At 42.8% G+C, this 109,378-nt stretch overlaps 8 protein-coding genes across 16 annotated transcripts; 5 read left to right on the forward strand and 3 right to left on the reverse strand.

Moving 5' to 3' along the window:
• Positions 1–224: 224 nt before the first annotated feature.
• Positions 225–17,033, reverse strand: slc25a34 (solute carrier family 25 member 34). 5 transcript variants are annotated; one of them, XM_014131901.2, is made up of 7 exons: positions 16,816–17,000; positions 13,852–13,990; positions 11,973–13,104; positions 6,671–6,736; positions 1,962–2,114; positions 1,158–1,292; positions 225–936 (listed from the first exon to the last, which is right to left on the reverse strand). In XM_014131901.2, the coding sequence occupies exons 3-7, from the start codon at positions 12,495–12,497 to the stop codon at positions 754–756; spliced, it is 1,062 nt and encodes a 353-aa protein (XP_013987376.1). In that variant the 5' UTR covers positions 12,498–13,104; positions 13,852–13,990; positions 16,816–17,000; the 3' UTR covers positions 225–753. The 5 variants fall into 5 exon arrangements, with proteins under 5 accessions (XP_013987376.1, XP_013987375.1, XP_013987378.1 ...); XM_014131900.2 differs by having other exon boundaries at positions 13,803–13,990; XM_014131903.2 differs by lacking the exon at positions 13,852–13,990 and having other exon boundaries at positions 11,973–12,965; positions 13,095–13,104; positions 16,816–16,964.
• A 2,502-nt stretch (positions 17,034–19,535) lies between these two features.
• Positions 19,536–35,479, reverse strand: fbxo42 (F-box protein 42). 3 transcript variants are annotated; one of them, XM_014131897.2, is made up of 10 exons: positions 35,215–35,479; positions 31,794–32,079; positions 31,386–31,502; positions 31,054–31,188; positions 27,793–27,946; positions 27,412–27,522; positions 27,005–27,101; positions 26,760–26,816; positions 26,495–26,611; positions 19,536–21,293 (listed from the first exon to the last, which is right to left on the reverse strand). In XM_014131897.2, the coding sequence occupies exons 2-10, from the start codon at positions 32,068–32,070 to the stop codon at positions 20,241–20,243; spliced, it is 2,118 nt and encodes a 705-aa protein (XP_013987372.1). In that variant the 5' UTR covers positions 32,071–32,079; positions 35,215–35,479; the 3' UTR covers positions 19,536–20,240. The 3 variants fall into 3 exon arrangements, with proteins under 3 accessions (XP_013987372.1, XP_013987371.1, XP_013987370.1); XM_014131896.2 differs by lacking the exon at positions 35,215–35,479 and adding an exon at positions 32,822–32,985; XM_014131895.2 differs by lacking the exon at positions 35,215–35,479 and adding an exon at positions 32,760–32,977.
• Positions 34,346–39,985, forward strand: LOC106565131 (SUZ domain-containing protein 1). The gene is made up of 4 exons (XM_014131899.2): positions 34,346–34,512; positions 35,226–35,275; positions 35,379–35,648; positions 35,741–39,985. The coding sequence occupies exons 1-4, from the start codon at positions 34,462–34,464 to the stop codon at positions 35,850–35,852; spliced, it is 483 nt and encodes a 160-aa protein (XP_013987374.1). The 5' UTR covers positions 34,346–34,461; the 3' UTR covers positions 35,853–39,985.
• A 14,266-nt stretch (positions 39,986–54,251) lies between these two features.
• LOC106565129 (zinc finger and SCAN domain-containing protein 22) lies at positions 54,252–56,958 on the forward strand. 2 transcript variants are annotated; one of them, XM_014131893.2, is made up of 3 exons: positions 54,252–54,562; positions 54,821–56,237; positions 56,470–56,958. In XM_014131893.2, the coding sequence occupies exons 1-3, from the start codon at positions 54,370–54,372 to the stop codon at positions 56,795–56,797; spliced, it is 1,938 nt and encodes a 645-aa protein (XP_013987368.1). In that variant the 5' UTR covers positions 54,252–54,369; the 3' UTR covers positions 56,798–56,958. The 2 variants fall into 2 exon arrangements, with proteins under 2 accessions (XP_013987368.1, XP_013987369.1); XM_014131894.2 differs by having other exon boundaries at positions 54,262–54,562; positions 54,824–56,237.
• A 3,803-nt stretch (positions 56,959–60,761) lies between these two features.
• On the forward strand, positions 60,762–74,944 carry LOC106565128 (synaptophysin-like protein 1). Its single transcript, XM_014131892.2, has 6 exons — positions 60,762–60,976; positions 61,166–61,240; positions 71,389–71,507; positions 71,894–72,092; positions 72,324–72,497; positions 72,694–74,944. The coding sequence occupies exons 1-6, from the start codon at positions 60,962–60,964 to the stop codon at positions 72,814–72,816; spliced, it is 705 nt and encodes a 234-aa protein (XP_013987367.1). The 5' UTR covers positions 60,762–60,961; the 3' UTR covers positions 72,817–74,944.
• Positions 74,945–78,041: 3,097 nt separating this feature from the next.
• On the forward strand, positions 78,042–89,651 carry LOC106565127 (ataxin-7-like protein 2). Its single transcript, XM_014131891.2, is given in 12 exon segments — positions 78,042–78,205; positions 79,457–79,525; positions 81,860–82,123; positions 82,126–82,192; positions 82,429–82,709; positions 82,985–83,067; positions 85,110–85,212; positions 85,215–85,326; positions 85,419–85,596; positions 86,615–86,736; positions 86,915–87,785; positions 89,261–89,651. Coding segments are annotated over 12 exon segments (2,298 nt in total). The 5' UTR covers positions 78,042–78,075; the 3' UTR covers positions 89,279–89,651.
• Positions 89,652–89,748: 97 nt separating this feature from the next.
• On the forward strand, positions 89,749–97,549 carry cyb561d1 (cytochrome b561 family, member D1). The gene is made up of 3 exons (XM_014131890.2): positions 89,749–91,462; positions 93,391–93,428; positions 94,857–97,549. Exons 1-3 carry the CDS (start codon positions 91,306–91,308, stop codon positions 95,355–95,357), a joined length of 696 nt encoding a protein of 231 aa, XP_013987365.1. The 5' UTR covers positions 89,749–91,305; the 3' UTR covers positions 95,358–97,549.
• A 156-nt stretch (positions 97,550–97,705) lies between these two features.
• Positions 97,706–108,401, reverse strand: zbtb40 (zinc finger and BTB domain containing 40). 2 transcript variants are annotated; one of them, XM_014131887.2, is made up of 13 exons: positions 108,262–108,401; positions 107,397–107,559; positions 106,712–107,226; positions 106,468–106,583; positions 105,452–105,653; positions 104,842–105,240; positions 104,431–104,637; positions 104,083–104,247; positions 103,640–103,854; positions 102,635–102,794; positions 102,385–102,435; positions 98,722–98,942; positions 97,706–97,998 (listed from the first exon to the last, which is right to left on the reverse strand). In XM_014131887.2, exons 2-13 carry the CDS (start codon positions 107,543–107,545, stop codon positions 97,813–97,815), a joined length of 2,586 nt encoding a protein of 861 aa, XP_013987362.2. In that variant the 5' UTR covers positions 107,546–107,559; positions 108,262–108,401; the 3' UTR covers positions 97,706–97,812. The 2 variants fall into 2 exon arrangements, with proteins under 2 accessions (XP_013987362.2, XP_013987363.2); XM_014131888.2 differs by having other exon boundaries at positions 108,235–108,379.
• Between the last annotated feature and the right edge of the window lie 977 nt (positions 108,402–109,378).

Consider the following 109,378-nt stretch of genomic DNA (forward strand, 5'->3'; position numbering starts at 1 on the left):
TATTTTGTATATGTCCATTACATGAAATCCACATAAAAATCTATTTAAATTACAGGTTGTAATGCAACAAAATAGGAAAAACACCAAGGAGGGTGAATACTTTTGCAAGGCACTATATGCCATTCAGAGGGTGATTGGACAAGTTAAAATATTTAAATGCCTTTGAATGGGGATTGGTAGTAGGTGCTAGGCGCACCGGTTTGAGAGTGTGTCAAGAACTCCAACGCTGCTGGGTTTTTCATGCTCAACAGTTTCCAATGTGTATCAAGAATGGTCCACCACCCAAAGGGCATCCAGCCAACTTGACACAACCGTGGGAAGCATTGGAGTCGACATGGACCAGCATCCCTGTGGAACATTTTCGACACCATGTGGAGTCCATGCCCAGACGAATTGAGGCTGTTTTGAGGGCAAAAGGGGGTGCAGCTCAATAATGTTTTGTACACTCAGTATATGTCAAGCCATTATGTATCCTTCCTGTTAACCAGTGAGGGAGTGCAAGTCTATTCTGTGGAATTGAGAGCGTCTCCTCCTCCTCGTCTTTCCTTCTCTCAACCAACTTTCCACACTGGCGTCACAAAGAGCGTCTACTGCTCGTCTCTACCAACGGACCAGTCATTCATTCAACTCTGTCCACCATATGAGGCCTTCTGTCTTAGCTCCGGCTCTGATGAAGACAGCAGGCCAAAACATGTTTTATTTTTAAAATCAACTTCCATTGTCCTCCAAGATTGGCTGAATATCCTCTTCTCTTCAGCTCTGGTTCTGGACGCCCTGAAAGGCCCGTTGTCTCATCAGGTCCCAGAAGAGCATGCTAAGAACGGTGTGAGGGCACAGGCGGAAGAACACAGGGCCCATACCTTTATACAGCCCCAGAAGACCCTCTGTCCGGCACACCTTCACCAGACAGTCTGAGAAGCCCAGGTACAGACGACCCTAACAGACAGGCAAGAGAGGCAGAGAATAAAACTGTGAGTTCAACGGCTAAAGAGAGTTACAGTACAGATCTTTATAAATCTGTGAGTTCAACAGCTAAGAGCCAGAGGTATACACTATATGGAGAAGGCAAGGTTCTGCTTAGAAACCAAGACCAGGGTGAAATAGGCAATTCCAATGATGGTGGACAAAGGAAAAGGAGATATTAAAAATAGGCTCACCCTATGACGCTCATCCACTGGCTGGTTGTAGAGGCGTGTGCTGATGACATCAAATGGCGTCATGGTGATCGTCACGGCGACTCCACTGATACAGGCAGCTGTCAAGGCAACCAGCCAACTGTTTGGACTGTACCACTACAAGGACACAGAAAGAGAAATCAACCAACTGTAGAGGTGAAAGATTATTCATATCTTGAACAAATCAAACTTTATTTGTCACATGCGCTAAATACAAGTGTAGACCTTACCGTGAAATGCTTACTTACAAGCCCTTAACCAACAATGCAGTTCAAGAAAAGTATTTACCAAATAAACTAAAGTAAAAAGTAACACAATAAAATAACAATAACGAGGCTATATACAGGGGGTACCGGTACCGAGTCAATGTGCGGGGGTACAGGTTAGTCGAGGTAATTTGTACATGTAGGTAGGGATAAAGTGACTATGCATAGATAATAAACAGTGAGGACCAGCAGTGTAAAAACAAATGGAGGGTGGGGGGGTCAATGTAAATCGTCCGGGTGATCATTAGATTAACTGTTCAGCAGTCTTATGGCTTTGGGGTAGAAGCTGTTAAGGAGCCTTTTGGTCCTAGACTTGGCACTCCGGTACCGCTTGATGGTTACTTGTATGAAATGTACCTTCGAATGAACAATAAACACACTCAAAATCTTTCAATAGTTCTATATACACCATCCTTATCTGCTGATACTGTACTGTACAGGTCATTCTGCATGTGTGACACCTGGCTTAACGCAATACACACGACAGCCTGCGAGTGTGATAGATGGTTTCTATAGTTACCTGTAGGCGTGCCACCCATTCCTTGGCTGAGCTGAAGGTGGCCAGTTGGGCGGCTGATCCCACCATCACTCGAGGCACAGCCCCGTTCACACCCCTCCACAGCCCCACCACGCCCTCCCGCCGGTAGATATTGGCGAAGGCACTCGACACACCCTGATGGAGGGAAATTCAGACGAAAACAAAACATTTTACGAGGGAGAAAGGTTGGAAGTGTCGAGCCAGTCCACCTGGATACAGGTAGCTTTCCCCTTCACTCCATGCAGTTTGGGTTTAGGGTCAACCACTCTACAGAAACAGCATGTTGCCATATCCTATAGATGATCAAGGCAAAGCTGGACAAAGGTGGTGTTGTAGGTGCAGTTTTCCAGAACCTCAGAAAAGCCTTTGACACTTAACCACAATGTCCTCCTTTCCAAGCTATCCAACTTCAACATTTCGTCAATTGCTTTCAAATGGATTGTGTCTTATCTGGCAGACCAGATGCAATGTGTTTGGATTAATGGTGAACTATCCTCACCAAGGGATTGCACTCTGGGAGTGCCACAGGGGTCAATCCTGGGCCCTTTGTTACTCAGCCTCTATATTAATGACCTTCCATCTGTATGCCAGGGTGTAGATATTCAAATGTATGTGGATGATACAGTTTTTTATACGCATTTCTATGCTGATAAAGTGGCAAGCAGTATCATTGTAAAAAGTAGCTGAATGGCTGGTAGCTGTGGGAAAAACGGTAGCCATGTATTTCTCCACAAAACTAAACAAACAGGCTTACTCAGACATACTTATTCAAGGACAAAAAATGTAAACAGTCACCTAGTTTAAATATCTGAGCATTATACTTTGAACTGGAAAAAACATTAAGATGTCCAGCAAAATCAGATAGTCTTTCAAATTTTCGATACATCAGGAACCAAAATGTATTTACATGCAATGATCTTCTCCCACCTGTCCTATTGTATCATCAGCTGGTCTCAAGCCAATGAAACATAAATGAAACCCCTTCGATCTCTATATAAACAAGCACTGAAGATCCTGGACAGGAAATCACGTCATTATCATCACTGCAATTGTCACGTTCTGACCTGAGTATGAGGTCATTTTTCCATAGTAGATTGGTCAGGGCGTGACAGGGGGGTATTTTTGTCTATGTATTTGGGGTTTTCTGTTTTCTATGTGGGTTGTCTAGATTGTCGTTCTATGTTGTATTTTCTATGTTGGTGCCGGGTATGGTTTCCAATCAGAGGCAGGTGTTTTTCGTTGTCTCTGATTGGAAGCCATACTTAGGCAGCCTGTTTTTCATGGGGTTTTGTGGGTGGTTGTTTTCCGTTTCGTTGTTTGTACCTGACGGGACTGTTGTTTGGTCATTTTGTTATTTTTGCAAAGTGTTTTCATTAAAAGTAAATATGAGCACTTCACAAGCCGCATTTTGGGCTCCTTTAGACGACCCTTATTACAGCAATATTCTCCCCAAGTACAATCTGTTCCAAGATTATCAACAATGTTGCACCCCCACCTCTGAAAGATTTTGGCATATTAAGCTCTGAACAAAACAGCAGAATCACCCGGACATCCACAAGAGGAGTCTGTGTCATTCCTAAAAGAAAACACCTTTGGGCAGTCAGCGTTCTCCACCTCAGGCATCAGGAAACGGAATTCCATCCCCTCTACTTTAAGAAACACTAGTGACTTTAAATCCTTCTCTGTGCAGGTCAAATCATGGATCAAGGCGCTTCAATCCTGCACACATTGACTAATTCTTAATGCATTCAAGTCTGCTGAATTTGTTGTATAATTTGTTGTATTTTATGTTTCCTGTATTTCTTTTAATCTGTTATCCTACTATACTACTGTATGACTGATGTGCATTTAGCTGTGTTTATGTATTCAGTTATGTTTAGTTAGGGACTGCAGACGGAAATGATCTGTGCTTAGCTAACTCTGGTGCGAACATCATATTTCACTGTCTGAAATCTTTAATTGCACATGGTCCCTTTAAAATAAACTACTACTACTACCATATATAGCGCTTCTCGCTGTTGAATGTGAAAATGTTTTCTTATCGAAATCCCTCCCTGAAGTATGGACATTTTTCTACTATTAAGTTATCAACTCTGCGCTGACATCACTTGTGAATACTTTGCCCACAAATGGCAGTGTGTCAGGGTATTGGACAGTTTCAGCCTATGGAACACAAAGGAATATTGTGACAGCTTTACAATAGCAAACCTACATACAGTTTAAGTCAGAAGTTTACATACACTTAGGTTGGAGTCATTAAAACTCGTTTTCAACCACTCCACAAATTTCTTGTTAACAAACTATAGTTTTGGCAAGTCAGTTAGGATGTCTACTTTGTGCATGACACAAGTGATTTTTCCAACAATTGTTTACAGACAGATTACTTCACTGTATCACAATTCCAGTGGGTCAGAAGTTTATATACACTAAGTTGACTGTGCCTTTAAACAGCTTGGAAAATTCCAGAAAATGATGTCATGGCTTTAGGAGCTTATGATAGGCTAATTGACATAATTTGAGTCAATTGGAGGTGTACCTGTGGATGTATTTCAAGGCCTACCTTCAAACTCAGTGCCTCTTTGCTTGACATCATGGGAAAATCAAAAGAAATCAGCCAAGATCTGGTTCATCCTTGGGAGCAATTTACAAATGCCTAAAGGTACTACGTTCATCTGTACAAACAATTGTACGCAAGTATAAACACCATGGGACCACGCAGCCGTCATACCACTCAGGAAGGAGACACGTTCTGTCTCCTAGAGATGAACGTACTTTGGTCCAAAAAGTGCAAATCAATCCCAGAACAACAGCAAAAGACCTTGTGAAGATGCTGGAGGAAACAGGTATAAAAGTATCTATATCCACAGTAAAACAAGTCCTATATCATAACCTGAAAGGCCACTCAACAAGGAAGAAGCCACTGCTCCAAAACCGCCAAAAAAAGCCAGACTACGGTTTGTAACTGCACATGGGGACAAAGATCGTACGTTTTGGAGAAATGTCCTCTGGTCTGATGAAACAAAAAATAGAACTGTTTGACCATAATGACCATCGTTATGTTTGGAGGAAAAAGGGGGACGCTCACAAGCCGAAGAACACCATCCCAACCATGAAGCACGGGTTGGCAGCATCATGTTGTGGGGGTGCTTTGCTGCAGGAGGGGCTGGTGCACTTCACAAAATAGAGGGATCATGAGGAAGGAAAATGATGTGGATATATTGAAGCAACATCTCAAGACATCAGTCAGGAAGTTAAAGCTTGGTTGCAAATGGGTCTTCCAAATGGACAATGACCCCAAGCATACTTCCAAAGTTGTGGCAAAATGGTTCAAGGACAACAAAATTAAGGTATTGGAGTGGCCATCACAAAGCCCTGACCTCAATCCTATAGAAAATTTGTGGGCAGAACTGAAAAAGTGTGTGCGAGCAAGGAGGCCTACAAACCTGACACAGTTACACCAGCTCTGTCAGGAGGAATGGGACAAAATTCACCCAACTTATTGTGGGAAGCTTGTGGAAGGCTACTCGAAACATTTGACCCAAGTTAAACAATTTAAAGGCAATGCTACCAAATACTAATTGAGTGTATGTAACCTTCTGACCCACTGGGAATGTGATGAAAGAAATAAAAGCTGAAATAAATCATTCTCTCTACTATTATTCTGACATTTCACATTCTTAAAATAAAGTGGTGATCCTAACTGACCTAAGACAGGGAATTTTTACTCGGATAAAATGTCAGGAATTGTGAAAAACTGAGTTTAAATGTATTTGGCTTAGGTGTATGTAAACTTCCCACTTCAACTGTACCTTAAATCTATACATTGGCTGTGATCTTTATTGTAAGGGTGTGAACAGTTTGCCTGACGACCAAAACTGAATTCTTCCGCTGGTCTTTATTCACTACGTACTGTACTTCAGTCTGAGACTGCCATCGTTGAAGTCGTTTCTGGCGACATCAAAATGAGGGGTGTTGCACAAAACAAAGTCATCAGTGCTGGGATCATCTCTAACCAATCAGAGTATCAAAGACAATGAAGAATTTTTAAGAAGACGCTTTATCCACAAGGGTTCTGTCTCTGGCCCAACCCATCGGTTTCTGGGACAAATCAGAACAGTTAGAATGCATTTGCGTTCTAGAAATCATCGGGGAGGTGCTCAGATCCAGACTCATAGCGGCGAAGAAACTAACGTCCATGGGCGTGGCGTAGCGTTTGGCCGGAAGCAAGGAGTTTGGGTAGCCAGGCAAATGAACAGTGCCATGACAAAAGTGAACAGTGCCTTGACAAATTGGAAAAAATGTATCTCTTAGATCAAAAGGGCCACTACTTCCCTTAACAGGGTTTTAAAAATAAATCCCTGTGCTTGTCTTTATCTTGGTGATTACAGTATCAGTCACAAAGGTCGTGCGTTATTGTTTTGTTGACACCACTCCACGCCTCTGTTTGCATGTTACTGATTGGCTGGTGGTTGTGAAACGTGTCACTAGGGTTCACACGGATATAGTTAGTTATGCTGGGGGTGGGCTGAGGAAGTAGGGGAGAGAGAGAGAGGAATGTGAGCCAAAATGATAGAGGAGTGGGATTGGAAACAAAGTGACATATTGATACAACATGAAGGACTGGTGTAGAGCCTAAACAACTAGAGAACACTGGGTCCAACTGTTTCACGCACAGCGCACACACTCCTCACCTGATGGTTGTGCTGGTGACCCACTGCGATGGCCTCGACTGTCTGGGCCTGCAGATGTGTCTTCACCTGTGGAGGAAACGTAAGACACTTGCTTCAATGTATTTTATACCAGAGGTGGCTGATGGGAGGAGCTATAGGAGGACGGGCTCATTGGAAGAGAACTGGAATGGAATACATGGAACGGTATCAAACACATAAAACATATGGAAACCGCATGTTTGACTCCGTCCCATTCATTCCATTCCAGCCATAACAGTGAGCCCGTCCTCCAATAGCTCCTCCCACCAGCCTCCGCTGTTGTATACCCATTTTACATACACAGCCTCCCCATGATAACAGAGGCACAACCCCACCACTAAATAGAGACACACTGTTCAGTGGGTACACCTGGTATGAGTTATGTAACATGTGCGTGTTTTTCGAGCACTCTGCACACACATCCCTTCAGGATGCCCATGACCTCCATTTCACATCTCTCCTTCTCTCTCTCTCTCTCTCTGAACGACCATTATTCAGCTTACTGAGATGACACTGCACACTGACTGGGTCTAGAAACCTGAGTTGGGCTCTCACAGTACACATGCACAGACACCCGAGTCGGACCCCTCCCTGCTTCTTCTCACACACCGGGTGCAACCAAAAATAGCCTCCCATCTCTTTCTCTTTTAATCTCTCTCGCTCTCTCTTTACTTCATATACTGCCAAAAAGCATAGGAGGGAGTGCTGGGGAGTATTTTGGGAAGTGGTTGGAAGTAGGTACGTGCCGGGTATATTTAGTGACCCAGATTCTCACAAACATATCACCATGCAGATTATATAGTGTTTCCACGATGCTGCAGGGGTCAGATGGCTACATTGAGGTAGATTGAGCAACAGATGCAGCCTTGACAACAACAGCAGCCGGAGTAGATGAGAGCCACCTTGGGTTACACAAGTTAAACAACTGCCTCGACTCATGGGGAAATACACAGCCACTGTAGAAGCCACTGCCCTTCGCACAGTAGAAACACAACAGATTTGTATTTAGAGTATCAACACAAACACGTCAAGTTCTCATAACAGGGAAAATGGCTGGGGCAATATTACTACCTGCACACACAATAAATGAATGATGCAAACAAACACTGTCACACTTAGGGACAGATCTACATTTACTGGGGGGAGGGGTGGTCCAACATTGTCAAACTCATTTTTTTTTTCTTTGGGGAGGGTTGTGTGTTTTTTTTATTGGGCACGGGGGGGGAAGTGCATTTTTCAATGGTTTACATTTGCTCCTCTGTTCATATTGTCCCTAATGGCTTGACTTGCTTTTGATATTACCGTAATACATTTAAGAAACGTTTGTGAAGGTTTGGTATGGCGTGGCTATTATTAAGCATTAGCTACTGCAGGCCTATGATATGAAGGCAGTGCGCCTCGGTGCTCCAACTGACTCAGACAGTTGAACTTGAGGTGAGGAAGAATGTTTCAGGCCTGCCAGAGTTACTCCTATAATCTAACAATATAACACTTATCTTCATACAAAATATTCAGATTGAAAATGTACCAATTACCCTCCTTCTGTACATCTATATCTGTATAGCAGACGCAGTAGCCACTTGACATAAAGAAATGCATGTCGGTGTCAGCATGCCACCGGCATATCGCTCTCTCTCTCTGGGGTTAGGACTAAACTTCTCGTCCTTTATTTATATATATATATATATATATATATATATATATATATATATATATATATATACACAGTACCAGTGAAAGGTTTGGACACACCTACTCATTCCAGGCTTCCTCTTTATTTTTACTATTTTCTACATTGTAGAATAATAGTGAAGACATCAAAACTATGAAATAACACATATGGAATCATGTAGCAACCATAAAAGTGTTAAACAAATCAAAATATATTTCATATTTGAGATTCTTCAAAGTAGCCACCCTTTGCCTTGATGACAGCTTTGCACACTCTTGGCATTCTCTCAACCAGCTTCATGAGGTAGTCACCTGGAATGCATTTCAATTAACAGGTGTGCCTTGTTAAAAGTCAATTTGTGGAATTTCTTTCCTTCTTAATGCGTTTGAGACAATCAGTTGTGTTGTGACAAGGTTCTTCCTTTACAAGTTGTGGCGTACTGCAGCGCAGCCTGCGGGGTGACGCAGAATTCTATGGCATTATTATTTAAGTGTCAGCCTTTGTTGCCAGAATGACGCAATTTACCACAATCTGCCACCATCTACCACAAATGGTCGTGGCATAAGCTCATATATTTTAAAGGACGAACCACAATAGGGGTGGTATACAGAAGATAGCCCTATTTGGTAAAAGACCAAGTCCATATTATGGCAAGAACAGACAAGAAAAAATAAACAGAGACACGACAGTCCATCATTACTTTAAGACATGAAGGTCAGTCAATCTGAAAAATGTCAAGAACTTTGAAAGTTGTTTCAAGTGCAGTTGCAAAAACCATCAATCACTATGATGAGACTAACTCTCATGAGGACTGCCACAGGAAAGGAAGACCAAGAGTTGCCTCTGTTGCAGAGGATAAGTTCATTAGAGTTACCAGCCTCAGAAATTGCAGTCCAAATAAATGCTTCAGAGAGTTCAAGTAACAGACACATCTCAACATCAACTGTTCAGAGGAGACTGTGTGAATCAGGTCTTCATGGTCGAATTGCTGCAAAGAAACCACTACTAAAGGACACCAATAATAAGAAGAAACTTGCTTGGACCAAGAAACACGAATAATGGACATTAGACCACTGGAAATCTGTCCTTTGGTCTGATGAGTCCAAATTTGAGTATTTCGGTTCCAATCGCTGTGTCTTTGTGAGCCGCAGAGTAGGTGAACGGATGATCTCCGCATGTGTGGTTCCCACCTTGAAGCATGGAGGAGGAGGTATAATGGTGTGGGGGTGCTTTGCTGTTGACACTGTCAGTGATTTATTTAGAATTCAAGGCGCACTTAACCAGCATGGCTACCACAGCATTCTGCAGCGATACGCTATCCCATCTGTTTTGGGCTTAGTGGGACTATCATTTGTTTTTCAAGAGGACAATTACCCAACACATCTCCAGGCTGTGTAAGGGTTATTTGACCAAGAAGTAGAGTGATGGAGTGCTGCATCAGATGACCTGGCCGCCACAATCACCTGACCTCAACCCAATTGAGATGGTTTGGGATGAGTTGGACCGCAGAGTGAAGGTAAAGCAGCCAACAAGTGCTCAGCATATGGGGGAACTCTTTCAAGACTGTTGGAAAAGCATTCCAGGCTGGTTGAGAGAATGCCAAGAGTGTGCAAAGCTGTCATCAAGGCAAAGGGTGGCTACTTTGAAGAATCTAAAATCTAAAATATATTTTTATTTGTTTAACACTTTTTGATTACTACATGATTCCATTTGTGCTATTTCATAGTTTTGATGTCTTCACTATTATACTACAATGAAGTAAATAGTAAAAAAAATACTAAAATAAAAAAACTTGAATGAGTACAGTGGACACCTAAGCCTATAGGCCTATGCATACAATACCCTGATACATTTAGTACTCACATTTCTGAGAGCTGAACCATGAGGTGGACAATTGTTATTTTAGGAAAGTAGCCTTAAAACCAATAATAAAAAATAAAAAAATGGTACCTTTATTTAACTAGGCAAGTCAGTTAAGAACAAATTCTTATTTACAATGACGGCCTAGGAACAGTGGGTCAACTGCCTTGTTCAGGGGCAGAACGACAAATTTTTACCTTGTCAGTTTGGGGATTCAATCTAGCAACCTTTCGGTTACTGGCCCAACACTCTAACCACTAGGCTACCTGCCGCCCCAAAATAGGCTATAAAGTTTTGCACGTGCTACACATCGAAACACAAGGAATATTATTTTTGTCATTTGTTATAGCTGTTTTTAAGGACACGTAAATGTGGCTCATTTGGCCAACATCCCTCACTTATTGATGGTGCTGGCTGCACCAGGTTGGATCTGAATGCATATGGATGTCCGTAGAATTTCTCAAATGTCCAGTAAATTGAAATCTTCCCTGTCACGCTGTCCGGTGCCACATTTTCCTAAAGGAAACTATGAAATGGCATATTGTTTTTATGAAGATTTTATAATATTCACATGAAAATATGTCACCAATTGGATGGAAACCTAGCTATAGTATAGACACCCTAAAGACTCTAGCAATTGCGCTAGTCCAGTGTCACTTTGATTACGTCTGCGCATCATGGTTCACCAGCAGCCCCAAACATCTAAAGAATAAGCTACCAGCCAAACAAGCTTGTAAGAATTGTACTTATACTCCCCCCCCTCATACTCATCTGGAGGTTGAGCATTTTTTGGTCTCTATCTATGGAATTGTATATGTATTTCCTTAAAAAAAGAAAAAGAAATGGTTACCACATTGGAAATAAGCCCCTGACTTCTTTGTGCAATCCTGGTCCCTTAAAAATCTTTGTGTAAATATGCATTTTTTTTAACTGACAAATAATATCAATTAATCCAAACTGTGCAGCAGCCAATTGATGAATGGAAAGAGACGTCTGTTACAAAATACCAAAAAGTTGAATGACATTCAGAGATTGTCAAGCCAAGCCTTCGATACTGGGTATGCCTACAAGGTAGGGAGGGATGTGTTTTCTGTTGGTCAAGATTGTCTACTTATTGTGGTGTTGAAAACGCAAACCATGATATTGAAGTGCCTGAAGTCGGTATGCTTTGTTTATTGGTTGTGTGGTGCATTTGCACAGAAACTGGAAAATTTGTTGCAATCATTTTATAGAATTATAAATATGACATCAAAATGTTGAAAATCTGATATCCCCATAGCTGATCATTGTCTGCAGCCGGCTCTGATTGTAGTGTAACGAAACAGGTAGGGAGAGTGAGCTCGTCTGTGGTGGTCGGCGAAACCGTCAACCTTCTGGCCCGTAGCCCTGCGTGGCATCGGCTGTCCCACAAAAGCACGCTGAAGTGGCAAAGTCGATATCCATGTTTATAAACATAGGGTTGCAATTATTATTATTTTTGGTCGTAAACATTATTTTGAGTTAATTCTATAAGAGGGGAAAATATTTATATCTGTCCTTTATCATTACACATCACAAGGTATCCATGCACGGAGTGCTCAAAGAGCATCTGCTGTGAAAATTGGGGCACATATTCCAGGGTGAACACTGTTAATATTGTAAGGTCTGTATATGGCAATATGACACCCTAAGTACCCTCCATATCTCCTTACCTCATCCAAAGCTATGCACTATGAGAGCGACAACAATACAACAAAGATGTATGCTACTCACCAGATAGGCAGGAGAGGCGATGAAGGCCCCCAGAGCCCCGGCCACGGCCCCTGACATCAGACTCCCTCCAGGGGCTGCAGTGACCCCCACGGTGTCACAGTAGGAGTAGAAGCCCAGCCTCACGCCGTTCATCACACCCTGGTACATCAGCCCAGCAGAGAGCCCCTTCTGCAGCCCGCGGAGCCCGTCTGTCCTCCCCACCACCCACAGGGCCTGCAGCACCCCGCGGTAGTGCTGCCGGTAGGACCCCCGCGCCCGCAGCTCTCCCTGCAGCTGCAGCCGTGTCTTTACCACCTCCAGGGGGTTAGTGAACACACAGGCCCCGCAGCACGACAACGCTCCTAAGGCAAAGTCCAGCGGTGGCCACAGGGCCGGAGGCAGTTGAGGCGAGGGGACTGAGGTGGCCCGGGGAAAAGGGGGGACTGGGGATGTCATGGCAGCTGAATGGAGCTGAATGGAGTTGGAGCTGGGAGAGCTGAACGGAGAGTTTGTGGTGGGAAAGTTCATGAGCTGGGTACCGGTCATTTCTGAAGGGTGCAATGTCCAATGGTGCCCTTGGTGATGAGTCTACCCAGGCTATGGAAGGGCTCCCAGGTGGGTGAGATGGTATGGAGTGTGACGGAGTGTGGGTATGGTGCATGTGATCACGAAAGCGTGGTAGGAAACAGTGAGGTCAGAACTGTGTGGCAGGTAGACTTGCGGTTAAGAGCGTTGGGCCTGTCGACTAGTTGACAAATCTGTCAATGTGCCCCTGGGCAAGGCGCTTAACCCTAAGAGCGTCCGCTAAATGACTGAAATGTAAAGCTGTACAGCGGACTGTACAGAGTGGTACGATAAGAATTCAGCGATTACTGCCTGCTATGCCTGATATGTCACGTGACCTGTGCTCCTGTCACACTGCTGACGTTGGTGCTCAGTGTTTCTGGGATGTTGTCCTGAGCTGTCTTATGCCAGTCCCTTCATAAGTAGCTACATGTTGAGGTCCTCAATGTCCTTGAAAGCAAATCATGAGTTGGGTTATTAAAGAGTTGTATTTTTTTCACTCAGCTAACGTGTCGAAATGTGAAATGATCATTGAGGAAGTCCAGCCAAGAGATCTAGCCCAACCCGAGAGCCAAGTACCTGCAGGATTCTGTAAAAGAATAAGGACATCTTAGATTCTAGATTTCTGTTGCAATTCCTATGAAGAAAAGAACATGTCATGAGGAGGGACGACATGTCCTGCTTTGGTTGCTTCTTTGGTTCCATTTCTTTAGAGAATATGTAACAGGAGAGTAAGGAGGACAGCTGACACTACATTTCTTCCCAACAGAACTCACTTACATAAGGGCAATTCCACAGTAACAGAATTGCGCTGACTCAGGTTTTTTCACTTAAAAATGCATGCCAAACAAAAACCATTGAACAAACCATCCAACTATACGCACAATGACTAATTTTAACAATTTGCTCAGAAAACTTTACAAAACACATTTACTGGAAGAACTTTGGTAAAATCGCCGTACAGTAGAGCTCAGTAGGGTACAGTAAAGTATAGTTCAGTACAGTTGAGTACAGTACAATACATTAGAGTACTCAATTCTAGTGTTCTCTACTGTGTACTGCACTGAACTCTACTGTACAGTACAATAGAGGACTGTACTGAACTACACTCAAATGTGTTTAAACTTTACTATACTGTACTGTGCTGTACTGTGCTGTGCTGTGCTGTGCTGTACTGTGCTCTCCAAAATTGTGAAACATAGACATCTATGATTGGTTCAGATTTGGTCTGGTCCAAATCTGAATCAATCATGGACGTCTATGTTTAAGCCAAATCAAGGACCGTACCAAAAATCTACGTTTGTAGATGTTGAAATCACGGCCACGGCGGACTGACCAAATTTCAACAACTTTTCAACATCCATGGACGTCCTGTGTCGGTCGGTGCTCAGTGGGTAAGGATGTTGGTTACAGTAAAAGGAAAAAGAGGGGGCTCATGGGTAGTCGTCAGTAAGATCCTGGAGAGTTGATATTAACTGGAGAGAGAGGAGAAGGAGAGAGAGGCAGTGAAAGAAAGAGGGAGAGAGATAGGGAGGGTTTGTCCAGACTATTTTCACACAAGCATTGACCACCAGACGACAGGAAGAGAAAGAAAACAGTTATGACAGTAGCAGGTGACCCAACTGTGGTTTGTGACTACTATGATTTCCCATTGTTAACACTCTGGGTCATCAATTGCAGTAATTCTGTGTCATCAATTGCAGTAATTCTATGGCAGATTATTTGGTAACAGAATTTTGAGATTTAATCAATTAATAATTGAACTTCCATTATCCTCCCTCCTTATGAGGGAGAGAAATGTGAAAATATTTTAAAGATATGTGGTTTTTTGGTAACGGAATTTGAAGGCACAGGGCAATGTTTCCAAAACTCACATAAGACAAATAATTTATCAAAATATAAGTGTTGATATTAGTTGGCAGGGATCTTTATTTCAACATTATTGTGTTTTGATGTATTTCTAATACGTTTAAAGACTTTCTGGTAGATGTTTTTTAAGACTACTTTTCCATCTGTTTGACCTTAAATCAAACCCTTTACTTATTCCTAATATTTAGGATAGAAAATGCATTAGGAAAGTATTCAGACCCCTTCCCTTTTTCCACATTTTGTTACGTTACAGCCTTATTCTAAAATGGATTAAATAAAAATGTTCCTCATCAAACAACACACAATACCCAAGCAAAAACAGTTTTTAGATATATTTTTTTCAAATGTGTTAAAAATAAAAACAGAAATACCTTATTTACATACTGTAAGTATTCAGACCCTTTGTTATGAGACTCGAAATTGAGCTCAGGTGCATCCTGTTTCCATTGATCATCCTTGAGATGTTTCTACAACTTGATTGGAGTCCACCTGTGGTAAATTCAATTGATTGGAAATGATTTGGAAAGGCACACACCTGTCTATATAAGGTCCCACAGTTGATTCACAGATCCAAGGAAGGGTACCAAAACATTTATGCAGCATTGAAGGTCCTCAAGAACACAGTGGCCTCCATCATACCTAAATGGAATACGTTTGGAATCACCAAGACTCTTCCTAGAGCTGGCCGCCCGGCTAAACTGAGAAATCGGGTGAGAAGGGCCTTGGTCAGGGAGGTGACCAAGAACACGATGGTCACTCTGACAGAGCTCCAGAGTTCCTCTATGGAGATGTGAGAACCTTCCAGAAGAACAACCACTGCAGCACTCCACCAATCAGGCCTTTATGGTAGAGCCTTGTCTTAGTGTAGTAAGTTGGTGATTTGAAGATATACCTCTAGTGGTGTGTCAAAGTGGGTGGGGTTATATCCTGCCTGGTTGGCCCTGTCCGGTGGTATCGTCAGACGGGGCCACAGTGTCTCCCGACCCCTCCTGTCTCAGCCTCCAGTATTTATGCTGCAGTAGTTTATGTGTCGGGCAGCTAGGGTCCGTCTGTTATGTCTGGAGTATTTCTCCTGTCTTATCCAGTGTGAATTTAAGTATGCTCCCTCTAATTCTAATTGTAACTCTCTCTCTCTCTCTCTCTCTCTCTCTCTCTCTCTCTCTCTCTCTCTCTCTCTCTCTCTCTCTCTTCTCTCTCTCTCAGGACCTGAGCCCTCTCTCTCAGGACCTGAGCCCTCTCTCTCAGGACCTGAGCCCTCTCTCTCAGGACCTGAGCCCTAGGACCATGCCTGATGAGGGCTTTATAAATACATTTGATTGAGTAGCCAGACGGAAGCCACTCCTCAGTAAAAGGCACATGACAGCCTGCTTGGAGTTTGCCAAAAGGCACCCAAAGGACTCTGACCATGAGAAACATTGGTTTGATTAAACCAAGATTGAACTCTTTGGCCTGAATGCCAAGTGTCACGTCTGGAGGAAACCTGGCACCATCCCTTCGGTGAAGCATGGTGGTGGCAGCATCATGCTGTGGGGACGTTGTCAGCAACAGGGACTGGGAGATTAGTCAGGATTGAGGGAAAGATGCCAAGACAACACAGGAGTGGCTTCGGGACAAGTTTCTGAATGTCCTTGAGTGGCCCAGCCAGAGCCCGGACTTGAACCCGATCGAACATCTCTGGAGAGACCTGAAAATAGCTGTGCAGCGACGCTCCCCATCCAAGCTGACAGAGCTTGAGAGGATCTGCAGAGAAGAATGGGAGAAACTCACCAAATACAGGTGTGCCAAGCTTGTAGCGTCATACTCAAGAAGACTCAAGGCTGTAATCACAGCCAAAAGTGCTTCAACAGAGTAGAGTAAAGGGTCTGAATACTTATGTAAATGTGATATTTCAGTTGTAGATTTTTTTTATGCATTTGCAAAAATTTATAGAAACCTGTTTTTGCTTTGTCATTATGGGGTATTGTGAGGGGGGAAAAAACAACGTAACAAAATGTGGAAAAAGTCAAGGGGTCTGAATACTTTCCGAATGCACTTTATATACGCCTTAATAAATAAAATAAAATAAAATATATATATATATACTATTAGCTTTCAACTGACACCCAATTTGACATGCTTTTATGAAAGTCACACGTTGGTGCTCATGAGTCCTTTTACATGGAAATAGCCATAACACTCATAAGACAACCACCCATGCAGTTTGATCACATTACAACTTATACATAGACAAACACACATCAACTATTAATAAGAGCACACAGATACACATACTTACTCTACAATGACAGACATAAGCAGGGATCACAAGCTACAAATGAAGAACTTTGCACCGCTGTCATCAGACTGAAGTCTGAATCCCAGAGTGACTCAGCATAATCTGCACATTCCCACAATGGTCTGAATGTCTGATAACAAATTAAACTAAACTTACTCTTGTTGTGTGTTGTGGTCTTTTCCTCTCTGCTTCCCTTCCCTGCACAGCCAGACAGCATTAGTAAACATTTATCCCCAGCAGTCCCATCCATTGTGGAAGTCCCCTCCTACTGCCTTAGGCCAGAGCCAATCAAGACTGGGGCCTGTCCGCCACCTCAACACATCCCCTACTCTGTTCCAACGGAAAGCTCTGCCCCCTGCCTTGGTCCTATGGATTGTCTCTGGGTAAAAGGTTATAGTTTTGAGAACAGAGGTGGAGTGTATAAGGGTGTAACATAGGGGGAAAGCACTGCTTTCAAATAGGACTAATCATGTGCTAAGGAAAAAGAGGTTAGTCTGGGATCCACAACAAAGAAAGTGACAAACTTTCTGTCTGTCCTTATTTAAAAAAGGCTGGTATTTATCATCATATTCACAGTGGTTGGTTATTATGGTAGGTAAAAAACTGATAAGACAATTACTTCTTCATGAACAAATCACAACACTGGCCTTGAAAATTGGGGACAGCTTCAGTGGGTTTGGACAATCTTTTACATTTGTTTTTCTTCAGTGGATGGTTAAGTAGTGATTGTAATGGAGTAAGTTAATTCCTGTACTCAAACAGTCTTTTTTAGAACATAGCGTTTTGTTTCAAAATTACTGCCTTCGCCAAGAGCTCATACCAATGTCAGTTTTTCTTGTTTCCAATCCCCCATTCATTTGATTCTTGCTATGACCACGGGCCACTGGAGGCCCACATTGTCCAATTTGAGAAAGTTGCCACTACCGCACTGACTCACTACTAAATCTCTTGAATTTCTTTTCACTATTTTTGCCTTCTCCAAATTTGAGGTACATAATGAAATGTTCAGTTGCTTCTCTTATTCATGATTTAACCTTGGAGTCCTTTATACCATTAGCACATCTGAAATAGGATTTTATCAAAAGTGTGTTAAGATCTGTGTGACAGAATGTAATCTTTATCTCTATAATACAAATTATTTGTAAATCAGAAAAAGATAATCCTGCCACGGCTTCCCTTCATCAGAGGACAACTTTAATTTTCCATTTTTTTCCGTAAAAAAATTTCCGTTAAAAAAATGTAACATTGTTTTGAAAGTTTAAGCTCATTTACTGCATTTCTCTAGAATAAAAAAACGTTTAAATGCCATTTGGATTACAGAAAAAAAGGGCTATTATCACCTTGGCAGCTGTAGGTTCATTCACCTCAGTCGATCTACAAACAAAAACGAAAATCTGAAAAATGATTCCCACTGACACTTAGCATCAGCGATGAAATGAAAACGTTTTACATTTTTAGAGCTGTATTGGTAGCATTTTTATGCATTTTAATGTAGGCCTATAGATAAGACAGGCCATGTAGAGATGTTCATATTGAGTTTTATGTTCCTAACTTGTTTGATATGATTAGTACATATTTTGTCAGGGGACCTCAAATGGGCCACTGCCCCAAGTTTGGGAACCACTGTCCTAAACTCTCTGTCTCCTCTGGATCATCGCAGCCTGCCTCAGCCTCGCTACTGTCAAAGTTAGAGCGTATTTTTGCACCTGCTGAGGTAGGCTCCGATTAACCTTAGCTTCTTACTTCATCCTTCTAACTGGCTAATACTAGTGTTAGGGTTGAACTGGCTATTTGTATGCATAACCTTTATAATATACTGGGGAAGCTATGCTAAGTACATAAACTACGAGTAAATCAACTGTTGAAGACAAGAAGAACTACAACCGGCAACAGGAAGTGCGTCACGACGCTGGGATCAGCCTACACGCCGACGACAGGAGGAGCAAGTTTAAACCACGCTCCTCCTCCCTCGGACAGGTCGGCATTGAGCGGGAAATATCTCTCAGTATAAAAGAGAACAATAGCATGTGACGTTCTTCTCTTTCCTGTTTGCCCTGCGAGGTGTCACAGAGAGACCGTATACGGACGACATATTTACCATACACGTGTTTGCATTAATTAAAGTACAGATAAATTAGAAGTTAATATGTACTGACTATTTTGTTCTGTTACCAGAAAAGAACTGTCGCAACATTAACACTAGCCAGAGTCCTTCAAAGTGACTGCAATAGAAGTCTCTGCCAGCAGATAGCAACTTGACGGATAGTGCCTAAAGAAAGTATTCACGCCCTTTGACTTTTTCCACATTCTGTTGTTACTCCGGTCGCCATATTGAGCTGCGGCTACAGTAGCTCCTTCTCAAGATTCCACTCGCAGAGGCAGATCAAGAATATACGCGTTCTGAGCTTTGATCAACGCTGGGAGCAATATTTGTGTGCAAAATATATTTTCCACATTTTGGTGTTACTATACATATTTTTTTAATCTATGTAGTTATGGCCATACTTGGCATACCCTATGGGAACGTACTGTAGTCAAGGGTTTAGGATCTCAACTTTAGGTTCCCCCAAACATTTGACCCACAATATTTTCAGTATATGCTAGTTGAACGCCATCTGTGTCCTTATCTAGCAGCTCACAATCACATGCTTAGCGTGTCAATAACCTACCATCAGAACATTCCACCCGTTGTCTTGGGCCCGCATATCAGGAAATTTACTCCGGAGTCTCGACGTTCGTCAGTTGTGTGATGTTTACTACTGCATCAAGGTCATGCCAAGCAGGTCTTTTACTGGATGTGTTTATTTATAACCGTTATTTTGTAAGATGCAGCATAGCCTGGGATGGCACCTAATGAAACATGACAGTTCTGACAATTAGGCCTTTATTGTTTTACTATGCTTATAGTACACTGCAACACCCCCCCCAAACAAAAACATCAATCAACATACAATAGCATTTACACCCACACGCACTCACACCCAACATAAACATACACACTTTCACACGCAGTTACTCTTCAATGTAAACAATGCAGGCTGAAAGAGTGATTAAAAAAGCAAAGTAGTCAACCGTCCACTGTTCCTCCCTCTTCAGCACAGAGCTCGGTCAACCATTTTCTTTTCTCTCCCTCACAGTGCACAGCTGGGAGACCGAAGAGGAACAGAAACTGGTCTACATCTTTTGGGATCAATGAAAAACTGCGGTCCTCTCGGGCCATTTGACCAACCATCTCACACACACACACTGCAGGTGTTGGGAGGTCAGGATACCCATTCATCCAATGCTCACTGTCATAGCAACAACACCCTCAATGTCCTTAAATGTACTGTCTGAAATGTTATATTCTTTGAAGTTATGCGATAGGAAGAGGGGGTAGAGAGAGAAGTAGAGGGAGACAAGTTAGTGTGAGAGAAGAAAGAAACGCCAAGAATTAGTGTGACATGTTATTTTCCCATGATCCTCTGCGGTAGAGGAATAAGACCTTGTTTCACTTCCCTTGTATGGGTCAGGATGGAAAATTGATCGTCCGTTACTTAGCAACACTTTCTGGCATCATTCACGACCTGTCCGTCGTTACATTACCTCTTAGCGCGTACAAAGTACAAGGCGTTGGTTTTAGGGTAGTACTTCACGTTCTGCTTCTTGTCCATCAAGCCCCCGAAAATGATGAGCTCACCCCTCCCTTGGACCACTGTGTGGAGGCTCGTCTCGGGGGGGCCCGTGACTGCGGCGGGGGTTCCGTTACCGTAAACCCTCCAGGAGACAAGACCGTCCCCTTTGGCTCGGGACACATCCAGTACATACATCTGCATGGGCTTGCAGTTGAGCGACTGGTACAGGGGCTTGCCCACATTCAGGCTCTGGGGCGGGTGGTGGCCAAGCCGCCGTGCGATTGGCGGGATGGTGTGTCCGTCAGCAGCAACCTGTGGTGGGCTGGAGGATGAGGGGGAGGTTCCCGCTGAAGCCCCTCCTCCTCCGCTTCCACTTACTCCTGTAGCAGCCCCTTGGGACAATGGATTTGAGGACGATGGCATGGATGAAGAGGACAGGTTTTTGACAGCCTCCAGGCCCCGTCTCAGGGCAGCGGGGGACACTGCCCCCGGTGGAGTGAGTGGGGAGCCAGGGGCAGGGGGAGGTGTGTGCACTCCATTAGTGCTGAGTACCTCAGCAGAAAGGGGGTGGGTGGCAGAAAGGGTAGACTCCCAGCCGTAGTCCGACGAGACAGGGGGGTGAGAGGGCGGGGAGGCAGCCTGGGCAGGGCTGGTCCTGGGAGAGGGGGACGAGCCGTTGAGTAGTGGATGGAGGGATGGAAGAGGCGGGCTGTCAGGCCCCTGGAAGAGGGATGGCTGCTGAGCGGAGGAGCCGGGGCTACCCTCTCTGGCACCCCCTCTGGCCGAGGGACGGGGTCTCAGCGTGCCCCAGCGGCCGTTCACACAGGGGGCTTCCTCAACGGCCCCCAGTACGACCCCGGCGGCTCCGCTCCTCACAGGGGAATAGGAGCGCAGGGAAGGGGGCTCCGTGCCCAAGGGAGCGGGTGAGGCACTGATGGGTGAGGGCCGAGAGTTCAGGCTGGGGCTGAGGGGCGCACGGCCAGACGGAGCCTGGGAGAACACCACCACACACTGCCCAACCTGGAGAGAGAAAGAAAACAATGAAAGGAGGTTGAGTTGAAAGAAGAAATCCCATACACAACAACATCCCAACAGTGTTCACTGCTGTGAGACCAAGGCAGGATCCGACATTTACCATGGCCAGTATGTGTCAGGCCAGTGGATCTCGTCAGTCATTGGCTGGACCGGGTCAGTAATTTCTCAGCGCATTTTGGTGTTCCAGTTCGACATTTACCTGCTACATCGCAGTCTTCCATTGAAGACCACATGTGAAAAAGTTAATCTATTTGTATGAGGAATATGGTAGCCCGTTCATTCAACCACACTCCGAGAGCCACAACTTCTTGAGCAGTCCAGAGTGAAAGGAAGCACTCATCAATCCACTCGCTGAGCTTATTTATTTTAGGGAAAGTGATTTACAAAAGTAAACCTTCAATAGTGAACAAACCAGCAACAGCCTGGTTAGTGGCTACTGTTGACAGTCTGCAAGAAGAATGCTACAAAAAAAGACAAGTATCATTTTTCTTGGCTAGCCTAGAGAAATGTCTCTTTTGAAAAGCAGTTGTCTAATGGGTAACCTCCCATTTTCAGACGCAAAAATCTTCTTAATACTTTAGAAAAGAAATGCGCTATGCCGAAGTCCCACCGCCATTTCCTTGTTGTTAAAATTAGAATAGTTTGCTTAATTTCAGTTTATGTGACAAAACAAGCAAGTACAGGAAAGCAGTGGTCACCAACCAGTTGATCGTGACCGACTGGTCGATCTCCTAGGCATTCCTAGTCGATCGCCAAATATTTCTGTAAAAAACAACAACGATAAAGCCTTGGGTTCCTCATTTTTTTATTTGGCAGTAGGTGCACCTGATTTAACTGCCATGCGCGCCAGGTAGTCGACGTGTTCCCATTTTGAACCATTTCATATGTCTAAAGGTACAACCTCTGCCTTCCAGACGGGCCCGGGGGAAGCAAATCAAGTACACTATAGGCCTACCACTGGCCAATCGGATGGCTCAGATTACAGTGCTGTAGTAACATAGCAGGCGTAAAAGAAAGTTGATACTGTGAGATTTCAAAACTTTTAAAACCATGACTAGAGAGTGTCAACGAATACAGCAAAGAGCTGCTGTTTTTATGAGTGAGTTCATGTTTAAGTTTTTACTCAGCACTGTCAACACTTTCTATTCAACACTTTTATAAGCCATAAAATGCACGTTCTCCCTACTTCCACCCGTGCTACAACCAGCACTGCAGCTGCAATGAATTAGTAGGAAAGTGTATTGATAGTAGAGGTCGGCCGATTATGATTTTTCAACGCCAATACCGATTTTGGGAGGACAAAAAAAAGCCACTACCGATTAAATCGGCCGATTTTTTAATTTTATTGTAATAATGACAATTGCAACAATACTGAATGAACACTTATTTTAACTTAATATAATACATCATTAAAATCAATTTAGCCTCAAATAAATAATGAAACATGTTCACTTTGGTTTAAATAATGCAAAAACTAAGTGTTGGAGAAGAAAGTAAAAGTGCAATATGTGCCATGTAAGAAAGCTAACGTTTAAGTTTCTTGCTCAGAACATGGGAACATATGAAAGCTGGTGGTTCCTTTTAACATGAGTCTTCAATATTCCCAGGTAAGAAGTTTTAGGTTGTAGTTATTATAGGAATTATAGGACTATTTCTCTCTATACGATTTGTATTTCATATACCTTTGACTATTGGATGTTCTTATAGGCACTTTAGTATTGCCAGTGTAACAGTATAGCTTCCATCCCTCTCCTCGCTCCTACCTGGGCTCGAACCAGGAACACATCGACAACAGCCACCCTCGAAGCAGCGTTACCCATGCAGAGCAAGGGGAACAACTACTCCAAGTCTCAGAGCGAGTGACGTTTGAAATGCGCGGACCCCGCTAACTAGCTAACCATTTCACATCGGTTACACCAGCCTAATCTTGGGAGTTGATAGGCTTGAAGTCATAAACAGCGCAATGCTTGAAGCACAGCGAAGAGCTGCTGGCAAAACCGCTCAGTCAGACTGCTCTATCAAATCATACACTTAATTATAATAAACACACAGAAACACGAGCCTTAGGTCATTAATATGGTAGAATCCGGAAACTATCATCTCGAAAACAAAAAGGTTTTCCTTTCAGTGAAATACGGAACCGTTCCGTATTTTATCTAACGGGTGGCATCCCTAAGTCTAAATATTCCTGTTACATTGCAACCGTCAATGTTATGTCATAATTACGTAAAATTCTGGCAAATTAGTTTGCAACAAGCCAGGCGGCCCAAACTGTTGCATATACCCTGACTCTGCGTGCAATGAACGGAAGAGAAGTGACACAATTTCACCTGGTTAATATTGCCTGCTAACCTGGATTGCTTTTAGCTAAATATGCAGGTTTAAAAATATATACTTCTGTGTATTGATTTTAAGAAAGGCATTGATGTTTATGGTTAGGTACCGTCGTGCAACGATTGTGCTTTTTTCGCAAATGCGCTTTTGTTAAATCATCCCCCGTTTGGCGAAGTCGGCTGTCTTTGTTAGGAAGAAATAGTCTTCACAGTTGGCAACGAGCCAGGCGGCCCAAACTGCTGCATATACCCTGACTCTGTTGCAAGAAAAGTGACATTTTCTATAGTTAAAAGAAATTCATGTTAGCAGGCAATATTAACTAAATATGCAGGTTTAAAAATATATACTTGTGTATTGATTTTAAGAAAGGCATTGATGTTTATGGTTAGGTACACGTTGGAGCAACGTGTACCTAAGCGATTATATGCAACGCACGACAGGCTAGATAAACTAGTAATATCAACCATGTGTAGTTAACTAGTGATTATGATTGATTGATTGTTTTTTATAAGTTAAGTTTAATGCTAGCTAGCAACTAACCTTGGCTTCTTACTGCATTCGCGTAACAGGCAGGCTCCTCGTGGAGTGAAATGTAAAGCAAGTGGTTAGAGCGTTGGACTAGTTAACCGTAAGGTTGCAAGATTGAATCCCCGAGCTGACAAGGTAAAAATCTGTCGTTCTGCCCCTGAACAAGGCAGTTAACCCACCGTTCCTAGGCCGTCATTGAAAATAAGAATGTGTTCTTAACTGACTTACCGAGTTAAATAAAGGTGTAAAAAATAAAAATAAAATACAAAATTCGGCGAAATTGCCGCCCAAAAATACCGATTTCCGATTGTTATGAAAACTTGAAATCGGCCCCAATTAATCGGTCATTCCGATTAATCGGTCGACCTCTAATTGATAGGCTTGCATTGTTATTATTAGCGGCTTGGATCTTTTTTTAAATATCGAAGGAATTTTCACTTTCTCTGGTCATAGGAGTAACATGAATTTGTGCATGAGGCAGAAATAATGCAGTGCGAGTTTCACCATCAGCTGGAAGACGGTGTCCCTTTTTGGTCAGTGTCAGTGGAGGAAAGGGAGAGCTGGGGGACGTTGAGAGGCGGACCCAGTCTGCTGCCCTCTCCCTCTGCTGAGACTGACCATCAGATGCAGGCTTCATCAGCCTGGTAATAAAAAAACGAAGCAAATGATTTAAGTGTATGCTCACTCAGGTATACCTCACAAGTAATACAACAACTGATCTATTACCGGTGTGATCATATAGCCTAGCTCAAATGTTGAAATATATATATTTTTTTAAATGGTCTGAGAAGAACAACAATGTATTGGAAGGGCAATATGGGGTGATAATGTTTTAGGCTTATAGCCTATGCACAAATCTCATTACTATAGTACTGTCTTTAATAGGTGACTGTTGCATAAGCTTATGTTTTTTAAGTCATGTCCCAAAACATTTTTACGGTTGATCTCGGCTTACATTTTGACTCAGATTCAAAAAAAGTTTGGTGACCACTGGTGTAGAAAATCATTGTACCAGCTAAACACGCTGTAAAATATATTTTCCATAACCAAAAATATTTTTTCAGCTGTTAGAAAGAAGCTGGTGTACAAAACCAAAAGTAAAAGACGCTAAATGAAACTTAAGAACAGTGAGCATAGATATACAGATCTACCACTTAGACTTGCTTTCAATGACAGACCTATAACCACACATTTCTATGTAAATTTGGTTGGTAGCCCATAAAGTTACATATTGCAGCTTTAACGGAAAATACCACTCAAAACATATTTTGGTATTGGTTTCATTTAGCAATGTAGGACATTATTCTCTTTGAAGTTGCGTTAAAGGAAAATACCACTCAAACTGTCTTTGTGTTTGTTTCATTGGTCCATTTGTTGATATAATCCCAAAATGTTAAGCGTGTCAGCAATCAAGTTTTCAAGAACTGTATTTTGAAAGTTTTATATCTTGAAAACTTGATTGCTAACATGCAAAACATTTTGGGATTATATCAACAAATGGACCAATGAAACAAACACGAAGACAGTTTGAGTGGTATTTTCCTTTAACGCAACTTCAAAGAGAATAATGTCCTACATTGCTAAATTATGTTACACAGCTTTTTAATATATACCATAATGTAGCATTTTATTAGCTGAAAATATAGAAAGAAAACATGTCAACCTAGGCCCTGCATGACCATAATGTATTTATAAACTACAGCATGTCTGGGACAGTAGAAATTCTACTCGGGCCAGTACATTTCTGACCAACATTTTTTTTTAAAGAACATCAACAAACAAAACAGACATAACAAACACAGACAACGCCATACAATGTTATACATGCAGCTCCAGCCCATTAAAAACTAAAATCCCAAATAAAAACACAGGTAATGTTGAGATTCGGTCAAGCCTCCCACCCATCTCCCACCAACAGCCCATAGCCAACTTCTCAGATAGCAGAGGCAGTCAAAAGGAAACACCAAAGGGTGAAGGAAAGAGAAGTCACCCCACCAGCTGGTCCCTTATGGCTGAGGATATCCCTGCCCATGCCTGCACTGTGGATGGCCTCGCTCTATTACATTTTACTGTTGTGGATTCCAAATGAACAATATTCTGGAAAACAATAATCCAGTAAAATTCAAGAGCCAGCCCTGATTCCACCATAACTGCAAAGAAATTAAGCGTTTGCGTTAAGTGTCAAAGATGAGTCGTCATTCAACAGGCGCAGGCAAGGATCTGGGATAAGGTTTACCCTCATCAATCTTGACAGCGCCAAGCTTATATCACTCCATAAATGTGTGTATAAAACAGGTAGGGAACGTATTGAGAGCCACACATACCCTGCAGGCGGGGTGGCACCACAGCTCTGGGGCTCCATGGTCATCGTTCTCCACCCTCAACTGCTGCCACGTCCAGGGTGGGGCATCCATGTGCAGGAGCCAGGCATCCTTCAGCAGCTAGCAGGGACATGAGAGAGGGGGGGGACGCGCAGTCACAACCAGCAAAACATCCGCAGACACAGTTCAACTAGCATAACACCGGCAGACAGAGTTGTCTGTCCGCGGAAAACAATGCAGACTCCCATTCGAGAACACAGGCACTCACCGCATTAGGGCCTCCACAGCCTCCCAGAATAAGCAGAGTCTCGTTACCAACCACAATCTGTGAGAGAAGGGAATATACATTTAAAACACAGAGAACCACTGACACAAGCCACAAAAAAATGTGTGGTATTCTCTGTAAAAAAAAAAATTTTTAAATACAGAGACAGACATTTACAAAAGAATCCGAAATACTGCATGATGGAGGTACAGAAGGGAGAAGGTGGGCAGTGAAAGTGTCATCCTGACCTGAGACTGGCCTCCTCGTGGGTGGGGGGACGGGCCAGAGATGGTGGGCTTGGACCAGGACCACTGCTCCAGATCCAGAACCCACACCTCGTTACTCCTGATCAGGGACCAGTGGAGAACAGGGGGACACGGTGAGACAAAACACACACAGTGATAGATTCACACACACACGCAACTTTCAACACCGCAAAACAACTAAACCAGACAGTTTTTGAAATTATTTCCTTTTACTTTCAAGACATCCACACTACAAACTTTCTGCATTGTTTCCTAACACAACAACGGTTTTCATCCCAAGTGTTTGAACTGATGTGTCAGGTTGTGCAATTGTAGCATCCAGTTTGGCACAGTATGGTAAACATTTGCAGAAAACTCGAGGTAAAAAGCTCCTCAAAGTAGTGACATACATTTGGCGTGCCCCTAGTGACCCTCCAAACACCACCATGGTGCTCCCTATGACAGAGGAAGAGTGACCGGCCATGGGCGGGGGTCCGTGAGTCGTCACGATGCAGTTCCACCTGAGAGGGCATAGAAGAGTACGGGGTTAGTTAGGTAGGAGGGGGAAAGTGGTAAAACACCAAGCACTGATGGCTAGGTAAGGCTACAGATATAGATATGGGGATAATGGTCCTTAAGAGCTTCTACACAGACAGACTTCTCATGAGCAATAACACACTGACTGTCCGCCTGTATTGAGAGAGTGAATTGTAGACAACGTGATAAAGCCACTCATTGGCTTCAAAGGGGCTAATTCATCTACTGGGTCTACGTTCGCCTCTTCCTCTCACCAGTTTTTGGAAGGGGAGTATGTGTGGATCTCGTCAAAGAATCTCTCTGGCTGATGCAGTGGGTAGGGGCTGGGGCGAGTCCATCCACCAAACAGCACCAGCAGGTCTTTGTACATCACCAGGGTAGCCCCCGCTTTAGGAGACGGATAGGAGCCTGTGTGGGCAAAAGGAGAAAAGAAAGAGCCTTCATACATGTTTCTATGTCATACATACATGGGTTAGAAGTCGAGTTAAAAATGAGAAGAAAGAAATAATTAAAAAATAAATTTTTAAAAACATCACACAAAAAAAGACATTTTAGATTCGTTTGTCCGATCATGTGTAAAGCACAGATGTAAATGTTTTATTTTTTTTACCTCCTTCACTTCCCTTGTAATAAATAGATTCGGCACCCCAGGGGCTTAGGAGTGCTTACCCGAGGTCAAATCAAACCACATTTTATTTGACACATGCTTTGTAAACAACAGGTGGAGACTAACAGTGAAATGCTTACTTACAGGTCCTTACCCCAACAATTAAGAGAGGAAAATACTGACAAATAATAACACGAGGAATAAATACACAATGAGTCAAGACTACTTGGCTATATACACAGGTTGTCCGTACCGAGTCAATGTGCAGGGGAACGAGGTAATTGAGGTAGATATGTGTATATATAGTGTATTTGGAAAGTATTCAGACCCCTTGACTTTTTCCACATTTTGTTACGTTACAGCTTTATTCTAAAATGGATTAAATCAATCTACACACAATACCCCATAATGACAAAGCAAAAACATGTAACTTTTTTTTTCTTCTCAAATATCACATAAGTATTCAGACCCTTTACTTAGTACTTTGTAGAAGCACCTTCGGCAGCGATCACAGCCTCGAGTCTTCTTGGGTATGATGCTTCAAGCTTGGCACACGTGTATTTGGGGGAACTTCTCCCATTCTTCTCTGCAGATCCTCTCAAGCTCTGTCAGGTTGGATGGGGAGCGTTGCTGCACAGCTATTTTCAGGTCTCTCCAGAGATGTTCGATCAGGTTCAAGTCCGGGCTCTGGCTGGGCCACTCAAGGACATTCCAAGACTTGTCCCGAAAGCCACTCCTGCGTTGTCTTGACTGTGTGCTGAGGTTTGTTGTCCTGTTGGAAGGTGAACCTTCATCCCTGTCTGAGGTCCTGAGCAGGTTTTCATCAAGGATCTCTGTACTTTTCTCCATTCATCTTTCCCTCAACCCTGACTAGTCTCCCAGTCCCTGTTGCTGAAAAACATCACCACAGCATGATGCTGCCACCACCATGCTTCACCATAGGGATGGCGCCAGGATTCCTCCAGACGTGACGCTTGGCATTCAGGCCAAAGAGTTCAATCTTGGTTTCATCAAACCAGAGAATCTTGTTTCTCATGGTCAGAGTCCTTTAGGTGCCTTTTTGCAAACTCCAAGCGGGCTGTCATGTGCCTTTTACTGAGGAGTGGCTTCTGTCTGGCTACTCTACCATAAAGGCCTGATTGGTGGAGTGCTGCAGAGATGGTTGTCCTTCTGGAAGGTTCTCCCATCTCCACAGAGGAACTCTGGAGCTCTGTAAGAGTGGCCATCGGGTTCTTGGTCACCTCCCGGACCAAGGCCCTTCTCCCCGGATTGCTCAGATTTGCTGGGCGGCCAGCTCTAGGAAGAGTCTTGGTGGTTCCAAACTTCTTCCATTTAAGAATGATGGAGGCCACTGTGTTCTTGGGGACCTTCACTGCCGCAGAAATGTTTTGCTACCCTTCCCCAGATCTGTGCCTCAAAACAATCCTGTCTTGGAGCTCTAAGGACAATTCCTTCAACCTCATGGGCTTGCTTTTTGCTCTGACATGCACTGTCAACTGTGGGACCTTATATGGACAGGTATGTGCCTTTCCAAATCATGTCCAAACAGTTGAATTTACCACAGGTGGACTCCAATCAAGTTCTAGTCTCATAGCAAAGGGTCATTATACTTACGTAAATAAAGGTGTTTGTTTTTTTAAATAAATGTGCAAAAATCCTGTTTTCGCTTTTGTGTTTAGATTGATGAGTGAAAATGTTATTTAATCTATTTTAGAATAAGGCTGAAACGTAATAAAATGTGAAAAGGGGAAGGGGTCTGAATATTTCGGAAGGCATCGTATAGATAAAACAGTAGCAGCAGCGTCTGTGATGTGTCAAAAGAGTTGCGAAAAGGGTCAAAGCAGAAATTCCAGGTAGCTAGTATTTTGTTAACTATTTAGTAGTCTTATGGCTTGGGGGTAGAAGCTCTTCATGGTCCTGTTGGTTCCAAACGTGGTGCATAGGTACCGCTTTCAGTGGAGTAGAAGAGAGAACAGCCTATGACTTGGGTGGCTGGACCATTTTTAGGGCCTTCCTCTAACACCGCCTGGTATAGAGGTCCTGGACAGCAGGGAGCTTGGCCCCAGTGATGTCCTGCGCTGTACGCACTACCCTCTGTAGAGCATTGCGGTCAGATACCAAGCCGTTGCTGTGATGCAGCCAGTCAAGATGCTCTCAATGGTGCAGCTGAAGACCTTTTTGAGAATCGGAGGGCCCATGCCAAATCTTTTCAGCCTCCTGAGAGGGGAGAGTTGTTGTCGTGCCTTCTTCACAGCTGTGTTGGTGTGAAGAAGGCTCAAACTTAATGGTGTTGGAGTCACGCGAGGCCCTGTAGTCGTGGGTCGACAGGGAGTACAGGAGGGGACTAAGCACACACCCCTGATGGGCCAATGTTGAGAGTCAGCATGGCAGATATGTTGTTGCCATCCCTCACCATCTGAGGGCGGCTCGTCAGGAAGTCCAGGATCCAGTTACAGAGGGAGGTGTTCAGTCCCTGGGTCCTGAGCTTAGTGATGAGCTTGGAGGGCACTATGGTGTTGAACGCTGAGCTGTAATCAATGAACAGCATTTTCACATAGGTGTTCCTCTTGTCCAGGTGGGAGAGGGCAGTATGGAGTGTAATAGAGATGGCGTCATCTGTGGATCTGTTGGGGAGGTATGTGAATTTGAGTGTGTCCAGGGTGTCTGGGATGACGGTGTTGATTTGAGCCATGAACAGCCTTTCAAAGCATTTCATGGCTACAGATGTGAGTTCTACGGGGCAGTAGTCATTTAGACAGGTTACTTTGGCATTCTTGAGCACAGGGACTATGGTGGTCTGCTTGAAACATGTAGGTATTACAGACTGGGTCAGGGAGAGGCATAAAGCACCTTAATACCAACAGATACAGCAACAGACAGTGAGCCGAAGAGGACGTTGAGTGTGTACCTGAGGCTAAAGGGCGGATCCACTCCTTGCTGTTGAGGTCAAGTCTCCACAGGTCATTGAAGGCAGCATTGCAGCTACTCTGAGTGCAGCCCCCAAACACATACATGGACTGGTTGGAGTCATAGTAGCATGCACCTGCAACACACACATACATGGTTTGAGTAAGAATTAGTTACACCTTCAACACCATGTCCCTGATACTGTACATTTCAATTGTGAAGGGTGTTACTTTTTGAAAAAGCACATCCTGGAGTTGATTATCCAGCTTATACCATGGCCATTCAACTAAATTCCACAAAGTGGTGGTATATAAATATATATTGTATACTGACTGTGTGAGAAGCGTTGAGTGATGGGTGTTCCAGGATATGGGTATGTACGACTCTCCCATTGGATGTAGCCATCCTGGACGGCCCGCAGAAAACCATGGTAACACTGATATGCAACACCTGGGGGGGAGGGGGGAGATTGGAGATGAGGTGAGTGACTATTCTGGTTTTCTGTGAACTCATAACCACAATAAAAGCAACATAATAGGTAGCACGTCTGTATCTTGTAGTTTTGGGTTGACTCGGTGTCCCAACTGAAAATGTGTCAAAGGTTACTGAAAATGGGATAAAGGTTACTTGCCCTGTTGAAGGGAAATAACCACTAAGGTGTCTCAAAATGTAGCATCATGGCATGCTATTGCCTACTTTGGTTTAGTGTGTTGGTGGTTGTGGTGTCGTCAGAAGAGATACCTTTGATGAGGCGGTACCACTGTTTACACACCAGTGCAGCGGTCTTGTGCTCCTGGTAAGGTGAAAGGAAGGACAGGATGTATTCTAGGACTTCCTCCGGCAGCTCCACCATTGTCCTCTCGCCCTCAACTAAGCCCTCTAGGTCCCTCTCTCTTCTGTTGGTCCCCATCTTCTCTTCTTCCACCTGTGCCAATCCAACAGGCCCTGCTCCTGCGCCATCTTCCTCTGTATCCATGGCAACAAAGTATCCATCCTCACTGTCTGAAGTGCGGGACATTCTTTCTTCCTGTAGACAAAGATGGGAGATGTCACTAAAAAGGTGGGCCCAAAGACTCAAACAAGAATAGTAACTTCCATCAATTCCAACGCGTCACGTGTTTTCAGGGTAGTATTCATCAATGACAACAAGGTGGAAATACACATGGCTAATTTAGCTAGCCACTATACAAAGCAAAAAAGAGTAAGTTAACTATCTAACTAACTATATAATGTTTTGAGCAGCGAACGTAACGGTAACTGGTCTAGATAGATAACGGTAGCTAACAAACGTTCTTGGATAATTGATAGCTAATTTCTAGCTAGGATTTTAGCTGGACGTAGAAAATTAAACACATTTCATTGCCAGATAGTGCTATGCTAAATTCATGTAACTAGCTTGCCTGATAACTAGTTCACCAAAGTGGTTGGGTAGGTGGCACAATACAGTTAGCTAGCATTATGTTAGCGTTCACCGATGTGCGCATCCATCCTGGCCCGCCCTTGCTAATTAGAATTCCAGTCCATGGTACGGCATCACATCTGTTAAAACTATGTGGCAAATCATGGACATTTTGCTACCAATCCGTGGAAAACTATGATAGTTACACATTTCCTGAATCTCGAGATAGTTGGCTAGCTAGTGGGTTACGTTACTAGCTAGCTATATAGCTAATGTTTGCAGTCAGAAACTAGTGTTTTCTGCCCAACCTCTGTCATGTTTTCAGGGGCAATATTTCCCTTCCAACCATAACCCCAACAGCTACATTCACCGTAATTCTGCACGAATTCTTTTGCTGGTTTTCTATCTTTTGACGTCTCTCTTCTCATTCCCTTTATCAGCTTCTGCAGTAAATCGCCATACTCCAAGCATTCGCCATCTTCCTCGGTGGCAGCATCCTCCGCAACGCGGGAGCGCGCACGTAAATCGTGAACGGAGGAAGTATAAACAAAAGCGGTGGTGAAGTGGATTGTTATAAAATAGGTATAGGCCTATTATACTAAAATACCATGACAACCAAACAAAACATATGAAATCAAATGCCTTTATTGTATTGATACCGATGTATTCATCTACACCAAGCTATTATACAGAAACGGGGGAGCAGCCGGCATCCCATCGACAGGGCTGCAGTGGAGAGGGTCGAGATCTTCAAGTTCCTCTGTGTCCACATCACTAAGGACTTAACATGGTCCCAATACACCAGCACAGTTGTGAAAAGGGCTGAACTGCGCCTTTTCTCCCTCGGGAGGCTGAAGAGATTTGCCATGGCCCCTCAGATCCTCAAGAACTTCTACAGATGCACCATTGAGAGTGGTTTCTGAGGAAGGCCCGGAAAATTGCCAAAGAACATGCCACCCCAGACATGGACTGTTCTCTCCACTACCGTCTGGCAAGTGGTATCAGAACATCAGGTGTCAGAACAACAGGCTCTGAGACTGTTTCTATCTCAAAGCAGTAAGACTGCTGAACAGCTATTTCCATGGCTGCCCACCCTCACCAACGGACTATCTACACTAACTCTATGCACACTCACAGGTCTCTATCCACATACTCACACACACTTACATTGACACTCTCCTACACATACACACATATTGACCCCCCCACACACACACAAACTATCACACATGCACACACAAATTCACCATATACACTGCTGCTACTATTTATTACTATCCTGCTGCCTAGTCACTTTTATCCTGCTGCCCAGTCACTTTTACCCCTTCCTATATTTACATAGCTATCTCAACTACCACCATATCCCTGGCACATTGCTATGGTACTTAAGTACTGACCTTGTATATAGTGTAAAATCTTGTTTTATTTATTGTGTTTTTTTTCTGACCTCGTATTGATTACGTGCTCGTTTGAAGATTATATTATGGATTTTTCTATTTCTTTACCTTTAATATGGAACACTGCATTGTTGAGGAAGAATAGCTTGTAAGTAAGCATTTCGCTGTACTGTTTACACCTGTTCCATCCGGTTCACGTGAAAAATCAACTTTTATTTGATTTGATGTAGCTGAACACAGAAGAGAACGGGCACGGGCTATATCTATTTCTGCACCTGGATGAAGTTTAGACCAAGTTGGCATACCTAAATTAAAGGTCACTTACAATAACAAAGTTGGGACAAACTTATAGCTACAATAACCTGTACAACATATAGGTCCTCCAATACTCAAATCATTCAACATTGTAGACTACACTTCTAGGTCAGGAATCAATGCGCGTTCCCGATGAACATGTGCAATGTCGATACAGTAGAGGTCGCTGTTGATTCTGTCTTTCTTTTTGACTGCTTGTTTTTCGATTTGGCATCGGCGCAGACATGCAGCTAGCTACATACAGCGTGTGTTTGTATCGTGAACACTGAGCTCGTGTGTGGGTCTTGGACGCTGTAATATGGAAGATGAAGAGGTTTGCGAAAGCTGGGAGGAAGCTGCAGACAGCGGGGTGAGGAAGAAATGCGATGGAACTTTTGTTTTTAGGACATGAACTGTGTTCAATAGTCAATGTGTGTGGTTGGCCTGTCAAACATTCAATTCCTTATGAGGGAACTGAAGTGAACAGCCTGTCGCCATGTCGGAGCCTTCGCTAGCTAAGGTTAGATACAGGCCCAAGTTGAGCCATTCCAGGGTGTCGTAAGTTGTAAAGGCCTGGCCAGAACTACAGATAACGATATGGTTTATTTTTGTAACAGGCGGAAGTGTATAAAGAGAGTCAACAACAATTTGGTAACGTTGATAACTAGCGGCAAGTTATTGTTATGTAACTAACGTTAGTTGGCTAGCCAGGTTGTGGAAAGTGTCGCTAGTTAGCTAGCAGTTGTCAATCAGCTAGCAGCTAACGTTAGCTAGGTAACGAACTAGTTAACGAAGAATTTCGACTGAAACTGGATTTGCTATATTTAAGCCAGTTAGGTAGTTAACTATACCATGTTGCAACTGTTGTGAAAATGCTTAACACGCAACTCACATTTCAGCACTTTAATTTAATGTAGATAACTAGCTAACGTTAGTAGTTCGGCTAGCTAGCGTGCTAAATCGAATCGTGCTAATTCGAAGAGTGCTAAATCGAATTCTGATTATCTATAGATGTAACGTATTCCTTCGTTGAATAATTGAACTAAGAATTAAAATATCTTTGTTTATTTACCTGTTTCCAAGGAAATTGAGAGAAGACTCGAAGCAAAGTTGAAAATAAGCCAGAAAACAAAGTGAGCGAAATAAAATCTAACTGAAAATATCCAAGTAAAGATATAGCTAGCTATACAGCACAACGTATTTCTTGTTTAATACAAACTCTGCCCCCTCCCTCAGGAAAGCCACCATCGGTGCAGGTAGCTCCCCTATACGAACTGCCATGGTTATCCAGGATGAATCTCAACCTGCAGCCCCCCCACCTCAAATCCGAATTCTGAAGCGCCCCTCAAGTAACGGTTCCCTAGGGTCAGCTAGTTCATCTAACCGCCCCACCCAGCAGCCGAAGTCACTGGCCCAGCGGGAGGCAGAGTATGCTGAGGCCCGCAGGAGGATTTTGGGTAGTGCTAGTTCTGAAGAAACACCTCAGGACAAACCCAGCCAAGACAGGTTAGACACCTACACTCAATGTTATGGGTTATGAAAACAATCTTATTGTGCTGTCTCTCATCCACTTACATTTCATTGTCTTTCCCCATTAGACCAGTGCGAGTGAGTGCCCAGCCACAGCCAGAACCGGTTCGTCCAAACAATCACCTGATCCGCCAACCCACTGGCCCAGATGGCACCACAGGCTTCCGTCACTGCAGATAGAGTGCAGAAGGGAGAGGGGGATCCATTGTCTCCATGGGGGCATGGTGTGCAGGGGATAAAGGGGGAGGTAGCATAGTGCATGAAGAGCAGAGTGGTGGGATGAAATTTAAAAATTTAGATTATGACAAACAGAATATATTGGCCCACAGAATGAGATGAAGTATCCCTCCCACCCCTTTCTGCTGACTGTTGGCACGCTCATTGCCTTTCACCCTCTGCCCTGTCTCCAGCCTGCGCAGAGGGTTGCAGGGAGATGGCAGAGAGGAGCTGAGTGTCAAGTCAGATCTCCTCTCTGTCCCACACTGTGACAAGGGCATTCCCTCAGGATTCCACACACTGTGATATCTCCCATGATGCACCCTGAGCTGCCCCATGCCCCTCTCCACTGTCCCTCTCCTGCTAAGGACCGCGGTGCTCCTAGGTCCCGGGCAAACCTGCCCTCCAGGGAAATGACAGACTGGTTCTGTGGGACTTAAAGGTGGCCAGGGGGAAGTGAAGAAGGAACCTTGCTCCGGATGTGAGTGTAGGGCCATGGATAGAGCAGGGGAGTGACAAGGTGCCACTTCGTGTTAGCATGTTCAAGCAATAATTCCGAAATCAACATGTAAGCCCCGTCTTCTATAGTTAGACTGCCCATCTGCCTGTGCTGTATCTGTTAATATTTGTCTGTTTTGTTTTAAGTTATTTCAACAACAAAAACATTTTACTGTAATTATTATTTTTTTTTAAACATCTGGGCAGTAACTGAATGGTGAATTTGGGAAGGTTGTTAGCTTAATGGTGTCTTCTGTTTTTGCATCTTTTTTTTTGTTGTCTGTTTTCAAAGTGGGAATGATATAGAAGGGGGGAAAAATGACAGAATGTTAGTGAAGCTGAATGTTTTATAGCATCTTACACAGGTAGTCATTGAAAGTAGTAGCCATTCGTGAAATGATACTGTAAGTATATGTTGAGAAAATAGTTTATGGATGGCCAAAAAGTAATCCTGTAAAAATGTCCACACTGCGTGGCCTTGTTGCTTCATTTGCGAAGAGAGGGGCCACAGATGACAAGGAGCATTTTTTAATTTTTTTAATTTTACCTTTATTTAACTAGGCAAGTCAGTTAAGAACAAATTCTTATTTTCAATGGCGGCCTAGGAGCAGTGTGTTAACTGCCTTGTTCAGGGGCAGAACGACAGATTTGTACCTTGTCAGCTCGGGGATTCGAACTTGCAACCTTTCGGTTACTAGTCCAACGCTCTAACCACTAGGCTAGCATGAAGAAGGCCATCTTTTTCTTTTGATTCAGGGTTGTTTGAAGAGGAAGCCATTGGCTGGAGGAGTGTTTTAAGCAGCACCTCTGTTCTGTCCTGTCTTTCATTCTGTCTCTCTCCAGGGTTGCCTTACTTGGAGAGAGGAGCACCTGTTCTTGTACGGTAAAGACATGCTGGATCAAAGAGAATGACAGAATAACAAACTGAGTTAGATGGAGATTGACATAAAGTTTAAATGTTTGCTTGGTTAGAAGGCAATGTTATTGTTAAAGAGTGCCAAAGTTGAAAGGAAGCCCTTTTTTCCCCAGCAGAGGAACATGTCATAGCTCTGTCTATCCAATCTATCTAGTTTTGTTAATGAAATGACAAGAAACTACATCTTGGCTGTTTTAAACCATACTAAATGTGTTGACTCAAACGCCTTAAATTATATTTGGTTTCATATTGGACCCCACAGTTACTGAGGCACCTCAGGTTAATGCTCTTGGATGCTGAGATTTTTTTTTTTTTTTTAATATTCCTGTAATCCCCCTTTCTCTAATTTCTGTTAATTGGCCCGCCTTAGAACCTCAGGAAAGGTGGTTTTGTTGGCCCCTCAGGCAGGTTTTAATGCTGGAGTGGCCAAGCAAAGTCTTTGGTCTGCTCAAATGTAATCCCAGTGGTGCAGTGACTGGCTGGAATTGTTGCACATCCTAATATGTAAAGAAAATCACACACAGTAACCTTATTTGGGTGTGATTCGGTTCTTATTTGGACTATACCTAGAGTATGTTACGTCTGGGCCATTGAAGAGTACTCATAACCTCATCCTTTATCCTTTCTAGGGATCACTGAGCAGAGAGGGCTGGACAGGTGAAAGCAATACGGTGGATAAACCCAGGTGGATTGTAGAAACCCCTGGGTGCGGTTTCCACACCTGTCTAGTCTACATGGATCAGAGATCATCTTGGGGAAGGGAGGGAGGAGGAGACTAGAGTCTAACCCTGGATTATAATGATCCTCCTGAACAGGGTTAGGCTCAATTCAGTTTAATTCAGGAAGCGAATTGAAATGTAATGCTTGAATAGAAAATAGTTTTTTTATTTCTGAGGATTTATTCAGTTTGTGAAGTGAATTTGAATTCAAAACCGAATTGACCCCCAACGATGCGCTTGATGAGCCTGCGCAATTCCAGTAACTCAGCCATCGGATATGGGGCGACAATGAAGAGATGACGCTCTACTCTTTATGTCATGCGAACACAACAAACAAAGCAGCCTGTAACGATTTTTTTAAATTCCCTTTAATAAAATAATATTGAAAAGTAAAGTTAAACGCAATTGCAAATATTTTTGTTTGGTGTAGAGTTTTATTTTTCTATTTTGTGAAATGGGATATGTGCATTAGTCAAATATGAGTGGTTTTACAGATACCAAGCATAGCTGAAACCATAACCTTAAATGGCCCTCAATGACTACAGGAAGAATTTCAAATACATTAATATGACAGAATTCTTTGAGCAATCATGTGAATATGACATTCTGCACAACCAACATAAATTGCATTTCAGAAATGCTTAATGCGACCATTGTCAATTTTGGTCAATGCCCAATGAGCTCTTCGTGTGCTTTTGAAGTTATACCTAACGTACAATTATTTAAATTTTTTTACTTTCAATTAGGCTAATGCTTGAAATTATTATTCTAACCTAAACAATAGCAGTAAGAACTCCATAAATGACTAACTTTCTCTCATAGATTTTATTGAGCTGTTGTATTTAAAATTAGTTTGGTGGCAGACATTTCAGATTTTCCCTTGATGTTGTGGAGATATTTAATAGTCTGTCCTGTTAAAAACAAAAAAAATCTATGTCTTAAACCCCGCAGTAAGCACCATTGACATGCATCTTGTGTTCTTACTAACCTGATCTAGAAATGTGTCAAGTGTCGTCCTAATGTATATCTCCTTGGAACTGTCATATCATTGAACACTTGTGTCCTTTGTTTGTCTAGCCCAACACACTACAACAGTGGTATTCAAACTTTTTCGGGGACCCCATTTTTTTCACAGATTTTTCTCATGACCCCACACCAAATCAAATGGCACAATGTTAAAATCAGTACATTTCTATTTTTAAATCAACAAATAGCTTTCAAGTCATACCATTTTCAAAATAAAAATAAACCAAAAAATACATCAACTTGAAAGTGTTTTTCAATTATCTTTCTTAAAACCGTTTGTATATTGTCCAATACAAGGATCTGTACTCTTATTAATACATTTTACGACCCAACTAGGGGTCACGACCGGGACTTTGGATACCACTGCTCTACAATATGTGTCCAGGATGTGTTCTGTCTATTTTGTATGAATAAACTGCAGTAATTAGAGAACATATTCTAAAAGCCATTGGCCTGTTTAGACATGGACAAGTGTTACTTTTTTGCCAAAATAAAAATATTTGAGATGTAAATGTCAATAACATTTAAGTTATAGGTCATATCCATTTGTGTGCTATGGGCAGAAAGGTTAGCATTTTACTATGGAAAAATGTCCTACAAGTGAGCGCAATGGGGTAAAGTACTTATGTAAAAATACTTTAAAGTACAACTTAAGTAGTTTTTTGGGGTATCTGTACTTTACTATTTATATTTTTGATAACTTTTACTCCACTACATTTCTTAAGAAAATAATGTATTTTTTACTCCGTACATTTTCCCTGACACTCAAAAGTACATGTTACATTTTGAAAGTGTCCAATTCACACCCTTATCAAGAGAACATCCCTAGTCATCCCTACTGCCTCTGATCTGGCGGACTCACTAATCTCAAATGCTTAGTTTGTGAATGATTATTGAGTGTGCCCTTGGCTATCCATAAATAAAAAGAAGAAAATCGTGCCGTCTGGTTTGCTTAAGGGATTTAAAATGATACTTTTAATTTTGATACTTGAGGATATTTAAAACCAAATATTTTTTGACTTACTCAAATAGTATTTCACTGGGTGACTTTTATCTTTTGAGTCATTTTCTATTAAGGTATCTTTACTTTTACTCAAGTATGACAATTGGGTACTTTTTCCACCACTGAGTGAGAGTTAGATTTTGCCCCAAGCAGTAGTTCTTACAAGTGAAGCATTTTCCACCAAAAAGTGGTTGTTCTCTGTGATTTCCCTGGTGCTGCTTTAGAAGACTTGCTGTCCTGAAGCATTTCACACATGGGGCACTTACAGTGCATTCAGAAAGTATTCAGTCACCTTCACTTTTTCCACATTTTGTTATGTTTCAGCCTTATTCTAAAATTGATTAAATCGTTTTTTCCCCTCGTCAATCAGGACACTGTGTGGGGCTCTTACCTGATCACTCAATGGAACTTTCAGCTAAATCAGGTGTAAGAACATTGACTATCCAGTAGCAGCTAACTTTGTTGAAGCTAACCATCCCATCTCCCACAAATACACGGGCATTGAGCATGTTGCTCTACCAAGGAGATGAGGTAACATCGAGATCCTACTACTACAAAGGGAGGCTTACTGGATATCCTATCTAAAAACATTGACCCCTAGTGGTCTGAATATTGACTTTGATCTCAGGCCCTTATGAACAAATTTTCCTTTATGAACAAGTCTTATAAATTATGTTAATCATTATGACACACCCCTCACTACTGTCATTGGTTACACTAATTGCACTGTGTGTCTACATAACCTGGTTCAAGTATTCATGACATTACCCTGAGGAAGGCTCAGTGATGCCGAAACGTTGGTAAATACCCATTCAATTGCTGGGAGATTATACATGGAGTGTGCGACTTCCTTTATTTTGATAGTGGCTGTAACCCTGACATTAGTCCTCCACTGTCCATCCCATTGTCACTTTCACCGTTCTGAGCTGCAGAACAGTCGGAATTTACTGTTTAGTTCTGATACTTTGTAACTCTCTCCATCAGGCTCTGTTTTGATGTTTTAGCTGTTTTAGTGAGTAGAGAGTCCCTCTCTCTGTTCTTCACAGTTTGGGGAAAATGTGAGGGCTGAGGTAGGGCTGTGGGGGTCATGAAATTTTGTCAGCCGGTTATTGTCATGCAAAAGTACCACGGTAATTGACCGTTAATTAACATAAACATGTTTAGCATCTCCAGGCCTCAACGGCATACAAGCTGCTGATGCGCTCCTTTGGAACATCTATATCTAATTCATCAATTTAATATACACCGTCATTATTAAATCCATTATTTATATTAGGCAGGTCTAAAGCAACATTATGATATGAAGAAAATGTATTTCAGAAGAACAGAATATGAGTTTGCCTACTGTATGTTATCTGGCTATGCGCCATGCCATAGGCTGTAGGCTTGTTCATTTAGCAGACAAGATATGCTTCCAAGTCCCAAGCCGTTATTTTATAATATGATTCTATAGTAAGAGGAATATAATTGAACTTAGCTGAATAAAATAGAAAGGATATTTTTCCCATTCCGGAGCGAGAGCACATAAATTAAGGTTAACAAAAATATAAAAAACAATTTCAATGATTTTACTGAGTTACAGTTCATATAAGGAAATCACTCATTTGAAAGAAATTAGTCCATAATCTATGGATTTCACATGACTGGGCAGGGTTGCAGCCATGGGTGGGCCTGGGAGGGCATAGGCCCACCCACTGGGGAGGCAGGCACAGCCCACAAAAGGGCTTTATTACTGATAGAAATACTCCTCAGTTTCATCAGCTGTCCGGGTGGCTGGTCTCAGACGGTCCCGCAGATCAAGAAGCCGGATGTGGTCCTGGGCTGGCGTTGTGAGGCCGGTTGGACGTACTGCTAAATTCTCTAAAATGGCGTTGGAGACGGATATGGTAGAGAAATGAACATTCAATTCTCTAGCAACAGCTCTGGTGGACATTCCTGCAGTCAGCATGCCAATTGCACGCTCCCTCAAAACTTCTATGACATTGTGTAGTGTGACAAAACTGCACATTTTAGAGTGGCCTTTCATTGTCCCCAGTACAAGGTGAACTTGTGTAATGATCCTTCTGCTTAATCAGTTTCTTGATATGCCACACCTGTCACGTGGATGGATTATCTTGGCAAATGAGAAATGCTCACTAACAGGGATATAAAAAAATGTGTGCACAAAATTAATTCTAAAATAAAATAATATATGAAGTCTTTATGTTGAGCATAAAAGTGATCATTTGAAATAGGTTCTATGCTAGATTTAGAGTTATTTGCCAACTTCAGTTGTGAATGACACAAACCTTAGAATGTATTATAAATCAAAATAAATATAGGCTGCATGATGCGACTGTAGGCTATTGATGATTTGAGAAAGTCGCAAATAAAGTGTACAACCTAATTTATTTATCTATTTTCTTTCACTCTTTATTCTTTTTTTTACATTTATGGCTAATTCCTAAAGAGGATGCTCCTCTCATGGTCATGCCATAGTGGGTGCTTGAGGGGTGGCAGCATTGAAACAGGTTTATGAGACAGTCCCGATGGTGTGATAGTATCTGCTCCCGAGTGGCGCAGTGGTCTAAGGCACTGCATCTCTGGTGTCACTACAGACCCTGGTTTGATTCCAGGCTGTATCACAACCAGCTGTGATTGGGAGTCCCATAGGGTGGTGCACAATTGGGGTGGTGCACAATGGTGCACAATCTTCCGGGTTTGGCTGGGGTAGGCCGTCATTGTAAATAAGAATTTGTTCTTAACTGACTTGCCTAGTTAAATAAAAACATTTAAAGAAACTATAGCGTCAGGGACAACACCCCCTGGGATGAGGGAGGGATATTGGAAGACAATTGTAGGTTTACTTAGAGTTAGTTGCAGTGCATATAGTGTGGTACAGCTACATGGGTAGATGTCAGACATTGATTCTGGTAGGATTGGTAAGTATGGATAAATTCAGGGTGTCTAGCAGCTTGATCATCATGGTACCTTTTGGTAGTAAGTTTACAGGCATATATTATGGTAAGTATTATTGAAACGAGGTATCTCATTATGGTAAGTGTTGAAAAAAGTATAGCTAGGTATAACTGCTTAGCAGATTATAAAAAAAAGACTATCAGTCTTTACCTGGCTAAAAGAGAAGGAATATAATATCTATTGTTTACAGGAAACTCTACAATTACAGATGAGGTTGTATGGAAAAAGTACTGGGAGGGAGAAATGGGCAAAGAAACTCAAAAGGGGTGATAATATTAATTAATAACAATTTCGACCCAAATGTGCAAACTTTCCAAATAGATCCGAAAAGAATGAGGATAATTTTTAAATATGATGTTGGACGATAAACCGATTTGACAAATTAATCTTTATGGTCCAAATAATGATGATCCACCTGGGACAAACCCAGCCACTCCATTGAATAGCAGGCTAATGTTAGTGGTTTCTTTGTAATGCTTACAGTTAGCCACTGATTCCTTCCAAACGACTCATTGTTGAATTTGAGATTTTTAACTTGTTGTGTAATCTTTATGTACAATGGCCAATGAGCACCGATACGTTTTCAGCTATAATTTCTCTTCATATGACAAGGATTACAAAGGATTTCCCAGTAGATTGCCGACTTGATGGCAACTGATGATGACTGCTAGCTAAGACTTTGAAAGTAAGATGTTGACATCCAATCAAAGCTACTGTAGATATAACGTGATTTGATGTCATTTTATCTGTGGCCAATGACCTTGAGCCTTCTTGGATGGGCACTTCTAATATAACTCTATGGCAGAACCCAAGGGGCTAACATTTTCGAGCTCTAACCTTGGGGATGACATACTGTCCCAAGAGTGACAGAAAACTGAGTCAATCATGACAGAAAACTGAGCCAATCATGACAGAAAACTGAGCCAATCAGGCGCAACGCTCTGTATTTTCTGCTGGCTAGCCCCACCACCACAGAAAACACTTAGCTAGGCTGAAACACCTGCATTTTGGAGCTGCCTTACTCAAGGAATAGCAAAAAAGAGACCATGTTTGTAGGCGGCTCTATTAACTCAACTACATTTAATAATTTATTTTCATTGTTTGCAAACTGATATATGACACTTATTAATGCCAAAATAACAAGCAAAATAGGCAAGCCCCCTCCCCCCAAAAATACAAATGTATATCTTTTTTGAATTTGACCTTGTGGTGGTCTGCTCCACCTGCCCTGAAAGACGGGTCGCCACTGCTTGTGTGGTGTCTCACCCTCAATGGAACTTTCAGCTCCCTGGTCTTAATAATGCTTTGTCCTGTCTTTGCCCGTGTCCTCTTTGATTTAAGTGACTTTAAACCTGACAGTCGTCCTCCACTCACTGTCCACACAATCGTCACTTTCACGGTTTCCAATCTGAACTGCAGAACAGCCTGGATGAATTGCAGAGAGGGGCTTAAATTAATTGTTTTGTTCTGTTACTCCATAGCCCTCTCCATCAGGATCTGTTTTGATCTCTTCAGTTGTGTGTGTTGGTAGAAATCCCTCTCTCGGTTTTCCACAGTTTGGTTTTGGGGAAGATGTAAGTTCTGATCACAGTCACTTTTCACATAGGGAGGAGTTAAAAACTATAGGCTGGGCAGCACCTCCTACTGGAGAATTGATCTACTGTATCGACAGCTACACTTTCCTCTCCAATTCAGGGTTTTATCCAAGCCCAGCCCGGCTGAGATATGATTTTGTGACTGACTAGTACCAATGTGCTATTGTGAGAATGATTGTTGAGAGGTCTCCACTTAAACAAAATAGATTCATTGTTGCTATTAAAGTCATTCCAAAGGGTAGATTTATCAGAGCAAATAAAATGTGACCAAACAGTCACTCATATAGCATCAATTATGCTATTTAGGCCTACAGTGCATTCGGAAATTATTCAGACCCCTTGACTTTTTCCACATTTTGTTACGTCACTGTCTTATTCTATACATTTATTAATTGCTGTTATTTCTTCATCAATCTACACAGACACACAATACCCCATAATGACAAAGAAAAAACATTTTTTTATTTTATTTATTTATAACATTTTAAAAACTGAAATATCGCATTTACATAAGTATTCAGACCCTTTAATCAGTACTTTGTTGAAGCACCTCTGGCAGCCTCGAGTCTTCTTGGGTATGACGCTACAAGTTTGGCACACCTGTACTTGGGGAGTTTCTCCCATACTGCTCTGCAGATCCTCTCAAGCTCTGTCAGGTTGGATGGGGGGGCGTCGCTGCACAGCTATTTTCAGATCTCTCCAGAGATGTCCGATCGGGTTCAAGTTCGGGCTCTGGCTGGGCCACTCAAGGACTTTCAGAGACTTGTCCCGAAGCCACTCCTGCGTTGTCTTGGCTGTACGCTTAGGGTCGTTGTCCTGTTGGAAAGGTAAACCTTCGCCCCAATCTAGAAAAAAGAAACGCACACCTATAAAGGCGAGGTGCTGGCTAGCGGAGTAGAAAACAAGGGAAAGCCGCACACTCTAAGAGCTCAGATGCAAAAATGTAATAACCAACGTTTCGACAGCAAAGCTGTCTTCATCAGGCTATCATCACAAACACTGCGAGATGAGTCATTTATATAGTGTCAAGAAACACACAGGTGTTTGTAATCATGGCCAAATGTGGCCTAATATCATTGGTTAACTCAAATATTTAAAAAAATGGCATACAAAGAACATACAAAAAGACAAACAAATGGATAGCATACGATCATAGCATTTGTAGTCTAAAATGTATCTAACAAACAATTACAATGGCAAAATCACAATAATCACAAGAATGGCTTCAGATCAAAGTCTATGTTGAGACCGAAGGGAGCAAGGGTCTTTAAATTAAAGATCCAGGCAGCCTCTCGTTTTAACAATAAATTATCAAGGTCACCCCCTCTCCTCGGGAGGGTGACATGTTCGATGCCAATATAACGCAGAGACGAAATCGAATGGTTTGCTTCCAAAAAGTGGGCCACAACTGGGTAAGTCAAGTTTTTGCACCTAATGGTGCTACGATGCTCTGAGATACGTACTTTTAATTCACGCTTTGTTTTACCCACATAATTTTTACCACAAGGACAAGTTATAAGATAAATAACTGCCTTAGTGGAACACGTAATAACACCTTTAATTGGGATAGATTTCCCTGTTTGTGGGTGTTTGAAGGATCTACATTTATAAGTGCCATTGCATTGAGCACAGCCATTACACTTGTAGTTTCCATCCAGTATGGGCGCAAATAGACGTTGTTCAGGAATATCTTGGGGTGGTAAATCAGAGTGTACCAATTGGTCTCTGAGATTTCTGCCCCGCGAGAATACGACCAGGGGAAGGTCGGAAAACACATTACCGAGACTATCATCATATTTCAGAATGTGCCAATGTTTGTGAACGATTCCTTTAATTTGTTCAGAGCACTTTGAATAGCGGGTAGTGAGAACACAAGAATGCGTCTTTTTGCGAGACTGACCTTGAAAAAGGTCATGTTTTGTTTTGAATTTTCTCAATGGCAATATTAATCTGATCCTTGTTGTACCCCCTCTCCTTGAACTTATCCTGCGTCTCAGCCATATTTCTGTCGAAATCTGATTGTTTTATACAAATTCTTTTGATTCGACAGAATTGGCTGTAGGGCAAACTATTTTTCAAGGGAAGTGGGTGACAGCCATCAGCCCTCAACAAACTGTTACGATCAGTAGGTTTCCTGTAAAGATCAGTGTATAGAACATTATCTTCACACAAGATCAGAAGATCAAGAAAACTGATTTGACGTGTATCAGATTGCATAGTAACCTTCGCCCCAATCTGAGGTCTTGAGCGCTCTGGAGTAGGTTTTCATCAAGGATCTCTACTTTGCTCTGTTCATCTTTGCCTCAATTCTGACATGTCTCCCAGTCCCTGCCGCTGAAAAACATCCCCACAGCATGATGCTGCCATCACCATGCTTCACCGTAGGGATGGTGCCAGGTTTCCTCCAGACATGACCCTTGGCATTCAGGCCAAAGAGTTCCATCTTGATTTCATCAGACCAGAGAATCTTGTTTCTCATGGTCTGAGTCCTTTATGTGCATTCTGGCAAACTCCAAGCGGGCTGTCATGTGCCTTTTATTAGTCACATGGGCCAAATACAACAGATCGGGAGTACCTTACAGTGAAATGCTTACCTACAAACCAACAGTGCAGTTTAAAAAATACAAATAAGAATAAGAAATAAAAGGAACAAGTAACTAAAGAGCAGCAGTAAAATATCAATAGCGAGACTATATACAGGGGTTAACGGTACAGAGTCAATGTGCGGGGGCACCGGTTAGTCGAGGTAATTGAGGTAATATGTACTTGTAGGTAGAGTTATTAAAGTGACTATGCATAGATAATAACAAAGAGTAGCAGCAGCGTAAAAAGAGGGGTGGGCAATGCAAATAGTCTGGGTAGCAATTTGATTAGATGTTCAGGAGTCTAACGGCTTGGAGGTAGAAGCTGTTTAGAAGCCTTCTGGACCTAGACTTGGTGCTCCGGTACCGCTTGCCATGCGGTACCCTTCCCCAGATCTGTGCCTCAACACAATCCTGTCTTTGAGCTCTACGCACAATTTCTTCAACCTCATGGCTTGGTTTTTGCTCTGACATGCACTGTCAACTGTGGGACCTTATATAGGCAGGTGTGTGCCTTTCCAAATCATGTCCAATCAATTGAATTTACCGCAGGTGGACTCCAATCAAGTTGTACATCTCAAGGCTCCCGAGTGGCGCATCCATCTCAGTACTAGAGGCGTCACTACAGACCCTGGTTCGATCCTAGGCTGTATCACAACCGGCCATGATCGGGAGTACCATAGGGCGGTGCATAATTGGCCCAGCATCGTATTATGTTGGATTCATGTGTCCATTTCAACCAAAAATCAAAGTTAAAGTATAGGACTAAATCAAACTTTATTTAAAGTGCATTTACTGTATTACAAAAGTAATATTGAATTGTGTTTGGTTGACAATGCAACAAAATATCAACATTAAAAGGAAATGTATCTACTGCTTGGCTAGTTCCATCTGAGCCACTGACATAATCACATTCTTTAACTTTTATTTTTGGGTGAGCTGGATATGTGAATCTAACATTTCATTTGTTAACAAGTTTATAGGCTATTTATTGTATTTCAAAAGTAATACTGAATTGTGCTTGGTTGTCAACGCAACCAAATATAAACACTTAAAGGAAATGTATCTTCTGCTTGGATAGTTCCATCTGTGCTACTGATATTAATTCAATTTTGTCTACAAATTAACAATATCCAGCTCACCCAAAAATAAAAGTTAAAGGATGTGACTAAGTCAGTGACTCAGATGGAACTATCAAAGCAGTAGATACATTTCATTTTAATGTTTATATTTTGTTGCATTGTCAACCAAACACAATTCAATATTACTTTTGTAATACAGTAAATAGTCTAAAGTTAAATGCGTTACACATGGAATTTCTCCCCTTTGTGGAAGCTAAGATACTGGGTTGTTTCTCCCCTATGTGGAAACTAGGTGAATTGCAACAGCACGAGGCTGCATTCAAATCAAATATCCCCTTCCCCTTTATATTTAGATACTGGGTTGATCTTGTGGCCTGATACTAAGACATGCTCAATAACAATCATATCCATTAGGGAGAGAGCTATACCCAATGAAGTTTCTCTCACACACTCTCTCTCGCAAACACACACACACACACACACACACACACTTCGAGAGATTGCAACAAACCTGTTTTATGTAATTTTATCACAGGTTTGAAATACAAGTCCAGTCGCCTTTGTTGACGTTTACTCTCCTCTGATCAGGAAATGTCTTCCTCGTACTCCGTTATCGTATTTTCCACTGCCCCAAATACTGTATACTGTATCTCAACGCCACTATTAATTTCTCAGTAATAAACGCATTCAACACCTGTAGTTTTGACATTTTCTGTTGAGTAAATGTCGAGCAGTTCAGTTCATATGCTAGCTAACCCGCACAGATGAAAGGGGAATACAAATCTTAGGCTAAGCTGGTAATTATATAACGATGTTGTAGCTAGCTAACTCTCTCATTGGCAGCAGAGACACTTCCTTACTTTCACCACAGAGGAAAAGGCAAAGCCTCTAAGCAGACTAGACCAGGGCTTTTCAAACTTTTCTTACTCATGGACCCCGCACCAGCAAACCAGCGACCCGGAGACCCCCATCATATGTTAGCAGAAGAAAATCACGTATTGTTTTATCAGGTGAATGATAATGGCAAGTAGAAGTAATTAGCATTTGAAAATTAATCGATTTGGTAGACAGTTTCATTATTTTGACCTTCCCACAGTTAATTTGAAGAGGAAGTGTAAACTCTAACATAGTCTATTAGCTAGAAAGGTATTTTGGCAGCGTACAGAAAATGTTGCTGTTGAAAAGCACATTTTTTGCAATTCTACACATTTTTCCATTGAGCTGAGAGAATTTTTTGCTGTTTTTAATCTCATTACCAATAATTCTATACAGCTTGGCATGGAGCTGAAATTACATTTTGCAGTTTTAAAGCTAATTTCCTGCAATTCTATGGATTTTACTATGGGTAAAATTGTGTTCCTCTGCTCAAACGTTATAACAAAATATATGTAAATGTGCCCTGAATGCCTGGTTTTGGGAATTTGTCGAACTTTTGTTAGTTCTCAAAGATGGTATAATTAAAAAAATATACAGTACAGGTCAAAAGTTTGGACACACCTACTCATTCAAGGATTTTTCTTTATTTTAACTATTTTATACATTGCAGAATAATAGTGAAGTCATCAAAACTATGAAATAACACATATGGAATCATGTTGTAACCAACCAAGTGTTAAACAAATCAAAATATTTTTAATATTTGAGATTCTTCAAAGTAGCCACCATTTGCCTTGATGACAGCTTTGCACACTCTTGGCATTCTCTCAACCAGCTTCATGAGGAATGCCTTTCCAACAGTCTTGAAGGAGTTCCCACATATGCTGAGCACTTGTTGGCTGCTTTTCTTTCACTCTGCGGTCTAACTCATCCCAAACCTTCTCAATGGGGTTGAGGTCGGGTCATTGTTGAGGCCAGAACATCTGATGCTGCACTTTCCTTCTTGGTCAAATAGCTCTTACACAGCCTGTGTGTAACGGCTTTTATTTGGCTCATCGACAAAGGACACAATGCTGTTTATTCTGCAAATACATGCACAACACCGCCTAAACTTCAGCACAACTGCAAACCCACCATGCAATCTCCATCAATGTTTAATTACTGTGTTTTTGGATCAGTAACAATTTTAGAAAAGTTAAATGTCTATTTATAATATACATTTTATACATTATTACATTTATAATATGGCTACAGAGGAGCGCTCAATATATAATTCCTCCGTCTGACAGCCATAACACATCACCACAGAACATGGGCTACACGTGTACAGTAACATATCATTATTCCATATAATTTGGGAGCACGTACCTGCAAATACATACACAACACCAAATAAACTTCAGCACAACTGCAAACCCACCATGCAATCTGAGTGACGTGAAACAACAAAATAAAAACACATTTACACTTCAGGTGACTAGCCTCATTAGCATAGAAAGTACAAGGCAAACGTTAGCTAACTATTAGCATAACGCAACATGCAAATTTAGTAAATTTCCATAAAATTATAAATACATGACACAACTCAGTAACACTATCACATAATGTGTCAAAATCGCTAATGATTATAAAACAATATGGTTTTCAGCCTAACATGCATTAGATATAACTTTAAAAGTGAAAACACTGGGTGCAGCATGGATCACGATACATACCACCATCAAAGTTTAACAACTCTATGGCTGGATGCGGCGTGATCATGCGCACATATATAGATACACACAGGGATGCAGTTACTCAAATAATACAGCAGATGGCTTCACAACTATACATACATAACCTGACTGCTTAATTATGACAAAACTCATACAACTAAGAATGTCTATTTCAACCATGTTACACGTGGAGGTGTGTTTTGGGTCATTGTCCTGTTGAGAAACAAATGATAATCCCACTAACACAAACCAGATGGGATGGGGTTTCGCTGCAGAATGCTGTGGTAGCCATGCTGGTTAAGTGTGCCTTGAATTATAAATAAATCACTGACAGTGTCACCAGAAAAGCACCTCCCTACCATCATACCTCCTCCTCCATGCTTCATGGTGGGAACCACACATGCAGAGATCTTCCGTTCACCTACTCTGTGTCTCACAAAGACACGGTGGTTGGAACTAAAAATCTGAAATTTGGACTCATCAGACCAAAGGACAGATTTCCACCAGTCTAATGTCCATTGCTCGTGTTTCTTGGCCCAAGCAAGTCTCTTCTTATTATTGGTGTCCTTTAGTAGTGGTTTCTTTGCAGCATTTCGACCATTAAGTCCTGATTCACACAGTCTCCTGTGAACAGTTGATGTTGAGATATGTCTGTTACTTGAACTCTGTGAAGCATTTATTTTGGGCTATAATCTGAGGGGCAGTTAACTCTAATGAATTTATCTTCTGCAGCAGAGGTAACTCTGGGTCTTCCTTTCCTGTGGCAGTCCTCATGAGAGCCAGTTTCATCATAGCTCTTGATGGTTTTTGCGACTGCATTTGAAGAAACTTTCAAATTTCTTGAAATTTTCCGGATTGACTGACCTTCATGTTTTAAAGTAATGATGGACTGTTGTTTCTCTTTGTTTATTTGAGCTGTTCTTGCCATAATATGGACTTGGTCTATTACCATATAGGGCTATCTTCTGTATACCCCCCTACCTTGTCACAACACAACTGATTGGCTCAAATGCATTAAGAAGGAAATAAATTCCACAAATTAACTTTTAACAAGGCACACCTGTTAATATAAATCCATTCCAGGTGACTACTTCATGAAGCTGGTTGAGAGAATGCCAAGAGTGTGCAAAGCTGTCATCAAGGCAAAGGATGGCTACTTTGAAGAATCTCAAATGTAAAATATATGTTGATTTGTTTAACACTTTGCCTTGTATTTTTTAATCCAAGTTTAGAATTGTTAAAAAAAACTTAAAGTGACGTATTTAATTATGTTTTCCGTTTCCTAAGCGAGACCTTAATAAGTGTGAATTGTTTGCTGTTAAAGACTGTGTGATACCTTCTATATGCAATATTCCAGTCAAGGAAAAAGTTACATACCTTGGGATTACCATATCTAAGGATCAACAGGAAAGATGCTCATTAAATGTTATACCTATTATTGAAAAAAACTAAACTAAGTTGAACCATTGGTTGCAGAGGGATTTATCCTTGAAAGGTCGAGTATTGCTTTCTAAAGCTGAAGGTATCTCCAGACTTACTTATGCAGCCCAGTCCCTATATCTTGACAACAAAATAGGTAAAGCAGTTGACCAGGTGCTTTCAACTTCATCTGGAAAGATCGTACACATTATATTAGGAAATCTGTCGATATGAACTCATATGAATATGGCGGTCTCAATTTTTTAGATTTTCCTACTTTGAATAATACTTTTCAGATAAATTGGGCTAAATATTTTTGAAGGAATCCAACTTCAATTAGGAATTTCATCCCTCATTATACCTTCTCCCGTTTTGGTGGCCTCAATTATATGTTACTTTGTAACTATATGTAATAGTTGTCACGCCCTGACCTTAGATTGCCGTTTATTTTCTCTATTTTGGTTAGGTCAGGTTGTGATTTGGGTGGGCATTCTAGATTTTGTATTTCTATGTTCATTTCTATGTTTTCTATTTCTTTGTGTTGAGCCGAGTATGGTTCCTAATCAGAGGCAGCTGTTTATCGTTGTCTCTGATTAGGAATCATACTTAGGCAGCCCTTTTTTTTTTTTTCCCACTTTCAGTTGTGGGATCTTGTTTTTGCACAGCTCTGTAAATCCTGCAGAACGTGACGGTCGGTTTCAATTATTTGTTTCGCTTTAGTGTTCTGAGTTTAAATAAATATTTATCATGTGCACTCAACACGCTGCACCTTGGTCTACTCCTTGCGACGAGCGTCACAATAGCTTTGTAACTATATGTAATTACATTGATAAGATTCCTGCAAAATGATCTGCTTTTCATAGACAAGTATTCATAGCGTGGTCGTTAATATATAAACATTTTTCCCCGCATAGGTATTTCATTTGGGACAGTAAGGACATTTTGTATAGAAACAAGTCTTTATTTTTAAATAATTGGTTCAATAATTATATCTTGCTGGTGAGTCAACTTTTTAATGCAGAATTGTTACTCAATTGAGGAATTTCTATCTCGTTACCATATCCCTATAACACCTTGAGAGTTTGCCATAGTCTTTGATGCTATTCCATCTGGCTAATGTTATTTAGAGGTGTAGCCAGACCTCACCTTCTTGACCTACCCTCACTTAATCCAGTTCACTCTCCAATAGGGAAAATATATTTCTCCTTGCTCCCCCAGAACAACAGATCTATATGTGCTTTATTTCAAAGGGATATTGTATCCATTCCTTATGTCACAAGTTACTGGAATATATTGGTCCCTAATATCTGTTGGAAAAAAGTATTGATATTACCACACAAATACTTGCAAGGCAAAAGGGGTCTCTTTCAGAATGATCCATAAGTATTACCCTGCGAATCATTACCTGAAGAAACTCAAATTACATTAACGTTGATTGTACTTTTTGTGTTGAGCATCCAGAAACGTTCACATTTATTTTGGCATTGTCTACATGTAAAACAATTATGGAAAGATTCAGTTTTATAATTGTTAATATTCTTGACTTTTGTTTGTTATGGGAGAATGTTCTGCTCAGTTTCCTTAACTATGGTAAAGATAAAGAAAAACAATTTTACCTCAATATAATTGTGTTAAAGGCAAAATTTCATATTCCTAAATGTAAATTCACGAATAAAAAAACTCTTCCGTGTTTTCTATAAGGAATTCGAGCAGTACATTAAGACTATTCTAAATTCTTCTAATAAGAAAGCTGTTAAAACAATGTGTTTCTTAAGGTCTTTGTATAATCTGTAATTTGTTGTACCCCCTAGCATATGTTATCATTGTCTATGTACTTATTGTATGTATACAGACCTTTCTACATTGGTAATACATTAAAAAAAACAAAAAAAATACAAAAAAGCGAGACAGTTTTTAGAACTTCCGTCTCTAGTCCACACTCCAGTCCAGCTGGTGGCGGTAATGCACCACTAAAGTTGGTTGTCAACCGCCATTTAAAACCACTGAAGAACAAGAACTAGAGCATTATCTTCCCCTCTTCCCAATTTGCAAAAGATGGTGGAATATTGACTGGACTAGGATTCCCTTCACAATGTCAAAATTACAGCTATTCAACACGTTTCTTACCGACCGATTATCAGCGGCCGCTGTGGAAATATCTGGGGCATTTAAAAAATCGTTAGCAGAGTACCAGGAAGAACTATCCCGTTCAAAGGAGGAGGTTGAACGTCTACAAAGGCTGCTAGATTTCGTTTTGGAACCCGAGATAAAGTTACATAGAACAGGTTTGTAACTAGGCAGGGGAACTAATTTACCTACCTCTCTACCTAGCCATCTAGATTGACTAGAATGTTTGCCACACGTTTGTTGTAAATATGTAAAATTTAGCCAGCCAAAGCCACTGCTAAACAAACAGTTATGTTGTTAGTTGGCTGTTAATTATTAGCTGTTTTGAGGAATAGAAATCTTAGCAAATTTATCTGAACAAAACTATGATTGAATTTGAAAACACATTGAATGTTTTCTTCTATGCTTTCTACAAGAAGTGGTTCCTGCTGTGCAGAGTAAGCAAGAGGGGAGCCCCAGGTTGGGCCAAGACCCAGATCCCACACAGATTAAAAATGAACAGGACCCCGAGCCCACACAGATTAAAGAGGAAGACGACCTCCAGACCAGTCCGAAAGATCACACACAGATTAAAGAGGGGGAGTTCTGGGTCAGTCAGGGCGAAGACCAACTTCAAGGGCTGGAGTCTGATATAAAAGAGTTCATATTCAACCCTCCCTATATTAAAAGTGACTGTGATCAGGACCCACCTCAACCCTCACACCTTTACCAAAGACAAAATGTAAAGAACAGACTGAGTGACTCTCTACCTACCAACACAACTGAGCAGATGGAAACAGAAGAGAACTACAGTGTCTCGCAGCCCTTTTCTGCAGTAAATTCAGAGTGCTCTGCTGATGAGACTAAAACAAGAGAAAATGCTTGGGTTGAGAAGGGAGAAACATCGTCAGGGTTAAAGCGGAGTTGTGAAGGGAAAAAATATTGTTGCCATGTCTGTGGCAAATGCTTCGCTCACAATACTAATCTGAGAATCCATATGACTGTTCACACCGGGGAAAAGCCATATAAGTGCAAAGACTGTGACAAATGCTACAGTGCAAAGGCAGACCTGGTAAGGCATATGAGGAATCATCATTATTGGCCAGGGCATGTTCTAGGAGGACATTTTAATCAGGAAACTCATCATACTGTGACAAACAAAGATGCTTTATTCATGTGTGATGACAAGGAGTTGCTGGGAAGATACAGGCTTGATCAGGCAGGAATTAAGTTTGTATTGGAGTTAGTCAGAGACTCTCTCACATCGTCAAAACATCAATGTCAAGCCATTTCTCCTGAAGTTAAATTACTAATAACCCTGGGTTACTTGGCCACAGGCAAGATGCTACCGTGCAGTAGTGACGATTTGGGACGGTCAAGCTGTTCAACAGCTCACGTCAGAATGGTGATAACACAAACTATCAATGCCCTCTCAGATCCTCAACTAGTAGGCCAGTTCGTTGCCTTCCCGCAAGATGCCAGCCAGCTCCAACATAACCAAGCTAGGTTTAAGGCAATAGCTGGCTTCCCCAGTGTTGCTGGAGTCATTGGCACAACGTTTAGAAGCAGCTCAGTATTAAGTACAACATACAACAAGGAGTTCAAGAATTTCCCTGGAGACCCAATTATTTTAATCGACACCCACGTGGTGTTCGATGCACACTGCAAGGTTCTCTATGTTGTGCAGAAGAGTGTGGATCAGGAGATACTGAGTGAGGGTGGCCTCAAACAGATTGAGGGGCTTCTTTCTCTTGCTGGATGTCACTTGCTGGGGGACAGTGGATACCCCTGCAGACAATGGCTGCTCACACCTTACCTCCATCCACTGCCTGGCCCACAGTTGAACTACAACAGGTAATATGTTGTATTATACATGTTAAAAATCCACCTCTTCATTGAGTTTAACTTCAAATGAAGGAAGTTGGTTGTCATAGCAAATTTGTGAATAGCAATACTTAGGACATAACCACCTGAGGAGGAATAAAACGGTCCGGTTACCCAATTGTCAGTATCCTCTTCTCTGTCTTGTATCTATGGTCAATTTGGCCTATCTTAGTGATACAGATGTTGTGGTGGTTATTTTCAGGGCACTTAAGAAAACGCGAGGTGTAATGAGAAGGGGCATCAGCCAAATGAAGAGGAGATTTCCCATCCTGCAAGCAGACATCCAGTTGAAGCCGGAGAGGGTGAGCAGGATTATTATCATCTGTGCCATCCTGCATAATATCTGCCGTGACAGGAATATCCCACTGCCTGAGGGGGAAGATGATGATGACGATAATGATGATGACGATGACAATGATGTCAAAGTGAAAGACAGAAAGATGATGGCAGAAGAGAATGGGCCAGTAGAGAGCCTGGCCCCAAGTGATCTTCACTACAGACTCTACTTTACTGATCTACATTTCAAGTAGGCTGTAGAACAGACCCTGAATGTGTGGCTATCACAAGTACTGTACATGAGTTAGCTACAAATGATATGGAAATATGTGTTTATCGATCAGTTACAGTTAAACTGTCACAAGGGTGAGTTATTGTTGATTTTAAGAATAAATCGTTAACCCTGTTACAGGCACTTTTAGTCACTTTTGTAGTCATTTTTCTTATTTAACAGCTTGAGATGGGGAAAACATGTTTGTTACGAAGTTGAACAAGTGCTCTTTATGGCAATGCTACAATTAGCTGAAATATATAGTTATTTTTTACAAAATTACACTAACCAGAAGGCACGCCATTCGTGGAATGGCTCACATTTTTTGTTTGGGACAACAACACCAGTCGGGGCTCCCGAGTGGCGCAGCGGTCTAAGGCACTGCATTTCAGCGCTTGAGGTGTCACTACAAACCCTGGTTCGGTCCCGGGCTGTATCACAACCGGCCGTGATCGGGAGTCCCATAGGGCGGCGCAAAATTGGCCCAGCGTCGTCCGGGTTATTAGGGGAGGGTTTGGCCGGCGTAGGCGGTCATTGTAAATAAGAATTTGTTCTTAACTGACTTGCCTAGTTAAATAAAGATGAATGGGTGTCATTTTCCCTGACACCAATTTTTAAACTCTAAAATGCTATTTGGAGAACAGCAAAAATGACCTCAGCCGTTATCACATTGGTTGCTGTAGTTTCATTCACCACAGTTCATCTACAAAAACATTTTGTCTTGTAATTTCACACGGGTGGTGCGTTGAAACAATTAGCTAGCATAATTATATAATTTCTTGCACAGCCACCTAGCTAGCTAGCAAACTTGAATAATGCACAGAAATTGGCTACTCTTGAGGGATCACTATGGTAGCTAGCTATGGCTAATGACAACATGATAATGATGGCAGTGTCATCATATGTCCATGCCACTATAGTGTAACTTTGACGAAACAGTTGTTAGCCTCCGTATATCACGACTTTTGGGCACTGCTCCTTGCCCGTCGACTCCCATTTCTGGGTGTCAAAGTTAATTGACTCTTAAGATTCAGTATTTTTCCAACGGAGGAAACTATTTGCTATAGTCTACTTCAAGAGCTCCAACTCTTGCATCTTTCACAGCAAACAAAGAGCTAGCTAGCGAGGGAGAGAGAATGATGGGAGGGGGGCACAGCCAGGTAGAAAGTCACAACCGTGCATCGCTCATGAAAAGATGTATGCTATCCCAATGCAGTATTTCGCAATTTCTTGGCTTTAAAAAAAATGTATTTAACCTCTATTTAACTAGGCAAGTCAGTTAAGAACAAATTCTTATTTACACAGACGGCCTGGCAAAAGGCCTCCTGCGGGGATGGGGCCTGGGATAAAAATAAATAAAATACTATATAAATATAGGACAAAACACGCATCACAACACTACATAAAGAGATGCAAGGCAGAAACACATGACAACATGGTAACAACATGGTAGCAGCACAAAACATGGTACAAACATTATTGGGCACAGTCAACAGCACAAAGGGCAAGAAGGTAGAGACAACAATACATCACACAAAGCAGCCACATCTGTCAGTAAGAGTATCCATGATTGAGCTAAAACTGTCCAGTTTGAGTGTTTGTTGCAGCTTGTTCCAGTTGCTAGCTGGAGCGACCCAGGGATGTGTGTGCTAAGAGGACCTATAACAGAATGTGACTGGCAGAACGGGTGTTGTATGCAGTGTCTCGCGCAAGTTCACTAAAGTAGGGGTTATCAATGAGTAGGCTGAGCTGTTCTTCATGCAACAGACCTTAGACCAAACACACACTAGGTTTTTTATATTTTTTTATAGCTAAGATAAAGAGGATCTGGGCAGGCAGGCAGACAGAGCGAACCGTGCGCATAGGCTATATCTTGGTGTATCTAGCAATGTCTTGTTTAGCAATGCCTCATAAATTCACCCAACGTATGTATTAGACTATCAATTAGTATGGCTACACTATTCTTCATAGTGCCAGTAAATTTAAGTTTAACATCGCCAAATGCATCAGTTTAATTAGCCCTCAGTCTGCAATAAAAGTATTGTGCCTATAGTTTATTTAATGAAACCCTGGCTGGCTGTTGATGTCAGGGCTCTCCAACCTTGTTCATGTTGAGCTGCCTTCCTGTGGTTTTTCGCTCCAACCCCAGTTGTAACTAAACCGATTGTTTATCAACCAGCTAATTATTGAATTAAATGCGCTAGATCAGGGTTGGAGTGAAAACCTACAGCATGGTAGCTCTACTACACGAACTGGGTTGGAGAGCCCTGTCCTAGGCAATAGATCGCATAGCAGCATTCCCACTAAACTTTTTGGGAAATGTCAAGTTCACTTTCTCATCCATAAACAGTCAAGTGCAAATACAGTTCAGCGGGTTGGGGGCATTGTCATTTGGAAGGATGTCTACCATGGGTCACTAAAATAAATATGATCACGCGCAGTGGCGACCCGTCATTCAGGGCAGGTGGGGCAGAGACCCACATTTTTAGCTAAAAATTAAAACACATTTTGGCGGGGATGGGGGTTGCCTGTTTTTAGCTGTGTAGAGCTATGGCAAAAGCTAAAACGTGCACCCAAAGGGATCCCCGACTCTGGGGAAACGCTGGTCCAAAGGACTGCACCTGGTTCGGATTTCAAATAAACATGCCCTGTCTCTTTAAGAAGAAGTTAAAACTGTCATGACTTTACTTTCATTAATCTGATGACTGTTATTTATCTAATCAACTAACTATGTTTAATTGTTACCAATTAAATTAATCTTGTAACAATTAACTCATTAGGAATTGGGGCACCACGAGAGTGGTTCCTTAAAGAGTCACCATCTCCCGGATTAAACTAAAGGTCTTAACCTATCACATCCATAAACCGTCAACGTATAATCATAACATCGTATCATATCATCATTCTGAACAATCGTAACCTCCTGCATCTGCTAAAACCCCAGCCTTACTTATGATTCAGTACTACACAAATTGGTTTAATTATTTATGTGCTAGCTAACTAAATGGTAACACAAGATAAACATACACACTTAATACATTAGAAACAGGCCCCTAGTGGACTGACACATTATGGCGGCTTGTTACAAAAGGGATGGGGAGGGACAGGGAGAGAGGGACAGAGACATAATACTTTGGTACATTTAGAAACTACTCACCTGTTTGGAGTAAAAAATCCTGAATGTATTTACGTGTGAATGTCTTGGTTCTTTGTGTAGTCCTGAACAGAACTACAGAGTTGATTTCTCTTCCATTCGCTCCTAAAGTTGCCTCTTTGAAGATAGGCTAGCCAGCCGTGTCGATGGTTCCCGTCCGGTGCAAGAGAGACCGGTTGCCAGAGTAGAACAGAAGGTGTCATTGTACTTCAGTAAGTTTGTCTTCTTTGCATTCATTGCCATGGTAATCAACTGTATCGCCGAAATGGTATCACAGAAATAAATGTTGTGGTGGCAGCTGCAGAGAAGTACTTGGGTGTATGAGATTTTACTGCAGAAGAGTTACAAGGTGGGTTGAACGAAAGAGTCCCATCCTGCCCGGCCCTAGGCCTGGTGTAGAATCAGTTAGGGTCAAAGTAGTGGAATGGGGGTGATGTTTTTTGTTGTTATTATGGGATAGTGGTCTATAGGTGTAGGTCACAGGAGGTTTGTTGCACCTTAATTGGGGAGGATGGGCTCGTGGTAAAGGCTGGATTTGAATAAGGGGAATGTTATCAAATACATCAAACACATGGTTTCCATGTATTTGATGCCATTCCATTTGCTCCGTTCCAGTCATTATTATTAGCCGTCCTCCCCTCAACAGCCTCCTGTGGTGTAGGGGTAGTTGATGGTGCAATTTGTTAATTTCCCTCTTACTTATAACAAAATGTATCATGATCGACGACACTCCCGCACAGTAGGTGGCGGCATGCACAAACAAAATGTACTATCGCTATTATACCAAAGAAGAAGAAAAACAAGTTGCTTGTCACGTGTGCCTATACAGTTTAGAAAGTTTGACAGCAGTTTTACAACATCTGCTGCCTGCCAAAATTCAGTCGAATGTAAACCAGAGGTTCGTCCGGTACAACATTGAGAGTGTTACTTTGGGAGAATATACGTTTTCTTCCAGTAAAGGGAACTTAACGAACAAACTTCTGAAAATCGAACATGGAATTTATTCAGGTGGGTCGGTTGACACGAGCTAGCATAGCTAGCCAACGTTAGCTATCTACTGTAACGGTGACAAACATTCGTACATGTGTTGTTGCCAGCTAGCTAGCTAGTTCTACATACCTAAATAATTTGATTGAAATCATTCCTGACCACCGTCATGATTCAGATGTTTTGTCTTCGTCTTTTTTACGACTTCAGAAACTGCTTTCGGGATTCAGACTTGACCTGGGACCGTTGAAAGAACCCCTGGGATTTATTCGGGTTCTAGAATGGGTAAGATACCTTTAGTTAGATATCTTAACCAACATATGTGGTGCAATCTATTCATGTCTTGAAGCTGTCAAACATGCACTACACTCACTAGCTAGTCATTATTGGTTGATGTTGCTGGCTTTTCAGTTGACGTTAACGAGGTACCTACTTGTTTTTTTTTTGTAGTTCAACTACTGAATAATGTTAGACAAGTGTATTGATGCAGATAGTGTGTAGGTTGTCTTAAAATATAACTATCTGACTTGCTAGCGAACGTTGGCGAGCTACAATCTCAAACACCAAAGCTTCGTGCGTAGATCTCATCGGGCAACACCCTTTTCAGCGATTGTCTATTTTGGTCAGCTAGTACTCGTAGCAAGTCGCCCCTTCAAGATGATCATGCACCTGAGTCTTGGGTTGTTATAGTAAACGTTATGTAGGCATAATCAACGACTGTCTGTCTATGCGTTCTATGGAAAATAATGAACGACGTGCAAGGTGTGTTCAGCGACCCGCTTGCGGAGTGGAACTAACCTTACATGGAGTTGCATTATTTTCAAGTGAATGCATAGTACCTAGTTGATTATCTCTTTTATACCATGGCTATAATTTAACTCATTTGCCGATAGAAATGTGTTAAACATCCACTGAAGTTAGCTAGCAAGTGTACTAAATAGGTAACTAGACTTGTTTCCTTGGTATCCAAACACTTGCTAGTTTAGCTAACCAAAACATTAGTCCTGACTTTCTATTATGAAAACCAAATTAATAAATGACAATAAGTTTTAAATTCGACTTTTGCTTTCAAAAGCAGCTTAAACAGAACGTGTAAGAATTAACTATAGCAATTGAATTCCTCAGTAGGGATAAACAGACATTACTGTGAATTGGTTACAACTGTTGGTTCCTATACTGATTGGTTAAAACTGCGTTCCAGCCAGTTTCTATTCCACAAGTTACCACCAGATAAATCTATGTTAAAATGGCATTTACTCTTTCATCTGTCTGCGCAATCCACTGTAAGTTTATTTATTTTATTTTGCTCCTTTGCACCCATTATCTCTATTTCTACTTGGCACTTTCTTCTACTACAAATCTACCATTCCAGTATTTTACTTGCTATATTGTATTTACTTTGCCACCATGGACTTTTTTTGCCTTTACCTCCCTTCTCACCTCATTTGCTCACATTGTACATAGACTTATTTTTCTACTGTATTATTGACTGTATATTTGTTTTACTTCATGTGTAACTCTGTGTTGTTGTATGTTGTCGAACTGCTTTGCTTTATCTTGGCCAGGTCGCAATTGTAAATGAGAACTTGTTCTCAACTTGCCTACCTGGTTAAATAAAGGTTAAATAAAAAAAATAATAAGTTAGCCATAGTTGGCTAGCTAGCAAGCAATGGATAAGAACTTTTCCAGCCAGTATGCAATGGAACATTTAGAATGAACGACTGGGTCACGTCCATATATACAGAAAGTCTCTGCCCACCCCCCAATAGGCTGTCTCATTGTTGGTGATCAGGCCTACCACTGTTTCTTGGTCGTCAGCAAACTTAATGATGGTGTTGGAGTCGTGCTTGGCCATGCAGTCGTAGGTGAACAGGGAGTACAGGTGGGGACTAAGCACACACCCCTGAGGGGCCCCAGTGTTGAGGATCAGCGTGGCAGATGTGTTGTTGCCTACCCTCAACACCTGGGGGTGGCCCGTCAGGAAGTCCAGGATGAGTATTCAAAAATGCTGTGGTATAATGTCATGTCTGAGTGTAGACTGTTGCTTTACCTATGACCTAGCTAGATCTTGACTTAGAGAATGGTATATTGGTATTTCTATGACCGGAACAAAGCTGTTGCAGATAGTGTCAGCAGTAGTGTGACCACAAACTGAGAGCTAGAAGGCTAATGGATCCTGTGCGCAGTGCAAACCCAATTTGCAAGTTCCTCATGCTCATTAGTAACCAGGGCAACTAGGCGCCTCACCTAATTTGTTACCGCCATGAGTACAAGGACATGGAAATTCCACTTATGATATACAGGGCAGGTAGCTACTTATTTCCTAACGTGGGCTTGCTTTATGAAATAACTGAATGAGGGCTTTTTCACAGTGCTGCCTCCTTGGAGCTACATTTCTGTAGAGTACTTTAGTGACTTGATGTGAAGTTTAGTGACTCTTGAATGTCCTTAATTTGTCACGAGCTGATTTCACTGTTTGCTTTAGCTGCTTATACAGCAAAGAATCACCTCAAGTCAGTATAATTCAACCCAAATCAAACAGATCACAAGTAACGCTCACTCAAATAATGTTTACATTTGACCCCACAAATATACTGGAAATGCCCAGCCCAGCACATTGGAAGGCCGACTTACATATACTGTACTGTGTAAGAGATATTTTGCTAACTAGCTGATAGGGTGCAATTTCGAGCAGGGATGTTATGTGAAGTTACTTTTTAGAGGTGTAGCCGGCTGGCCAAATTGAATGTCAGCAGCTGCAACAGAAATAGCTTGGATTCATGAACTTATAACTTGACTGAGTAGCTGGCTCAGGATACAAGGAGGAGGACCTCTGGTTCTGATCCATGGGCATTCTGTCTGTGGGTTTCTGTATAGGCCCTGCTGTATACACATGCATATCTGTTAGAATGTGTACTCTGTACAGTACTGGTATTGTTTTTGTATGCACTACATTCAGACTGCCGTCAGTGCGTGCATGTGTATGTGCATGCTTTGCCTGTGCGTTAGGCTAACTGTTGACAGCCGTTAAAGTACTGTCTGTATGCTTAAGGTGTGTGTGTGTGTGTTTTAGTAGGTCGGCCAGTGGCAGGGCCCTGTAGGTAATTAAGACAGACGTTATCTTTTAGATTGGAGTTTGTAACCAATCCAGGACGTCCTCTCCCTTAGTCATCACTATCTGACCATGCTAGAGAGGACATAAATGTAGACTTTCTAGTCCAAAATGTAATTTCGAAAACCACTAAGCTTTACGTTAACCATTAACTTTACCCTCACTCTAAATTAATTAGAAAGGGATTATGTTCTTTGACCATAATTCCACTCTGGTCCATTCTAGCATTAGTGACTACCCCCCCTCTCCCTCTCCTCTGTCCTGTGCCAGCCAGCAACATGCCTCTCTCTGGCCAGAGAGGGGAGTGGCCAGTTACCAAGAAATGCACCGTAAGTCCTGGCCGACGCTGCAACACAACATTCTCAGAGCGTCAGTGCAGAGAGGGAGTGGAGGCAGGGTTTACTTTATATACACCAGTGATCCTGGTGCAAAACCATGGCCTGCATACTGCTGCATACCGCATGGTATGAGGGAAGAAGAGTTCAAGTAAGGCAACATGTATCCCTGCTATGTTTTGTGGCTGCTTTTTTATGATAATTTGTACTGAACAAAAATACAAAGGCAACATGTAAAGTGTTGGTTTCATTAGCTGAAATAAAAGATCCCAGGAATGTTCCATATGCACAAAAAGCTTATTTCTCTCCAATTTTGTTTTACAAATTAGTTTACATGCCAAATTAGTTTACGTTTCCCTTTTGCCACAATAATCCATTCACCTGACAGGTGTGGCATATCAAGAAGCAGATTAAACAGCATTATCATTACACAGGTGCACCTTGTGCTAGCGACAATAAAAGGCCACTCTAAAATGTGCAGTTTTGTCACACAGCACAATGCCACTGAAGTTTTGAGGGAGCGTGCAATTGGCATGGTGACTGCAGGAATGTCCACCAGAGCTGTTGCCAGATAATTAGTTAATTTCTACTAATGTGACATTTTTGGCCGATATCAATATCCGATATTTTCCTTGCCCCCAAAAAATGATACAGATAACCGATATTAAACATTTGTGTCCTTTTAAGCATTCTAGTACAGTTAAATAGTTAACACACACACACGGACGCAGCGGTCTAAGGCACTGCATCTCAGTGCAAGAGGCGTCTACAGTCCCTGGTTCGAATCCAGGCTGTATCACATCCGGCCGTGATTGGGAGTCCCATAGGGAGTCGCACAATTGGCCCAGCGTCGTCCGAGCCGTCATTTTAAATAAGAATTTGTTCTTAACTGACTTGCCTAGTTAAATAAAGGTTACACACACACACTGACCAAAAAGTTATTTTGTTGGCATTTACGTCTCCATTAGCAGTAAAACATAATCAAAACCTATTTCTTTCATTTACTTGCTTTACTGTTTCATTGTTCAGTCGTTTCATTCTCAACCAGGATTTCTATGGAAAGCCATTTGGGTCTTTGCGTGTCAAAAAAGATAGACGGCAAATAACACTATTTGCCTTGTCAAATGAGCTTGTTGACCAATCAGGACCTGAATATGACTTCATGTCACATAAAAATGTCACGCTTTAATAAATTTTTTACGTAGGTATTACACATTGATTACACAATCACTTGTATTTCATATGTCACAACGATTCATCTATGTATGCTATGATGCTGGTAAAGTTGTCTCGCAGTCCTACAGTGCTGGTCATTAAAATAAAAAGCTATCTAGCGCATGGATGCAAACAATGTTCTTCCCCCAAAACATAGCAGAACTGTTTCAGAACTGAATCTGTTTCAGTAGCTATAGTTAGCTTTGACTATTTGTATTCATTTGCATTACTGTCAATTATGTACTTTTATTTTGAAGGCAAACGGCAAATTATACTATTGCGCCGATTCCTTATTGTGGCTAGCTTCCCGGTCCAGTCGAGCCTCACTAGCCAGATGAAGCTATCTTATAACGTTAGCTTTGGGCAACAGGGTTAAGTTGCTGGCTAGATATTTATTTTCATGAACTGAAGTTCAATTTCAATTGGCGAACAACAAGTGGCAACCTAGCTAATACTTACAAGGATTCCTTAATCATTGCAAAAATAGTGAAAATGACCGCAGTTTGTACTGGTCATTGTTTTCAGGCTGGTTGTGTTGGTGCTAGCTAGGTACCAAGCTAAAGCTAGCTACCCCAGAAGTTGCGGTCAAACAAATAATGCTTTATTACCAACACGATATTGTAAACGGATCGTTCGTGGCCGGTGTTTGCTTGTTTGCAGACTTTCTTGTACAGCTTTGACAGTGCTACTGTATCTTTTTTGAGACGCAAAGATCCAAACTGTGTTCCATAGTATGCATGTCATGAAGCTTATAGCGGCGACGCTATTACTGTGTAACTTCGGTAGGGCAACATCTGAAAAATAGCACACTTGGTAGTGTGTACCGGTGCTCGACCAGTCGGCGAAAACCAACATCACCCACGACAGAGAACGGTTGATTGTCAAGGGCAATGAATTCCATCATCTTGGCTTTAATGGATTTCGCCTTTGCGTTGTCTCGCTGAAATGTTCTTACTCTTTCAAATGACTGCTTGACTTGTTGACTGCTCGATCCACACAGCAGACATTGTGGGCTAGGTTATGAATGTTGTGTTGCACGTGGAGCGCAAAATTTTACCTGGCGTCATTAAGTCATGTACCTATGTTTATAGGTATGCACGCTAGCTTTGACATTGGATTTTAACTCCGGCGTTAAACTAGACATTGGGCTGATACTGATGTTGGCATTTTTGGCTAATAACGGCAGATTCCAATATGTTCACCGATATATCGTGGCATACCTATTCATTTCTCTACCATAAGCCGCCTCCAACATCGTTTTAGAGTATTTGGCAGTACGTCCAACCGGCCTCACTACCGCAGACGTGTAACCACGCTACCCCCAGGACCACCACATCCGGCTGCATCACCTGTGGGATCGTTTAAAAACTGTCTCCTGGTGGTTCTTGGAGATCATATGCCAACCCATTGGGGAGCCAGTCCCAGCCAATCAATGAGTTTTTAAACGATGTGGAGGTCCTGGGGGTAGCATGGTTACACATCTGCCCAGTCATGTGAAATCCATAGATTAGGGCCCAATGATTTTATTTAAATTCACTGATTTCCTCCTATGAGCTGTAACTCAGTAAAATCGTAGAAATTGTTGCATATTGCGTTTTTAATATTTTGTTCAGTCTAGTTTTCCTTTTTTTTATACAATAAACAAAAACCTACATTGACAAAAACTAACTTAACATTTACGTACATACATTAACACACTTGCTCAGATCCACATGCTCCCATCTTATCCACACCTAATGTTCTTTCTAAAGCTTGTAGGACTCTGCCACATATGGCTTCAAAATGTGTTATGTTATTTGTCTGTAAGATTTTTTTTCTATATTTAAATAAAGCATTTGATTCTAACATCCTCTTAACGTTGGGGTATCATTTGACTTCCAGTATTTAAGTAATAGCTTATTCAATATGCCATGACAATACAAGCCAGACTCTTTGAGGCACCAGCTTTTATAACAAAGGCCTGCTAACTTCCTCATATCCCTTAACTCCCATCTAAGCAAACTATATGAATGTACTATCCTATGTGTGCTCCCACTCTTAGTCGGGAGGTTGGGTGTGTTACTTACTCAGGAAACTGCATAGTGGAGGGTTTATTTGGAGGGTGGCTGAGCTGGGGGATTGCTGGAATGGGGTTTGGTGGGGGCGGTGATATGAAAGCTGAGAAATGTTTTGCTGTGCCAAACGCCTGAAAGATGAAACCAATTCCCCCAAAGTTCACTTGACCACCGTAGTAGTTTATCACTATAAAGTTTTCTTCCCTGTCTGGCTCTGTTGCCACTGAAATTAGCAGTGTTTGACCCTTACACTTCAGGAACTGTTGTCTTGTGTTGATACTCTGTTAGAAAAGACACTGTCCTTGATTGCAAGTCTATATTGTATCTGTTAGTGACTTCAATATGTCATGGTCCCTGAAAACCTCATGGTTTCTGATGCACCGTTGAACTGTTATGTAAATTGTTTGATTGTGATCACGTGGGAACGTGCTTCAGCCAACTTTGGAGTTGGACTATATTCAGAACAGGCATTATTCTGAAAAGGAAGTTGGGACGTGCTACATGGCCCTATCAGATGTTTTCATTGGAGGACGGATCTGCTCACAAGCACCTATTCGTTGGAACGCTGCCTCCAGCACCTAACAAGGGAATATTGGCAGAGTTAGTTTAAGCTGAACCGCGGTGCACCATTCTAGGGCCCGTGATGCGAACAGCAAAAACGGAGCGAGAGGAGCGCCCTTCTCAAATAGAACAGTAACCTGCGTCGTTCGGTCATGTTGTGATAGTAAATATACATAAGTATCAAAAGTATAAAACTTTATAAAGTGCTTATATTAAGCAAACCAGACAGCACAATTTTCTTGTATTTTTTTTTATGGATAGCCAGACATCATTTACAAATTTAAGCATTTGTGTTTCGTGAGTCTGCCAGGTCAGAGGTAGTCGGAATCACTACTCGCGGGAGGCTGCCCGGTTTCAAAACGAATGCAATCATTTTACACCTGGTGCAAACTCCTCCCACCGGGGCAACCTGGCCCAGATAATTGAATTCCCTCATTGATCAAAGTTTGGGCAGCAACATAATCCTACTCTTTGCATAGAAAGGCACTCTGTTTTTTTTTTATTAGTCTATGCAATCAGCCCACCAGACAGGTTTTTGTAGTTATTTCTGTAGTTCCAGAAGGTGTTATTCCCAAGTGTTATTTACACCTAGGGGAAGAGGAGTAACTTGGAGAGATGGATACAGAGAGCTATATAGTTTATATCCTTTCGTCTATTACTAGCGTTCGCAAACTGTCACTGCGTAAACCATCTTTATAATGACCAATTTGGCTACTTACTCCCACCCATTATCACAGAGATTCCCTCGCTGCACTCAGTATCCTCGAAGACCTACCTACTGAGCAGCGATGTCAATTCGATGTCTATTCCACGTTGGTTCAATGTAATTTCATCGAAATGGAGTGGGAAACGACGTTGATTCAACCAGTGTGAGCACCAGTGGGTAGTGTGTGTTTGGAAATGGACTGTAAAGAATCACTGATCCTCAAGTCACCTTGCATCCCAGATAACTCCTCATTACAGATTAGCGATTCTGCACCTCACCTTGCTCAACTTGAGCCCTCAAATGCACCACTAGACAGTCAGTCAGATTCTGCTGTTAGGAGCCAGTCAGTGTTAGTCAGTTAGCTCTTTCAGCACTCACTGAGGGAGGGAGTTTCCTGTCGGAAAAGAGGATGCTGTAGGGGAAGCTGATGTGGTGAGCAGAGAGGGAAAAAGGTCAAGCACAGGGAAACTCTTACTTCGGGGAAGAGAGAGAGAGTGGTGTATGTTTTAGCTTGCGGGTGTTTGCGCCATTCTCCCCACCCCTTAATCTCTCCCCATCCCTTAATCTCTCCCCACTATTCTGCTATGAGCAGAGGAAGTGGTTACCAGGGTGGCTGAGGTGAGATCCCCACAGTTCTGCCAAGTCAGGTTTTCAGAACGTTGGTCGGTGATGTGGGCAATGTCAGGGGGCCTCTTCCTGTCAGACCTGAACCCAGTGGGGAGTTCTGCTGGAGTTGGTGTTTTTCTTGCCGAGTCACCAATCCCCACGTTTTATGACAGTTTTACTCAGGCCTGTTAACTTTGCTGCAGCAGGAACATCTTACCACTTCAAATGGCTCCACATCCTGCCCGGTGGAACAACGCTCTCCCTCCTCTCTGTTGTAACTTACAGAACCAGAAGTCAGAACAGCCCTCTGATCAGCTATGATGGAGATGAGCGTGCAGAGTGGGAGTTAAATATAGCTATATACTGTCTTATGTAGGTTACATTAGGATATGTTGATTAAAGTATTAATACAACTAAATGACTGTAAATCAGGGGAGACAGATGCTTCACAAGTCCTCAACTGGCAGCTTCATTAAATAGTATCCGCAAAACACCTAAAAAAAAACACAAAAAAAAAAAAAGTCTCAACGGTGAAGAGGTGACTCCGGGATGCTGGTCTTCTAGGCAGAGTTGCAAAGAAAAATCCATATCTCAGACTGGCCAATAAAAATAAAAGATTAAGATGGGCAAAAGAACACAGACACTGGACAGAGGAACTCTGCCTAGAAGGCCAGCATCCCGGAGTCGCCTCTTCACTGTTGATGTTGAGACTGGTGTTTTGCGGGTACTATTTAATGAAGCTGCCAGTTGAGGACTTGGGAGGCGTCTGTTTCTCAAACTAGACACACTAATCTACTTGTCCTCTTGCTCAGTTGTGCACCGGGGCCTCCCACTCATTTCTATTCTGGTTAGAGACAGTTTGCGCTGTTCTGTGAAGGGAGTAGTACAGTGTTGTTCAAGATCTTCAGTTTCTTGGCAATTTCTCGCATGAAATAGCCTTCATTTCTCAGAACAAGAATAGACTGACGAGTTTCAGAAGAAACTTCTTTGTTTCTGGCCATTTTAAGCCTGTAATCGAACCCACAAATGCTGATGCTCCAGATGCTCAACTAGTCCAAAGAAGGCCAGTTTTATTGCTTCTTTGAGCAGAACAACAGTTTTCAGCTGTGCTAACATAATTGCAAAAGGGTTTTCTAATGATCAATTATCCTTTTAAAATGATACACTTGGATTAGCTAACACAATGTGCCATTGGCACACAGGAGTGATGGTTGCTGATAATGGGCCTCTGTACGCCTATTTAGATATTCCATTAAAGATCAGCCGTTTCCAGCTACGATAGTCATTTACAACATTAACAAAGTCTACACTGTATTTGAGTAATTTTGTTATTTTAATGGACAACAAAATGTGCTTTTCTTTCAAAAACAAGATCATCTAAGTGACCCAAAACTTTGAATGGGTAGTGTATACACATACAGGTTTTTGGAAAGGTGCAGGGGGCTGCCACACTGTGCACCCGGGGAGCTGTTGTGGGGGGGGGGGGTTTAAGTACCTTGCTCAAAGGCAAAACAGCAGGCAATGGCATCTAGGTTTTGATACCAGCAACCCTCCGGTTTCCAGCTCACTTCCTGCCAGCGCACAACAATTCTGGTTCCTTGGGGGAGAGAGTCTCATTTATGAATTGTAAAGGACCTGTCATTCCTTGTCTCCCGCTCGACTGATCTGAAAACATAGCCTAGGCCTCTGAAAACAAGTCAGCCTTACCAGGAAAGAGATTTTCTTAGCTGCCCACTCAGGTATGAGAATGATGCGCCCTAGATCAGTGCAGGTTAAGGCAAAGGGATGAGGAAAGGAAGGGACAGGCCATTGAGATGCACCCTGACTCTCCTCTCTCTGTGCAGGTGTTCGCCATCTTTGCCTTTGCCACCACGGGGGGTTACTCTGGGATGACCCAAATCCTTGTGAGTTGTGGGGAGGTGGAGCACAAGACCATAGGGGCAGAGTTTGGCTACCCCTTCAGGTAAAACCTATTATCCCTCACAGATAGAGCTGCAAGTTAACAACATTACTGTAATTGTCATTCTGTGTTTTGTGATTTCTTCTTTTATAATGCCTACCTAATGGTATTCACAGTAAGCCTATCCCTGACAAAGGTTGTGTAAAATTTGTTGAAGGGCCGTGAGATGTGTAGCAAGGAATTCCAAATGGCATTTTCTTTTTACTCTTAGGCTGGTTGTAATATGCTTGCATTCACACATGAAAAACCAAAATAATCTTCCCACCAACATAATTTTCTTTGTCTCTGACTCTTGTCCCTTAAGTGTTTTTGTATTTGTAGTTGAAATGCATTCGTGCCATGCAGTTGATTTTATAGATTTAGTTTTGTTTCTCCCCCCTACTCTCTAGGTTGTCTAGCTACGGCCCTTTCATGGTGCCCACGTGTAACAACAGCACCATGAATGCGACTTACCTCCAGGGCGACTACTCCTCCTCAGCTGAGTTCTACGTCAGTGTCGGTGTCTTGGGCTTCCTGTACTGCACCGCCACCCTGGTGCTCTACCTGGGCTACCAGCATGTGTACCGCGAGGGCCGCGGACCCACCTTTGTGAGTCTAAAGATACCGTAGTATCTCATGTTTACCACTGGTATGTTAGTTACCGTGTAGTAGACTATTGTTACTACTACATTATCGTTGTAGTATAGCTGGAAAACTATTTTTATAATAGTTAAGGCGTGAGCCTAATCGTTGTAATGATATTTATGATTGGAAAGCTAAGTACTTCTGTCCTCACCAGCATGGTAATATAGTGATGACACTGCCCTGTGTTTCTCCCAGGACCTGTTGGTGACTGCTGCCTTTGCCTTCCTGTGGCTGGTGTCCTCCTCTGCCTGGGGGAAGGGCCTGACTGATGTGAAGTGGGCCACCAACCCAGTAAACCTGGTTAAGACCTGCCAGCCACAGTGCTCACCTGGAGAGTACCCGTCCATGGGAAAACTCAATGCCTCTGTGGTGAGCAATTTCATTTCATAATACATTTTATTCAGATCATTTTGCATTTTACAGCTAATTCTCAATGTGAATGCACAAGTCGAGCATGAATGGCAGGGCTACAGGTATAGGGTTGCATATAATGTAGCATTTGTAATTCTTTTGTTTGTGTCCTGTATTTTGTCTTCATGTTTCGCACTTTTCCTCCTCTGTCAAGACTTTCGGGTTTCTGAACCTCATCCTGTGGGCAGGTAACTGTTGGTTCATCTTTAAGGAGACTCCATTCCACAAAGACCCCAACCCAGCAACCACCATGGAGGGCGGAGTCCCCAGCTCTTAATTGGCTCAGAGAAGCTCCACCTCTACAGTCCAAGCCAATCGCCAAGGTGCTTGGGACCGACAGTGTAACCCTATTAGGAAAGAAACTAAAATGTAGAGCAAAATTTAAGCTTTTTAACCACTAACAACACAGGCCCCTTTTCAATGACGAGTGTTCGGCTCAAGCTTCAGGGAAAGTAGTTAGTTGCCCATCTTTAACTTTCACCACAGTGACCCAGGTTGTTTTCTACTCTTCATAGAATTGGTCAGTTTATATGATTGATTTGCTTGCTACACTCAACACTATCCCAATTTACAGCTGTAAACCCTGAAAACTGAGTGATCACAACAATTTTTGTTATTCTTTTAATGGAATTTCCCTTCCCAACTAAGTGCCTTTACTGTACATAAAATGTATTCAGTTACTGTGAACGTGGCTTGAGTTGAACACTTTGATAGGGATCTGGGTATTTGGGATATCCAACATGTTTGATTTGGTCGGTTCCTCTAGAACAGGTGCTTTCGATCACATAGGACTACCACAAAACAGGGCTCGCGGACAACCTACTGTAGCTGAACTGTTCCCTATGTTTGACTCATATGAGGAAGTTCAGTAATGCTGGGTTGACATACAGTAATTGTCTGTCAATAGGTCTCCTCCTTTCTCATGAATCTGATAAAGGAGATGTCAAAGGTCATGTTGAAAAGCCCTGTTCTAGGTTGCCTTTCAGGTCTAAATTTGGCCCTTTCAAATAAAATTAACAATTTAACTACTGGCCTTTCATTAACTCCCTAGTATTCCACTACTACTACGTGTTTTGAAACGGACTTCATAGATACATGGATGTTGCGTTTCTATGTCTGAAAGCGTATTGCTTTGGTGCACTTAACTCGTTAGAGCTGTGTTAGCTACTTGATTGCAATCGTTACTGATGTACAATGCGTTCCTCTCTTTGACGTGTGGTATGGCTTTTTTGTCATTATTTTGTTATCCATATGAACAGTGCCTTGGTAATTTACACCAAATATCAGTATCAAGCCTGGTTAAGAGAATACTTACTCTCAAAGAGTAACCAAGTTATTTTGGCTACAGTCAAGTTGATATAACACGTTTTTAGTAACGGCTGTCTATTTTAGTTATTCAAACTGTCAGTGCCTATATTCCAGGACAGCGCTGGTTGGTGTATGTTTGCTCAACAACCTGCAGATAACGGTGGTATTTTTGTGGATATTTTGGAAAATTTTGCCAAACTTTTTCAATTGGTGTATTGTGGAGGTGACCATTCAAACACCTAAAACACTAAGTTCCCTCTGTATTTGACTCTTCTCAAAAATGTTGTTTGAATGGGATAAGGCAACTTTAGAAGTGTCATTATTTATACTTTTTTTTTTACCTACATTCATTGGTCAATAAAAAAATACAAATTAAAGCTAATTTATGGCTTCTGTGTGTTAAGAAATATATATTTTATGCAGCTTCTCTACTGGAGTCATTTTTATGCAAACACGGGTCCTAGATTTGTTGCTTTTTATTTGGCACCACTGGACAAGCTAGACTTAATCATTGAATGGTAAATGGCGCCGCCAAGTAACAAGTGGCAACATGTAGGTGCCAAAATGTGATGAATCCTGCTGTATTTCTTGAATAATAATGCTTTTTTTTTTTTCACTCATTTACATTGGTCCTACTTTTAATTTCGGCAATGATTGCGTTTGATGGTTGTGGGGATGACGTACAAAGTCTGTCCAGCTCTATGGGAAGTGAATGGAACTTGAGTTTTTTTTGCTTTGCACTAAGTGTTGTAATTAATGTCATTGACTTATGAGTTGTGATTTGAGGGAAATGCAGACGTTGTGCAATCCACACAGTGCCGTTCATACCGCCTTGGCCTCTGTAGTGATTTACAAAGGGAAGGTTTGAGTCAATATCAGTCATCAAAGGACACTGCTCTAGATCATTTGTGCCATTTTAATAGAAGGAACCTAGCTTTTTAGGGTAGAAGTCAGACTTGTGTGTCTTCTATATTATCTAATGGGATTTCTGACATTTGACTCTTATTTCTTTTGTATTTTGTTCCATGTTTGTTCAAAATAAACATGTCTGTACATCCTCTCTATTGACAACACATTAAAGGATAAGAGAGCTGCAACAACTGCTGTACTGATGTTTGTGTTCACTGCCCTGTAACTGTAATGTTACCTATTAAATAAGACTACAGTGCATTTTTTTTTGGGGGGGGGGGGGGGGGGGAGAAGATGGAACTATTGCATTTCATAACTAAGGTTGCAGTTATTTTTTTGCCCACTAGGTAGTACTGTTTTGAAGACAATGTCATACCCAACCCCAAATCCTTATCCCTTATATACAAAGAGAAAAATATAAATCCAACATGTAAAGTGTTTGTCCCATGTGTCAAGGGCTGAAATAAAAGATCCCAGAATTGTTTTCCATACGCACAAAAGCTTATTTCTCTCAAATGTTGTGCACAAATCTGTTTGCATCCTTGTAGGTGAGCATTTCTCCTTAGCCGAGATAATCCATCCACCTGACAGGTGTGGCATATTAAGAAGCTGATTAAAAAGCATACATCATTACACAGGTGCACCTTGTGTTGGGGCGGAAAGGCCACTAAAATGTGCAGTTTTGTCACACAACACAATGCCACAGATGTCTCAAGTATTGATGGGGTGTGCAATTGGCATTCTGAGTGAAGTAATGTCCACTAGAGCTGTTGCCAAATAATTGAGTATTTGTTTCTCTACCATAAGACGTCTCCGTTGTTTTAGAGAATTTAGCACAAGGTCCAACCTGCCTCAACCGCAGACCATGTGTAACCAGGCCAGCCCAGGACCTCCACATCCGGCTTCTTCACCTGCGGGATTGTCTGAGACCAGCCACGCGGACAGTTGATGAAACTGGGTTTGCACAAACAAAAAATGTATGCACGAACTCTCTCGGGGAAGCTCACCTGCGTGCTCGTCGTCCTCAACAGGGTCTTAACCTGACTGCATTTTGGCGACCTAACCAACTTCAGTGGGCAAATGCTCACCTTCGATGGCCGCTGGCAGGCTGGGGAAGTGTGCTCTTCATGGATGAATCCCTTTTTCAACTGTACCAGGCAGATGGCAGACAGCATGTATGGTGTTGTGTGGGCGAGCGGTTTACTGACATAAGCGTTGTGAACAGAGTGCCCCATGGTGCCAGTGCGGTTATGGTATGGGCAAGCAATGAACACAGTTGCATTTATCGATGGCAATTTGAATGCACGGAGATACCGTGGCGAGATCCTGAGGCACATTGCTGTGCCATTTATCCGCCACCATCACGTTTCAGCATGATGATGCACGACTCCATGTCGCAAGGATCTGTACACAATTCCTCGAACCTCAACATTTGCAAGTTCTTCTATGGCCTGTATACTCACCAGACATGTCACCCATTGAGCAAGTTTGGGATGCTCTGGATTGACGTGTATGACAGCGTGTTCCAGTTCCCGCCAATATCCAGAAACTTCACACAGCCACTGAAGAGGAGTCAGACACAATCAACAGCCTGATCAACTCTATACGAAGGAGGTGTGTCATGCTGCATGAGGCAAATGGTGGTCACACCAGATAGGTTTTCTGATCCACAACCCTACCTTTTTTTTACCAACAAATGCATATCTGTGTTCCCAGTCATGTGAAATCCATAGTTTAGGGCCTAATTTATTTATTTCAGTTGACTGATTTCCTTATATGAACTGTAACTCCGTAAAATCTTTGAAATCGTTGCATGTTGAGTTTATATTTTTGTTCAGTGTATGTACATCTAAACTTAAGAAAAAGTTAGATAGATGTAAGCAATATAACTAAATTGCTATCAGAGGTCAAGGAGGATTTTTGCTTCCACCTATCCAAACCTTCCAGTGTTATAAGTGCATCAGAGGGTAGGTTGATAAGGGTTTAGGCAGCAGTGGTTGTTTTGTATGTCAAGCTCAGGTTAGGTCAATAGTAATTCTTAATTCCTGGGATGTCCTCCACATTCAGTAAGCCATGCAGATCTGTGACTGTGAAACTGATCCTTGGTACCAGCACGATATCCAACCCCGCCAAAACACCAACCCAGATTTTCCTGGTCCTAGCCCCAACACCAGCAACAACCCTGGACACAGCACCGACCAACCATAACTGCCACCTTCATCCAGCAGCTCAGACCTCACCCCTTCCCCTCCCCTCCCCAACACAAAGACACAAACACACTGTCAACCACTCCACCAGACCAACCATGACTGACTGACTGACTAACAAATTGTTGGACTGTGTGGAAATATTGAGACACCACATATGAATTAATATGCTGTGAACACTACCTAGCAGCAAACCTGCTTGCACCAATCCCTTGTAATTACAGTCAAATAATGTGAAATACAAACCCACCCCCTCAATGAATTTCATCCATTCATTCTGATTACACTAATTGTACTGTAATATTAAATACAGAATTTTACTTTCCATCTAGATTACTGTCAAATTCATGTTAACCCCTTTACAGTGAACGTAACAGTGGTATTCAAATTCTCTTCTCAATATTTCCACATTGTTTTCATAGTGGTCTGCTAACGAGGATAATTGTGTGTAGAGAGTGTGTATGAGTAGGTCACAATAGTATTGACTTCTGGGGGTTAACCTCTTAATGGTATTATGTGTAGGGAGAGTTAGTTACCCCCACATGTGTGGTCAAATCCGATTTTTATCCCTAGACCCTTTCCTTAGCACCTATCTTTTTGTGTTCACTGATCTGAAAGCACTGGATTTATGTAGGTAATATAGTGATGTCATATTTTCTTTCCAGTGCTTTGGGGTCTGTGAAGGGGATAGCATCTGACTGTGTATTTTCATCTAGCTGTACCAGTGCCTGGTTATGCAGGAAGATACAATGTTCAATCGGCAGCATCTGAATGGTCTGAACTTCTGAAGTGGTCTCATCTGTATCATTTCCTTCACCTGTGCTGATGTGGGAAAACGACCTTGTTATTTTTTGGTTTCAGCTTCAAGTTTACTACTGAAGCACAACAGAGATTGAAATAGCAAGGCTTCCCATCTTGTCCACAGCATAAACACTCAACACCCAATAGACAGTCAAGTGACCTCCTGCTGTTCGCCGGTTGTTCACTGTAATTCTCCCCCGCAATGTTATAGACTCGACTGCTACGTGCGGGAGTTTCGTGAACGCGCACGCAGGGACTTCCCATCGCTGTGGTGAACGCGGAATATGACGTAAGTCACTTGCGGAGCAGTGATGATGGCGGTGTGTGAACGCGCAGTAAAAGTAATGGCTGCTCTGGAACGGCGGGTGCCTAGTCTCGATGATTTCGTGGGCCAAAGCTGGAGCGCTTGGGCTGAGAGAGCCGGTGTGACTGCGTCGGAAGGTAAGGGAGCACCTTTGGAATCGGTATTGTCAGATATCAAATCGATTGGCCATTCTGTTGAGGTTTATTTTCGTGGAAACGGGCGGCAGCCATAACCATGTTACCCAAACAAAGACCCTGCTGGGTCCTAGCGCTTGCTGGATAACATGTTGCTCTCTCCCAGGTCCTAGCGGTCGGCGTCTTCCGAAAAAAATACGTGATAATTGTGTCTTTTTTATCCTCATTTTGTCTTTTTATGTACACATACACACATCATGGCCACCATTTGACAGTATTCTCTCATTACAGCGTCACTCGCCCAAATAGAACTGTGGCCCTACACAGCGGAAGGCGACTTGCATTAGTTGTAGGGATGGTTGGGCGAGCAACTTCTTGCCAAAGCAAGCTGGCCGTATTAGCAATGAAGATAATACTGCTAACAGGATGATACAGTCTGATGCTGTTGCCACCATGTAAATGCTAGTGTAGATTGATATTTCAGGGCGAATTTCGAGCTATTCTCGATTCATGTTGTTGGAAGAACTGTGGATTCGAGGCACAGTTATTTTTTTAAAAGTTTGTTTCAAGACGAGATAAGTGTCTAAACAGTTACATGATTGTATATGCGCGCGCATTCATTGTCAGGTACCTCTCCAAGTGCTACTCTACTCTCTCCCTAACTTTCTTATAAACCAACTCGAACATAATGAACACGATTCCAACAGTAAACACACGTATTAGGTCAAAGATCATGCTCATAGCCTAAATCAAGCACAGCAACAGACAGAGGGGCCAAGTTCACCATGCGAAAGGGAGTCACTTATCCAGCTAGCTAGTTTTCTTGAAAATGAACATTCATACTGGAAGGGAATTCCCATCTATATATCCTGTATTGACGCTGTAATGCATATCTCTGTGATCTGTTGTGCAAGTTACCTGTTGTGAGACAGGAAGTCACGATCAGAACCTGTCTAGTCAACACCAACAAGGGGATTAATCTTAATAATCTAAAATGGCTTTCTCATCTCCTCCCCCATACCCACTGATATGGAGTAACTAGACTGGCAAAGGTGTCCGTCTTCCGTGTTGCTTTCACTTGACCTGCCTTTCAGATCATTGCGGATCAAACGAAGAAGAGGTGATGGAGGAACCACCTTGACTATTGAGATGCGCCCAAAGCCTACTAGCCATGCATTTGTATCCTGTATGCCTTATCCCCTCTGATGAAATTCCCTGACCACTGCACCTCAGTCACAGAGTCTCTGTTTTCAGGCTCTGATGGAGATGACTGCAGCAAGAATGGGAAGAATGCAGCTGAGGCAATGTCTCTTAGGAAGGAAGGTAAGTCTTTATTGGAGTGCATGTTGGTTACATCCTTCATACTAAGGTTTAGATTGGCATCGAACCTTACTATACAGGTCCCCTAGCAACAACGGACACAGCCTCTGCACAGAGTGTGTGTGTCTCCAGATTTGGCTTCTTCTTCCAGTGCTCCCCTGGGTGTCTTGTCTTAAGAGCTGAATGGGGTGTGGGGCACAGGGGGGGGCTGCTCCCTGCTAGGATCTCTCTCTCAACCAGCCTGGCAGTCTGCAGCAGCAGCTGTCTGACGGACGCTGCCGTGTGTACTTGTCGGACTGCGTGTGTTTCTCAGGGTGACAATGTGATTTGGTTGTTCCACCTCAAAAACGGACGATTTCGACAGCCACCATCTCAGATTGTTCTGAAATCGTTTTTTTGTTTCAAACAAGATTAATGGAACATATATAATTTTTGTATTTTCCCCCTTTTTCTTCCCAATTTCGTGATATCCAATTGCGATCCAATTACGATCTTGTCTTATCACTGCAACTCCCCAACGGGCTAAGGAGAGTCGAAGGTCCAGTCATGCGTCCTCCGAAACGTGACTTGCCAAACCACGCTACTTAACAACTGCCCGCTTACATTGGTGCACCTGGCTTCCGGGTTGTCGGAGGAACACCTGTCACAAAGAGTCGCTAGGGCAAGGACATCCCGGCTGGCCAAACCCTCACCTAACCCGGACGACACAGCCTGGGATCAAACCCAGGTCTGTAGTGATGCCTCTCGCTCTGCGAGGCAGTGCCTTAGACCGCTGCGCCCCTCAGGAGGCCCAATGCAACATTGTTTTGTTTAAATATAATTTGTTTCTCAGGGTGACATAGACACTGTGATGTGGGTCGTTCCAATTTGACCTCTGAGAAATTAAAGGGATATTTTTGTATTGAGGCTCTATATCGACTTCCTCAGAGTCACATGAACTCGTAGATACCATTTGTATGTCTATGTTCAGTATGAAGGAAGTTAGAGGTAGTTTCGCGAGTCGAGCATGCTAGCAGATACCCATGGACTTATTCTAGTTTATCAAGTTTATTGGTTGTTTGCACAGTTTAGGTTTTATAGCGTGTGCAGCTAAATTATGTTACTAGCTCTTAACAATGCAGTAAAATGTCTAACAAGTACACAAATAATAAAAAAGTTAAGAGAAAATAGAAGACAAATGTGGAACGGTGGGGCGAATCAAATGAACAACCCAAATAGGCCTATCATTAATCAAAATGCAATCTATACATATGTACAACAGGAGAATTTACACAAGATATACTAAGAATATGTACAGCAGTAGATATATTAGTGAGTGATGTCAAGAATCCAGTATATAGATAAATATGCGGTGTGTGTGTGTATAAATAGTGTAACTAGAATACAATGTACGGTAGGATAAATATTAAAATGAGCTATGGGATACTGGATTTAAATAGTGTGAAACGTAAAGTGTCCAGTGGTTCAATGTCTCTATAACATGTGACCGCAGTGTTGGCTTTGAGTGTGTGTATGTGCGTGTGTTTGAGTATGTGTGATGGCTTATGTAGCTGCCATACCTGGTCCATGTAAGACTGCTTACAGGGTAAGGAAACCAATGTCATTTTGTAATTTGGGTGAACTATCCCTTTAACAATGGGGGGGGTCTTTAAAAAAAGAATCACCTAATAGCAGGAACAGCACCATCAAGTGGTCAACCTGGTAGGATGTAGGATGAGACACAATAACGTCAATGATTCATTTCTTTGAACATGGGGGAAAAAACAGCACCAAATTCACTGAGAATACATTAAATAGGATGAAGAAACAATATTCCAAGCCGCAGCTCTATACAACTTGTCAGACATAGAGAACTGATACTATATATTGTTGTTGGGGTGGGATTGGCGTAGGGTATGGGGGGTCCGTGGTTTACTTTTGGCCACTTCGGATTCCTTTTTCAAATCAAACCGGACTCCATGTAAACAGGAAATAAGAGCAACTATCATTATTGAATCCTCCTGTCTTACTCATTGTTAGAAGAAAGTTTGGTCAAAATTGGATATTAGCAACTATCATTATTGAATATTTTATGAGTCCTATCAATTAAAATGGCCAATTTAGGTGCAATCAATTAGCTTAATTGTTCAGAGATCTAATTATATTTCAAGAAAATCATGTTTCCGGAATGGTAATCTTATCTGTTTCTAACAGAAACCATTTCAGAACAATCTGAGATGGTGGGTGTCGTGGCTTTCTGAAATGACATGGAACGACCCATGTGTGTCTATACCCGCTTTCCCGGTATGTGTGATTTCTCACCTGTTCCTCCTTTCACTCTCTCCTAACCTCCTCCAGACATGTCTATCTTCGGCCACTACCCGGGCCAAGATGACTTCTACCTGGTGGTGTGTAGCCACTGTGGCCAGGTGGTCAAGCCCCAGGCTTTTGAGAAGCATTGTGAGAGGAGACATGGCCCCCTGAGCAAGCTGTACGCACGCCTCCGCCCCCCCCCTCCAGCCCCCCAGCAGCGACCCCGCCACAGCCACTCCCCATCCTCCACTCACGCAACCTCCTCCTCTTCCTCCTGGGAAGGGAGGGGGCAAGGGTCCGGGGCACCACGAGCAGCCCCCCATCCCCATCCACACCCCCCCAGTTCAGACATACCAAGCCCCCCAAGGATGTAGTACGGTAAGAGGGATGGGATAGATGAAGGGGATTATGAGGGGGGGGATTGGAGGAAAGGTTTAGTAGTCTTTGTCCTATTATTTTCCTTATTTAAAAAAAAAAAATGTTAAGGGGTGAAAACCATCTTATAGTATCCATAACCACCAGTGAGATTTAACATTATTGATAACATTCTGATTTAATTTCCATGTTTTAAACATCTGACCTTGTTCTCGCTCTTTTTTTTTTTGTCCCTTCAGCCACTCCCTCCTAGATAAGAGCCCCCACAGCGGTCACTCTGAGTCAGCTGTGTTTAAGCAGCCTCCACCCTTGGAGCCTCCCCTGAGCTCCCCACTCCCCTCCCTCAGAGACCCACCGTGGCCCCATGGAGACACCCCGCCCGGCCGGCCCTCCACCACCCCCCCGCCCGGCCGGCCCTCCAACAGTGAGAGGACACACACCCAGAGGAAGGAGGCCACATCGGCCCCTACCCTCCCTGCCCACCTCCGTGGACCAAGACCCTACATTAAAGTGGCCTCCAGTGAGTCTTTATTTCCTTTCACCTTAGTTCATACAAGTTTGGGTCACTGAGATGTAATGTCTTTTTTTTAACAGAGATGGGCCTTCCCCTCAGGACCTGTTTTGTTGGGTGAAGAGCTTGTTAAATAGAGGAATGCTAAAATGAAGTGACATCTTCTATTACCGGGCTAGTGAGCAGAGATGAAAGAGCACAGAGCTAGGAAGCTAATTCCGACTGAGTCACAGCCGTTGAGTCTGATTGCTATTAAGACACTCTTCTGTTCCTGTCATCTCCAGGGAGAGAGTGTGATCTCGACAAGCACTGCGGAGTACTAGACCCCGAGAGGAAGAAAGTCTGCACTCGTCTCCTGACCTGCAATGTAAGTTCACACACTCTGCATATGAAATCTCATCTCCCTCCTCTATCCCAGTGTCCTCTCTTCTTGGCCCAGCCTTTTCTTCCATGCCACCTCTAGTATTCCATCCCTTCCTCTTCACCCCCCTTTTCTCTCCTCTCTTTTCCTTCCTCTCCCTCTTCCAGCTCGTTCTCCCTCTCCCCCAACCTTTCTCCTCTTCTTTCTCCCCCAGCCCTCACACGGTTGAGTATTCAGTAGCCAGGTGAGTGATTCATGGGAAAAATGACTTCTGTCCTTACTGCTTTTGACCCAATTATGTTCACTCAACAAGAGTCCGTACAGGATGTGAAGTTTGGAGGATTGAGGCTTTTCCCCATTGTTCACTGCTGTCAGATATCTTGTTCCAACTGATTCATTTGTTTGAGGAACTTACCTACACACGCTGGCTCCTCTATTGTGGGTCCAACTGGCAAGAGATGAAAATCCTTTCCCAATAGAAAGACGGTCAGTGATATGCCAGGTGTTTTTTTTTATTTTATCTGTGATGATTCGGCGACCGTAAGGGGAACTGTCAGACGCAGATAAGAGAAATGTCTGGGTTATTACTCTCCTATGATAGTAATTATTTACTTTCGTGACGTCACATCAGGCATGCATTTCAAACAAAGACACTTTTAAACGGAAGGGGTGACCTGACGTGTAGGCTTAATTGTGCCCTTTCCGTACGATGAGGATGAATCATTTCTCTCCATTTTGACGCTCTTTGTCCTCCTCTCATGTCTCTCCTATAGTCTACACTTCAGCTATTCATTGCTATGGCAGCATAGTACATTAGTCGTCTAAATGTCACGCTTCGTGATTGTGGTGTTGCCATAGTATTTGAAAGGTTCTCCACGTAAGGGAAAGGGGTATTTTTGTGCAGGGTATTGAGGACATTGTGGTATTAACAATGTCCCCTAGCCCCAGTGGAGTTAGTGGTAAAGACAAACCTTCCTCCTTATCAAAATCGCTGCTCTGACATGACTAGGGGGGTGAAGGCAAAGTAGTGGAAACCTTTCTTTCACCCACCCCATGTTAGATCGGTTATTACAAGGTCCTGAGCTGAGAGCACAGGAAGGGTGTGTGTGTGTGGGTGGTGGCTGGCTGGCTGGCTGGCTGCAGGTTTGTATAAAAGAGGAACCCGGCTGCGTCAATCAGCGTGCAGAGCGGTCACGTGTAGGCAGGAGCAGATATGACCCGATTTTAATTTATTTTATAAAAAATATATATATATATATATATATATATATATATATATATATATATATATATTTTTTTACAGGAAAGGGAAAGAATCTGAGAAACTGCTTCCCTGCCTCACTTCTCGTTCAGACGCCCACACTGGATCTTTCTTAACGTCTAACATCTGCTGTACCAGGGCTTATCCTCCCTCTTTACCGAGACTATTTGATAGAGCAATCTTTTGTCATCAGCGGTTATACCTATGTATTTTTCATGAAATCCAGGCTCTTTTGAAATGCTTTCTACATATCTCTCACATTCTGGTGAAGGCTCTGCTTTTCTGAGGGACTTCTGGTGCTTGTTTCCTTCAAAATCATCCCTCTCCGCGGAGTTTGTCACTCCCCTCAACAGATTTGCTCAGGCGTATGTTGCCTGTGTGTGATTCAGGTCATCTCTAGCGGCATCGTTCAAATGCTAATGAATCCCACCTCATCTCAGACCCATCTGTGGATGTGAGAAGATGACGTGAGAACACATTTACCCTAGAATTAGTGAACTAGATTGAAAGCAACCACTGACGGTCTGTAGTGATCATCAGGACTTGGCAGTCATAGGGGGCTGGGCGCTATAGTTTTCCCTCCAAAACACAAAGGAAAGTTGGACAGCATCAACCTATATTCACTGCACGAGGACTATTTTTATTATGTCTATTCGGGTGGAAAGTATAGGCTGATGCGTTTGGAGTCACCTTTGTGTGTAAGAAACGGACGTTTTTAGAGAAATGCATAAATAATTGTATTTCATTGTTTTCTCTCTCCCGGTCTGTTTCTTTCTCCTGTCCTTAGATTCACTCCATCCACCAGCGGCGGAAGGTTCCTGGTCGGAGTAAAAACTTTGACCAGCTGGTGGCCGAGCTGAAGACGGGGGCCCGGGTCCGTGAGCGGGGGGGGGTCAGACCCAGGAGGGGAGCGGCTCGGGTCGGTCCCCCAGCCCAGAGGCCCCCGAGGACCCCCCAGCACCCCCCCACTGCAGGAGACCCCTCAACAACAACCCTGCCTTCAGGTAGGGGACTTATGTTATCAGATGTGTTAAAGTAATAGTAAAGTACTCGTGATAGATGTGGACAAAATATTAACACGTGTGTGTGTGTTCAGTCGGTCCAGGGCGTCTTTAGAAAGCGCTCCAAAGGAGGACAAACCTTGTCTGGAAGAGGGTAGCGCCCCATCGCCCCTCACCCAAGGGCGCATCTCCAGCGACGAGAGCGAGGGAGAGGGGCCTGAGGAGCCGTACGAATACCCTTCTTCCTCCTCCTGGCACCCCAAACCAGCTGCGGTAAGATTACAGGGTGTCATCAACTACTCCTATTGGTATTATCAGATGTACACTGGGTGTACAAAAAAAAAGAACACCTGTTCTGTTCATGACATAGCTTTCACCTGGTCAGGCTATGATCCCTTATTGATGTCACTTGTTAAATCCACTTCAATCAGTGTAGATGAAGGGGAGGAGACAGGTTAAAGAAGGATTTTTTTTAAAGCTGCACTATGCAGAAATCACTCTGCCATTTCCTGGTTGCTAAAATTCTAATAGTTAATTTCAGTTTGTGACAAAACAGGCACGTATAGTCTAGAGCAGGGTTTCCCAAACTGGTCCTGCCCCCCCACTCCCCAACCCCCAATAACCAGCTCATCAAGCTTTGATTATTTGAATCAGCTGTGTAGTGTTAGGGCAAAAAAAAACTAAACATGCACCCCGAGGTGGGAACCCTGGTGTGGAGAATCATTGCACTGTCTACACCTCTGTGGAATACGTTTTCCATAACCAAAAATATTGTATTTTCGGCTGTTTAAAGCTGGGGAAACACAGAAATTGTGCAAATAAAACAGATCTAGTGCTTTCAATGAGAATGACAGAGACAAAAGATTTGAAGTCCCTTTGAACGGGGTATGGTAGTAGGTGCCAGGTGCACCGGTTTGAGTCTGTTAAGAACTGCGACGCTGCTGTGTTTTTACGCTTAACAGTTTCTCATGTGTATCAAGAATGGTCCACCACCCAAAGGACATCCCGGCCAACTTGACACAACTGTGGGAAGCATTGGAATCAACATGACCCAGCATCCCTGCGGAACGCTTTTGACATCTTGTAGAGTCCATGCCCCGAAGAATTGAGGCTGTTCTGAGGACCAAAGAGGGGGAGGTGCAATGCAATAGGTGTTCCTAATGTTTGGTATACTCCGTGAATATCACTGGAGTATGCTGACCTTTTCACAGCTGTAAAATACAGAGATGTTGCCAGCACTGTCAGTTAACAGTCCCCTAACCCCACCATGTGCTCTGTCTCCTCTCCCTAGGTGTGCTCGTTTGGCAGTCATGAGATGGGTCGGGGTGTGTACACCTTTGACCGACGGCTCCACCACCTGCGGTCGGCACTCAACGCCATGGTGGAGCAGCACATCAGCGCCCACCTCTGGAAGTAAGATTCTTTGTGATGTGTGGCCCTGTGGTAACTTCACAAGGTTTACTGGTGCAGAGGTTTGTCATAAGAGCTACATAGTGCTGTTCGAGCACCATTTTTCTGATTGTTTCCCCTCTGCACAATGTGTTGCATTGTAGATTTCTCTCTATCTAATACAGGTATATTATCTCTGCAGGAAAATACCTCAAGCTTCAGACCTCCAGTCCCAGAGTTCCACTGCGAAGAACAACCCCTCTTCCTCCTCCTCATCCTCCTTTTCCTCCCTGCATTCTAAAGTCAGGACAGGAAGCCACAGCACCCCCTCCCTCAGGCCCCCCTCCTCTTCTTCCTCCCACGGACCAGGAAGGGAGACACGCCTACAAATCCCCTCCCACTCCACAGCCATTAACCAATCAGAGAACTCCAGTGCTAGTGGCAGCCAAATTGTAGCCCCGGCGCCCCCTCCTGTCCGTCAGACAGGCCCAGGGCGGCCACCAGGGCCCGGAAGGCCCAAGAACCCGGTAGGGCGACCCAGCAAGCAGCAGCTGAGACTCAGAGAGGAGGCTGCTGCTGCCGCAGCCCTCCGTAAGCGCAAAGCCCCGTCACAGGAGGGTGAGCACTGCGGCCCAGACAGGAACTCTATCATCCTCCAGGACCGGGGACGGCCCCCCTCCACTTCCTCTAAGACCACCCCGCCCACTCCTCACAGCCAGACCAATGGTACTCTCTCCCCCAGCAGCAAACCCCGCCCCCAGCCATCCCCCTCGGAGCCCCATTCGCCAGCGGCAGCCTGGGCGTTTAAACGGACACATCCAACCTCTGGACACTCTTCCTCCCCACCCGACCCTCACAGCCGAGGTGGGGACTCAGGACTACACGGTAGGGGGTCGGAGGGGTACGAGCACAGGGGACTGGGGAAGAAACGCAAGGGGGGCAGCAGTGAACCCTCGCCCCCCTCTAAACTGCACCGCATTCCCTCCTCCCCTCGCTCCAATTTCTACCCCTGGAAGGACAGTAAGGGGGGGGCGCTGCCTGGTGGGTTGGAGAAGAAAATGGGCACACAGAAGGTGGGTTACTACTTAAAATTATATTAGGAATATGTTATGTACATACAGTGCATTCGGAAAGTATTCAAACCCTTCACGTTGTCCACATTTTGTTACATTACAGCCTTATTCTAAAATGTATATTGTTTTTTTCGTTTTTTACCTCAATCTCCACACTACCCCATAATGACAAAGCAAAAACATGACAAATAAAAAAAAACTGAAATCACATTTATATAAGTATTCAAATCTAATTTTATTTGTCACATGCCCCGAATACAACAGGTGTTGACCTTAAAGTGAAATGCTTAGTTACAAGCCCTTAACCAACAATGCAAAAAATGAAATAAAAGTAACAAAAAATTGAACAGCAGCAGTAATATAACAATAGCGAGGCTATATACAGGGGGTACCGGTACAGAGTCAATGTGCGGGGACGCCGGTTAGTCGAGGTAATATGTACATGTAGGTACAGACCCTTTACTCAGTACTTTCTTGAAGCACCTTTGGCAGTGATTACAGCATCGATTCTTCTTGGGTGTTATGCTACAAGCTTGGCACACCCGTATTTGGGGAGTTTCTCCCATTCGTCTCTACAGATCCTCTCAAGCTCTGTCAGGTTGGATGGGGAGCGCCACTTTACAGCTATTTTTAGGTTTCTCCAGAGATGTTAGATCGGGTTCAAGTCCGGGCTCTGGCTGGGCCACTCAAGGACATTCCGAGACTTGTCCCGAAGCCACTCATGCATTGAGGAACTCTAGAGCTCTGTCAGAGTGACCATCGTGTTCTTGGTCACCTCCCTGACCAAGGCCCTTCTCCCCGGATTGCTCAGATTGGCTGGGCGGCCAGTTCTCGGAAGAGTCTTGGTGGTTCCAAACATCTGCCATTTAAGAATGATGGAGGCCACTGTGTTCTTGGACCTTAAATGCTACAGAAATTTGTTGGTACCCTTCCCCAGATCTGTGCCTCGACACAATCCTGTCTCGGAGCTCTATGGACAATTCCTTCGAACTCATGGCTTGGTTTTGCTCTGACATGCACTGTCAACTGTGGGACCTTATATAGACAGGTTTGTGCCTTTCCAAATCATGTCCAATTAATTGAATTTACCACAGGTGGACTCCAATCAAGTTGTAGAAACATCTCAAGGATGATCAATAGAAACGGGATGCACCTGAGCTCAATTTTGAGTCTAAGCAAAGGGTCTGAATACTTATGTAATTAAGGTATTAATGTTATTTTTAATACATTTGCTTAAATTTCTAAACCTGTTTTTGCTTTATCATTATTGGGTGTTGTGTGTAGATTGATCAGTAAACAAATTTAATTTAATACATTTTAGAGTAAGGCTGTAACGTAACAAAATGTGGAAAAAGTCAAGGGGTCTGAATACTTTCCGGATGCACTGTTTGGTACAAATTATATTGTATTTGTTGTCCAAGTCTTTGTGACTATAAAGCAGCCATTTGACTGTTGTCTTCCTTCTTTCTCCACAGCCAAAACTGCACCATTAAGAGTGCTTGCCTTACAAGCCACTATGAGGGAGACAGCCCTGTCTGCGTAGTCAGACATCACAGGACTCGAGATGTGTGTGTGTGTGTGTGAGACTTGATATTCAAGCCAATGTCGATGTGTGCATATGTCTATTGAAGCCTATATGGGAATGAGTGTACAGGTGTATGTCGGAGAGAGTGCGCTTAATACAGTATGAGCTACGTGTTGTTCAGTTCCTGAGTCGGATGTGGGGTGTGTGTGTGTGTGTGTGTTTGTGAGTGTGTGCAGGACAAAGGGGACACGTGAATTTCTGTGTATGAATTTATAAATACCTCAAGACCTTCTGGTTATGCTGCTAAATGAATGTTGGTTTATAAAAATTGTTAAAAAATATCCTTTACACTTGAAGTTGTGGCTTTTCTTTTGGGGCTGGTATAGGAAGAAGGGGTCACCAGATATAATTTTTTGCAGCCTTGATATACCAGATCATATACAACCATGTTAGTCTGAGAAATTATCTCACTGTATTGTCTAATTACTGTTGTATGATTCCAGTATAGAAGTGACATAACAGTAGCCTTCACACCTTTGCATCAAGGTGTTATAGGGAGCGCTGAGTTAGCCAATTATTGCTCAAAGGACTGCATTCCATGACGCCATGTTAATGAAATTGGGGCAACTCCTTAAAAAAAAAATAAAAATGGAGTAAGAAGTGTTTTGTACATGGGTTGGATAGAAAAATGGAGTGTATTATAAAGGCTATTCACGTGTGTGTCAAATTAGTGCAATACGCGCTCTTGATTCCCTGGCGCCCGTTCCTGGTTGGATAGGGACTCGTGCTGCTGGGGATATCGCCATTAGATGACTCACTGATTTGACAGCTGACTGGCTCCTCTGTCAGTGACGTTGCTGTTTTTTTCCGACCGAAGCCTCTCTAAAATGGGGGGGTTCGATTAATCTCGCCCGTGTAGTCGTGTTTTGCAACGGCTGAAAATTCGCATTCCATCTGGAACCGGGCTGCCTCCCGAACGTGAGCTAGGTGCCGCGCACTGTCAGACGGCTCAAAACAAAAGTGAAATAGTTAAGCGGGGCGGCAGGTAGCCTAGTGGTTAGAGCGTTGGATTTATAACCGAAAGGTTGCAAGATCGAATACCTGAGCTGACAAGGTAAAAATGTGTCGTTCTGCGCCTGAACCAGGCAGTTAAACCCTCTGTTTCTAGGCCGTCATTGAAAATATGAATTTGTTCTTAACTGACTTGCCTAGTTAAATAAAGGTAAACAAAAAAAGCACGTGTAGTAATTAATAAGATTCTCTGTTTTCCTATGCTGAAGTGATAGTTTTCATTGTGAAGACAAAACTATTTAGAAAATTAAAACATTTAATTTATGGCCTATGCACCATGCTGCCTTGTTGACAACGTGACTCAGCGGCGCAAATTACTGTTCGTTTTGATAGGGCGCTCCTCCCTCCCCGCTTTTACATGATTCAACCCGGGCCAGTGTAAAATAACTCCCTTATATCTCGTCAAACAAGAGATCTATCCAAGAACCCACCTGATCGACTTGAACCAGTGGTAGTAGGCCTACAGTATATATTCCAGGTGCGCTTGACGAGAAATATCAGCTGGTCATTATCTGCGGTATGTTTTGGAATGAAACCTGCCGACCTGGAATTTGATTTAGTCTACGTAGGTGCGTAACAGTAAAATGCTGCCGTGTTATAATCTCTAACAGGAGGGGATTTACTAGCTACAGACTAATCCGTTGAGACCGCACATCCATCGTTTCGCGACAATCCGTTTTCCTGTGATGTGTTGGTCAACATAGTTTGTGATACGTTTATGAATGTGATGTAATTTGATACATCCTTGCTGGGCAAGAGTCCCGGTCACGGATAGACCGGCGCCAACGGTTGAAGAACATTAACTGACCAGATTTAGATCCAACTAATCTCCATGTATCTGCCACGGTGCTCGGCGAACAGAGACCATCGGTTTACCATTGTACAGTTAGCCCGCATGCTCTCGGTTTAGCCGGCCGCGGAGAGATGCGAGTAGATGTGGAGTACAGCCCGGTCGGCGAGGGGCTGGGGATGAGCGAGTTCTGGCTATATGTGTGGATGCGAAGGATCGCAGTGATCGCTGCGCATGTCATAGCTGTGGGTCTCACTGTACTGATTTCACTACTATCCCGCCCTGGAACAAGTGAGTTGCCTTCATCTTGTTGACCTGTAAAGTATTGACAATGATTTTGGCAATGAGTCATTTTTATCTACTTCCCCAGAGTCAGATGAACTCCTGAATATTATTTTTCATGTCTCTGTAACCAGGTTTTCATTCAACTTTTTTATGCGAGTAAAGTAGCCTACTGTCGGATAAAAAAAAGTCACGACGGGCCTGATAGAAACAGTACATTTTTAAGTAACATTTCAAAATGTCGACCAAAAAAATACTCTAGACAAGGTGGGATCTTTTTGTGTCTGTAAAATTAATTATGCGAGAAATGGCGGTGGAAACGCATTTATGCACATATTGCTTAATAATAACCATCATATTGAAGTAACTTGGAGTCACGCGATGACGTGTGGTCCTCCCACTAAGACTTGAAAAGATGCAGTTTATTAGGCCATGGTTCCCAAACTTTTTCCCCCAGGTCCCTCTTCCTGCATTGGGGAACGTCCCCTGCGCAAGCCAATTGTATTTCTATGGGAACAAGCACTGTTCACACCCCTCTTGTTGGCGGAGAGAACAATTAGCAGTTTTAAAGCTTATTTCCTGCAATTCTACACATGTTTGTCATGGGGTGCAGATATTATTTTGCCGTTTTAAAGCACATTTTGCCATGTCTAATGGGTATTCATGTGATATGAGTGACTCGAACATTTCTCCAAAATCTATGGACTAAAAATAACCTAGCTAAAAAACATCTGAGATGGGCTAGTTCATCTCAACATTTCTGAGAAAGTTATAAATAGCTCTAAATGTATGCAATGACTGACATGACAAGAGGGAAAGTGATGACACACTACCCAATTTCGAAATTTCACCTTTTGCATTCTGCTACTCCAACTTCCAATGTCAGTAATTCAATTTTGCCCATATTCTTGATGAAGAATGTTAAACTCACTGGTTTGAGACCACAAATCAACCAAATCCACTAAACGGCGTTGTTAATTACACTACATTGAAAATACTGTGATAGAAAATGATGATTAAATATAGGTTTATCATCATTTCTACACACTTTATACCTAGTTTTAGTCATTTAAATTCAAACTGGAGTATTTTTCATAAAAAAAAAATGTTTTACTCAGACACTCATGACCCATTCAAAACCCACCAGTTGAGAATCGCTGATGTAGGCTATGCCTGTATCGGCGACATGTTGGCTAGAGTGCACATGCCAATACCAGAATGGGCACATTAGCTATGTAATGCAACATTTTTAGTGACAAAACCATCAGTAGAGTTGAAAATGCGATGGAAACCCATTTAACTTGTATTTACAATTCGGTACATGGGAATTTAACTGCAAAGTTATTTTGATATGCTCCTCGTCATCACCCACAGCATTTTATCCACACGTCAATATGATGGAAACATCTCTGGTGGGAAAATGTGTATATTGTTTTCATGCAGATTTTTGAAGATCGCATGAAAATCTGTCGCCAATTGAAAGGAAACCTAGCTCCTCTCCAGTGTGAAAGAAGTTGGAGGTAGTTTCGCGAGCCAATGCTAACTAGCGTTAGCGCAATGACTGGAAGTGATAACCATAGATTTACAGTCATTGCACTACCGCTGGTTAGCATTGGCTCGCCTTATGCTGGACACAGACATAAAATGGTATCTGACTGGGGAAGTAGATAAAGAGCCTCATTGCCTAAATCCTGAAGTATCCTTTTAAGCACAAAACCTGCAGGTCTGGGGAACTGGTGGGTGCAAGGTTTTGTTCCAGACCAGCACCAAAGCACCTCAAGCATTGATCAAGTATCAGTTGATCAATTATCAGATGTCTAATGCTGGGCTAGAGCAAAAACCAGCACGGATCCCAAGGACTTGATGCCTGCACTAGTAGCCATCAATTGGAATGTTTTGTTCAGTGTGGACAATCGCACAATGTGTCTGTGTTTCAGGTCTATTTTCCTGGCATCCTGTGTGCATGTCTATCGCAGTAAGTTATCCTCATAACATGACACACACACTATTGTACTGCAAAATACCATAATATACACAGAACAAAAATATAAACGCAACAGGCAAAGTGTTGGTCCCAGAGTTTTTCCATACTTGCAAAAAGCTTATGTCTCTTAAATGTTGTGCACAAATGTGTTTAAATCCCTGTTAACATTTCTCCTTTGCCAAGATAATCCATCCACCTGACAGGTGTGCCATATCAAGAATCTTATTAAACAGCATGATCATGACGCAGGTGCACCTTGTGCTGGGGACAATAAAAGGCCACTCTAAAATGTGCAGTTTTGTCACACAACACAATGCTACAGATGTCTCAAGTTTTGAGGGAGCTTGCAATTGGCATGCTGATTGCAGGAATGTCCACCAGAGCTGTTGCCAGAGAATTTAATGTTCATTTCTCTACCGTAAGCCACCTCCAATGTAGTTTTAGAGAATTTGGCAGTGCATCCAACTGGCCTCACAACCACAGACCACGTGTATGGCGTCGCGTGGGCGGGCGGTTTGCTGATGTCTACGTTGTGAACAGAGTGCTCCATGGTGAAGGTGGGGTTAGGTATGAGCAAGCATAAGCTACAAGCACAATTGCATTTTATCGATGGCAATTTGAATGCACAAAAATACCATGACGAGATACTGAGGCCCATTTTTTTTTATAAGGTATCTGACCAACAGCTGGCATATCTGTATTCCCAGTCATGTGAAATCCATAGATTAGGGCCCAATGCATTTATTTCCTCATCTGAACTGTAATTCAGTAAAATCAATGAACATGTTGCGCTTATAGTTTTGTTCAGTATACTTCTAGTCTTAGGTAAGGTACTGTCACATGCGAGAGATTAAGCTCTACGACCATCTTACCTCCTGCGCTACATGTGGGCCCTGCCATGCCCGCGGCACGCTGCCGGAAAAGGAGAAGCTGCAAATAAATTATACATCCAGCCCTCTCTCTCTCGCGCCTCTCCCCCTCTGTTTCTTTAATAATGGATCAAAGTGTGGAACAGAGATGTGACAGGCAGTTTCACCCTTAGCCCTGGGCTGATGACGTAAACGAGTAACTTGACCCAGAGGACTGACTGACTGGAGGAACGTTATAGAGCCGTCTCCAAAAACAGAGCTCAGAGGTCCTTTGTTGTTGTTTAGTGGGACAATGCTGAGTATAGGTTGCAGGTGAGATGTACTGGGCAGAACTGACCCAGCTTTCTAAGTCGGCTCAGAAACATTATTTCCCCCACCACAAGAGATTCCTTCTTTCGCACAGTCTCTCTCACACACACACACAGACACAGACGCACCACTGTCCATTGAGTCTCTGCGTTAAAGTATCTGTCTGTGCATTATCCTCAGACAGTGTTAACCCTCTGATTGTCCTCTGATGGTCTTCCACCTCTCCTCTTGTGTCTATCAGTACCTCCTGTGCCTGACCGAGGGGATCCTCCTCTTCTCTCCCGAGGGGACTCCGTTCTGCTTCAAGGCACGGAAGGGTAAAGTCCGTCTGCACTGGTTCATCCAGGCCCTGGTCATATTGGCTGCAGCCACCGGAGTTGGCTTCATGGTTGCCAGCAAGAACGTGTCAGAGCGCCCCCACCTGGCCACCTGGCACAGCCTGCTGGGGGTGGGCACCCTGGCTGCCACTGTCCTCCAGGCCGCCTGCGGTATCTGCCTCCTCTTCCCTAAGCTGCTCAAGCTGTCGCCTCCACGGCTCAAGCTCTACCACGCCACCTGTGGCCTCGTGGTGTACCTGCTGGCGACTGTGACCGTGGTGTCGGCCATGTTTTCTGACTGGTTCCAGGCCACGGTGAAGGGGGTGGTGTGGTACGCCTTCCTGCTGCTGCCGCTGTTCCCAGCCCTGGTGATCATGAACCAAATCACTAACGCCTACCTGCCACGCAAGAAGATCACCACCTGAGACTAAGTTGTAGGTTTTCACAGTACAGTAGACTATAGATCAGTGTCTCCCAAACCTCTCATGAGTACCCCCAGCCAGTCTACGCATTTGATGTATTCGACAACTAGCACAGCTGATTTAACTAACGAGGGGATTTATTAGGTGATCATTTCAACCAGCTGTGTTAGTTTGGAAACCGTCAACTAAGTGGACTGTCTATGGGTACTATGAGAGGTTGGGCAAACTGCTATATATACAGATATACGTATCTCGAAAGACTACCACCAGGAACTCAGTCTTACACACACAAGTACAAACATATACAAAGTACTAGTGACGGGAGTTAATTGAGTTAATACACGCACATCTATAAGAAGACCTGGGTGTGACCGTTGAATCCTGATAAACATGTATGGGACCTGCCCTGAAAGGCTACTGAAAGCTGACAGTGGTTGTAACCCCGAAGTCGTCTCCATTCCGTCATCTGTTTCTCCAGAGGCTACTTTGCGAATTTTATCTGGCGAACAATAAGTCTGCGATACTGTATCCGGATGGTTTAAGGCAGGGCTGTCCAACCTTGTTCCCGGAGAGCTGCAGTCCTGTAGGTTTTCACTCCAACCCTAATCTAGCGCACCTGATTCTAATAATTAGCTGGTTGATGAGCTGAATCAGGTTGGTTACAACTGGGGTTGGAGTGAAAAGCTGTAGGAGGGTTAGCTCTCCAGGAACAGGGTTGGAGTGAAAAGCTGTAGGAGGGTTAGCTCTCCAGGAACAGGGTTGGAGTGAAAAGCTGTAGGAGGGTTAGCTCTCCAGGAACAGGGTTGGACAGCACTGGTTTAAGGGAATACAGTACCACTGTGTATCAACCAGAGTGTGGTTGTAAGCAGAGCAGCTATGTGGGTGTGTATTTTACCAACCCTTTATACGTTTTGTTTTATGATTCTTCTGTCTTCAGTCAGCCTATATGTTACTGAACATTAGCCATTACGGCACATTTTACTTTTTTTTTTTACCCTTGTTTGACGTCTTGTCCGGAGAAGTGCGTGTGTCATTGTCATTGACACCGGAAAGTATTAGCTTTCTCTGAATGAAGGTATTCGCTAGAAACCCCTGGCGCACAAAGGCCTATTGGATGTACCAGCACGATGCCTAAACTTCTCCCAGTCTTATTCAGTAGGTAAAAACACTTGAAAGATATTGTGACCAAATACCAGCATGTTGTTGGGCCATTTTTATACTTGAAAAAGGGCAAATAAGTCAAACAAAAAGGGAATAATATCGTAAGAGACCATAAAGATTTTTTTTTAAATCTATCAAGTCTTCATGTATTGACGGTGCTGTGGCAGCCGCAGGAGTAAGGGAGTTGGTTCCTAATTTAGTTTTCAGAGCATACCTACAACTCTATTTCCTGCTATGCTATAGGTAGTTTACCAGCAGCAGCTAAAGTAACTTGGTGTCAGACTAATAAAATGGCCTTTGGTGCCCATGTTGTAAAACACAGTTCCTTGAACTACTCATCTCTTCTCTGCTTCACTTGCTTGTAAAACCAATCCAACGCCCTCCTGTTTTAATAAACTGTTTGTGTCCTCATTTTAACTAATGCAAGGTTGTGTTTACTGACTACAACGAGTGTGGCTGAATTGAGTTTCTAAGGTGGTCTTTTTAGTGTGATTATATGCTCTAATAGTTATGTGTGTCGTGTTTGAGTTCCGGGAACTGGGCGAATGGACTCACACTGTATACTTGCAGTCTGCCTAGTTTTCACTTCTGAGCACCTATGAACATAGATGTCTTCAGGTGTTGAAAAGTTGATTTCTTCAATGTTTGTTACGAGCACCTAATGAATGTAGCCTATTCTACTCAGGTCTATGACCTTCAAACTCTGTGCTCATTAGAGTAAGAAGTGGCCCCTAACCACTGATACGGGAGAAAATATTCTCATCCCCCTATTGGTTAGCATTGATACTGCGTGTAGGGAAATCTGATCCTAGATCTGTGTTTGAGTGCAACTTCTACCTTGTGTGTTCATTGGATGAGCTGAGTATTTATTAGTGGTCAGTAATCTAGGATTGTTTTAAAGAGGAACATGCAAGAGATTGTAACTCCTAACAATGTTATCTCCCATTTTATGCTTACTGGACATGACCCAGAACTCTAAGGTTGCAGTGAACCTGCTGATTGTGTTGTCTAAATAAAAACCTTGAATCCCATGATTTGTTTGTGAGGAATCATTATACTGTAGGTAAAGATGATGGATTCTAAAAAGACACCAATCCTGAGGGTTTAGAGGTTACACTTCGTTGCTTAGTGTATACGTACACACTTTCACATCTCAATATTTACAAATCAAACAAGATACAAAACCAGTGTCCCTTGGTATAGCATAAGTTAGTTTTATTCATTCCAAGCTGCCCACTGATGCTAGGACAGTTCATACTTCACCAGGAAGTAGAGACCAGTGGTCGGAGGTTAGGGGTCACTGGCCCTCCCCACAGATGAAAGTGACGGTTCCGTTCAACAAATCCTCCATGCTGACCGCCATCACCTCTGTGCTGGAGTGACCGTCCTCTGCGTCTCCCAGGGCAACATACACCTGCTGGGATTGGTCCACAGAGATCACTTGTCCCGCCACTCCAGCGGGGTCCTCCTCGGTCTCAATCACCTGATAGGAGGAATGACATGTCAATCCCATTTCACTCACTTGCCATAGTTACTAACATAGATATACTGTATGAGATAAGAGACTAAATACAGGAGAGCCTAGAGCCCAAAACCACCCGTCATCCCAACCCCTACTCCCTTTTTGAGATTGAATAGGTGTAAGCAATATGGCTCAGTTGGTAGAGCATGGTGTTTGCAACGCCAGGGTTGTGGGTTCGATTCCCAAGGGGGACCAGTACAGAGAAAACATTTCATGAAATGTATGCATTCACTACTGTAAGTCGCTCTGGATAAGAGCGTCTGCTAAATGACTAAAATGTAAAATGTACACTAAGGGCTCTATTCAATTACGCGTTACAGATAACGCAATGGAAATGTAAAGGACATTCCCGATTGAGCCGACATATGCAGTGTTTACCGTGAATGCAGTCTCTGCTTAAGCAGGAACATAGCCTTTGAATTTCAATCACGCGCGATGCAGATTGATTGGGAGACCCATAACACGGCGCACAATTGTCCCAGCGTCGTCCAGGTTTGGCCGGGTTAGGCCGTCATTGTAAATAAGAATTTGCTCTTAACTGACTTGCCTGGTTAAATAAAGGTTAAATAAAAAAATAAAAAAAAATCAGAGGGCAAGATGGAGCCATTACACATATCCACTAACTGTAGGGAAGCAATTGGATAAGGGGTAGGGTGTAGGGGTTGACTTAGGACGCAGCCTTACCGTCTGAGAGGTGGAGGCCTGCTCCTGCTCCTCTATTGTACCTATGTGGCAGGAAAGGAAGTGCTCCTGGAGCTGAAGCTGGGAGGGGCAGACCAGCGGGCAGAGAGAACAGCCGAACGCTGCCCCCTCTTGGCTGAAATGCTCAGTGCTGGCATGCGCCTGCATCTCAGCCTCGCTGGGGAACAGGCCAGGACAGTACAGGCACTTCACCACTGACGAGTCTGAGTATGGGAAAATACAGGAGATCAATACACATGTACGCAGAGCAGACACAGACAGAAATAATGTATTGTTATATACAGTACCAGTCAAAAGTTTGGACACTCATTCAATATATATTATATATATATATATTATTTTACTATTTTCTACATTGTAGAATAATAGTGAAGACATCAAAACTATGAACTAACATATGGAATCCTCTAGTAACCAAAAAAGTGTTAAATCAAAACACATTTTAGATTCTTCAAAATAGCCACCCTTTGCCTTGATGACAGCTTTGCATACTCTTGACATTCTCTCAACCAGCTTAATGAGGTAGTCACATGGAATGCTTTTCCAACAGTCTTGAAGGAGTTTCCACATTTGCTGAGCACTTGTTGGTCCTTCACTATGCGGTCTAACTTGAGGTCGGGTGATTTTGGAGGCCAGGTGCAGCATTCCATCACTCTCCTTCTTGGTCAAATAGGTCTTACACAGCCTGGAGGTGTGTATTGGGTCATTGTCCTGTTGAAAAACGAATTATAGTCCCACAGATGGGATGGCGTATCGCTGCAGAATGCTGTGGTAGCCATGCTGGTTAAGTGTGCCTTGAATTCAAAATAAATCACTGACAGTGTCACCAGCAATGCACCCCCACACCATCACACCTCCTCCTCCATGCTTCACGTGGGAACCCCATGTAGATCATCCATTCACCTACTCGGCGTCTCACAAAGACACAGCGGTTGGAACCAAAAATCTCAAATTTGGACTCATCAGACCAAAAGACAGATTTCCACCGGTCTAATGTCCATTGCTCGTGTTTCTTGGCCCAAGCAAGTCTCTTCTTTCTTATTGGTGTCCTTTAGTAGTGGATTCTTTGCAGCAATTTGACCCTGAAGGCCTGATTCACGCAGTCTCCTCTGAACAGTTGATGTTGAATTGAATTTATTTTGGGCAACAGCTAATACAACAAAATGCACAATGTGGACCCAGAGGATATCACTTGAAAGTATTAATTAAAATGCTTGTTCCCAAAGTGGTCCTCGATGGTAAAAACACTAACACATGTAATGATTAAAAGACAAGACAAAATTACAAACAACCATGAATACATTAATTTATATTGACAACCTAAAAAGTGGCACTATTCTCTGTACTTCTCCCTAAACTTAAAAATCAACAATATTCATTTCACATTAAAACAATCTATTAATTGCACATCATACCGATCATTCAAATAATACACCTGACCAGCAGTAGGGGGCACAAGGGGCAGTGGAGTGGTTTCTCTTACTTAGACAACCTTGTCCAAATGAAAACCTTTGCCTGTTTTTAAAGCTATTTTTACTTTTAATTTGCTTGATCTCCAAGGGAAGGCTATTCCATAGACAAATGACTGCATGGAAAAATGTGCTCCTCGCAGTACTGTTTACTCTTGGAATTTTACAAGACAACGCTAACTCTGGTATTGTGACCGTGTTGGTTATAGACCATATCAATGTGGTTTTTCATGTAACCTGGGGCATGATCATTTAAGATGTCAAACATATGATAAAGTTTAAGTTGGTCCACTCTGGACTCCAAAGGCAACAAGCCCACCGCCCAGAACTCCTGTACCCCTATGTGGGTCCTAGGGGGGACATTCAGCATATACCTGCTAACATTATTTTGCATGACCTGCATTCTCTTTTTCAGTTTTTTTGATAGCCCACTATACCAAGCAGAGCAGGCATAATCAAAATGACACTGAATCAAGGTTGAGACAAGCAGTTTCTTAACTTAAATGTTAAAATATCTAGTGTTACGATATAAAAATGTCAATTTGTTTGCCATTTTAGAAATAATTTTAGTAGCAATAAGGTCTCCAGAAAGGGATTGATCTAGGGACACCAAGATAAGATACTTGTTATAGATTCAATCTCCTTGACTGGACAGTTTACCGTTATCTTGTCAGCCCTAAGCAATCAACGTTTTGTTCCAAACAAAATCGATTCAGTTTTTCCCAAATATAGTGACAATTTGTTGTCAGACAACCAATCTCTAACAAAATGCAATTCCTTCCTTAGGGTCTCCTCTATGTAACCTATATCCTTCCCTGACACCAGTATGGCTGAATCATCAGCATAAAGCAAGAGTTTGCACTTTACTGTATCTGGCACATCATTAACGTATATAAGAAATAAGAGAGGCCCTAAAATAGATCCCTGCGGTACTCCACAGGATATTTCTTTGACCTCTGACAGAACATCACCAACATTACATATGAGTTCTGTTGGTCAGATAAGACCTAAACCAATTCACTGCTACATAATTTAGACCCATGCATTTCAGTTTCATCAGGAGAATATCATGGTCCACAGTGTCAAAAGCTTTCTGCAAGTCTAACATGACCATACCTGTATAGTCCCCCTTCTCACTTTTCTGCTTAATGTGGTCAAAAAGGTGGATAAGGCAAGTATCAGTGGAATGAGCTGTTCTAAAGCCAGATTGTAGTTCATAAAGAAGTTTGTGAAGGTATCCAATAAAGAAGGTATCCCTCAAGTTGATTAAAAACAAAATATCTCAACAATGTTGGATAAGGTGCTGAGGATTGACACAGGCCTGTAGTTTCCTAGATTTGTTTTACAGCTCTTCTTGTGGAGTGGAAACACCTGGGGCTTGGGAAATAAACCACTACTAATAGAAAGGTTTACAATATGCGTTAGCATTTTAGCAGTGACACAAGTACTATCCTGAATCTTGCAGGAAGGTTATCCGGCCCAGTTGCATTGATTTTGCTCATTATTAAGCATAGTAGATTGGAAAGGTAACTTTGGGTCTTTCTTTCCTGTGGCGGTCCTCACGAGAGCCAGTTTCATCATAGTGCTTGATGGTTTTGTGACTGCACTTGAAGAAACTTTCAAAGTTCTTGAAATTTTCCGCATTGACTGACCTTCATGTCTTAAAAGTAATGATGGACTGTCGTTTCTCTTTGCTTATCTGAGCTGGTCTTGCCATAATACGGACTTGGTCTCTTACGAAATAGAGCTATCTTCTGTATACTAAACCTACCTTGTCACAACACAAATGACTGGCTCAAACGCATTAAGCAGGAAAGAAATTCCACAAATTAACAAGGCACACCTGTTAATTCAAATGCATTCCAGGTGACTACCTCATGAAGCTGGTTGAGAGAGTGCCAAGAGTGTGCAAAGCTGTCATCAAGGCAAAGGATGGCTACTTTGAAGAATCTCAAATATAAAATATATTTTGATTTGTTTGATACTGTTTTGGTTACTACATGATTCTATACGTGTTATTTCATAGTTTTGATGACTTCACTATTATTCTACAATGTAGAAAATAGTACAAATAAAGAAAAACCCTGGAATGAGTAGGTGTGTCCAAACTTTTGACTGGTACTGTACATTAGGAGTGCTATGGTATATAGAAATATAACATTATCGCAGCTCTTACCTGATTGCAGGTCCGGATTCCCCACCAGCAGCCCGTCAGAATCAAACATGCCTTTAGGAGACACAAAATAAAAATATATTATTTAAAATGAAAACAAGAACAGTATATTCCTTACAACAGGGATGCACAACACTAATCTGAGAATATCAAAAATTAAGACATTTTGCGATTACGGCAAACCAAGCAAAAGAGGGGGGGAACAGGCCTGGAAGCCAGGGCATTTTTTGGGTCTCTCCCTGGCCATCCTCACCTGTGTGCACTGTCTTCTGGTGCTTAGCCAGGCTACTGGCACTGTGGAGGAACTTGCAGCACACGCTGCACTGCAGCAGAGACTTGAGCTGCCGGTGGGTCTGACCTGCAAACACTTCCGGGTGGTTGGTACGGTTATGATACCACAGCCCCGACATTTGCTGTGGACGGAGAGATATGGTAAGTAATATACACTGAGTGTACAAAACATTAACAACTTCCTAACATTGAGTTGCGCCCCCCCCACACTTTGGTCCTCAGAACAGCCTCAATTCTTCGGGGCATGGACTCTACAAGATGTCAAAAGCGTTCCACAGGGATGCTGGCCCATGTTGACTCCAATGCTTCCCACAGTTATGTCAAGTTGGCTGGATGTCCTTTGGGTGGTGGACCATTCTTGATACACGCGGGAAACTGTTGAGTGTGAAAAACCCAGCAGCGTTGCAGTTCTTGATGCAAACCGGTGCACCTATTACCATTCCCCGTTCAAAGGCACTTAAATCTTTTGTCTTGCCCATTCACCCTTTGAATGGCAGACATACACAATCCATGTCTCAATGCTTAAAAATCCTTCTTTAACCTGTCTCCTCCCCTACATCTACACTGATTGAAGTGGATTTAACAAGTGACATCAATAAGGGAACATGGCTTTCACCTGGTCAGTCTGTCATGGAAAGAGCAGGTGTTCCTAATGTCTTGTACACTCAGTGAATAATATAATACGCGCCACTTAGCAAATGCTTTTATCTAAAGCGACTTACAGCGTGCATATATTTTACACATGGGTGGTTCTGGGAATCGAACCCACTATCCTGGCGTTGCAAGCGCCATGCTCCACCAACTCATCCTTCGATAGTAAAGGATGAATATAAAGGTGTTTACGCTATAGGCCTATTAGTCTTTCAGAGCTATCAAGTTCAAAGAAATGTTTAATCCCATTATCATAGACCAGAAACTCCCTTCAAGCCAAGAATAGCAGTTTTACAGGGATACTCTTCTCTCTCACCTGGTAGGACTTCTGGCAGAGCTTGCAGCTGAATGGTTTGCCCCCAGCGTGGACGGCTATGTGTTTCTCCAGCAGGGTGGGGTTGGTGAACATCTTGTTGCACTCAGGACACCGGTGGTACTCCTTAGGGTGACACTCCTGGATGTGCTTCCTGTGGTCCTCCAGTGTGGAGAAACTGAGACGACACTTCTGACAGTCATGAGGCTCAGAGATGTCTGGAGAGGGGCGGAGGAGTGGAGGAAAAGAAAAGAGAGAGAGAGAGAGAGGGAGGGAGAGGGGCGGAGGAGTGGAGGAAAAGAAAAGAGAGAGAGAGGGAGGGAGAGCGAGAAGGGTGAAAGCGAGGTTGAGAGATTTCTAAAATGTCCTCGGTGTCGTGTCTATTCACTTTGAAATATATATATTTATTTTTTTAGGGCCATAATAAACAGGAGTATCATACTCACTGTGAGACGTCTGTAGGTGAGCAGAGAGCCCGTTGGCCTGGCTGAAGCCTTTGCCACACTCCCTGCATACGTAGGGCTTGTCTCCGGTGTGTGTGCGCACGTGACGCGTCAGCTCAATGGACTGGGCAAACAGAGCCTCGCAGTACTGACATGAATACATTTTACCTAAAAACAAACCACACAAACACATGTGTATTGTTTTTTTGGGGGAGAATTGGTATTGTTTTGTGAATCCTGAGATGTGAGATCTGTTACAGCTCTTCAATCTGGTGCTAGTGTGTGACCTTCAGTGTGTGTGTGTGTGTGTGTGTGTGTGTGTGTGTGTGTGTGTGTGTGTGTGTGTCCTACCCTCGGAGTGTTTCTTCTTGGTGTGGTAGGCCAGAGCGGCAGCCACACTAAAGCTCATGTCACAGTTTTTGCAGTGGTAAGGCTTCTCTCCAGTGTGCAGTCGCATGTGGTTCTTCAGAGACGAGTTGGCTCCAAACTTGGCCCCGCACTCCTCACACGCAAACGGCTTCTCCTCAAAGTGCTCTGTGCGCTTGTGGTACAGCATACCTGTCGCAATACGAACACAGTCAATGAAACTGGAGACACATAACACACCAGGTGCTCCTGCAGAATGGTTAAGACCTGGTAGGCCTGCTATACATTAGTACTGGGTAAGATAGTGAGTTCCTTCCCTTTCAATGCAAAGTATTTTGCCACGCAGAACCTCTACACTAGCACAATCCGTTCCCAGCCCTGATCGGGCAAACTCACCTGAGGGGTGAGCGAAGGTCCTGCCACACATATCACAGGACACCTGCGGCCGTTTCTTCTTGGCGGCTTTGGACTCTGGGTGGGCCTTGTTGCGGTGGAGCTGTAGTGCCCGCGATGTGGGCAGCTCCTCTGGGCACTCAGGGCACTGCAGCCTAGCTTCCTTGGACATGGTGCAGCGCTTGGTGTGGGCCACCATACGACACTTAAAACCAAAGGCCTTACTGCACCAGCGACACAAGTACGGACGAGAGGGGGAGGAGCGCTTAGCCCTGGATCTAGTCTTCCTCTCCCCTTCTCCTTCTTTCTCACCGTCCTCTTCTTCTTCCTCCCCTTCGGCGCTGTCTGCGACTGCAGTAGTGGGCGACTGGGGCTGCTCCTCCGGCTCTTCAGCCTCGGAGCCTGGGGATCGATGCAACAAATCATTGAGTAGGCTAATTGATTTACCATTTGATAATGAATCGGTTGCCTGATAAGTAAAGTCCAAAACAACAGAAGAGCGATGGATGGATCCCACTCACACACTGTAGTCAACTCAATTGTTGTTGTGTTGCCAAACATGTTGGGTAAAGCTTGAAACCATGCTGTTGTCCTTGTTTCCCCTACTCTGTACCTGTAGCTCCCTGGCTGGTGTCCTCTCCTTGCTGAGTGTGCTCATGCAGCTGGGTTGCCAGATTGGGGTGAAACTCCTTGAGCAGGCCCATCAGGGTGAGTAGTGTCTGGGCTGAGAGACTCCTCTGCTCCTTCACTCTGCTCTGGAGCCTCTGAAACACAGCAGGACCCCCCGGATCCCCCTCACTGCAGGACAGTATCACCTGAGATAGGTAAGGGTCAATACATGAGAGAATAATTCTGTAAATGTCGTAGAGGAAGACTTGTTCACCATTTTAAGGAATGGAGTGTTGCATTGAATTGTGCATTCTGTCATAGCAGAGACCACCCACTGGGCACAAACTGGTTGCAACGTAGTTTGTCCACGTATTGTGCCGTGGAATCTACGTGGAAAATACATTGGATATGAAAATAGTCATCAACATAAACAGTTATTTTAAAGGTTAGATTTCAACCACAGGATTATGTACCCATGGTAACCAAATTTCAACATAGACCAACCTTGTAAAAAATATGTTGAATTTGTACCTTTAAACCAACGTCAGATCTTCAACGTTATATCCACTATCAGAAGAAAAAAAACAGGCTGGGCAGCACCTCCTACTGGAGTTTTGATTTTTCTACTGCTACTCTTTGGTCTCCCATCCAGGGTTTTAACAAAGCCCTGCTGGTGATAACACATTAATCTGTTGTATAAATAAACTCAATACCTGACATTGTATTCTCATTTAAACTTTGCTGTGCTTTTAAACAGTTGAAAGCACAGTGATAGACATTTGGGTGACAACTAAACCAAAAATTGGACATTATTTTTCCATTGGAATTTGGTTGTGCTTTTAGATGGTTGAAAGCATAATGATAACACACTGGAAATTCAACTGACTTTTGGCTGTCTTTTTGAGTGTGTGAATATAGTTGTAATTTCATTAATCAACCTCTCGACCAAATATTACCCAATTATCCACATTGAAATGATGTAGTGCGCCCAGTGGGCACTGTCTCCATCCAAAGTCTCACCTGTCTCTCCTCTGTGGAGATGCCGTCCCAGGTCTGCAGTGCTCTGAGCCACTGCCGCACATCCACCACCTCTGTATCTATCTTGACTCCTCCCTGGGACAGGGGGTCCACGTCAGCTGCAACCAGGAAATACAATCTTAGTTGACATGTCACCTGACTCACAGAAGCATCATAACAGAATTGATACAAATAAATCAGTAACAAAACGGAACACCGCAATGATCCCATTTGAATTGAAACCCACCTGTGGTCTCTGGAAGTTGAAGGCGAGCTCTTTTAGATGGTGGCCCATCCTTCTCTTTCCTCTCCTCTTTCACTGGCTCGCTCCGTGTGGCTGCTGTGGTCACTTCACTCTCCAAACTTGCCTCTTCCACCTTTCCCTTCCCCTGGGCTCCAGAGGGGCCAATCTTCATACCACCCTCTCCCATGCTTGGGACAGCTGTCTCTGGGGAAGCTGTGTGCTCGGCCTCCTGGCTCTGGAGCTGTGGTTGGGTGGTGGCGGGTGGTGGGGTAGGTGAGGCTGGTTGTGTAGTGTGTGTGGTGGTAGTCGACTGATTCATCAGGTTGGTGAGGATGTTCTTGCAGCCCACAGCTACGTCAAACATCTGCAGGCTGTCTGCGGCAGCAATGATGCGGGTGAAGTTGTGTTTCCCTGGGGGAAGCTTTCCGGTGTACACCATGTCCAGCAGGCAGGAGAACTCCTGGGACGACACCACAGCCGTGTCGATGGAGATGCTGTCTGAGCCCTCCAGCAGAGACCTGAGACAGAACAGATGGAAGTTGTGGGTGCATTTAGGATACACATTGTTTATAAATTACAATGTGCATACTGTAGGCAAGGAACCTTTCATAATTGAGGACAGTGCCATTTAATTGGACAGTATAAGCGACAAAGCTGCTTGATTGAAATGAATGATTAATTGATCAACCTAAAGAGCAGACTGGAGGCTGCCAGCACCAGTTTGTGGGCGTGATGGGGTGTGTCCCCCACCAGAATAGAGCAGTCACAGAACTGACTCTCCTTCCTCAGGGCGCGGAGCTGCTGCATCAGCTGCCTGCTGTAGTTGGGCAGCTCCATCACAATCAGTCTACCTGCACAGGTATGGGGAATGAGGAAACATGGTGATGGCGACCGGCAATCTTGGTTACATTTTAGTCATTTAGAGATTTAGAGTGGTGAAATATATTTTTTACCCATGTTTTATGAAACAACCACACAGCATGATTATTGCAAATAAAGCCTTAAGAAATAACCTTCACGCTGTACTGGTCATCACACTGGTGTGTGTGTGTGTGTGTGTGGCAGGGAGGGACGCGGAGAGTCTGTTCTTGTTTTTGAATCCATGTTGTAGAAGGCACATGGAATTATGCATCAAATCATCAGCTCCAGTGGCATTTATTTGATGTGTAGAGGAAAACACTAAGCAGTGTTGTGATGTAATCATCAATAAAAATGATGTACGCTATGTTATGCAACAAGGGAGATGGCAAATGACCTTGCTAGCTGGATAGCCTATCACTTCTAATAGGTAACGTAACTAAATAAAGTTACCTACTCGTTCAGAGTAATCTGATGTGAAAATATTGCAGAAACACAGAAAAGTAGCTAACTAACATTAGCTCACCAACATTTGTTTTTTACTCTGATGTAGACCATGCTACAACCTGAACCTATCCCTGCTAGCATCAAAAGCTAGCTTTGAGGACAGTGGAATTAGGTCACGAAATGTCGAATAGAAACGATAAGCAACTACTAAACAAACTGACCAGAAAACAACTCCTCGTTCTCTTTACCTTGACTGTTATTCAAATAATCCGGCTCTTTATTTAAACTCCATCGATGAACAAACTAAACAGCGCAATAAAGCTTCGGTATTTTGAAATGGCGATTGCTCGCAAGTATGTATAGAGAAAATAGGAGACAGGAATCCCATTGGGCAATGAATGGAACGTATAATGCGTCACACAGCAGACTATCGACCAATCGAGTTCACGTTGTCATGCTGCGTCACGCAATCCTGTCTCCAAGTCAGGGTATGAGTCGAGAAACCTGCCAATTTTCCTCGAAAGTATGTAATGTCACGATTACAAAGCTTTACGATATTACAGAGATAAGTTAATTTTATCACATATTGGAAAATATTTGTCATGTTGTACTTCTTGTCGACGAAATTGATGTTTATGTTGGGTTTTTGAGCTATGGCCCAATTGACTCCCATACACTCCTTGAAGGAGAGCTCCCAGAATCGCCCAGAATACATCGCGCAGTCCATTGATGTGCGTCAATACGATTCCAATGCTGTTTCCTATCTCCTCAAAAGTATCTATAGTATGGGTAACTGCATATGTGGAGTATCTGAAAGTGGGCGTGTCAACATAAGTAGGAGGCTCAACAGCACTCTGTAATTATTTTATTTAACTAGCAAGTCAGTTAAGAACACATTCTCAATTACAATGGCGAGTTACACCGGCCAAACCCAGACGACGCTTGGCCAATTGTGCGCCACCCCATGGGACTCCTAATCACAACTGGTTGGGATACAACCTGGATTCGACACCTCTAGCACTGAGATGCAGTGCCTTAGACCGCTACGCCACTGGGGACCTCTTGTTTAGACGGTTTTGATTGAGTGTGTTATTTTGTCGTTTCTTAACCCCGTAATGTCGATGTCTGCTTCCTTCCTCGTGGCAATCTAATTAGAATAAAACAAAAATCGTCCATTTAAAATCGTTTTATTTTTTATTTTTTTTGCATTGGATGCGTCTCAATACTCCACATCCGTATACGTAACACTTACGCACCTGCGCTGAAAGGTGACAGAACTATGGCGGTGTTTGTTAGACCATGAGACATGCCAAAAATCGGTCTTCTCACAAAATCGACTGTAGCGTTGGCCTACAAACTATACTG

This window comes from Salmo salar, chromosome ssa12, assembly GCF_905237065.1.
Source record: "Salmo salar chromosome ssa12, Ssal_v3.1, whole genome shotgun sequence".
Lineage (NCBI taxonomy): Eukaryota > Metazoa > Chordata > Actinopteri > Salmoniformes > Salmonidae > Salmo > Salmo salar.

Excerpts from the sequence above, each read along its gene's own strand:
- cyb561d1 (XM_014131890.2), top strand. The coding sequence starts at position 91,306 with ATGCGAGTAGATGTGGAGTACAGCCCGGTCGGCGAGGGGCTGGGGATG. Across the intron at positions 91,463-93,390 it reads ACTATCCCGCCCTGGAACAA|GTCTATTTTCCTGGCATCCT; the intron begins GTGAGTTGCCTT and ends TCTGTGTTTCAG. Across the intron at positions 93,429-94,856 it reads CTGTGTGCATGTCTATCGCA|TACCTCCTGTGCCTGACCGA; the intron begins GTAAGTTATCCT and ends TGTGTCTATCAG.
- fbxo42 (XM_014131895.2), bottom strand. The coding sequence starts at position 32,879 with ATGAGAAGAGAGACGTCAAAAGATAGAAAACCAGCAAAAGAATTCGTG. Across the intron at positions 31,189-31,385 it reads CACTCAACGCTTCTCACACA|GTGCATGCTACTATGACTCC; the intron begins GTCAGTATACAA and ends TGTGTGTTGCAG. Across the intron at positions 27,523-27,792 it reads TACTCCCCTTCCAAAAACTG|GTGGAACTGCATCGTGACGA; the intron begins GTGAGAGGAAGA and ends ATGCCCTCTCAG.
- zbtb40 (XM_014131887.2), bottom strand. The coding sequence starts at position 107,545 with ATGGAGCTGCCCAACTACAGCAGGCAGCTGATGCAGCAGCTCCGCGCC. Across the intron at positions 107,227-107,396 it reads GCCTCCAGTCTGCTCTTTAG|GTCTCTGCTGGAGGGCTCAG; the intron begins GTTGATCAATTA and ends GTTCTGTCTCAG. Across the intron at positions 102,436-102,634 it reads CCAGAAGACAGTGCACACAG|GCATGTTTGATTCTGACGGG; the intron begins GTGAGGATGGCC and ends TGTCTCCTAAAG.
- slc25a34 (XM_014131902.2), bottom strand. The coding sequence starts at position 12,497 with ATGACCGGTACCCAGCTCATGAACTTTCCCACCACAAACTCTCCGTTC. Across the intron at positions 6,737-11,972 it reads TCGCCTCTCCTGCCTATCTG|GTGAAGACACATCTGCAGGC; the intron begins GTGAGTAGCATA and ends TTTCCTCCACAG. Across the intron at positions 2,115-6,670 it reads GTCACCAGCACAACCATCAG|GGTGTGTCGAGTGCCTTCGC; the intron begins GTGAGGAGTGTG and ends TCCCTCCATCAG.
- LOC106565131 (XM_014131899.2), top strand. The coding sequence starts at position 34,462 with ATGGAAGATGAAGAGGTTTGCGAAAGCTGGGAGGAAGCTGCAGACAGC. Across the intron at positions 34,513-35,225 it reads AGGAAGCTGCAGACAGCGGG|GAAATTGAGAGAAGACTCGA; the intron begins GTGAGGAAGAAA and ends CCTGTTTCCAAG. Across the intron at positions 35,649-35,740 it reads GACAAACCCAGCCAAGACAG|ACCAGTGCGAGTGAGTGCCC; the intron begins GTTAGACACCTA and ends TTTCCCCATTAG.
- LOC106565129 (XM_014131893.2), top strand. The coding sequence starts at position 54,370 with ATGTCAAAATTACAGCTATTCAACACGTTTCTTACCGACCGATTATCA. Across the intron at positions 54,563-54,820 it reads GATAAAGTTACATAGAACAG|AAGTGGTTCCTGCTGTGCAG; the intron begins GTTTGTAACTAG and ends GCTTTCTACAAG. Across the intron at positions 56,238-56,469 it reads CCACAGTTGAACTACAACAG|GGCACTTAAGAAAACGCGAG; the intron begins GTAATATGTTGT and ends GGTTATTTTCAG.
- LOC106565128 (XM_014131892.2), top strand. Across the intron at positions 61,241-71,388 it reads TTATTCGGGTTCTAGAATGG|GTGTTCGCCATCTTTGCCTT; the intron begins GTAAGATACCTT and ends CTCTCTGTGCAG. Across the intron at positions 72,093-72,323 it reads AGGGCCGCGGACCCACCTTT|GACCTGTTGGTGACTGCTGC; the intron begins GTGAGTCTAAAG and ends TGTTTCTCCCAG.